Here is a 105336-nt window from a genome sequence, read left to right on the forward strand (position 1 = left end):
TCTTTGATACAGTATAATTTTTTTTTTTTTTTTTTTTGAGACGGAGTCCCGCTCTGTAGCCCAGGCTGGAGTGCAGTGGCCCGATCTCAGCTCACTGCAAGCTCCGCCTCCCGGGTTCACGCCATTCTCCGGCCTCAGCCTCCCGAGTAGCTGGGACTACAGGCACCCGCCACCTCGCCCGGCTAGTTTTTTGTATTTCTTAGTAGAGACGGGGTTTCACCGTGTTATCCAGGATGGTCTCGATCTCCTGACCTCGTGATCCACCCGTCTCGGCCTCCCAAAGTGCTGGGATTACAGGCTTGAGCCACCGCGCCCGGCTGATACAGTATAATTTATCTACTTTTTTTTTTCTTTATTTGCCTGTGTTTTTAGTGCTTTTTGTAGGAAAACATTGGCTGACCCAAGGTCACAAAGATTCATGTCCATGTTTTCTTCTAAAAGTTTTAAAGAGATTTAACTAATAAGAAAAAAGTCTCACTTGTCCATACATTTGCCATTTCTGCTCCTCCTCATCCCTTTGTTTAGATTCCGGTTTTTTCATCTGGTACCATTTTTCCTTCTGCTTGAAGGACTTCTCTTAACATTTTTTCTTTGTCGCGTGCTGATCTGGTGATGAATTCTTTAAACTTTTGTATATCTGAATTTATCTTTCTTTCACTTTTTTTATTTTGAAATATGTATTTCTTTGCTGGATATAGAATTCTAGCTTGATACTTTTTGAGTTCCTTAAAGTTTTTTTTGTTTTTGTTTTTACTATTTTCTCACTTATTTTGTTTTTAATGAGAAATCTGATATCTCTATTCTCTGTATGTAACATGTTTTTCCCTCTTCTGACTGCTTTTAAGATTTTATCATTGATTTGGAGAAATTTGATTATGATATCCCTTGATATACTTTTCATGTTTCTTGTGCTTAGGGGTTTGTTGAGCTTCTTGGATCTGCGGGTTTGTAGTCTTCATCAAATCCGTTTCTTTACATTTCTCCCCTTCCACTAGGGACTCCAATTACTCCAGTCTTAGGCACCCTGAAGTTGTCCCACAGCTCACTTAATGCCCATTTCATTATTTAAAAAATTCTTTTCCTCTCATTTAATTTTGGACATTTTCTATTGCTGTACCTTTAAATTCACTAATGTTTTCTCTTGCAGGGTGTAATCTGCCATTAATCCCATCCAATGTGTTCTCTTTTCTAAAAATTTTAAAAAGTTTTTTGTTATTTATTTATTATTTATTTATTTATTATGCTTTAAGTTCTGGGGTACATGTGCACAATGTGCAGATTTGTTACATATGTATACATGAGCCATATTGGTTTGCTGCACCCATCAACTCATCATTTACATTAGGTATTTCTCCTAATGTTATCCCTCCCCCAGTCCCCCACCCCCCTCATAGGCCCCAGTGTATGATGTCCCCTCCCTGTGTCCACGTGTTCTCATTGTTCAACTCCCACTTATGAGTGAGAACATACGGTGTTTGGTTTTCTGTCCTTGTGATAGTTTGCTGAGAATGATGGTTTCCAGCTTCATCCATGTCCCTACAAAGGACATGAACTCATCCTTTTTTATGGCTGCATAGTATTATGTGGTGTATATGTGCCACATTTTCTTTATCCAGTCTATTATTGATGGACATTTGGGTTGGTTCCAAGTCTTTGCTATTGTGAATAGTGCTGCAGTAAACATACGTGTGCATGAGTCTTTATAGCAGTGTGATTTATAATCTTTTGGGTATATACCCAATAATGGGATTGCTGGGTCAAATGGTATTTCTAGTTCTAGATCCTTGAGGAATCGCCACGCTGTCTTCCACAATGGTTGAACTAATTTACACTCCACCAACAGTGTAAAAGCATTCCTATTTCCCATATCCTGTCCAGCGTCTGTTGTTTCCTGACTTTTTAATGATCGCCTTTCTAACTGGCGTGAGATGGTGTCTCGTTGTGGTTTTGATTTGCATTTCTCTAATGACCAGTGATAATGAACATTTTTTCATTTGCCTGTTGGCTGCATAAATGTCTTCTTTTGAGAAGTGTCTGTTCATATCCTTTGCCCACTTTTTAATGGTTTTTTTTTTCTTGTAAATTTGTGTAAGTTCTTCATAGATTCTGGATATTAGTCTTTTGTCAGATGGATAGATTGCAAAAATTTTCTCCCATTCTGTAGGTTGCCTGTTCACTGTGCTGATAGTTTCTTTTGCTGTGCAGAAACCCTTTAGTTTAATTAGATCCCATTTGTCTATTTTGGTTTTCGTTACCATTGCTTCTGGTGTTCTAGTCATGAAGTCTTTGCCTGTGCCTGTGTCTTGAATGGTACTGCCTAGATTTTCTTCTAGGGTTTTTATGGTTTTAGGTCTTACATTTAAGTCTTTAATCCATCTTGAGTTAATTTTTGTATAAGGTGTTAAGGTATCCAGTTTCAGCTTTCTAGATATGGCTAGCCAGTTTTCCCAGCACCATTTATTAAGTAGGGAATCCTTTCCCCATTGCTTGTTTTTGTCAGGTTTGTCAAAGATCAGATGTCTATTTATTTTTTTTAGGATGGAGTCTCGCCCCCATTGTGCAGGCTGGAGTGTAATGGCGTGATCTTGGCTCAATGCAACCTCCATCTCCTGGGTCCCAGCGATTCTCCTTCCTCAGCCTCCCAAGTAGCTGGGATTACAGGCGTGCACCACCACACTCAGCTAATTTTTGTATTTTTAGTAGAGACAGGGTTTTGCCACACTGGCCAGGCTGGTCTCAAACTCCTGACCTCAGGTGATCCACCCACCTCGGCCTCCCAAAGTGCTGGGATTACAGGTGTGAGCCACTGCACCCGGCCTGTTATTTATTTATTTTGAGACAGAGTCTTGCTCTGTTGCCCAGGCTAGAGTGCAATGGTGTGATCTCGGCTCACTGCAACCTCTGCCTCCCAGGTTCCAGCGATTTTCATGCTTCAGCCTCCTAAGGAGCTGGGATTGCAGGCATGAGCCACCATGCCTGGCTAATTTTTGTATTTTTAGTAGAGATGGGGTTTTATCGTGTTGGCCAGGCTGATCTCCAACTCCTGGCCTCAAGTGATACGCCTTCCTTGGCCTCCCTAAGTGCTGGCATTACAGGTGGGAGCCACCATGCCCGGCCAGCCAGTGTATTCTTTATCTCAGACATTTTGGTTTTCATCTCTAGCAGCTCAGTTTGAGCCTTTTTAATATTTTCCATGTTGCTACTTAACATTTCCAACATATTGAATATGGAAACAATAGCTTTTAATGTCCTTCTCTGCTAATTCTAATATCTGTGTCTGATTGGGGTTGATTTCCATAGATTGATTATTCTTTTCCCTATGGGTTGTGCTTTCCTGCCTCTTTGCATGCCTGGGAATATTTGATTGGCTACCAGACATTGTAAACTTTACCTTATTGAATCTTGGATATTTTGTATTCTTTAAATCTTCGGAGCATTGTTCTGAGATGCAGTTAAATTATTTGGGAACAGTGATCCTTTCCAGTCTTGCTTTTATGATTTATTAGATGAATTCAGAGCAGAGCTCAGTCTAGGGCTCTATTATTCCTCATTTTCAGGGCTGTTGGGAATAGGCACTGTTTCCAGCTTTTGTGGGTGCCAGGCACTGTTCTTGCTAATCCTGCAGATGTTTGTCCTCTGACTCTGGTTAGTTTCCTCACAGGCAAGAGCTGATCGGTGCTCTGCTGAATACTTAAAGGAGATCCTCTGCACATCTCTGGGTTGTCTCTCTGTGCAGTATTCTCATCTCTGATCCAGACGGTAATAGCCTGGAATAGGGGGAATAGAAAACTAACTATAAGACAAAGAAAGACTTTGGAGTGGCACGTGAGAAGAGAATTGGAGCATGAGGCAGCACTGCTCAGATCATGGTCCTTGGCCAGCACCGGCAAAGGCCGAGAAAGAGACGAGAACGTTTAGAGACCTTCCTAAGAGTTTGACAGAGTGGCTTTGTGTCAGTTGAATTGGATAATAACTACATTTGGGGCTTGGATTTTATGTTTCATTTTTCTATATTATTGTATTTTACAAGATAATAAGTCTGACAGATGGAAATTAAAAACAAAAGCCTCCCATACCTAGCCCTTTGCCACAGATAAACTGAGAAGGAAGGAGTGATGTAGGGGATTTGGATGAGGAGGGGGAGAGGGTGGTGGTTGTGATTTTTAGCTCTGGTGGGTGTCATTTGAGGAAACGGAAGGTCAGGTAGGGATGCTGGCAACAGTCACACCAGATACCTGGTATGAGGTGCACTGGGCTGTGTTCCCCACTGTGATCCCACTTTTATCCTCACCAGAGAACCTGAAGCGTTTCGGTGGCAGCCAGGGTCTCGTTTCAGGGAAAGGGCAAAGGCAAGGTTGGACCCCAAGCCTGAGTACTTTTCCACAGCAGAAAGTGCTTGCCCCTTTCTGCTGTGCTCCTTGGCTGACTGAGACTGGGCAAGCCTGCACAATCAAGGCTGGGTCTTTCCTTCACTTGAGCCAAACCAAACTGATTTGTTTTTAGCAATGTCTTTTAAGAGTTAACCTATTCTGGGACTGGGTGTGGCGGCCTATGCCTGTAATCCTAGCACTTTGGGAGGCTGAGGCAGCCGGATCACCTGAGGTCAGGAATTTGAGACCAACCTGGCCAAAGTGGTGAAATCCCATCTCTACTAAAAATACAAAAATTACCTGAGTGTGATGATGCATGCCTGTAGTCCCAGCTACTCAGGAGGATGAGGCAGGAAGATGGCTTGAGTCCAGAAGGCAGAGGTTGCTGGAGCCAAGATTGCACCATTGCACTCCAGTCTGAGCTACACAGCAAGACCCTGTCTCAAAAAAAAAAACCAAAAAACCTATTCTAGAAAAGCTGTTTGAAGAAGTAGATTGGGTAGAATTTTGTGTGATGATGCAGATATTCTAAAGCTACCCTAGTCACAAGTGGCCATTAAGTACTCAAGATACACTTGTTCAAGCCCTGGTGCTAAATTTGTAATGTTATCTTAATTGATTTAAATTTACATATAAATGACCATATGTGGCTGGTAGCCACCATGGACAGTACAGGTAGAAGTCACTAACTGGGACAGTACGACCAAAACAATCCAAGTGACTGCTAATGTTTGCTTTCTTTTCTCCGGAACTCTTCTCATTGTTGGGAAACCCTTGCATTTTTACTTCTCAGGGAGATATTTTGGAACTGAAATTTGTGGTGGAGTCTTACCGCCAAGGACCAATTATGTTTCTAGAATAGGTTATAGCTCATTTCCGTTTTATAGGAAGGAAGAATGGTGAGTATTATTGCAAGTTTTAGTTTTGTCAGATTAAATGGCTGACCTCTTTTTATGATGTCCCCAACTCTTGTTTTCTTTGTTAAACTACACCAGCTTTATCAGATGCCTTTTTCTCTTTTCAACTGAAGATGGCCTGAAGGCAAATATAAAATACTCGTTCACAGCCTGCATGGTGGCTCACGCCTGTAATCCCAGCACTGTGGGAGGCCGAGGCAGGTGGATAGCCTGAGCCCCTGAGTTCGAGACCAGCTTGGGCAACATGGTGAAACCCCGTCTCTACTAAAAATACACACAAAAAATTAGCCAGGCATGGTGGCATCCGCATGTGTTCCCAGCTACTTGAGGCTAAGGTGGGAGGACTGCTCTAGCCCAGAAGGAGATTGCACCACTGCACTCCAGCCTGGGTGACAGAATAAGACCCTGTCTCAAAAATAATAATACTAATAATTCACTACATCTGTGGAAAGTGTCTTTTTGGAGTGGATTCTCTGTGAATCTGCACATTGATCAGTCTTTTTTTTTTTTGAGACAAGTTGTCACTCTGTCACCCAGGCTTGAGTGCAATGGTGCGATCTCAGCTCACTGCAACCTCTGCCACCCGGGTTCAAGCGATTCACCTGTCTCAGCCTCCTGAGTAGCTGGGATTACAGGCTCATGCCACCACACCTGGCTAATTTTTGTATTTTTAGTAGAGACAGGGTTTCACCATGTTGGCCAAGCTGGTGTCGAACTCCTGACCTCAAGCGACCCGCCTGCCTCAGCCTCCCAAAGTGCTGGGATTATAGGCATGAGCCACCATGCCCAGCCTATTAGTCAATATTTTATACATGGCTGATGTAAATAAAATAAAGAGCACTTCTGACTACTGTATTCTAAAACTGTAAAAATGGTCTATTGATTATATATTTAGTGTGACTATCATCAGCTATTTCCTAGTGGAGGGAATTCCCCTGCTGGAAGCAGGACGATTCTGAAACTAGAATTGTAAAGATGTAGCACTGACACTCCCACCGCAGCATTATGTTTGATGCTGATTATCCAGGGATGGTTTAGGTCTTCACATTTTTGACCAAGATGAACAGCATCAAATGGAAGTGCCAGTTCAGAGACACACCTGAGGCATAGCCTGACTCGGTGGTTCTCAACGTGTGGTCCCTGGACTGGCACCATCAGCATCACTAGAGAAGTTAACTAGAAATGCAGAGTCTCGGGCCCGTTCCCACACTTACTAAGTCAGCAATCTGTGTTTTAACTAACCCACCTGGTGGTTCTGAAGCATGCTAAAGATTTGAGAATCACCTCAGTTTTTGGTGTTTATCCCTTGACTATTCCATTTTGTCCTCTGTCCTTATTAGCTCCGCCATAGCCACAGCGGCTCCCTGGTGTTACATCTCTACGTATGAGCCGCCATAGCAAGTCAGTGAGGACAGTGAAATTTGCCTCTTTAAGGGAGCAGAGGGACGTTTAATTGGGAATGCCAGGAAATCCGTCTTCTTCCCTGGAAGGACTGAGCCTTTATACTGCCCCTCCACAAATCCCGATGTTGAAACTCTAATCCCAACATTACGGTATTTGGAGGTGGAGTCTTTGGGTAGTGATTAAGTCATGAGGGTGGAGACTTCATGAATGGGATTAGTGTCCCTATGAGAAGAGCTCAGAGATTTAGTTAGTTCCCTTTCCGCCATGTGAGAACATAGCAAGAAGACAGCCATCTGTAAATCAGGAACTGGATCCTCACTAAGAACCTGACCCTACTAGCACCCTGATGTTGGACTTCTAACCTCCAGAGCTGGGAGAAATAAATGTCTATTGTTTAAGCTACTCAGTTTATGGTATTTTGTTCTAACAGCCTAAAATGACTAAGACATTCCCCTTAGTCTGAGAGATATTCCTTTTGGAATAGACAACAAGAGAGACAGTATAGAGTGGTGGAAAGAGTGTTGACTTGCACGAGAGAGACTTGGGTTCAAATCTCAACTCTTCTATTTAATTTTTAGCTACATAGGTAAATTTAACCTCTTTAGCTTTTGTTTCTCCATCATTAAAAAAAAAAGCATCAGTAACTTGACCATAATGCAATAAGTGAATTTCTTTTTTCTCTTTTCTTTTTTTTTTTTTTTTTTTTTTTTTTTTTTTTTTTTTTTTTGAGACGGAGTCTCGCTCTGTTGCCAGGCTGGAGTGCAGTGGTGCAGTCTCGGCTCACTGCAACCCCTGCCTCCCGGGTTCAAGCGATTCTCCTGCCTCAGCTTCCCGAGTAGCTGGGATTAGAGGCGCACACCACCACACCCAGCTAATTTTTGTATTTTTTTTTTTTTTTTTTTTTTTTAGTAGAGACGGGGTTTCACCATGTTGGCCAGGACAGTCTCGGCCTCCTGACCTTGTGATCCGCCCACCTCAGCCTCCCAAAGTGCTGAGATTACAGGCTTGAGCTACCACGCCCGGCCAACAAGTGAGTTTCAGCTGCCCAAACATCAGGGCACATTATTGCAAGATTAATGAAATGACTCAAGCAGGCCGCCAGGGCTGGCCGGCTTGGGGAAAGTTGTGCTGCTTCAGTCTGTCCTTGTCCTGGCTGTGGTGGTTTAGCACCACCTAGTGGCGGTTGGGTGCTCTAGCTTAAATATCAATAAGGAGGATTCTGGATCCTGCTCTTGATTGGAACTTTCAGGACAGTGGCAGTGATTCCAGGAATTTTCAGGTCAGTTGGCATCTGTTCCATTGGCCAGATCTAGGGTGATTCAGCCTGGAGAATACCTTTTCTGCCTCCCTGCTTCTCAGCACCAGGTTGCTTGCTTTTCCTACCTGGCCTCAGCCTCCTCTCAGCAACCCCCTTTCTCCAAAGATACAAACTTTAGCCTGTGTCCAAGTGGAAGGTTACCTGTCAAGTTACATCCAAATGCCTGTCATCACAAGGAGTTTTTACAGAATTGTTGATGACACTTAAGTGAGACATGAGGCAAGCAAAGGGCCCAGTACCTAGAAAGTGCTTGAATGAAAACTCCCTTTTCCGGCCAGATGTGGTAACACCTGTAGTCTCAACGCTTTGGGAGGCCAAGATGGGAGGATTCCTGAGGCCAGGAGTTCGAGGCTTCAGTGAGCTATGATTGCACCGCTGCACTCCAGCCTGGGCAACACAACAAGACCCTCTCTCAAAAAAAAAAAAAAAAAAAAAAAAAAAGAAAGTCCTGTCCTGTTTCGTGGCAGAAGAGAGAAACTGGATTCTGCGTATAGGTGTGCATCCAACAAGCATTAAATACTGCTAGATGGCCTCATGGTGCAGTGGAACAAGCACAGCTACCTGGGTAAGCCTCAATTTCCTCACTTATGAAATGAAAATGATAATGTGTAACTCATAAGTATCATATTTTTACTCCAGAAAGTTAGGCGTAATCTTTGGGTGTGATTTCAAGTGATTCCCCAAAATAATCAATTCCTGTATCCTTGCGCTGCTCCTTGACATTGACATGTGATGTGTTTGATTTCTGCCTCACTCTTTACTGAACCCTTCCCATGCTCACTGGAGTAGGTGATGGCTTTGAGTAGGAAATGACTTCGTGAGTTTCTTCCGTAAAAGGCATGTGGCAGTACAGGGCCAGAAGGTGCGGTGATGCAATAACCTATGCGTCAAAGTTTTCAAGCATTTAAAAATATATGTGTAAGCCCTAAACATAGTACTTAGACCACAGAAGACATTCAGTAGATGTTAGGCTTTTCTCCCACTCAGAATACAAACAAATATATTTTGATGCACTGTCCAGTTTCTAAATTCAGTTGGTCTTTCAAAACTGAAGTGAAAAACGAAGTGTGACTTCTTCAGAGCAAACTAAGCCCCACCCTCTTAGGTCAATGGGTGGGGGAGTCTCAGTTTTTAAAAATTTGGAATAAAGGAAAATCCGACGTAGTCCCCCAGGCCCCTGTACTGGCCTCCTATGTCTGGACATGGGAATTTGCAGCTGTGGGAGCTGGCAGCAAGAGGACTTATCTAGCCAGCTGGGCAGTTTTTTAAACGATAATCAGAGCAACACCTGCTCAATGGTAAATGTTTGGGAAAGTGTAGTGAAGTATATAGAAACAAACAATTAGGAAATAAACCATCCCCTCCACCATGCAGATTCTTTTTTTTTTTTTTTTTTTGGGAGACTGAGTTTTGCTCATGTTGCCCAGGCTGGGGTGCAATGGCTTGATCTCAGCTCACCGCAGCCTCCACCTCTTGGGTTCATGTGATTCTCCTGCCTCAGCCTCCTGAGTAGCTGGGACTACAGGCATGCCCCACCATGCCTGGCTGATTTTGTATTTTTAGTAGAGATGGAGTTTCACCACATTGGTCAGGCTGGTCTTGAACTCCCGATCTCAGGTGATCCGCCCGCCTTGGCCTCCCAAAGTGCTGGGATTACAGGCGTGAGCCACCGTGCCCAGCCTTACCGTGCAGATTCTAAATATGTCCACTCAGAGGCGCTGCCACTCATGGGCAGATTTCCTTTCCATTCTTTTTTCTTTGAATTTCTTCTTTATATAGTTGAGATACACAATTTTTAAATCTTGCTTTTTTACTTTTCACATTATAACGTAAGGGTTTTCTTTTAAAAGTATTGTTTTTCATATTATACATATTTCTAGAAAAATTTAATCTAGAAATGTATGAAGTAAAGTGAAATTTCTCTCTAATACCATCTGTCACTCTACCTAATACTAGAAAGAAAATTTAAAATATTAAAGTATATGGAGTAGAAAGTGATGTTTCTCTGTTATACTTCTACCAGTGTTAACCACTGTTTGGTTTTTTCCCCTTTTGATTATCAATGGTATCTGCAAATTACTGAAATGGAATTGTACTATAAATACACTTGTCAAGTTTGCTTTTTTCACTTATTAATATATTTTCAGTATGGGTGCAGTAGTTCATACCTGTAATCCCAGAACTTTGGAGGGCCGAGATGGACTGATCACTTGAGCCCAGGAGTTGTTGACCAGCCTTAGACAACATGGAGAAACCCTGTCTCTACAAAAAATGCAAAAATTAGGCAGTTGTGGTGGTGCACACCTGTAGTCCTATCTACTCAGGAGGCTGAGGTAGGAAGATTCCTTGAGCCTGGGAGGCCGAGGCTGCAGATTGCGCCCCTGCACTCCAGCCTGGGTGACAGAGTCAGGCTGCATCTCAAAAAAACCCCAAACATATATATGCTATCCTTCTGTAGTATAAGCATTTTCCAACATCACTACAACACGATTTAAATGACATTTTAAATAGCTATGTAACATTTCATCATGTATATGTACTCTGGTTTATGTAACCGTTCCTCTAGGGCTGCCAGTTTGGATCTAAGTAAATATTTATTCACTTTTTAAAATTCTTTCCCAAAACTGTCTCAGATAACCTCACTGAGTCAGAGATAAACATTTTAAAGTTTCCCTTCCAGGGAGAGTTTATCATCTTACACTCTCAGCAGTAGCTTATGAAAATATGCAGTGACAACAATCACAAACTCTTAAAAAATCTTTGTTGATCTCATGGGTGAAAAAGCTCCTGTTTAATTTGTTTCTTAACACTAGAAGGTTCAGTGCTTCTGCATGCTCAGTGATCTTCCTCTGTGATTTTGGGAATAGAGGTGATCTTCGCCCTATTACACAAAACATTGATTTCCAGCTCAGATTCCTTAGAACTTGCTAACCCCATTCCTGGAACCAGAGTGCTGTTTGCTGTGTTCTCCATACACTGGATCAGAAGCCCAAGCTCTGAAGTCCTGCGCCGTTTTCCTGGCGGCCTCCTCGCTCCCTCTAGGGACCCCGTCTGCAACTGCAGCCCCACCTCCTTTCCTCTCATCAGAAATGAGTTTACCCTGCCGGAGTTCCGAGAAGGAAGCAGTGAGACTGGGGAGCTCCACAAATAAAGATTTGGACTTTGTTTGTGATCAGACAGTGTGTGAATAGTTTTGCTTTCTGGTTGAGCAGCTCCTCTTAGGTGGGCTGTCTTTCCCCGCACCGCCCCCACCGACGAAGTCTCATTCTGTCATACAGGCTGGAGTGCAATGGCACAATCTTAGCTCACTGCAGCCTCTGCCTTCCAGGTTGAAGCGATTCTCCTACCTCAGCCTCCCAAGTAGCTAGGATTATAGGCGCACACCACCATACCAAGCTAATTTTTGTATTCTTAGTGGAGATGGGGTTTTGCCATTTAGGCCAGGCTGGTCTCGAACTCATGACCTCAAGGGGTCCACCTGCCTCAGCCTCCCAGAGTGCTGGGATCACAGGCATGAGCCACTGCGCCCATCCAGGTGGGCTGTTTGTGTCCTCGTCACCTTGTTCCTGGGGAGGGACGGAGGGCAGCAGATCAGCTGTCACCTGGGTAGGTGTCCAATGTGGGAAAAACATAGGAAAGATACTCTAGTTAGTTCTCATTTTCTTTTCTAAAACTTCGAGTTCTCTGGAGTCCCTTTATAGAGAGGAAAGTTTAAGTAAAATAACAAATTAATGTCCATGGCTGTCAAGGGGGTTCTGCTGATGAACCCTGAGATCATCCAGCTGTAGGTAGACATTCTCGGTACCCCAGTTTAGAGAGTCAGAAAATACTGCGAATGTTCAAGGGTGGGGACCTTGTAGAAGAGAGGGCAACAGTAACTTTGAGGGGAGGACAGGCGAGCAGCTTTGGAGACCTAAAGAGTTGCGGCCTTCTGTGTAAGTCCTATTGCCCCTTCCACACAGCCCCACCCACATTCCCCTACTCCATTAAACTGCGTTTCAGGTTATAAAAATAATGCATAATTATTGCAGGAAAAAACAGTAATTGAAAATCACCTATTTCTTACACTCAAAGATAATGACTTAAAATTTGGTGTACGTCTTTTGTGTATGAGTGTACACATAATTCTGCCATCATATGTGTAAATGTGTTCATAACCGTAACCCACACACTTGTATACTTCCTTTAAAATATTTTAAGTATTTTTCCCTGTCAATAAATCTTTTTTGGAAAACAATCTTTTTATGGCTGCATAATATTCCAACATGTGGATGGGTCATCATTTAATAGGAGTTGGACATTTGATGCTCATTTTTAGCAACTTATTATAAATAAAGCTGAGATGATGATTTCCCTAGGATAAATTCCTGAAATAGAATTTTTGGGGAGAAAATATCTGAACTTTCTAAATTCCACTGACTTTTAATACCAAATTTCTCTCCTAAGAGCTTGTTTCAACTTCTGCTATCCCTTGCAGAGTGTGAACAAGTATCTGTCTGTCTGTGTCATTACTAACACTGGGGTTATCATTCTTTCTAAGCTTTGCTAGTCCCATAGGTAAAGCATAGGGTTTTTTGTTTTTGTTTGTTTGTTTGTTTTTGGAGGGACAGAGTCTCACTCTTTCACTCAGGCTGTAGTGCACAGGTGTGATCTCAGCTCACTGCAGCCTCAATCTCTAGGCACAAGTGATCCTCCTAGCTCAGCCCCCTAAGTAGCTAGGACTACAGGCATGCCCCACTATACCTAGCTGATTTTTTTATTATTATTATTATTCATAGAGATGGGATCTTGCTGTGTTGTCTAGGCTGGTCTTGAGCTCCTGGGTTCAAATGATCCTCCCACCTTGGCCTCCCAAAATGTTGGAATTACAGATGTGAGCCACTGTGACTGGCAGCAATATTTTTTAAATCATGAGGAAAGCTAAAGATTTTATTTTATAGTTATTGATCATTTATACTTCTTTTGTGGTTTGTCTGCCTATTCTTTACCCATTTTTTATATGGGAATGTTACCTGAGTTATTGTCATGTTAGAGTTAAATCCTTTTCTGTCATACAGTATAGATGTTTGCTCTAGTTTGTTATTGCCTTTTGGTTTATGGTGTTTCACGAAAATGTGTGTGTGTGTGTGTGTGTGTAAAACCTACTGGAAGGAACTATAGGAAATAATCCTTATTTACCTATCACCCAGAATGCACAGACATTTTTACATTGTAGTTTTGGTTTGGTATTTTTTATAAAGGAAATTAAATATTATATAAAAATTGTGTGTGTATTTTAAAACCTACTGGAAAGTACTATAGGAAATAATCCTTATTTACCTATCACCCAGAATGCACAGACATTTTTACATTGTAGCTTTGGTTCTGTATTTTTATAAAGGAAATAAAATGTTATATAAAAATTGGAATCATCTTGATTCCTTTTCCTATCCTCTCCCTTCCTTCCCTAGGGCAGCTGCTATTATGAATTGAAATTTTCCTACTGTTACCATATATACTACTATCAATAAAAAACGTATAGTACTAGTTTGTGGCCGGGCATGGTGGCTCACACCTGTAATCCCGGCACTTTGGGAGGCTGAGGTGGGTGGATCACTTGAGGTCAGGAGTTTGAGACCAGCCTGGCCACTATTTCTTTAGAGGTGGCAAAACCCCGTCTCTACTAAAAATACAAAAGTTAGCCGGGTGTGGTGGTGAGTGCCTGTAATCCCAGTTGCTCAGGAGGCTGAGGCAGGAGAATCACTTGATCCTGGGAGGCAGAGGTTGCAGTGAACTGAGATTGTGCCACTGCACTCCAGCCTGGGCGACAGAACGACACTCCATCTCAAAACAAAACAAAGCAAAACAAAACAAAAAAACAGTACTAGTTTGTGTATGTGTGTGCACACTCAAACTTACACATATACGATCACTGGTGTATGTTCAGGCATTTTGCCTTATTTGCACTGGTGTTCAGTTCAATTAATAATGATATGCATAGATCTAGTCCTTTCATTTAGACTACTGTCTGGTATCACATCCAGTAAATATCGCTCCAGTTTCTTTGTCTATGTATCAATTCTCATGTCTAGTGAACACTGAAGATGCTTGTAGTTTTTCCATAACAACATTGCCGTGAACATCCATACATGTCTGTCCTCATGCATATTTGGTTAATCTTCTCAAGGAGCAACCTTAGAAGTGTGTTGTGGATTATGTGGGTTTTCAGATCTATTGGCCCTTGACAAATTGTTCCCAAGTAGTCATCCCAGTGGATGACACTCCCACCAGTGTGAAAGGGCTCCTTTTGTCCCACACCTTCCAAGACATGCTGTTTTAGTAATTTTTGCCAGTCTGTGAAAGTGAGATAGAATCTCATTGTGGTTTTAGTTTGCATTATCCTGATTGTTGATAGGATAGAGCATCTTTTTATTATAGATATTGGGGTTATGATTAATAATCCTGGTTGTTGCCTAAGGTATAACAGGTTTTCTATTCTATGCACTTTCTCTTCCTGCCCTTTGCTCATTTCCCCCATTGGGTTATTTATCTTTTTCTTATTGATTCATTGGTGTTCTTTGTGTCTTAGGTACTAATACCATTTTAATTTATTTTATTTATTTATTTTTGAGACAGAATCTTGCCCTGTTGCCCAGTCTTGACTCACTGCAATCTCCACCTCCTGGGTTCAAATGATTCTCCTGCCTCAGACTCCCAAGTAGCTAGGACTACAGGTGCGTGGCACCATGCCCGGCTAATTTTTTTTTTTTTTTTTTTTTGAGACAGAGTCTCCCTCTGTCACCAAGGCTGGAGTGCAGTGGCACGATCTCGGCTCACTACAACCTCCACCTCCTAGGTGCAAGCAATTCTCCTGCCTCAGCCTCCCGACTAGCTGAGGTTACAGGTGCATGCCACCATGCCCAGCTAACTTTTTTGTATTTTTAGTAGAGGTGGGGTTTCACCATATTGGCCAGGCTGATCTTGAACTCCTGACCTCAGGTGATCCACCCGCCTCAGCCTCCCAAAGTGCTGGGATTACAGGCTTGAGCCACTGCGCCCGGCCAATTTTTGTATTTTTTATAGAGACGAGGTTTCACCATGTTGGCCAGGCTCGTCTCAAACTCCTGATCTCAAGTGATCCTCCCGTGTCAGCCTCCCAAAATGCTGGGATTGTAGGCATGAACCACTGTGCCTGGCCAGGTACTAATACCATTTTATATGTGCTTTGGCCATCTTCTGATCCATGGCTTACTCTTCCTTTTTTCTTTAACTCAACATGTACTGCACTCTGTTAGAGTATTGCCAAGCCCTCCCCTCCAAGTATGACGCTGACTTAGCTATATCCTCAAGGAATGTAGCATATACTCAAAGTATTAAAAAGTCCTACAGGAACCAACAGGAGGGCTGGGGAAACATTCAGACAACACTAGATCTGGTAGCAATGACCACCACAGCAAAGAAGATGTATTAGTCCATTCTTACATTGCTATAAAGAAATGCCTGAGACTGGGTAATTTATAAAGAAAAGAGGCTCATGGTTCTGCAGGCTGTATAGGAAGCATATGCTGGCATCTGCTTGGCTTCTGGGGAGGCCTCAGGAAACTTACAATCACGGCGGAAGGCAAAGGGGGAGCAAGCACCTCATGTAGCTGGAACAGGAGGAAGAGAGGGAGAGTGGGAGGTGCTGTACACTTTTAAACGACCAGATTTCACGAGAACTCCCTATCACCACAACAGCACCAAGGGAGATGGTACTAAACCATGAGAAACCACTCCATGATCCAATCACCTCCCACCAGGCCCTACCTCCAGCATTGGAGATTACATTTCAACATGAGATTTGGGTGGGGACAAATATGTAAACTATATCAGAAGGGTCTGGCCAGGTCTGAAGGAAAGGGCCATCCAGTTAAGCAAAGCACAGAGGCATGAAAGTGGGTGGTCAGCTGAGAGTCCTCATTTCTTTCCTAGCCTTAGTCTCTTGGCTCTTCAGCACCTCCGTTCCCGCCTCCATGTCTCACCTGCAGCCAGGACAGCTGAGCACTTCTGCCTCCTCCGTCTCCACTGCTCCCCATGCGGCTTCAAGTCCTGTCCTGGGACCCTTGCCTCTGCCTCCCTGCTGGGGAGCAGGCTGGATTTGCAGCATTTTCATCTTTTAAACCTTGCTTATGCTCTTTTTTCTTATATAGAAGTTTACATTTTTGATGTCTATTGTTCAGTCAACCTTCATGCGATGTGCTTTTTATGTCTTATCTACAAAATCCTTCTCCATGCCAAAGTCAGACTTTCTTTTCTTATAATAAAAATAAATAAAATATCACAAAATAGAAAATTAAAAAGCTTGCAGTTTCTTTTTTTCTTTTTCTTTTCTTTTATTTATTTATTTATTTATTTTTTGAGACGGAGTCTTGCTCTGTTGCCAGGTTGTAGTGCAGTGGCACGATCTCAGCTCATTGCAAACTCTATCTCCCGGCTTCAAGCGATTCTCCTGCCTCAGCCTCCCAAGTGGCTGGGATTATAGGGATGTACCACCACACCCAGCTAATTTTTGTATTTTTAGTAGAATTGGAGTTTCATCATGTTGGTCAGGATGGTCTCCATCTCCTGACCTTGTGATCTACCCACCTCGCCTCCCAAAGTGCTGGGATTCCAGCCTGTAGTTTCTTATACTAGTTTCTGTTTTTTATACTTAGGGCTTTCATCCATCTGGAGGTTTTTGTATTTGTAGTTAAAGTTACTTCCTTTTTTATGCCTTTTCCGCTGCATTGATGCTTTCAAAGTCCTCTCTGAGGTCTGAGGAGTGTTCTTTGACAGTCTTGTCGCTATCTGCTCTGCACTGCTTTGCCTCTTGTGGACGTCACCAGGCGAGGGCAGCCAGTGTTTGGTGGGTTTCTGTGTATCTCGGGCAGTGTTTGTGACATTGGTGATTTTACTTTCATGTTGTGAACCCTGGCCCCAAAGGGCTTGTTTAACTTTTTGCGGAGAGTTCATTCAGTTTCTGAAGCCCCCACATTGCCTGTTGAGTATGTGTTGAGCCTGGCACTGGAAATGCCCTCAGATCTGTGAATACTGCCAAGTAGGGGATCCCGGGACACCCTAATGATGCCTCTGCCGATCTTGAGCTCACAGCCCCATTGTGTTTTCCATAAGAGATGAGAGGGACTGATAAAGGGTGTTTGCCTGTGTTAGCCTTATGGAAGCAAGAGTTCCCTGCAGGGAATCAGGGTGCTTTGAACTTCTCCCACTCCTGCTTACTCGTTTTAGGTCAAGAGAAAACAAAAATATCCTTCCAACAATGTGTGTTTTCTACAGTTTAGGCGAGAAAAAGGTAGGAAAATAATAGTTAACCAATGTATAGGACTCTCCTGATAGGCGGTCACAGTGGTCCTGGAGCATACGTCCAAGGTGACTATCCTAAATGCCTGTGGGAAACTGCATCTTCATGAGAGACTTGCCCAGACGCCCTCTTGTGTTGCCTCTGCTGTCCCGCCACCAAATGCTTTGCTGGTGTCTTTCCAAGCAGAGAGGAGGTGCTGGAAGGTGAGCGTAGGATGACTTCCAGGTCAGCCCTTGAGTCTTTTTGCCAAATAGCACCTGCCAGGGCACCCTTCCTCCCGGCCTCAGCCTGCCTGCCTCTCACCAAGGGCCACGGCATCTTTTAGGAACTGGAAAGTGTCATTGACAGTTGGCGGTTTTTATGTGTGTATTTCTGCCTAAAGATTTTGCTTTTCACTTTTCGCTTTTTCCACTGCATATTAAAATTTTTCTTTTTTGCCCTGTCTTTGTGTGTTTTTCCTTAGGCCGGAAGCTGAGAGGAAAAGCCTTTTATTTTGTCAACGGCAAAGTGTTTTGTGAAGAAGACTTCCTGGTGAGTGTGTCACCGCAGCCTCTCCTTGCATGTCCTGGCCAGAGTCAGAGGGCAGGGGCGTGGTGGGACCTGGGCCAGCGCACAGGGAAGCTGCACTGCTGGAGAGAGGGGCCCTGCCTTTCCTTCTGTAGATGCATGGGGGTGGCCGTGTTCCCGAGGCCAATGGCAAACCACACAGCCTTGTACTTTGAAGAAACTGTGGGGTCACTTGACCTATCCTCTTGCTGCTTTCTGTAGTTCTGCCTCTTCTACCATCCTGGACTCCTCCTCTTAGACCTCTGGACTGGGACCTGGGCTCTCTTCTTCCCATCCCACTCTCTCTGGGAATCTAGCTTCTCCCATGGACTGAAAGTTCATCCATGTGCCAGTGACTCCCAGACCTGAGCTCTAGCCCTGCCGCACCTCTGAGGCCAGCGGCTGGCATCCCACTGGCCCCTGGACATGTCCCCTGGGCTGTGTCCCAGCCTCTCACATACCAGCCGCTCACCATACTTGTGTGAACCAAGACCCTTGCCTTGGGTCCTGATCTGTGAGAATTGCCTCCTAGGTTTGTCCTCAACCCCACCTCCTTGAATGCAGCCAGGCGTTGAACTCTATGCTGCCATGTCTTCCACAGTTCTGCCTCCGTTCACACCTCTGGCATGGCTCAGCCAGCCTAGCTTAACGGCCTCCACACCCCCGCATCAAGAGGCCTTATAGGGCATAAACCTGGCCTGCTTGGTCCCAGCATGTGTAGGGTACAAAGCACACTCAGAAGCTCTCCGAGGTCTGGACTCCCCAGCTTCCCACACCTGTGCAACCTCATGCCTTCATGCCTTTGCTTGGGCCATTTCCCCTGCTTGCAATGTCTTGCCCCTTTATTTTCCCAGAGCCCCCCAACAGCCTTCCTGTCCCTCCTGCTCCCACAATGGAGGAGCTCCTCTGTGCTGCCACCACGCCTGGGACCTGCCCTGGCCAGGCTGTGGGCTGTTAGCCCTGAGCATTATGTCTGTTTACGAGTCTCTCCTCCATTGACTGAAAGCTCCCAGGGCGAAAAGAACATGTGTCTTCACCTTCACACCTGAAGATTCTAACACGATGCCATGCAGAGTGGGTGCTTGATAGATAGTGGTTGAAATGACCCTGTCATCTCAGGGATGAGGAATGTGAGATGCAGAGATGGGCTCAGGGCCAGCTTCTCCCTGCCTTCCCTTGGAGAAAAGCTCTATTTGGTTTTCACTGAAAAGTTGATTCATTATGACTCCTGTTGGCCAGAAACAGACAAGCAAACCCAAACGGGCTTAAGTAAAAAGGAAATTATTCCAGCAGTGCCTCAGGAGTCATTTTCTCCACAGTTTTTGGTCCTGTGTCTCAGTGGTAGCTTCAGTCTCAGGTCCTGTGTGATGGCCAGATGTTGGCAGGACCCCAGAGTTTACGTTCTCTCAGTTTCACATCCGATGGGCAAGAGTGCCAGTCCTTCCTTTGGAATCCTCAACAGACATCTCCTGGAGTCTCATTGGCTCTTACTGGGCCACATGCCCACCTCTGGAAAAACTATCAGTACTGGAGGAATGCAAGGCTCTGATGGACCAGGTCTGTCAATGCCCTGCCTGGGCCCTGGCATGGAGCCAGCCCACATGGTGATGGGAGCCACGTGGTGTGGGGCCGGGGGCTGGATCCCAAATGAAAATAAAGAACTATTACCCCCAGAATGGGGCGTAGGTGCCAGACGACAGAAACCTCCACCACATGGTGTAGAGTTGCAGAAAGTTTCCCTTTTTCGTTTTTCCCACCTTCCTTTCATTAGGTTTCCCCCAGTTAAGTTGTGTTTGTTATACCCCAACTTCTAGTCTAGTGTGTAGCATCTAGTATGTTTTTTGAAGAGAGTACCTCATGTCTTTCAAGACTCTGTGTGTGTATGTGTTTAGGTAAGATAAGGTAAGGTAAAGTAGGTAATTATCAAGTTTCTTTGAAGCTAACTATAAAAGGTATTAACCAGAACCGGAGTTGAATTTGATTCCTGTCCTTACCGTTTGTTGGCTGTGTGACCTTGAAAAGGTCACTTAACCTCTCTGAGCTGCCCTCTGCTTCTATTTGAGGATTCTGGGTAATAATGTAGACCTTGCAGAATTGTCGTAAGCATTAGAGTGGTGGTTTGAGAATGCATCAGAATCCCCTGAAAGTCTTGTGAAAACACAGATTGCCAGAACCCACCCCCCGAGTTTCCAAATCAATAGGTCTGGAGTGGAGCCCAAGGATTTGCATTTTTTACAAGCTTTCAAGTGATGCCAGGGAACTGCTCTTTGAGAACTACTGAGATGGGATTAAAGCATCTCTATATACAGTCCCTTACATAGAGCCTGGCATGCTGTGGGTGCCCAGACACAGTCATTGTTAGAGTGAGTGGTACTAGTATTTGTGATGGCTTTTGTGGCAGAGAATATTCTGTGACTCAGCCCACAGCTGTGTTGTACTTGGGGAATGACAGAATTCTGCACAGAGTGACACATCTTTCTGAGAAATTCCTTATAATCCTCTTGGCTGGTAGGGAGGTGGCTGATTCGTCTTCCCAGTCTGGGTTTAACTTTCTTTTCTTTTTCTTCTGCAGTACTCTGGTTTCCAGCAGTCGGCTGACAGGTGTTTTCTTTGTGGACATCTGATCATGGACATGGTGAGTAGGTCAGCCAAAGAAGAGAACAGCATCTCAGGTGGAGGAGGAGGCGTTTAGAGAAAAAAGATATTAATAATTGAGGACAGTGTTTCTTATCTCGATTTGTGGTTACGGCTGGACGCAGTGGCTCACGCCTTAATCCCAGCACTTTGGGAGACTGAGGCGGGCAGATCACGAGGTCAGGAGTTTGAGACCAGCCTGGCCAATATGGTGAAACCTCGTCTCTACTAAAAATACAAAAATTATCCGGGAGTGGTGGTGTGTGCCTGTAGTCCCAGCTACTTGAGAGGCCGAGGCAGGAGAATTGCTTGAACCCGGGAGGCGGAGGTTGCAGTGAGCCGAGATCGCGCCACTGCATTCCAGCCCGGACAACAGAGTGAGAATCCACCTCAAAAAAAAAAAAAAAAGACGTCCCTATAAAGTGCAGCTTGCTTGATCTAATAGAACCCGCATTGCTGGCTTTAATTGGAATTAACGTCTTCAACCATCTAGAGCATATGATGTCATGTTTCCGGTAATGCTTTCTCCTCCCCTGGGCTGTTTGAATCACACTGGCCTCCCTCTGGCTTCTCTGTGATCCTTGTGGCATCCCAGGTGAGATGCTAAATACGGTCGGTTTTTACTGCAGAAATCTCAGCTACCTTGGAGTCAAATGGAGAAAGCCAGAGGAGCAAAGTTTTTCTCCCTGTGTTGTGCCCAGCTTACACCATTACTAAGATGAGTTTTTTGGGCCTGTCATTTAGTTCTGAGACAGCAGAACAAGGACCAGGTTTTATACATTCCATTCCTTGCTCAGTCACTGGCTCTCTGAGGTTATCTTGGGTTTCAGGTCTTCCGTGGAGACAGTTTTTTCCTAGAGGGTTAGGTTATGAGGTTAATGAATACAAGGTCAAATTGTTCACCATTGTAAATCAGCCTTTAAGAAGTTCTTTAATATACTGATTAGAGGAAATGATTATATAACATACTTTTAGTTGGAAAGAGTTAAATCCCTCTCTAAGCTGACTCATTAATTTCATTCTAGAGAAGAAAATTTCTAATCATTAGTATTTTAAATTTTACCTTTTTATTGAGAAGTAACTCAGAGTAAAAGATACAAATCTTAAGTGTACCTCTGAACGAGTTTTCACATGTGCATATACCCCTGTAACCACCAGCCAGATCAAGGTGTAGAACTCCACGCCCGGCCTGACTTTGTTTTTAGTGTCCTGACAAACCTAGTGCATATGAAGTCAACGTGGAGGCTGGGCGTGGTGGCTCAAGCCTGTAATCCCAGCACTTTGGGAGGCCGAGACGGGCGGATCACGAGGTCAGGAGATCGAGACCATCCTGGCTAACACGGTGAAACCCTGTCTCTACTAAAAAAAAATACAAAAAACTAGCCGGGCGAGGTGGCAGGCGCCTGTAGTCCCAGCTACTCGGGAGGCTGAGGCGGGAGAATGGCGTAAACCCGGGAGGTGGAGCTTGCAGTGAGCTGAGATCCGGCCACTGCACTCCAGCCTGGGCGACAGAGCGAGACTCCGTCTCAAAAAAAAAAAAAAAAAAAGAAGTCAACATGGTCCGAATTTATGAGTATGATTATACCCTGTTCTTAGTTTTAGTAATCCTAAGACTTCTTTGGATAACCTCAGGGTATGTCATTTATCTATTGCTGCATGACAAACCACCCTCAAACTTTGTAGTTTAAAACAACAGTGATTTCTTATTTATCATCAAGCTTCATGCTGTGGGTCAGGATTTAGGTCAGGGTTCAGCAGGCCAGTTCTTCTGCTCTGTGTGGCATTGACTGGGGTCTCTTACTTAACTTTGTTCAGCTGGTAGCACAGTTGAACTGGAACATCCAAGATGACCTCTCCCCCTCCAGGCCCCTCTCCTCTAATCATTTAGTAGTCTAGTTCAGACTTCCTTACAAGAGATAGGAAGTAGAAGCTACCAGTCTTCTTAAGCCTTTGACTCAGAAATCTCAGAACATTGTTTCTTCTACTTTCTGTTAATTAAAGAAAGTCACAAAGCCAGTTCTGATTCAAGGGGAGGGGGAAATAGTCTCCATCTCTTGATGTGAGATCTCTACCATATGGGATAGTATGAAATTGAACCTTCAGTCTTGCGGGTCTTCTCTAGGACTTGAAAACTTTTACTGAATGTGTAGACAGAACCCCAGCTGTCTAACTCTTTGTGTAAATTGTCTCTCTGTATACCCTTTTGTTAATAGAGGGGTATATTCTGGGCTTGCAGGTTAGAACCAGGCATAGTCTCACATAAAAAAAGTATTACAGCTGGTCACAATGCAGCGAAATGGCATCTTTTTCCAGTCTTACTTTAGGCACAATGTGGATTAAATTAATTTAAGGATCTCTTTCTGCCAAGACAGCATTCATCTTGGGGAAAATTCATTCCAAGGTCCAAATTACCAAATGGGTTTTGGAAGCCCAGCCAGTTGTTCTTCCCGTTTTGCCTTACTGCAGATTGAGAGGGCCCTCAAAGGGTAGTGAAACCCAAGAGGGAATGAGGAAGCCTGAAAGCTGAGCATTCAGAGGACAGCTGGAATAGAACAACGCCCTCCTCTTGCCTTCCTGGCTGGAGCTTGTGCAATGTGGAGTTATCCGCCTGAGGCTTCCAGGGGAAGGAGCTGGAACACAGCATCTCTTTCCCCCCAGGTCTCACAGTGTACTGACAAGTCTTCCCTAAATCCAAAATCCTCTTCCTTCAGCCTGTTTGAAGGCTTTCTGTGTGGCTCTCACTGCTGGATGCTGATGACCGTTCTGTACATTCTTCGCAGGTGCATGTTTTGGTGTGACCTTGCTCATGTTGATTCTGTAGTTCAGTTGTTTTTGCTAAGTTTCATGACACAGGTAATTGCAGAAATGAATCTCCTAGAAGTCAGTGAAGATGCTTTCAACTGCAAATTATAGAAAAAACCCAGACTCAATTCGAGCTAAACCAATGATCCTCCAACTTTAATATATATCAGAATCACCCTATTAAAATACCAACTGCCGGGCCTGACCCCCAGAGTTTCTGATTCAAGAAATCTGGGATGGGGTCCAAGAATGTGCATTGTTAACAAGTTTCCAGATGATGCTAATGCTGAAGGTCCAGGGGCCACACTTCGAGGACCACTGACTTCATAGGAATGATATTTTATCTCACCTAAAAAGAGGCTTGGAAGTATGCGGTTCCATGATGAGTTAATTCAGTTACTTATGGACCTCACCAAGGACGTTCTTTCCATCTCTTCTCTTTCCTGCTGTCCATGCCTTGGATCTGTCCTGGTTTCAGGTTGGCTCTGGCAGTTCCAGGTATCCCATCCAGATCCAGATTAAATGACACTGAGAGGAAGAAGTTTGTGGGGCTTTCCCTCTATTGCATTTAAAAACAACAACAGAGAAACTTATTACTCTTGGATTTGAGGTCATCAAGTTGAGTCAGAACTTCTAAATTATCAGGCTCCAGAGTCAAAGCTGCAAGAAGGGGCACCCAACAGGCAGAAGTGAAGGGGTTCCTTTTGAGCTCTGCCATTTCCACATGGAATTTCTTTTCATTTTTCCAAGTACTTGCTGCTTCCCAAATCTGGGAAGGATGGATCCTTCTGTGGCCCTGCTTTGCATCGTTTCCCACTTCTCTGTGGTGGATTTTGGCCCTGGGATTGGCCCATCCCTCCCTTAGCATCTCTTTCTATTAAAGAACTGTGCAAGAGTTTCCTGCTCTGGGTGAGGGTTGGAAAGGAGCCCTCTTTCCCTCCCAGCTCAGAGACCCTGTGAGAGGCTGCAGGAAAAAGATTCTTAGGTGGTCTCTTCTGTGTATTCATCTAAACAGATTTGCCTTTCCCACCCCATCACCTCTTGCTCTTCTCCTAGGTGAAACTCGGGGGTAAGTGTACTCCGTGTGTGACTGCTCATGTAATCCTTAGGACTGATGTATTTCTCTGCCCTTCCACCATTCCATCCTTCCCTATAATCCCCACTGAGTCTTGGCCTCTCCTCCAGATCCTGCAAGCCCTGGGGAAGTCCTACCACCCCGGCTGTTTCCGCTGTGTCGTCTGTAATGAGTGTTTGGATGGGGTGCCCTTCACCGTGGACTCAGAGAACAAGATCTACTGTGTCCGAGATTACCACAAGTAAGAAGGGACGGGAGCAGACAGGACCCATTCGTGTAGGCCAAGCTGATCTCAGCAGAGTGAGCGGTGGAAACCAACAGAACTGTGTTTGCCAGCTGCCCTTAGATCACAGTCCAGCAAAGGCTTAATGGTTTTGAGGGGTGCAGTAGGGATCTTGGGAGGTTGGTCAATGCCAGTGTTGACAGGAATGGGTTAAAGAATCATGTTTAGTGAGAAAAACAAAAACAGAGCACAAAAAACTAATAATCGTATTCCTGGCTAGGCCTCGGGAGGAATCCACCAAGCCCTGTGGCTTCAGCGTTACCTAACTTCACAAGGCCCCTATGCAGTGCTGGTTCCCACCAGTCTTGGTTTGCCTGGGCCTGTGCTAGGCACCATGAGGGGTGTAAACAAATAGGTTAGTGCTGTCCCCAGAAGAGTGAGAGGCAGCCAGTGTCCTCATTGCAGCTGGGGAACAGATACTAAGGCATATTCCACAAAGTGAGCCAGGTTCCAGACATTCTATGAGGGAGGAGAGCAAAGGGCAGGAGGCAGCATGGAGGAAGGCTCCATGTGGATTCCAAGTGCAAGTCTGACTCTGGGCTTTGCTCCCAGAAACAACACAGTGTGCATTTACTGCTGCTTTGTTTCTCCCCGCAGGGTGCTGGCCCCCAAGTGTGCAGCCTGTGGGCTTCCCATCCTTCCACCTGAGGTAAGATGCCTTTCCAGACATGCTCCCAGGGGCTTCTAAAACATGAATATCTCCCTGGGCTCATTTACAAGATCCTTGTCCTGTCCTTACATCTTTTAAGGTATCCTTTTAAAAATCTCAACTCTGGCCTGGTGCAGTGGCTCACGCCTGTAATCCCACCACTTTAGGAGGCCTAGGCAGGCAGGAAAATTGCTTGAGGCCTAGAGTTTAAGAACAGCCTGGGCAACATAGCAAGACCTCATCTCTACAGAAAATTGTTAAAAATTAGCCAAGCGTGGTGGCATGTGCCTGTAGTCCTAGCTGCTTGAGCCTAAGAGTTTGAGACTGCAGTGAGCTATGATGGTGCTACTGCATTCCAGCGGGTGACAGAGCAAGACCTTGTCTCCAAAAAAAAAAAAAACAAACTCACCTTTGAGAGAAGTCACGTCCTCACCCCTCCTTGTTGACTGGCTTCCCCGCCCCAGTACCCTTCTTGTGCTGGTTTGTCCCCAGGATCAGGTCAAACTCCCTTACCTGATGACTAATTCTTAGATTAGCAGATGAGCAGAAAGACTTGTCTTTTATTCATTTTTTAAAATAAGTGTCCATGTAGGTCTTTCTTTCAGTGTTGACTCCAGCATTCCAGAAGGAAGGGCTCCTGTCCCTCCCACTTTCCCTCTCATCAGCTTAAATGTATTCTTTTTCCAACAAGTACTCCTGATTACCTTCTCCTCCCAAGGCCACCTACTTGTTACCCCAAAACCCTCTTCCCTCCCCACCCTGTGGTACATCAAACCCAACAGGCCCCTAACAGGTCTCTCGGGCGTGTTCTTGCTTTTCTTTGGTCCCAGGGCTCAGATGAGACCATCCGTGTCGTGTCCATGGACAGAGACTACCACGTGGAGTGTTACCACTGCGAGGTAGGCCCCTCCCCACCCGGCCCCCAGAGCCCATTGTAGACATCCAAGAGAAGAGCATCCTGCGTTGACTGGGGCAAGAGGCGGTCAACAAGATTCTGGCAAGGTTCAGCCCTCTAGAACTTCTGTAGGAAATGGAGTGAAGGCTAGTTCTTGGGGGAGGTAGGAGAAGATGGAAATGCTCGAGGTATAAAGCTCTTTCTTTTGCACATTCAGAACTATCAAGTCCTGCAGCTGTCAGACCTACTATCCCTGAAGCTGCAGAGCTAGGAGGGTGGTGGAGAGCATGGGTTTCAGGTGCTGTCTGGGGGCCACATTGTCAGGCAGGTGTGCGATGTGGGGAAGGGACACCCTCCCCTCCAGCTTGTAGGCTGTTCTGTCTTCCAGAAGCCTGTTTCTCAGCCAAGCCCTGGAAATCAGGAAACCCCTCCTGGAAACAGGCATGTCAGCTGGTGGTGTGAAGGCAGGTGGGGTCCGCTTGCCCCTTCCTGCCCTGTGTCCCAGGATGAAGCAGCACTAGTACCTGATGACTGTTAGGAAAGCTAGGGATCGCCCCTCACCAGCCCCTGTGAAGGGTGACCATGAAATTTCAGCCACAATTAAGTGAATTCACCCATGGAAGGAGATTAGATTCATTTGGTGACCTTGTGAGTAGAGAACAGGGGTGTCCCTCATGTAGACTTGTCCCACTGCCAACACTGAAGAAATGGGTGGGAATCATTGCTGCGGGACCCCAGGTGCCCCAGGTCACTGCAGGAGAAAAAGGTGAGGACATTTGCTCAACAGGCCTCTCCACATTTTCTAGACCAGTGCTATCCAAAAGAAACATAAGGGGTCGGGCGCGATGGCTCACGCCTGCAATCCCAGCACTTTGGGAGGCCAAGGCTGGCAGATCACTTGAGGTCAGGAGTTCAAGACCAGCCTGGCCAACATGGCAAAATCCCATCTCTACTAAAAATGCAAAAATTAGTGGGCATGGTGGCACACACCTGTAGTCCCAGCTACTCGGGAAGCTGAGACAGGAGAATTGCTTGAACCCGAGAGGTGGAGGTTGCAATGACCTGAGATTGTGCTACTGTACTCCAGCCTGGGTAACAGAGTGAGACTCCATCTCAAAAAAAGAAAGAAATATGAGAGCAACAAATTAAAGTCATGGTATCATTTTAAGTTTTCTGGTAGCCACAATTAAAAAGTTAAAAGAAACAGGTGAGATTAATTATTTTATTCAGTTCAAAATATCCAGCCAGGCATGGGCCCGTGCCTGTAATCTTAGCACTTTGGAAGACCAAGACAGGGGGATCACTTGAGCCCAGGAGTTTGAGAACAGCATGGGCAACACAGTGAGACCCCGTCTCTACTAAAAATACAAAAATTAGCCAGGCATGCTGTGCCTATAGTCTCAGCTACTTAGGAAGCTAGGATCATGTCACCTCACTCTCCTCTGGGTGACAGAGCAAGACCCTGTCTTAAAAAAATAAAAAGTCAAGGACCAGGCACTGTGGCTCACGCCTGTAATCCCAGCACTTTGGGAGGCTGAGGTGAACGGATCACGAGGCCAGGAGATCAAGACGATCCTCGCTAACATGGTGAAACGCTGTCTCTACTAAAAATACAAAAAAATTAGCTGGGCATGGTGGTGGGCACCTGTAATCCCAGCTACTTGGGAGGCTGAAGTAGGAGAATGGCGTGAACCCAGGAGGCGGAGGTTGCAGTGGAGCTGAGATCACGCCACTGCACTCCAGCCTGGGTGACAGAGTGAGACTCCATCTCAAAAATAAATAAATAAATAAAAATAAAAAATAAATAAAAATCTCACTGGGCGTGGTGGCTCACACCTGTAATCCCAACACTTTGGGAGGCCGAGGCAGGCAGATCAATTGAGGTCAGGAGTTCAAGATCAGCCTGGCCAACATGGTGAAACCCTGTCTCTACTAAAAATACAAAAATTAGCCAGATGTGGAGTTGTGTGCATAATCCCAGCTACTTGGGAGACTAAGGCAGGAGAATTGCTTGAACCTGGGAGGTGGATGTTGCAGTGAGCTGAGATCGCACCACTGCACTACAGCCTAGGAGACAGAGAGAGACTGTCTTAAAAAAGAAAAAAAAATCCAAATATTATCTTTTGAACATGTAATCAATATAAAAAAATTACCCATGAGATTTTTTTGTAACTCCACAATTTATTTCTTCTAAAAAAAATAGGATATGTGTGCAGGTTTGTTACATAGGTATGTATACGTTATTCGTGTGCCATGGTGGTTTGCTGCACCTATTGTCCCATCTTCTAAGTTCCCTCCCCTCAGCCCCCACCTCCCAACAGGCCCTGGTGTGTGTTATTCCCCTCCCTTTGTCCATGTGTTCTCATTGTTCAACTCCCACTTGTGAGTAAGAACATGTGGTGTTTAGTTTTCTGTTCCTGTGTTAGTTTGCTGAGGATGATGGCTTCCAGCTTCATCCATGTCCCTGCAGAGGACATGATCTCATTCCTTTTTCCCATGAGATATTTTTACATCCTCTTTTTGTCCTAAGTCTTGGGAATCTGCGTTTACACTGACAGCACATTTTAAGTGGTTCACAGCAAGTGTTGTGTGGCTGTGTCTCCTGTGTTGGACAGGCCTCCACTGGGCAGGAGCTGTGTTTCTGCACCGGCATTTCCTGCCTATACAGAAAAACACAGCACCCTCTGCTGATTTTGGGGACTGTGACCTTCAGGTCAGTCTTGCAGTCTGTTTTGATTTGCTTCCCCTGGACATGTCTGCCTCCCCGCAGGACTGTGGTCTGGAGCTCAATGATGAAGATGGCCACCGCTGTTATCCGCTGGAGGACCACCTGTTCTGTCACTCCTGCCACGTGAAGAGGCTGGAGAAGAGACCCTCGTCCACAGCCCTTCATCAGCACCACTTCTAGCCAGAGCCACTTGCAGACATCACGGCAGGGGATGAGGAGCCGGGGTTGCTGCTGCTGCTTCCGGTGGGCCCTGGGGTGGAAGTGGGGTAGGGGAAGAGGAGGGGTGGAAGGGAGAGTTCCTGTGAGCATGTGTGGGGTGCCTTTCCTTTAACCAGGGAGGTGAACACTATCTGCCTGCTACGTGTATTTTCCAAGTGCTTTTCTCTGTTGCCACATTTTCCTCAGGTTACTCAGGAAAACGCTCCAGCATGTGCGTAGCATATGACCTGAGGTTGCATCATTGCAACAAAGGAATCCTCCTGTCCCCTCTGGGAACATTTCATGCTTCTGAAGGAGAGGTTCTTATTGAGCTTGTTTCACAATATCCCCATGAAGGGACAGCTCAGCTGCCAATACATTCACCCCTTTCTCTTCCTTCAGGAAAATACCTATACCCAAATGCCCCCTCCCCCCATACATATCATGGCATGATTTAAGTCTTCTTTTCACCCAAGAGCTTCAGTTCTTCTGCAGAATGGCTGCAAATTGAATTGCATTAAGGCAAGAAGGAAGCTCTAATATGTGCTTTGTATCCTAAGACGAATTTGCTTAGAAAACCAGAGGCAAGATTTGAAATAAGTGAGGCAGGGTTTCCTCCTTAGACACTGACAGCATTCTCTGTGCCCCTGCAAATCCTTACTCTCCTAAAGGCAGCTGAGGCCCCGACAGAAATTTGCCCTATGTGAGTAAAACACGCTTTGGGAGAAGAACTTGGTGCAGGCACCAGGATTTTTTTTTTTTGCTCATGTCTTTGTGCTGTTTTTTTCTGGAGTTTTCAAGAGTCAGTGACGTGGAAGGCCACTTCTGCAAGGCAAGTCTCAGGAACCCATGCAGGTACATCACTTGCACCTGTTTTTAGCTTATTTAATGACGGGCTTTTGGGAAGAACTGCCTGCATACTGAGAGACAGCTTCTTATAAACAAGGAGAGTTTCTGTGTGTGCGAGATCTCTAAGCCAGCGTGGGAGGGAGTGCCTCACGATAAGTTATTATATTCATTTTGTTGGTTTCTCTCCTGCCCCGTTCTTGGCAGAGGCATTATGTTGGAAGAAACCAGTATAAGGTACACTGCTTTTGTCTGTTTTTTTAGTTGTTTCCCTTCACTTTCAGTCTTCCACACACAAAAAATACCTCACAGATAGAGCTTCACCAAATCACAGATTCAGGAGGAATTTGGCTTTCACACTGGACTCAGATGTCTTCTTCAGTGTGTTGGAAATCACTGGCTTCACACAGGCCCAACTCCAGCTGGTCAGGGCAGAGTGATCGTAACTAAAGGTCAGCGGAGAATAGATCAGACTCAGTGCTTTTACCTTATGCATTTCAGCATCCTGGCTCCCCAGGGTGGCAGGAGCTGAGGGAGGGCCACACACTGGGAAGATTTCAAGACCACTCTGTGCACTGAAGAGGTAAAACTTGTGCTGCAAGTCACATCGCTGAGGCTGGAGGTCAATACCCCTTGGCATTTTGATTAGAAGAAGCTGCAAAAGAAAGGCAGCCCATTTTACCATTGCCAGCCAGGCTGGGGACGCGGGAGCCGGTGTGTGCACTCTGCCTCCTCACCTTGCACCCAGAGCAAGAGGACTGGGTGCTGGGCTGCTGAGGGTGGTCAGTGGAGCCCCTAGCACGTGTGAACTCAGGCTTTTCATTGGGCCTGGCTCTACTTCTAGGCCATGTTTTGACTCATTTGGTAACCATTGCCTGTAAAAAGCACAGAATTGGTGCCGTGGATTATCCCTTCCATGTTGATGAAATTCATTCTGTTGGAATCCTTTGGCCAGATGTCACTTCAGCCAGGGTGTGCATTGTCATTGGTTCTTTTTCACAGGCTGAGCCTCCTGAAAACCCATGAACGCTGGGGTTGGGGAAGTGAACCCTGAGGTGGGGACCCTCTCTTCCCATCAAGTCATCCAGCTCAGTGTGGGCACGGCAGGGGGGTGAATGAAGCCAGCCAATGTGTTAACCTGTCTCTGTCAACCTAAGAATGTTGGCCTTACTGACACACCTTTGCTCCATGTTCAAGACCAGAAGTAGCTGGGATTTGTTTGCAAATTGGGTAATTAGTTTAAAAATCTGTGATTACATTTTTAAATGAAATTTTTAAAGTGGCCTAGATTGAGGTGATTCAGATAGGTTTGCAAATATACCATTTTAGATTGTCGAGAAAGAACAATAAGGGAATTTCCAGATGTCCTAGAAATCCTAGCAACAGATTTCTCTGGTTGTCAGTTTCCCTGGAGAAGGTGCCAGGTAGGAATCTCCGATCAGTTGTTTTTCTCCCCACTTCAGGCCCTTGCACAAAAGCCATGAAGAGATGTTCATCTACCTGGTATTTTAAATATAAATTATTAGCCAAATAGAATTGTAATGGGGTTGTATTTATGGGCGCCTAGAAAGCAAACACAAGGACTTGGTAGGCCAGGAAGAAAAGGTTTTAAAATTTAGAATGAATAGCTCTCCTGGATTTTCTTTTTGACAATTCTTGGACTTTAGATAAAACAAGGAGGATTGTGGCCGGATTTCAGATCCTAAAGCCAGCCTTCATCTTAGGCCTTTGCCTCATCGTGCCTTTTAGGTTTTCTTACCCACTGTCTCCTGTTTTGTCTTTTTCTTCTTTTCCCCTACCCCTATCTTGGGACATTCAGAAACTGCCTGGGTGGTTTGAGAAGAGACAACCCAGTTTGACCTGCAATATAAGGATCCATTCGTAATCTCTCTCACTAATGTTATTTCCCCATCTGCTGTCTTGGTTCATCTCACCACAGAAGGGCATTTAGTCCTAACCAGCCATCGGCTGCATATGGCAGCAGGATGGCACTTCCCATTTCTCTGTGGTTAGTGCTCAAGTGAAAACCTCTTTCAGCTGAGTCCTCTGAGCTTCTGCTGTTGAGTCCTGGGTGGCTGATGGAATGATTGAGGAGGTCTGGTCACCCTCAAGCGCCATCATCACCTTATTTCTGTGGGCTTGTGTCACACAAAATGAAGAACAGAAATGTTAGGACTTAAGAGAATGTTTGGAATTCACACCCCTTTGCAAGTCCTTTCAAGGCTGCTGCTATGTGCTGTGTCCCATGCATGTGAAAGTTGAGCTGTGATGGCTGCTGGGACCCCTGCAAAGATCATGTGTGAGAATTGAGCACAAGACCACAGATTATTACTGCTTGATGCACTTGTTAAAACTCTATCTGCCAGGAAACCAAATTTTTTTTTTTTTTTTTTTTTTTTTTTTTTTTTTTTTTTGAAGCAGGACCTCACTCTGTTGCCTAGGCTGGAGTGCAGTGGTGCAATCTCAGCTCACTGCAGCCTCCACCTAGTGAGTTCAATTGATCCTCCCACCTCAGGCTCAGTAGCTGGGACCACAGGCGTATACGACCACCCCTGGCTAATTTTTGTATTTTTAATAGAGATCAGTTTCACCGTGTTGCCCAGGATGGTCTGGAACCCCTGGGGTCAAGTGATCTGCTCACCTCCACCTCCCAAAGTGTTGGGATTACGGCCATTAGCCACTGTACCTGGCACAATTTTTTTTGTACCCTCCTTTATGCCAAGAATCAGTCCTAATTTCTTTACTATGTGAAGGAACTTTTAAAAGTAACAGAAAAGGCCAGGCACAGTGGCTCATGCCTGTAATCCCAGGCGCTGTGGCTCATGCCTGTAATCCCAGCACTTTGGGAGGCTGAGGTGGGTGGATCACTTAAGGTCAGGAGTTAGAGACCAGCCTGACCAACATGGTGAAACACTGTCTCTACTAAAAATACAAAATTAGCCAGGTATAGTGGCGCATGCCTGTAATCCCAGCTACTTGAGAGGCTGAGGCAGGAGTATTACTTGAACCTGGGAGGCAGAGGTCACAGTGAGCCAAGATGGTGCCATTTCACTCCGACCTGGGCAACAGAGCGAAACTCTGTCTCAAAAAAGAAAAGAAAAGTAAAAGAAGAAAGAGTGAAATATATTAGCTATCTTTTATTCTGAGCCAAAACTTGACAGATGTGGGAAATCTCCATATAGTGTATGAAAATTTCATTGTACAGGGAAATTATTTTCCTCTGTGTCTTTCCTTTTACTATAAAGTGATTCAGAATTTTACTGCTACTATAAAATTATGCAAAGTATTGTGACAAAACTGCATCAATTTGTTGACTATTAAAGTGCTCCTTGAACATTATATTTCCCGGGTCTTTTCTGTGTGTAGAGTCAACAAACAATGCTTTTTGCTACCTGGACTTTGTGTTCTTTTACAGCTCTAGATTCTTAAAAGTACCACATGGGTATCAAACCTGTGAAGGGTATGAGATTTTACCCTACTTGCAAGCTAACAAAGTGAGCACACCACATGGATTCATGGATCCTGGCAGAAGTTATGAGACTCATAGGTCAGAGACAAAGGACAGTGTATTATAGCAATAGCAGTGGCCAGATTATCAGCATTTGCACTGGTTCCCTAAGCCCCAGGCCTCATGAAGAGGGCCAGGTGAGACCTGCACACACAGTGGGCTGCATTACAAGAGGAACCCCCATGCTTAGGGAACCCTGGTATTTGATCATGGGCAGTAAGCCTGCCTGACTTTTGCTCCAGAGACAGACACTATCTCTGTCATCCAAGACTGTTCACTAGATAAACATCCTTGGAAATATAAGTCTGGAACCTGGCACTAGGTGCCTATTCTTACCAGATGTATAAAAATGTGAGAGACCTTGGAGAATCATATCCCAAGAATCAGCAGTTTCTTTTACTGGACCTTTAAGATTGAGACGTGTGACATGCAGTGACATGTAAGGTCACTTTGTCTCTTTTGTGAATGTTACCATTTTTTTTCTTCTGAGGTTATGACCAAAGAATCCTCAAGGTGAGTGATCCTTCAGTTTTGAGACAGCCACATGCAGGAACATGGGACTTGTAGAGTGATGGGGCCAAGTGTGTGGTTAGAATCCTTGGGGTGGGGAAAGAGTTTGTTCTAGACTCCAGTTTAGTCCTTGTGGCTACCAGGTCTGACGTGCCAAGGACACGGGAAAGCTGGGAGTGAGGATGCTGATGGTCATGGCACCTTACACCAGAATAAAACTTTCTTTTTTTTCTTTTTTTCTTTTGAAGTGATAAGAGAACGGCTAGTCTGATTTTACCAACATGGGCTGCTATTTGCTTAAGACTGATGGTGCAAGGGGTGAAGATGCAATCAGGGTAAAAGGTGGTCTGGGGTTGTGGTGTGCTGGCAAACCAGCCCTTCTGGGGCAAAAAATTTAAGAGCCCTGATATGGAGTATTTGCTGATATCTATAATGTAAATATTCCCACTGTGGCCACTTTCCAGTTACCAGCAAGGCATCCCAGCACTAGGGGTTGGGAGGAGATGGCATAGTCCTAAGAGTCAGCCTCGGGCATTGAGCCATGTGGGACTGGGCAGTGGGGTATCTGGTCTGGTTCTAAATGCTGTGATGAAGCAGTAGCAACTGTAATAGCTGATATTTCCTGTGTGCTCACCACATTCCAAGGACTGTATGTTCTTTATCATCCCTCATTTGATAGACAAGACAACTGAGACACAGAAGGGTGAAGTAAACAGAAAGTATGCAATAAGTACTCCATCCCAGACCATCTCGTCCAGAGGGCACTGTCTTGACCACTCTACTACTATGGTTGCTGTGAGGCAGTAACTTGTCCGTCAGTGTACTTCTTCATCAAAGCTACATAGTCAAAAAGCCACAGGAGGCTGTGAGGAGAAGCTCTCTGCTGCTCTGTTGAAGTCTGTATTGGTTTCCTATGGCCACTCTAACAAATTACCACAACCTCGGTGGCTTAAAACAACCCAAATATATCTTTCTGTCATCCTGGACATGAGCCAAAGTCAAGGTTGTCAGCAGAAGCGCAATGCTTTCAGAGGCACTATAGGGGACTGCCCATTCCTTGCCCCTTTTCTGCTTCTAGAGGCTGCCCATTTTCCTTGGCTTGTGGCCGCATCATTCTGGCTGCTTCTATTGTCACATCTCCTCTCTCACCCTCCCTGCCTCCTTATAAGGATGCTTGTGATTATATCCATCCAGATAATCCAGAATCTCCCATTTTGTGATTCTTAATAACATCTGCCGCCGGGCGCAGTGGCTCAAGCCTGTAATCCCAGCACTTTGGGAGGCCGAGGCGGGCGGATCACGAGGTCAGGAGATCGAGACCATCCTGGCTAACACGGTGAAACCCCGTCTCTACTAAAAAAAATACAAAAAACTAGCCTGGCCAGGTGGCGGGTGCCTGTAGTCCCAGCTACTCGGGAGGCTGAGGCAGGAGAATGGTGTGAACCCGGGAGGCAGAGCTTGCAGTGAGCTAAGATCCGGCCACTGCACTCCAGCCTGGGCAGCAGAGCGAGACTCCATCTCAGAAAAAAAAAAAAAAAAAAAAAAAAACACCTGCAAGGCCCTTTTTACTTTGCAGAATAAGATATTCACAGGTTCTGGTGATGAGGACAGGGAGATAAGGGGAGGGAAGCAGGAGATAGGGTCTGGAGGCAGAGAATCTAAGGCCAATTCGGGCTGACTTCTAAGAACTAAGTCAAAAGGAAAACCCCAACTTTCCATGCCCAAGTAACAAAGGGACCAGAGGCTACTACCTTTGCAACGCCCCCCCACCCCCCAGCCCCTTTTCTGCCTGGCAGGTGAAAAATTGAAAGTACCTCTGATTCATCCCCTCCCACAACCAATCAGACTGCTTGCGGGCCAAGTCTTCATTTGAGTATAACTTTGTAACTTCAGCCTCTAATTGGTTGCTTTCCACAACCAGATGTTTGTACAGGGTGGTGTAACTTTGTAACTTCGCTTCAGCCTCTGATTGGTCCCCTCTCACAACCAATCAGACTGATCATGGACCTCTACTTCATTTACATAGGGTGTACAGCAAGGAACCAATGGGCAACCTCTAGGGGGTATTTAAACCCCAGAAAATTCTGTCAGCGGGCTCTTGAGCTGCTTGGCCTGCTCCCACCCTGTGGCGTGTACTTTTGTTTTTCAAAAACTCTTTCGTTGCTTCATTCTTTCCTTGCTTTGTGCGTTTTGTCCATTTCTTTGTTGAAGATGCCAAGAACCTGGACACCTTTCACCCCAGGAGGAGCATTAGTCAGCCTACCACAGACTCCAACAAACATTTTTTGAGAGGAAATGAAAGAATATTCCTAGGTTATTGGGTGCCTTTTCTTCAAGAAGCCCTGAAAGTGGGGTTTGCATTTTTCCCTGGATTGAAAACAGAAATGCTTCCTACACAAACATGATTGAGACTTTGTACTCTAGGTGTTAAAAAACATTAGAGTAGGTCATACCCTGTGGGTTATGGTCAGAGAGATCTGGTTAGAAGTTCCCAGGTAGGCGACAGCACTAGATATGTGACACTTCTAGGAGAATCCCTGGCTCTGTGGATACGTCCAGGGGTGTAAGGCAGCCTCAGGGACTGCCACCACTTAGTTACATACATGTCCCTCCAACTAATCCTAGCTCTCAAGGACAGGCAGTTCTGGGCCCTGTGTTGCCCATGAGACTTGGTCCACAGCAAGCCTGTGACGGAGTGAAAGTGAGGGGACACCCAATTCGAAAATTCAGCAGGAAGCCAGACTCCATGATAGACAAAATGGATCAAAGTGAATCGGCTCTGTTGTTTGGGGAAATACCTGAGGTTTGTTGTTTTGTGCCAAGAAGATTAACGACACGGACACACGTGGGTAGGTTAAGGAGCAGAAAGTTTAACAGGCAGAAAAAAGAGAACAGCTCCCCCATGCAGAGGGAGGAAGACTCCTAATGGATCTCCCCATTCCTGGCAGGAAGCAGTCTGATACACAGAGGAAGGGTTTGAAGAGGTGGTGTTTGATTTACATAAAGCCCAAGGGATTGGTTTGACCAGCTATGCCATTTACATAGCCCTCGGAGAAACTGGCCATTCCACCTTGATCTTTTATTATGCAGATGGGGTTTTTTACCTGGCCAGAGCCTTGACACCTGCACACATGGCAACAAACAGAAGAGAGGAGAAATCTTCCATATTGGATGTACCTGGCTTCCAGGTGCATTTATCTATGCAAGCTTCTAGCTTTCTTATTTATGCTTGCAGCTTGACTTTTCAGGCTGCTTTCTGTTAGAAAAAAAATGGTTTTGGGGGCTGCTTTTTATTAAAAGAAAAGCCTTACCAAGGACTCGTGTACCCTCACTAACTGCCTGAATAATTTTTTTTAACTTCTATATTAAAAGGTCTACAGGTGGGAGCTGGCCCTAAAAGTAGGTTGTAGAAATTATTTGGATGTGCCAATAAGCTTCATCTGCAGCTTGGACTGTCTTCACTGGAAGGCCTCTGGCAGATTTTGTAAAAAGTTATATTTATGTAACAATTTTACTATAGGAAAAACTCGCCTAAAGATATGAATTTATATTACTCATCATTGGCTGGTTCCTTATCCTGAACATTGGTTTCCTTGGAATATGATTTTGGCTTGTTTGGCCTTTAAAAACCCCAGAAGAATGGATGTTTCTGCCAGGTTATTTTCTGGTTTTCAGTCTCACTATATGTCACAAAAGCCTTGGTTTATGGTTCCCAACTGGTGAAGAAACGTCAAACTTTGCCTCTCTTAGTTCCTTCTACATGACAATGGGTGGTGGCTGCTCAGATGGAAGCATTTTTTTTCCCCTAAAGCCTATGAGACAGGCTGCAACTTAAACCCCTATTTTATTAAAGGAGAGGAAATGTCCAAGAGCCCAGAGCTAGTGGGTAAAAGCATCATCAGGACTAGAAATGGGGTCTTCTTGTTGCCAATTAGTAGGGGTGAGGGGTAAGTGGCATATGTGACTGCCATCCATGCCCAGACAGGGAATTGTCCTTGAACCCACTCATGTGGTGTCTTCTAGGGTCAGTGAGTCCTCAGGGCAGGACAGCCTTGGGGGTCAAGAGCCCAGACTCAGGTGCTATCTTAGGTTTTGTAACTCAATTGCTCAATGACCTTAAGCCAGTTTAGTTCCCTCATCTGTGAAAATGGGGATAACAACCGAATTTACCTCATGGGATTGTTGTAAGGAATGATGGAATTCATCCAAGTAAGGGAATTAGAGCAGTTCCTGTCATGAAGTAATTGCTCAATAAAGTGTGTCAGGTTTTAAGAGTAATTGATCTTTACGTCATGATAAATGGCAACAAAATAAATGACAAATTGATTAAAGTAAATAGTAAAAACAACACAAGAACAAAACATTAAAAAATCATATAATAGGCCAGGCGCAGTGGCTCATGTCTGTAGTCCTAGCACTTTGGGAGGCTGAGGTGGGCAGATCACAAGGTCAGGAGATCGAGTCCATCCTGGCTAACATGGTGAAACCCCGTGTCTACTAAAAATACAATAAATTAGCTGGGCGTGGTGGCGAGCGCCTGTAATCCCACTACTCTGGAGGCTGAGGCAGGAGAATGGCGTGAACCCGGGAGGCGGAGCTTGCAGTGAGCCGAGATCGAGCCACTGCACTCCAGTCTGGATGACAGAGCAAGACTCCATCTCAAAAGAAAAAAAAAAAAAAATCATATAAGAAACCAAATATTAGTAAATTTGAATATATAAAAGTGAGAATTACTACAAGTTAAAATATATATATATATATATATTTTTTTTTTTTTAATTTTTTTTTTTGAGACAGTCTAGCTCTGTCACCCAGGCTGAAGTACAGTGATGTGATCTCAGCCAACTGCAGCCTCCACCTCCCAGGTTCAAACAATTCTACTGCCTCAGCCTCCTGAGTAGCTGGGACTGCAGGCACACACCACCATGCATGGCTAATTTTTGTATTTTTAGTAGAGAGAGGCTTTCACCATGTTGGCCAAGCTGGCTCGAACTCCTAACCTCAAGTGATCCACCTGCCTTGGCCTCCCAAAGCACTAGGATTACAGGCATGAGCCACCGTGCCTGGCCATTAAAAAATATTGAAAAGGTAAATCATAAACTGGAAAAAAGATTGCAATGTACTTAAGAGTTAATATCCTTAATATATTTAAAAAATCAAATTTGTAAGAAAAAACTCAATACATCAAGGGAAAATATATACATTAAGAAGTGCATGTAAAAGGAAGTTCCATATTTCAATTATGAAAATTGCAAATCACGATTAAATTTATAATATCCAGTGTTGGTTAGCATGCATGAAAACAGAGAAACAGGTGCTGTTGATGGAAGTGTATTTTGGTTTAATTTTTTGGAGGACAGTTAGAAAGTAACAAAAGTCTTAAAAATGTCCATAAAATGGACCTTACAGATGTCCACCTGGTCGTTCCACCTCTAGAAATTTGTAAGACAAAGAAATAATTCAGCCGGGGACGGTGGCTCACGTCTGTAATCCCAGCACTTTGGGAGGCCGAGGTGGGTGGATCACGAGGTCAGGAGATCAAGACCATCCTGGCTAACACGGTGAAACCCCATATCTACTAAAAATACAAAAAATTAGTCGGCTGTGGTGGCACGTGCCTGTAGTCCCAGCTACTTGGGAGGCTGAGGCAGGAGAATCACTTGAACCTGGGAGGCAGAGGTTGCAGTAAGCCAAAATCACGCCACTGTACTCCAGCCTGGGTGACAGAGTGAGACTTCATCTGAAATAATAATAATAATGATAATAATAATAATTCAACACAGGGTCTCATTCTGTTGCTCAGACTGGAGTGCAGTGGCATGGTCACAGCCTCGACCTCCTGGGCTGAGGTGATCCTCCCACCTCAGCCTCTTGAGTAGCTAGGATTATAGGTGCACACCACCAAACCTAGCTAATTAAAATTTATTTATTTATTTATGTATTAGTGATGAGGTCTCGCTATGTTGCCCAGGCTGGTCTCGAACTCCTAAGCAGCATCATTTTTTCTAAGTGTGAAACTGGTAATAACCCAAATTCCCAGCATAAGGGTTATGCATAAAATATCTAGCTCTCTGATGAAATATCTTCAAAGAATATTCAGTGACCTTAAATCTCAGACAAAAAGGTAAGGGGACAAAATGAAGAGCCTATTTCCTTCCACACAACCCCAATTTGAAAAAACACATGTGCAAGTATACCCATGTTAAAAAGTATAGAAGAAAAAAAGGCTTTAAGGAAAAAAAATAATAGTAATGATCTAGGGTAGGAATCGCGTTATTATTCCCAATAATTTTATATATTTTAAAAATCTATAATTTTATCAGGGGAAAACGTTATGTTGCGGAAATTAATTGATCGAGTGATAACTCAACGGACAGTGTCCGATGACTCATATAATCCCACGGTTCGAGTCCCCTTTAGGCCGCAGACGTTTCGAGCCTTCTCGGGTGTCCAAGTAGCGCATCTGTACAATGAGGGGTAATATACTAGACTACCCGAGGTCTTGTTATTGCAAAAACACCCATGTATTAAGGTTTCCCAGTGGAATTTGGGGGCCGGGTTGACTTCGGAGCTGGAGCTCGCAAAGGCCAGGGCTTCTGCAGATTCTGATGTTTTGTGGACCCCCACTACCGCGCGCAGCCGCACTGCAGGTTTTCTTCGCTGCTGGTTGGATCACATCGCTATGGGGGCTTCTGCTCCATGGCGGGGAAAGGCCAGAACCGCTGCCTTAAATGCGCTTTTGCGTCATCCGGTTGCTAACCTCCGGCCACAGCAATGCCCACTCCAAACTGCTACTTTTCCAGGTGTGTTTGTCTAAATATACCCCATTTACAGACTTCTCAGGTGCATCATTAGGAACAGGACGCTCTGCAGTTTGCGAACCACCTCAGACAACTCCAGGTTCCTAGCATAGTTTAAAGGATGACATTGTGAGCAAACTAGCATCAAAATTTGAGATATGTAACTTTCACATTTTAACCATACGCCTTTCCAAGGTCTTGTAATACATGCAAGTGTGGCAAAACGAGCACTGCGAGCCAGCCAGGAGTCGAACCTAGAATCTTCTGATCCGTAGTCAGACGCGTTATCCATTGCGCCACTGGCCCCAAGCTGGTAACGCTTTCTCCGCCAGGGCTGATCACCCTTATGCAGTATGAACAGGCTTCCGGTAACCAGCGATCCATTTTGCCCCGGCGCCACAGCTCCCGCTGCTCCGCCTTTCCCCGAAACGCGCTCCACCAATCCGCAGCGGCTTCGTCATGGCGCTCTTCGTCGCACTCCAACCTGCCGCATCGGCGGCAGGTCTCGCGTGCTCTAGCTCGCACACTAATTTGTCCTCCACCGCCTCCCGTTAAGGCCGGCTCTCCTGTGGGGCGGGGAAAGGGGTGGGACGAGGCTGGGCGCTGCGGCCGCCGTGCCAGGGTGACCGGTAGCGCTGTAGCCGAGGTGGCGGCGCGGGGCGGGGCCGGCGGAGAGACAAGGAAGGAGGTGGTTGTGCAGGATGGCGACGGCGGCTTATGAGCAGCTGAAGCTGTGAGTCCCACGGGCCGGAGGGGCGGCGGGCAGGGAGGCAGCTGCGGGCCCCGGCCTCGGGGAGGGCTTCTGAGTGCCGGGCGGCGGATAGTGTGTGGGAGCTCCTGGCACTTACTGGTCTTCCTCATCCGGCGCGGCCTCTCCTAGGCCTTGCCCGAGTAGCCATGGACCGGGAACCAGCGGCGCGCCGGCGTTTCTCCACCGTGCTCGGCCCCAGCGCCCACAGCTGAAGAGAGAAGCTGCAGATTGGCCTCCAGCGAGTGGGGGTCGGCGTTATGATGCGGCCCTTCAGGGCACGCTTGTCCCCACTTTCTATGGAGAGCTAGAGACTGAATTTAGCTGTATGACTTAGCAAAGAAAAAGAGTTTTTTCTTACTTAATGGACCTGAAACAGCGATTTAGAGTCTACACACAAATCATCAAACCTTTGTTTGGGTTACAGCCTATCTGGGTACTGAAGCCTGCCTGACCACTCTTCAGTGTGCAGAAAAAATTTAAAGTACAGTCAGTACTCTTAAGGTCCTGAAGGAGTTTACTTTGGTTTAAATTTTAAACAGCTCCAGCCAAAAGCAGGTTCTTAAGTCTATGTCGACAGCCAGAGGCTAATCTCGAGAATTCTGACACTGCAAATTGACTTTTCGGTAAATCCAAGTTGTTGAATCTTTGAGAGAGAGGCTCTGGTGGTTAAGAGTTATAAAATAGGTGTTTTTAAAGACTTTGGTTTGTCTTGGATTAAAAACAACACGTGTTTATTTTCCTTAGTGTTACCCATTTAGCATCCACACTTTTCTTGTCTGTGAATAATTGTACTCACTTCGTGTTTATACCCCTAGGCTGTTTGAAAATCTGGTGGCCACAGCCTGGGAATATCTGGTAGGAGAAACAAATGTAATTTTTAAACAGCTTATCTATCCCTATATATAAGCTAAAATATCTTGGCACTTAGGCATAGGTATCACATTTCCTTTGTAGGGAAATGACCTCAAAATGTGGTTTGGGCACTTCTTATGCTCCTCAGACCTCAAGCTCACTAATAACTTTCTGAAAGGTTCAGTGGAAATTAGAGTTGCAAAATTCAGAGAGAGGGGTCATCTATTCCACACTGTGTGTGTTGCAGAAAAGATGATTGCTTTTTCTACAGTCCACCCCCTGTGCCATTTCTGTTTACTGTAATGTTCTTTGAAAACCCTAGCTGCACGCTTCCCTCCACATTTTCCTCTCCACCTTTCCGTATTTTCTCCCAGTTCCCCTTTGCAAAGTGCTCACCTTGTCGTTGGTGAAAGAGTTCAAGGAAGTGTCTTCCACTGTGTTTCTGGTCAGGCCACTGTCACATGTGCTCTGCTAGCTAATTAGGTTATTGTCTATCTGATAGGCACTGAAGGGTTTAATGTGATCCTACACCAGGTCTCATGTGTTTAAGCAATACGGAGCCATGGCTTGATGCAGCTTAGCGTGGCAAAGATTGAATAGGATGGAGAACTTGAGAATTATGATGATTGTTTTTCAGCTGCCAGAATACTAAATTTAACCAATTCAGACCTTAAAACAAACGAAAATCCTCTGTATACATAAAAGAGAAAGGAAATTTGTCTCTTAAGTAGTAAGAATGATGTTTTTGTATTGATTTTTGTGAGAAGTGGAAACTCTTAAATTATTTGGGTGATAAAGTCAAACTGGGGTTATGTGAAACTCATTCTCTCATTTGTCAGTCCTAGCTTTTTTCCCCCCTGAAAAAAAAGTTTTGAGTGTTTCTGTAAATGTGAAGGTACAACTTTTTTGCAACTTTTTCTTTACCAAGGGGTTTATGAGTTAGAATTTCCATTTTTATTCCTTCCTTTTGGCCCTTCCTGCTCTGAGGCTGCTGTTGAAGGTTTTAAATGTGGCTCCTGCCCTAAGGAGTATTCTTTTTCGGGTGCATTTAGAAGTGAAATTGGTTTCTGTATAAGAATTGGTAGGAGATAGTAGCCATTTTAAAAAATGTGTCTAGAGATGTTCTAAGAAATATCCATGCAAAAGAGATAGTTTGATTATTTTATTACAAAAGGATTGCTACAGGATTTATTTAAATGTTGAAATGCTTGTTTTTTTCTTTTGTTTCGTTTTGTTTTTGAAGAGATGGGGTCTCATTCTGTTGCCCAGGCTGGAGTATAGTGGTTTGGTCATAGCTCACTGCAGCCTCTAACTCCTAGTCTCAAGTGAGCCTCCCACCTGAATACTGTAGGCAGTTGCAACACAGTGGTAAAGATTTGTGTATATATACATACATAAACAAGAAAAGGTACAGTAAATATACAGTATTATAAGCTTATAGGACCACCATCATATATGGGGTCTGTTGTTGACCAAAGCATTGTTACATGGCACATGGCTGTATTTTGTTTTTCCAACCAGTTTACACCTTAACATTTTCTTCTGTAGTCCTCCTCAGTATCTAGCATAGAGCCTTGTGCAGAGCAGCTCCTCAGTGAATCAACTGAGTGAATGAAAGGAACTTTCCAGTATAGACCACGTACTAGCACTTCAAAAAGAACACAGTGTAGGGTAATTTGGAATGTATCCTTTTGAAGAAACACAGCTTAAAAGTCATTTCATGTGTGTTGTCTTCACAGTGTCTCTGTGAGGTCATAGGCTGATATGTATCCTGTCATTGTTGAAAACAGTCTAATAATTGCCCTTGGCCACAAAGTCAGATCATACAGTCAAGCTATGGTAGAGCTGACCTTGGAATACAGCTGGTCCAGAGTCCAGTGATCTTTCCATTCCATTTCGTTATCCATATTACCTTTTTTTCTCTTATCAGATTGCTCTCGCCTTAGTCCTCAGACATGCCAGGTATTGAAATGAGTCACTTACAACCAAATATAGTTGACATGTCCATATGAATTTCCATATATTTAATGTGGAAAACAGAATATCGATTTGCTCAGAATTTAAAATTCATACTTTTTAAACTTCCAGGCAATTCTGAATATCCTGTTAGGCTCCATTTTTCTTTTTAAGTCATTTGTATAGGCATGGATAATGTCAGACAGTGATAAATTTGAAATTGCAAAATAATTAGACTGAAAATGTAATTTTTAAGCAGCTTATCTATCCCTATATATAAGCTAAAATATCTTGGCACTTAAGCATAGGTATCACATTTCCTTTGCAGGGAAATGACATCAAATGTGGTTTGGGCACTTCTTATGCTCCTCAGACCTCAAGCTCACTATAACTTTCTGAAGGTTCAGTGGAAAGTTAGAGGTGCAAAATTATTGGATACATTTAAAGCATTTTTTCTTTTTTTTTTCTTTTAAAAGGTCATTTGAAACTAGGTGTAAGGCAGGGAATCCTTTAGATACTGCATCAGGCTGCACATGCCTCTGAAGAATACTGTTTCCTCAGGAAATTGCCTTTTTTAAAAGAGTCTCATAACTGTGAGGTCATCAGTCAGGTATAATCCAACCTTGAAAACAGATGTAACCTAAGCTACCTTGTGATGTAGACACATGTAATCTGTTCAATATAATGAACATTTATATTATTCACAGAACTCTCCTGGTGAAGGGAGGGGTATAGGGCAGCCAAGGTTAGTCTCATGAGTTTTAGCACAGATCATATGGGGTTTGTATCCAAAGCATTAGTTGGCTGGGAGTTCAGGCTAGTTCAGGCTTACCTAGGCTAACCTGGCCAGCCTAGGTTAGTGCTAGGCTACATCAAATGACTTGGTATGCTTGTTTGAAGTGCATATTCCAGGGCCCCACATTAGGCCTACTGAGTGAAAATCTCTGGGGATAAGCTGTGGAAATCTGCAAGTTTAGCTGTCCTTTTAGTTTTTATGCACTCTGAAATATTTTAGGGCATGGCATACATAGCTGAGTTAGGACCAGAACATGCTGGTAGAAGAGAATTCTTTGGAAGATATGGGGCTCTGGTAGATGGTGCTAGGGATTAGAACTTCAGATTAGGTGGAATTTGGACCTAGTCCTGTGAAGAAGTCTGGTTGAGAGAATGGGTTTTAGGGTATTCAGGGAATAGGATGTAGATGGGAACACAGAGTTTTGAAAAAGAAGATAGCATATTAGAATGAGTTTCTAGAAACACCAGCAGGTTTGGAATTGGGTCGTGCCCCTGGGGAATCTGTGATGAACTTGAGCTATAGGAGAGGCAACCAGGGAGGGCTCAGTGAGGAGGTACCCAAAGGGAGGATGAATGGGGGAGGTAGGAGCACCTTCCGCCTATGAGTGTAGTATGCACAGGGGATCCTTCTTTACTAAGTTCTTTTCTTTTTGCTCACCAAACCTAGTAAAATGTTGTGCCTCTGTCTTTTCAACCAGAGATATATTAAATTTGATCATTAAGATCTTGATTTATTTTTTTTTTTTTTTTTTTTTTGAGATGGAGTCTCGCTCTGCTGCCCAGGCTGGAGTGCAGTGGCACAATCTCGGCTCACTGCAACCTCCGCCTCCCAGGTTCAAGTGATTCTTGTGCCTCAGCCTCCCGAGTAGCTGGGACTACAGGCATGCACCACCAGGCCCGGCTAATTTTTGTATTGTTAGTAGAGACGGGGTTTCACCATGTTGGCCAGGCTGGTCTTGATCTCCTGACCTCAAGTGATCCACCCGCCTCGGCCTCCCAAAGTGTTGGGATTGCAGGCATGAGCCACTGCACCTGGCCAGATTCTTTACATAAGATTTTTGAGGGAATATGTTTTTGCTACAGTTTATGACATATCACTGTGGTTCCTATACAAAATAGTGGTTTCATTATTTTTAAAAATTGTGGTAAAATAAAACTTAAAATTTACCCTCTTAACCATTTTTAAGTATACAATTCTGGGCAATAAGCACATTCATGTTGTACAACCACTATCACCATCCATCACCAGAACTCTTTTCATCTTGCAAAAATAAACTCTGTGCCCATTAAACAACTCCCCATTTCTGTATCCTCCCAGCCGCCGGCAACCACCATTCTACTTTCTGTCTCTATAAATTTGACTTCTCTAGATGCCTCATGAAGTGGCAGTATTTGTCTTTTTATGACTCGTTTATTTTAGTTAGCATAATGTCCTTAAGGTTCATCCATTTTGTAGCATGTGACAGAATTTCCTTTTTTTTTTGAGACGGAGTCTCGCTCTGTCACCCTGGCTGGAGTACAGTAGTGCGATCTTGGCTCACTGCAACCTCCGCCTCCTGGGTTCAAGCGATTCTCCTGCCTCAACCTCCCAAGTAGCTGGGATTACAGGTGCATGCCACCACGCCCAGCTGATGTTTTGTATTTTTAGTCGAGACGGGGTTTCACCACATTAGCCAGGATGGTCTCCATCTCCTGAGCTCGTGATCTGCCCACCTTGGCCTCCCAGAGTGTTGGGATTCCAGACCTGAGCCACTGTGCCCAGCCCAGAATTTCCTTTTTAAGGCTGAATAATTTTCCATTATATGTATGTACCACATTTCGTTTGTTCATTTGTTGATAGACACATAGGTGGTTTCCACCTTTTTGGCTATTATGAGTAATGCCAGTATGAATGTGAGTATACAAATATCTTTTTAAAAACCTACTTTCTGGCCGGGCGCGGTGGCTCAAGCCTGTAATCCCGGCACTTTGGGAGGCCAAGACGGGCGGATCACGAGGTCAGGAGTTCGAGACCATCCTGGCTAACACGGTGAAACCCCGTCTCTACTAAAAAATACGAAAAACTAGCCGGGCGAGGTGGCGGGCGCCTGTAGTCCCGGCTACTCGGGAGGCTGAGGCAGGAGAATGGCGTAAAAACCCGGGAGGCGGAGCTTGCAGTGAGCTGAGATCCGGCCACTGCACTCCAGCCTGGGCGACACAGCGAGACTCCGTCTCAAAAAAAAAAAAAAAAAAAAAAGAAAACCTACTTTCAGTTATTTTGAGTATAGACCCGGAAGTGGAATTGTTGGGTCATACGGGAATTCTATTTTTAATTTTTAGTGGGTCACCATACTGTTTTCCCACGGTAACTGCACCGTTTTATGTTCCCACCCACAAAGCACCAGGATTCCAGTTTCTCCACATCCTAGCCAATACTTGTTATTTTCTATCCTGGATTTTCATTTTTCCTTCTAGATAATAGCCATTTTAATGGATATGAGGTTGGTAAGTAGTAATATTTTTGAAGTGGGCCAGTTTTACTCATTGATTTGACAAGATTTTAAAGAGGTCAGTTGTCTGAAATAAGATGTGAATGTTACATGGGAGATAATTGTTTTCAGACACTAGAAAATCACAATGCCAACACTGAAAGAAAATAAAAATATTTGATGTTAATATTATAATTAAACATACTGCTTTTCTTAAAATTTAACAGGACTAATTTTTTAAAAACACTCTTAAGAGCTGTTGAATCCCAGGTGTGACTATAAGATTAAATGCATTTGTATGAAGTGTAATACCCATACTGCCTTTGTTGAATTTAGCTTTTAGTCCTAATTCCACTTCTGGGATACTCAAAATAATTAAAAGTAAGGTCTCAGAGAGATTTGTATACCCCCATTCATAGCAGCATTATTCACAACAGTCAAAAAGGGGGAATCAACCTAAGTGTTGATTCATTCTTTTTTTTTTTAAATTTCAACACTTTTTGTAGAGATGAGATCTTGCTGTGTTGACCAGGTTGGTCTCAAACTCCTGACCTCAAGATCTTCCTGCTTTTGTTTTGCTTTTCTTTTCTTTTTCTTTCTTCCTTTTCTTTTTTTTTGAGACGGAGTCTTGCTCTGTCGCCCAGGCTGGAGTGCAGTGGCCGGATTTCAGCTCACTGCAAGCTCCGCCTCCCGGGTTTACGCCATTCTCCTGCCTCAGCCTCCCGAGTAGCTGGGACTACAGGCGCCTGCCACCTCGCCCAGCTGGTTTTTTGTATTTTTTTCGTAGAGACGGGGTTTCACCGTGTTAGCCAGGATGGTCTCGATCTCCTGACCTCGTGATCTGCCCGTCTCGGCCTCCCAAAGTGCTGGGATTACAGGCTTGAGCCACCGCGCCCGGCCCCTCTTTTTTTTTTTTTTGTTTAGACAATGTCTTGCTCTGTTGCGCAGGCTGGAGCGCAGTGATGCGATCTTGGCTCTCAGCAGCCTCTGCCTCCCAGGTTCAAGTGATCCTCCCACCTCGGCCTCCTGAGTAGCTGAGGCCACAGGTGCATGCCACTATACCCAGCTAATTTTTGCATTATTTGTAGAGACAGGGTTTTGCCATGTTGCCCAGGCTGGTCTCAAACTCCTGGGCTCAAGCAGTCCTCCTGCCTCAGCCTCCTAAAGTGCTAGGATTACAGGCATGAGCACTGTATCCAACCACTTTTTCTTTTTTATCCCATGCTTGGACAGTAATCCTTAAAAGCAAAATAACCAACTGAATGAACGTAGTCAAAATAGAAGCAATTATTATACAAGTATTATGCTATTTTGATATATCTTCTATAGTATGTGTGTTATTAATGGGAACCAGAACTCTGGGTAGATATCGAATCCCTTGTCTTGACAGATACTTGGTAGGATTCTTGTTCAGTTAGAGTTAATAGTGAATTGGAGGCTAATGACCTCACCAGATAGTTTATATAGGACCAGAACCCTTGTTAGTATACAGTATTACTTTAAAGCTTAGAGATCTGTTATTAGCAGTATAAATAATGACCAAATAATCTTGATCGAATCTTGTTTTCTGAAATCCATTTCATAAAATAAGTAATATGATAGCTTGTTTGGTGAAGATTTAAAGACAAAAATAGCAATAAAACAATACACACTGGCAAAAATTACACCACTGAATGTTTACTTAATTGTTTTTGACTGTAAGTGCTAGAGAGTTAAAGTTAATTTCACTGGCTTTTGAAATGAAGCCTAGGAAGCATAAAACATGTAGAATAAAATTTATTACATAAAACAATTATGCTTCAGATCAGTATTAAGATCAATACAAAAGTGGGGGGAACTGAAAGAGGAAGAGAACAGTAAGGGCGTATATGTAGGTGCCTGTGAGTTAGGATGATACCTGCTGTTACGATTAACAGAATTGTGAGTCATTACTTATAATTACCACCCCTAGAAATGTTGATTCCCTGGCAGTCACTGTTCACGTTTTCATTGCTCCAATTCTTTTTTTTTTTTTTTTTTGAGACGGAGTCTCGCTCTGTCGCCCAGGCTGGAGTGCAGTGGCCGGATCTCAGCTCACTGCAAGCTCCGCCTCCCGGGTTTACGCCATTCTCCTGCCTCAGCCTCCCGAGTAGCTGGGACTACAGGCGCCCGCCACCTCGCCCGGCTAGTTTTTTGTATTTTTAGTAGAGATGGGGTTTCACCATGTTAGCCAGGATGGTCTCGATCTCCTGACCTTGTGATCCGCCCGTCTCGACCTCCCAAAGTGCTGGGATTACAGGCTTGAGCCACGGCGCCCGGCCGATCATTGCTCCAATTCTTAAGCCTAGAGATACCACTTTCAGTGACAACCACTTTCAGTGACATTATCAGAATAGCCTGATGGCAGCATCAGCAACTTAGATTCCAACAGCATCTCTCAGAGACAGAAGATCAAGCAAAGGCCTCAGGACTTTTTTTTTTTTTTTTTTTTTTTTTTTTTTTTGAGACGGAGTCTCGCTCTGTCACCCAGGCTGGAGTGCAGTGGCCGGATCTCGGCTCACTGCAAGCTCCGCCTCCCAGGTTCACGCCATTCTCCTGCCTCAGCCTCCCGAGTAGCCGGGACTATAGGCGCCCGCCACCTCGCCCGGCTAGTTTTTTGTATTTTTTAGTAGAGACGGGGTGTCACCATGTTAGCCAGAATGGTCTCCATCTCCTGACCTCGTGATCCGCCCGTCTCGGCCTCCCAAAGTGCTGGGATTACAGGCGTGAGCCACTGCGCCCGGCCAGGCCTCAGGACTTTTGAGCGAGACATCTCTACCTTGATCCATAATTACTCTTATTTGTATACTTGGTTATAATACTTTTTTGGTGGGGGGGATGAAGTCTTGCTCTTGTCCCCCAGGCTGGAGTGCAGTGGCACGATCTCGGCTCACTGCAACCTCCGCCTCCTGGGTTCAAGCTATTCTCCTGCCTCAGCCTCCTGAGTAGCATGGATTACAGGCGCCTGCCACCATGCCTGGCTAATTTTTATATTTTTAGTGGAGATGGGGTTTCACCATGTTGGCCAGGCTGGTCTTGAACTCCTAACCTCATGGAGTCTTGCTGTGTCACCAGGCTGGAGTGCAGTGGCGCGATCTTGGCTCACTGCAACCTCCACCTCCTGGGTTCAAGCAAGCGATTCCCCTGCCTCAACCTCCCAAGTAGCTGGAACTACAGGCGTGCGCCACCACACCCAGCTAATTCTTTTGTTTGTATTTTAGTAGAGATGAGGTTTCACCATGTTGGCCAGGATGGTCTCGATTTCCTGACCTTGTGATCCACCCGCCTCGGCCTCTGAAAGTGCTGGGATTAGAGGCGTGAGTCTCCGTGCCTGGCCTATAATACATTTTTTAAAACTTATTTTTATTTCAATCTTAGGTATATGGTTTAAAAATAAGTAGTATACAAAGCTTATAATAACAGAGGCATCTACTTTTTTAAGCAACTTCTGGTATTTTACTCCATATCTATAAAAATGCTCATATTAGGCTGGACTGTGGTTTATGTAGCTGTTGTTCAAATTAAGCCTCATGGTATATTGTAATTATATTTCTTTATAAAAATGTTTTGTTTTTCCTAGAATTAAAAAATGCCTTGCTGCTTTTTATTTGCTTGACGTTTTTTTGAGATGGAGTCTCACTCTGTCGCCCAGGCTGGGGTGCGATGGCATGATCTTGGCTCACTGTCGCCTCTATCTCCCAGGTTCAAGCAATTCTCCTGCCTTAGCCTTAGTGGGGATTACAGGCATGCGCCACCACGCCTGACTAATTTTTATATTTTTAGTAGAGACAGGATTTCACCGTGTCGGCCACGCTGGTCTCAAACCCCTCACCTCAAATGATCTGCCCACCTCCACCTCCTAAAGCGCTGGGATTACAGGCATGAGCCACCACGCCCGGCCGAGAAAAACTTTTAATTGCTTACAATGGAGATAGTTTTTTTCTGTGTGTGCGTTTGACTTTTGTGCTCTTATAAACAGCTGATTTTATAATAAATACTTTATTGCTGACTGAAATGTGCCTATTAAGTTATACTTCCAAACTTGTATGTGGAAACAAGTGTGACTTTTCAGTTCATTGATTTTTGTCCAAATAATTTTCATTTTAAAGGTCTTACAGGTGAGGAGAGTTTAAATGCATTTATGTAAATACAGGTGGTCAGAGTGTAGGAAGGGTGAGCTATTGAGGGCAAGCAATATGCGTTTCTCTGTTGACTGTTTATTTAGATGCAAGCTTCGTGTTTTATGCCTAATATAAAAAAGTGGAGGAATATTATTTCTGAGCTTGGTGAATAATAATCTTTTTATGTTAAAAATAGCATTAGTTATTGAAGAGGTAACACACCCTTTATCTGGAGAAATAAATTATGGCAACTCTTTCCCCCACAATACAGCTGTGAACTTAAAAGACGTAGACTTCTGAGTATTATGAAGAAAATGTATGTAATAAAGCCCATGGACTTTACTCTGTGGTCAAAACTGTCACTTTCCTGAGACCTTTTCTGAAACTTGTTAGTTTGTCCTAGATGTAAAAGTAAAGCAGCCAAATAGGAGCAGTGGTGATGGCTTTGTCAAGACACTAAAGACGACGGAAGTGTAAAAAAACAATATGAAAACTCAGTGGTGTGAAACCATTTAGTAAAATATTAATAATGCCTGTATTTCATGGAGTCCCCTCTTAGTGCTGAGCATATTATGTGAGTTCTATCATCCACCCTCACTTATCAGTTCTATCTCTTTTTATTGTATTTTACTTTTTTGAGGCAGAGTCTCACTCTGTTGCCCAGGCTGGAGTGTAGTGGTGCGATCTCGGCTCACTGCAACCTCTGCCTCCTCGGCTTAAGCGATTCTCATGCCTCAGCCTCCCCAGTAGCTGGGACTACAGGCATGCACCACCACGGCCAGCTAATTTTTGTATTTTTACTAGAGATGAGGTTTCACCATGTTGGCCAGGCTGGTCTCGAACTCCTGACCTTAAATGATCCACCTGCCTGGGCCTCCCAAAGTGGTGGGATTACAGATGTGAGCCACTGCGTCCAGCCTCTATCTCTTTTTAATGAAGAGAAGGCTGAGAATGGCAGCAAGGAATGAAATCCTTTCCTCAAATGAAATTTTAGATACCTTAGTGTTTGGGTCTCGAGGTGACAAAACTTTTAAAAAATTATTTTAAATGGAAAGTCTTTAAATTTATTAAACCAGGGTTTTCAAAACATTTAGGTTTTTGTTTTTTACTAACCAGGGTCAATTTTGAACACAACAGTGTATCTGTGCCAGCATACCAAAGGCTGATGTCTTCAAATCCTAGTAATACAGTATGGTGAAAAAAAAAATTACAGCCTTTAGACTTTTACAAAACTAGTTTGAATCCCAATTCTGTGCCTACCATCAGTCAGTCCCCAAACAAACCACTAAAATTCCTGGCTCAGCTTTCCCTGGAATATATTCCTCACCTGCCGCATAGCCCCTAGTGCTTGCTTGCGTAATGCTTAGCACGAGGTAGCCTTTTGGTAAATGTTAATGACTTACACTTGGAATGCAACTTGTGCTTCCATAAAACATCTTCTGTAGATATGGACTGAAATAGTGGATTTTTAAAAAAAGGCTTAAGACTAGATGCCTGGAAGTTCTTTATATTTCTTTGGTTTTAGGACCTCTCACTTTGTTTTCTTTTTATAGCTTTATTGAAGTTTAGTTGACATACAATAAACTACACACATGGAAAAGGAAAGTGTACAGTTTGATAAATTTTGACATTTTTACACCCATGAAACCATTGCCAGTATTACAATAGTGAACGTATCCGTCACCCTGAGACGTTTCCTCATGCCTGTAATCCCTCGCTTTTCTCCCTTCCTGCACAAGTTAAACATATATGTGCCATATGATCCAGCTGTTCCACTTCTAGGGAGTTAAGAGAAATGAACGTCTGCCTTAAGACTTTTATACAAGAATGTTCCTAGAACCTTTTCTTTATTCATAGTAACCCAAAACCAAAGTTACTAAATAGCCATCAACAAATGAATGGATCAACAAATTATGATGTATCTATACAATGGAATGCTATTCAGTAATAAAAGGAATGAACTGTTGTATTCAGGTTAAATTGAAGATTGCTGTATTTGAAGCAGATTTGCTTTCTTCATTGTACTGATTTTCCTTCACTTAGCATATCCCCCTCAATGAAGGAAACTAACCTAATATTTAGTTAGTTACAGATGAACCATAGAAGGTTGTAAGTTTTATTTGGATAATTAAGGATTGATTATTTTCAGAGAACTTACAGTAAAAAACAGTCAATAAGAGTTTGTTTTGCTGCAGGACATTTTTCTATAATGCCAAATAGCTTATACACAATTGGTAAATAGAAAATGATGTCCATGATGGTTGTGTGGGTTTGAATGAGATTTTTCATAGGCAAGTGGGAGTAGAATTAAAAAGGAAAGGAAAAAACCCTCAGGTTGGCTGCTGCACAGATAGAACAGATAGAAATTCTTTTAAGTCTGGTTTGTGAACAATAAAGATTAGTTTCTGGAAAAAGAAATAGTTCTTGGACTCAGCCTGCCTCCCTAGCCTTGCTCAGCTTCTGAAAAGTTGTATCTTCTCCTGTGCCTACCTTAAAACAACAGTCTCAGTCAGTGGCTTGGAGTTCTACTTCAGTCTGCATCGTTTTAGTGCCTGCAAACTAAAACGCAGCTTTACTTTATTCTGTTAATATTTTGTATATCCTGAGTCAGTCCCTCACCATGCTGAGTTGCTTGCCTGAACTATTTAAGTTGTTTCTTGAGAAACCAACTGTTATTTTTGTTAGACTCTAATTACAAAGTTGCATAAATTTTAAGTAGTCTCTCTCAACCGTATTTCTACCTCCTTTATTTTTTATTTTGCAGAATGAGAAGTTTTTTTCAGGAACATATATATGGGTTTCTAAAAAAAACCCCACCTGAATGTTAATTTGTTTTTTAAAATTTCCTGGAAATATTTTATTTAAAATGCATTTCTTATTATTTTTAGCTAATACCTCTTGCTTACTACGCATCAAATGTTCAAAGTACTTACCAGAGATTAGCTCATTTAATTCACACATTACTGCGTGATGAATCTGGTATTATCATTATTTTACAGAAAGGGAATAAGACGATCAGAGAGAATGAGTAACTTGCCTGAGGTCAGACTACTGGTAGTCTGGTTCTGTAGGCTCTGTTCCTATTATGCTACATTGCCTTCTGTACCCTGTTGAATATAATAAACTAGATTTGATTATGATATTTTTTGTATACATTTAATTGATAGTTTCATAGAAAATCAAAACCTTGTCAGCATCAAATATACAAGTGAGAAGAATTGCAGTGAACTCATAAGGACAGCAAACTTAATAGCTTCATCCATTTAGAAGCTGGGAAAATGATGTCAAATTTATACTCTGTAATTGTTATAATAAGTAGTTTTTTAGAAGTCTTCGTTTCATTTGGTTTGGTTATGTTTTACATTTCTTCTTAGGCATATGACACCTGAAAAATTTTATGTGGAAGCTTGTGATGATGGAGCAGATGACGTACTTACCATTGACCGTGTGTCCACAGAGGTTACCCTTGCAGGTATTTTACAGCCAGATTTAGAAGTTTAGGGAGAAAGATTTCATACATAAATTACAATAGTTAAAAAACATCACTCAGAGGTGCGTCAGTGTGTGGATCTCTGAGTGCATTCTTACTAAAATTTTTATTCTTGCTACCTCATTTGAATGTAATGGTATACCCATTACTTTACATGAAAAGTAATGGTAAAAACCGCAATTACTTTTGCACCAGCCTGTAATTTTTGTGCATCAGTTTTATGTTATCTCCTTTTTTGTGAAAAGGAGAAATGATCTTGAAAATTTTAGGTAGCATTTTACTGTCTGTAAGGATTTAAAAACATATTTATTTATTTTTTCTCTTAGCTGTATTTTAACAGGATTGGCTTAGATAGCTAAGCTTCTTTCTAGCTGTAAGATTTAAGATATTTGAGAGTGAAAAAGTTGTTTCAGCTTTAAGAGTATGGAATTTTAACAGCTGCTTTTGTTTTTGTTTTGAAAACTTTCATGACTATGAGGAAATTTAATAAATGAAAAATAAAATATCCATCACTGACTAAAACTTGTAGGTGTTCTTAGGCAAATTATGTTTCTGAGTTTTATCTACCTATCCAGTTATACTTTGGTTTTGCTTTTCTGGGATGTGAAAAGCAAACTCTTTTTTTCACTTTTGTGGAACACCCTGACTTCTGAGTAGATAAATACAAAATAATTTTGGTGGCAAATTAATGTACCAAGTGATAACATATTTGGAATTTCATATTTTGTTTGTTGAAAGATTCTAATTCACCTCCAGAGTTCTATATTTATTTTTTTCTTAAAGTATAATATTTGAATAACCATAGAGTAGGCATTCAGTAAATAGCCTTTGAGTGGGTGAAGCAAAATATGAAAATATATTACGTGAGATAATGGGGTGTAAGAAAAGTATGGCTATAAAATTTCTGTTTTTTTGATTATGTGGTAATTCTGGTAGGTACTATATAAAGTTTGTCTTTGATCAAATGGAATTAGAGCTCTGTTTTAGTTTGATAATTTGACATTTCCTATTTGTCTGTTGCTTGGTGGCTTGGTATCTCTCAAGATCGCTGATTGGTTTTAACCAGTGTTAGTACACTTCTCCTAAAGTTTAAATTATACTAATCTTTATACCGCGTTGATACAACCTAGTGTCTTACAAGAGCTTTAATGTGGGTGTATTTTCCATTATTCTTGATCTTTCAGTAACATTTTATTTGTAGGTAGAGACTGCAGACCCATTTGAATAGACTGAAAAGCTAAAGGTCATGAATAGTTTGAATGTAAAGATGATGATTCCAAACAGTCATCAGTAAGACACATGATAAAATACTTCCACGCAAAGTCAGTGCTGATAAAGGACTGACTTGCTGACAGTTTCTTAGCCAGTTTCTTTTCACCATTGAAAAGACTTTCTTTTCACAAAAGAAAGACCGTGGCATTTCTAATGGGACTATTTTTTCTTCCATGAAAAAACCTAACATACATTCTAGGAGTTATCACAGTTTTATTGCTGTTACACTCCAGTTTACATAACTTACAGCTCTATCAGTAGTGCATTTAAGTTAAGAAATGTTACTTTTCTTAGAACAAATCATGCAAATTGATTTAGTCAAAGTAACTGTTGAAATCAAACTAAATTTCTGTTTGTGTTGGTGAGCTTTTTGTATGTGATTTTTCTTTCTTTCGTTTCTTTTAAAGTCAAGAAAGATGTTCCTCCTTCAGCTGTCACAAGACCGATATTTGGTATACTGGGCACAATCCATCTGGTGGCAGGTAAGAGAAAATAAGTTAAGATGGACACAGAAGGTAATTAAACAAGGTAGTTAAATTGATAATATTAGAGTGAGTATACGATGAAGTAATACTTTGTATCATGCTTTAAGCAGTAAATCTCTTGGTTAAGTATTTGTCATTAATTTTTAAAAGAAATACTCCCCAAATGGTAAAATTTATCAGCATGAGGTTCTGGTATTTAAAAAAAGTTTTGTATTTCGTTGTGTTTCAGTTAGAGTTGAAATCCTTAACTAGATTGTTTTTGCAAATGGGGTATGTAAAAACTTTTTTTTTTTTTTAAGATGGAGTTTTACTCTTGTCGCCCAGGCTGGAGTGCAGTGGCACAATCTCGGCTCGCTGCAACCTCCATCTCCCGGGTTCAAGCAATTCCCCTGCCTCAGCCTCTTTAGTAGTTGGGATTACAGATGCCTGCCACCACACCCAGCTGATTTTTTGTATTTTTAGTAGAGACGGTGTTCCAGCATGTTGGTCAGGCTGGTCTTGAACTCCTGACCTCAGGTTGATCCACCCGCCTCGACCTCCCAAAGTGCTAGGATTACAGGCGTGAGCCACCATGCCCAGCCTGTAAATAAAATTTTTAATGCATCAGTGGACCAGTGTATTCTACACCTTCAGTCCTGTACTAATAGGACATAGTGTATGTTAGCAAATGTTACTTGGTTCTAAATTGTTAAGAGGGTGATTTTTGTTTAGATTTAATTTCATTGAGCTTGTTTGAAGTTCCTGTTGTTTCAGGCACCATGCTAGATGCTGAGTTATAAAGGATGAAAGTCCATTTTGCCCTGCAGTTCACAGTCTAGTGAGAGAGGCGTGTAAGTAGTAAACTACTGCAGTACAGTGTGACAAGTTCCAGGAGAGACATGTACATGGGAAAACTTTCAGAGAGGGCACTTGTGGGGAGAGTGTTGAACAGACCTGAAGAATTAATTCAGTAGGAAAGGATTACTGTGTTTTATATATTTGTGGGGTGAGGAGGTGGCAAGGTCAGGATTGGTGTATTGTGCATGATGTTGTGATGACTCCTTGATTACTGACCACTCATCCTTGTAATATTGCAGCAGCCAGTTAGGTATACTGCCCCAGCACATTTCTCTACCATTTAGAGTGACATGAAGGACATAGGAGTGGTGTGGAAGGGACATTGCCCTTTAGTGTCAGATCTTGTGACCTGATGCTTTGAGCTGCCTGCTAGGAAATGATTAGCAGAGGCCTGTATCCCTTGGGGTTGATGAAAGAGAGAAAAAGAAGTATTTTCTGTCTCTACTTTCTGTTTACTAAGACAAATCCTTTGTTTATGAAAAGCTTTTGCTTTTATCTTTTTTGAGAAAAACGTGACCTTTCAGTAAGAATTGTTCTAAATAATATGCTGGCCTTTCTATTCATAAATTGTAAGGTTGCTTTAAAAATGGGCCTTTTATCTGAGTGGCACAATATAGTCTCATTCTACTAGCCTTTAAAGTTAAATAATAAGGACTCCTATTTCTACCTTTATAGTTACTGTTTTTATAATTATGTGTGTTTGGCTTGCTTTTTGCAGGTAATTATCTTATAGTCATTACCAAAAAGACAAAAGTAGGTGAATTTTTCAATCATGTAATCTGGAAAGCAACAGATTTTGATGTCCTTTCTTATAAGAAGACAATGTTGCACTTAACTGATATTCAGGTAAGAACTGAAAATTGTTACTAATTGCAGAGCCCAAAGAAGTAGCATGGGCTGGGTAGAGGAGGGTGAGGGTGTTGTGGAATAGATGCTGTAATTATTTTAACAACCTATAGAGTAAGGTCACTCTACCTACTTTTCTACCTAGGCATAATAAATATTTTTTAAATCATTTGTTGCTCTTGTTTGTTTGTTTTTTTAAGATTCTTTTTTTTTTTTTTTTGAGACGGAGTCTTGCTCTGTAGCCTAGGCTGGAGTGCAGGGTGGCGCAATCTCGGCTCACTGCAAGCTCTGCCTCCTGGGTTCATGCCATTCTCCTGCCTCAGCCTCCCGAGTAGCTGGGACTACAGGTGCCCGCCACCACACCCGACTAATTTTTGTGTTTTTAGTAGAGATGGGGTTTCACCTTGTTAGCCAGGATGGTCTTGATCGCCTGACCTCGTGATCTGCCTGCCTCGGCTTCCCAAAGTACTGGGATTACAGGCGTGAGCCACCGTGCCCGGCTGATTCAATTCTTAAATTGTGAAATGTCATATGGAGAGAAAAGGGAAAATAGAAATGCACATGTACTCAACACCAGATTTAACTTCATATCCTCTTTGTAAAGAAATAAATTACAAATACCTTTGAAGTTCTACTCCTCTTAACTCATTCTCTTCTTTCCCAGAGAGGTTTTCTCTATTTTTACCACATGTGAATGTAAGTGTGTATGTGTGTTTATGAAATGTGTATATATTCTTTCAGGCAATTTTCCTTTTGCACTATTCCTATATGCACAGATTTCAGTAACCATGGTTTAGTTAACACCAGTCCCCAAGCAACATGGCTTAAATTTCAGTTACTACAGTTTATTAACTGAAGAATTAACCCACCAAAGATGAAGGTGCAAAAGACAAAAAACAACAACTCTGGAAGAGAAATTGAAATTGAACATAAATGGAGCATAGAAGTAGCTGACCGTGGGAATACTGACACTATCACCATTCAAGGGACTGTAGGTATGCAGCCAGAGGTTCTAGTGCAGGCGAACTGACCGACGTTAATGATGGAGTGGCTGTGACGAAAAGGATGACAGTATCTCGGAGGAAGTGACGCCTGCAACAGACTTCCCATTAAAGGAAACCTTGGAGATATTTCCCAACGTTGAAAGTGCAAAGGATAAAATGTCAGAAGTTGGTTTAGACTTAGGAAGGTGTGTGGCAGTTCACCAGGGATAGAAGAGATATTCTGTATCTTAATTTATATGACAAGAAGAAGGCAAGCACTGTTCAAGTCTCTTGATAAGTTTTTGTACAAAGAAGTAAAATATTTTTTATTCTCGGTGTTTCTAATGTTTTACAGTGTGCTAAATAAATATTTTACAATTTATTCATTTCTTTATACTTATAATAATTTGCTATATATATAACTTACAAGTTAATGTCTACAACTTATAACTATATAAGTAAATATAACTTACAATAGAGTTTTTAATGTTTTGACAAAAAAAATTTTTAAAGGTCATGAAACAATCATAGTTTTTACAGTTGACTGTTAAGATAGCTTAAGATTATTAAGATTAAAATCACATGGTAATTTTTACAGTCCCACTTTACAAAGTAAAGACTGCCTGTATTCATGTTTAAACAGGATCTGTTTTTGCTCATGAATGGCATTGCCCTGTTCTGATTCTTTGACTCTTACTTTTTAAAGTCAACATTGTTTAGAGATATATACCTATTGAGAGTGATTGTTTTCTTAATGTAATTTTAGTTATGTGTTTGCTATTTAAAAATTTTACGTTATATTTTTACACACAATTTATAAGAATGTTTGTTTCTAGAAGAAAATGTATTAAAACATATAACTTAGGATAAATATTTTAAAAAATAAAATTATAGCGCTGCCTAAGTAAAACCACAAGATATGCTTTTTATACTTTAGAATTTTTTTATTTTATATATATATATTGAGAAAGATATATCAATATATTCATTCTCTACTAGGCATATTTTAAAAAAATAAAAATGGCGGTATTTATTTAATAGACCAGTCATATTTACTTAGACAGTTTCTTCTTGATTGTTATTCTTTGTTGTCAAGCTCTGTAGCTAATTTTGAAAACATGTCTGAGCACAAATAAAAAATTTTGTATATGTAGATTTGTAACATGTAGATTAACAAGTTAATCATTTAGTAATGGTTAAACGTTACTAAACATTAACAGTTGCTTTTTAAAACAAGGATAAAACCAAATGTCAATCTTGGTATTCATTGGGAAAGCTAGTTAAAATGGTTTTCCAAGAATAAAGATAAATATTGCTTTTACTGGACTTTTTAATCTTTGTTTTAAAGAAAAAGAATTCCATTTTACTTCTCATCCATCCCAAACCAGGGAACGTTTCTTGAGAATGAGGATTATGTTAGTATCTTGTTATTTGCGTTATTGGGCCCCTCATAAATGTATGTGTTTTATTTGTCAAATGAAGATAGCTATGCTAACTTAGCAGGGCTGTTGTGAAGATTAAAGAGAGTCTTAGGAAAATAACTGGCACACAGTAGATCATAACCAAAGGTGATATTTTGTTAAAACCACTCTTCTGCCCTTTAGAATAAAGTTTGTAAAGGATACAAAGGGGAGAAGTCCTACCTAATCAAGTTCTCTAATAGTACCCTACAGTGTTTACTGAGTATCTTCTGTATGTCAGGAACTGTCCTACGTCCCAGGGAAATGGCGAGCATCCCCCTCACTGGCTCAGTCCTTGTGCCAGTAGTCTTTAATGAGACTGGACTTAACAGGATTTAATTTGTATTCTTTTCTCATGCTGACAGATTCCTTTTCAAGTATGAGCTGTACTGATTTTTCTTTGTTTACAGTTACAAGATAATAAAACCTTCCTAGCGATGCTAAACCATGTCTTGAATGTGGATGGATTTTACTTTTCAACAACATATGATTTGACCCATACTTTGCAGCGGCTATCCAACACTAGTCCAGAATTCCAAGAAATGAGTCTTTTGGAAAGGGTAAGCTTGATCTTCAGTTATTTTTATTTTTAGTATTTTAAAAACAGACGTGTCTCTGTTTCATGCATAAAAATTTATATTGATTTTTCTCAGTCCTGGCTATATGTTAGAAACATGTATGAGGCTTTGAAAATATACCCTATTTTAAATATACATCACAATCCCAGCGTGAGAGTCCTTGAATCTGTGTATGGATACAGCCAGAATTGAGAACCACTGGTGTAGATATTCAGAAATCTTTGTATAAACACACAAGTAAGTTATTAGAGGAAAATCTTTCAGAATTTGTATTTTGCATAACTATTACAAGGCTACCAAGTGCTAACTCTCACATGTAAAATCTTCAAACTAGCATTGCATTCATTTGTAATTTCTTAACTCTCAACTCTGTTCGGTAGTGCAGCAGTTACATTAGCAGTGTAATTAGGCTTATAAAATTCATATCCTAATAGTTGATACTTCTGTAGTGATGGTTATTTATAATTTTTATAACTAAAAATGTAACAAAAAAAAGAATTTGGAAAATGTCCTTTTAAAGTTTTTTTTTATTTTGCTTTTTTTTTTTTTCTTTGAGACAGAGTCTCACTCTGTCACCTAGGCTGGAGTGCAGTGGTGCGATCTCAGCTCACTACAACCTCTGCCTCCTGGGTTCAAGTGATTCTTGTGTCTCAGCCTCATAAGTAGCTGGAATTACAGGCGTGTGCTAACACGCTTGGATAATTTTTAGGATTTTTAATAGAGATGGGGTTTCGCCATGTTGCCCAGGCTGGTCTCGAACTCCTGGCCACAAGTGATTCACCCACCTCATCCTCCCAAAGTGCTGGGATTACAGGGGTGAGCCACCGTGCCTGCCCAATCTGCTTTTTTTTTTTAAAATATACAGTGAATGTATCTTTAAAATTAGGTTTCAGATGATCTCAACTTAAAGTTTCTTTTGTTCAGGAACCTGGATAATTGCTGCCTTAATTTTTTTGACACACCTTAGATGTGTTTAATGAGAAGACAGAATTTAAAAGGTCCTTCTATGTTACCTATTAGGTTGGACAATGTGAAGTTGTCAGTAACTGCCCATTTTTAATCAATAAAAATGGTTATTATAGTTCAACCTAAATTAATATTTTAGTTGACTGGCTTTTTTGGGTAAGATTTTACACTCTAATTTAGTAAAATTGTATGTAGCCTTAGATGGAAGTTTAGATGCAGGCTAAGCATTCAAGAAACTTGGCTTTTAACTACAAAGAGACTTGCTTTTAAAAGCAGTTGCTACATTCTCCATTTGTTTGTGAAACATCTCTACAACATCAGCCATGTACCAGGCACTATACTAGCCCCTGGGGACCCAGAATGAAGCTGTGGACCCTGTCTTGTGGGAGCCTACAGACCGCCAGGGAAGTGGTAGTCAAAGAATGGTTGCTATAATGGAGATATGTACCAAAGTGAAGTGGGATCCTGAAGGAATGAGGGTCTTTGCCTGGGGTTGTCAGGGACAACTGTATAAAGAAAGGTATCTACAGAGGACAGTAACTTTACACAGAAAGATAACTTTTGAGCTGAGACTTGATGAAGATTTGTTGGTCAGGTGACAGTGGGCCAGGGAGGGTTCCACGCAGAGGTGGTGGCAGAGGCTAAGCTGAAGCAAAAGCCATCTCATCTGTTGGATGAGTTGGGAATATTTTGTCAGCTAATCAGAAAGTCAGCCACGTGTGGTGGTTCATGCCTGTAATCCCAACACTTTAGACAGCTGAGGCAGAAGGATAGTTTGAGTCCAGGAGTTCAGGACCAATCTGGGCAACATAGGGAGACCACATCTCTACAAAAAATTTAAAAATTAAACAGGTGTGGCGGCACACACCTGTAATCCCTGCTACTCAGGAGGCTGAGGTGGGAGGATCGCTTGAGATAGAGGCCGCAGTGAGCTGTCATCACACCACTGCACTCCAGCCAAGGCAACAGCGAGACTGTCTAAAAAAAAAAAGTTAATGTTTTTTTAACTTGGGAATCATAAAAGTGATAAATGGAACATATATACCCTAAATATTTTAACTTAAAACACAAAGTTTTACATTGGTCAATGTTTTTATGTACAGCCGTAGGATTTTCTTTGTTTTTGGTTCCTTTATTTTGAATTGTCTTCCCTGTGTAAATTACATCCGTAAGGCTTTCTCATTTGGGCCACTTTAAAGACTTTGACACTTACAGAGAAATCTGTGTGCAGAATCCTGTACATTTTTACTATGTTCTTTTATATATTTTTAGTTGCCACTCCCACTCTGAATTCAGCAGCAGTTTTGTTTTAGCAACTTGCCTCTTACCAAGTTATATTCCAAATCATTTAACTTTATAGAAACAGCAGTCTGTTTTTAGTCTTATTTTACTGGTTTATAAAATATTTAGTTAAACTATGTAATGAAATAATAAGTATGACCGGCACAGACCACTCGGGAACACACGTTTGAATCTCAGGAAGTGTGATTCAGCTGGTTGTGGCCAAGTGCAAAAGCCATTCCCTGTGACTTTTAGAGTTGGGGGTGTGGGTGGTTCATTTGGTATGCTTCATAAATAGAATTGATTAATCTACTGAGTAGAGTCAATTATTTTGTTTTTTCTTTTTTGAGACAAGAGTCTTGCTGTGTCACCTAGCCTGGAGTGCAGTGGTACAATTTTGGCTCATTGCAGCCTCCACCTCCCAGGTTCAAGTGATTCTTGTGCCTTAACCTCCCCAAGTAACTGGGACTACAGACATGTGCCAACACATCTGACTAATTTTTGTATTTTTAGTAGAGAAAGGGTTTTACCATGTTGGCTAGGCCGGTCTTGAACTCCTAAGTCTCAAGTGATTCACCTGCCTTGGCCTCTCAGAGTGCTGGGATTACAGGCATGAGCCACCACGCCTGTCTCTAAGTAGGGTCCATTAAATATAGATTGTTGAGGGAGCTTCTTCTGTATTTATGAAAGTCAGAGTGGCCAGAGATGAGATCAGAGAGTTAATTAGGGACTGCCAGATCCTAGGACTGATTAGGCCATGCAGAGATTTGGTTCTTTAGATGACAGAGTCATTGAAGAATTTTGAGCAGATAGGAGACAGGACATGTTAGAGAACTCCTGCTGGCAGTATTGTGGAAAAATGGGTGGGGAGGACTAATGCCTAAACTGGAGGCAAGGGAAGCTGTGTTAGTAGTTAGGCTGGAGTCAAATGTTGGTCAAGGATGGTGGAAGTAGAAATGTAAAAAAGATGGATTTTGAAGAAGATTTAGTACTTGAAAATTAAATGTAAGGGAAAGAAATACCCTAAGACTCCTCCCAAGTTTCTGTCTGGCCTGAGACAATGAGACAGGAATGTACACAGGAGGTACAGATTTGAGGGGGAGGTGTATTTTGTTTGAGACCTGTCAAAGAAACCTGCTTCTACCATCAGACAGAGACATTGATTGGTGTCGTTTTCTTTCTGTAGAAAGTAAGCTTGGCAGGAGATATTTTATTAAATTTTAAAACTTCTCTCAGGCAGATCAGCGGTTTGTATGGAATGGTCATCTTCTAAGAGAACTTTCTGCACAGCCAGAGGTAATGTACACTAAATAAAATCTGCTTAATTGTTGCAGTCCAAGCTTTAATTCAATGCATGTTATAAAGTGACTTCCTAATCACCAAGAATTTTGAGAAACAATTCTAATTTAACTTTATAACTTACAAACTTGGATCAGGTCTACCCTGGCACATCATTCTAGGTTGAAGAAGCCTAATTATTTTACTCTGATCTTCTATAGAAGCCTTAAGTAAAAATACATTGCTTTGTCTAAGAGAGATACAGTGGGTCTTGGTACATGGATAATGAAGAAATGAGGGGCCAGAGCCAGGTTCCCTGGCCAAGGGGAGAGCTTTGTTTTTGTCTTCCTTTGGGGATGAGACTCCCTTCAGTCACCCAGGAGAGACATGCACAGGCACCATCTTCTTCTGTCCTTTGTCTGCACATACGAGGTGTAAACAGGGAGGCCCAGCTAGGGAAACATGATATATTACTGAATCTAGGTAAATAGATGTGTCTAATTACTTTATTTCTTGTCATTTGCTATGCTTTTTTTGGAAAAGTAGTTTGAGCTGCAAACAATTAGCATGGGATATCTTTTCCCTGGAGGAGTGAAGTTGTTGTAGGCAAAGACTGAAAAGGAGGTAAACATTCTGTAACTTCATGTAGCTTTGTTAGTATTCCAAAATCTGTGAATATTCAAGCTCAAATGATTGTAATGCATACTTAATGTTACATTAGAGAAATTTTTTAAAAATTATATTACCCGTAAGTTTACTACCTTGTTATGTTTGTATATTACCTCCCCGTGTGTACATATTTTTATATAATATTTATTTTTAAAGTGTATTTGTTCTAAATATGTATTTTCATTTCAGGTTCATCGGTTTGCCCTTCCAGTGTTACATGGCTGTATCCTTACATGATATTACTCTTTAGTTTCTAGATGCCTTTATTTAAATTTTATTATAAGGCAGATTTAGAGATAGTCTCAAATACTCCATAAGGAGAGTATTTCAGAATTAATAGAACTTGCTGTTGATAAGAAAATCAAACTCATTGCCATGTTGGTTTTTTTGTTTAGAATGAACTTTTCAGACTATACGACTCTCTCTGTGTTCAAGAGTTCTGGGGCTGGTTGTTTAAAGAGAAGGAATATATATACTGTATTTTGCCTTTATTTGATGTTATCTTTTATCAGTAAATTACACATAAGTAGTTTGGACCTGGCTGTTGAAAACTTTCCTTAGTACATAATTTGAAAAGTTAGACTTAGGCCGGGCATGGTGGCTTGCACCTCTGGTCCCAGTTACTCAGGAGGCTGAGGTGGGAGGATGACTGGAGTCCAGGAGTTTGAGGCTGCAGTGAGCTATGATGGCACCACTGCACTCCAGCCCGGGTGACAGGGTCAAAAAAAGTGTAAGTCAGACACTAGTGTGGGTAACAACTTGGAGAGGAGAATTACCGTTAAAAATTTTATTTGTCATTTGAAATAGTGACAGATACATTAAAATAGGTAGAGTACAAAGAATATTGCCTAGGGGTAAAATCAGAGTACAGATACAAAATGAGTATTGATTATCTAATGGTAGGTTCATATTAAAAACAAATCTGTATCATAGACATCATAACAAAAATAAAGCAGCCAAGTGCGCTGGCTCTTAAAGGATAGATAAGCACAGTATATGCCGATGAGTGCCTATCCAGTTACGTGCCACATACTGACATTTCAGTCAGCAACAGACCACGTATATGGTAGTGGTCCTACAAGATTATAATACCATATTTTTACTGTATCTTTTCTATGTTTAGATATGTTGAGATACACAGATACCATTGTGTTAACAACTGCCTACAGTATTTAGTACAGTAACATGCTATACAGGTTTGTAGCTAAGGAGCGATGGGCTATATACCATGTAGCCTAGGTGTGCAGTAGGCTGTGCCATCTGGATTTGTGTAAGTACCCTCTATAATGTATAGGATTGTCTGACGATGCATTTCTCAGAATGTACCCCTATTAAGTGATACATGACTGTAATCAGGGTTGTGCCCTGCAGAAAATGGTGATGATATCTTTCTATCAAGCACATGTAAGAAGCTTATCAGTACAAGTCTATTATTTATTTATTCATTATGTTAATATAATTTCACTAAACTTACGCTTGTTATACTTAAAACCCAAAAAGTTATGGAGGAAACATGTTCCACAGTTACAGGGGAATAAAAATTAGAAAATTTTGGGATAAAACCTCATTTATTTTTGCTTCCCCAAACCCCCACCCCGAGCTTTCCATGTTCTCCTAAGGACGAAATAAGAATAAATGTGTTTATTCGGCTGGACGCGGTGGCTCATGCCTGTAATCCCAGCTACTTGGGAGGCTGAGGCAGGAGTATCACTTGAACCCAGGAGGCAGAGATTGCAGTGAGCCGAGATCTCACCACTGCACTCCAGCCTGGGCAACAGAGCAAGACTCTGTCTCGCAAAAAAAAAAAAAAAAAAGTGTTTATTCTTATTTAATGCCTTAAATGATTTGGGCCAACTATGGTGTTTTTTGTTTTTTGTTTTTTCAAAATGAGATTGTGAATGGACAAACAATATTAAGTGAGATTATAGAACCTTTTTTTCTAGGCAATTTTAGAAACAGCTTACCCATTTGCCTTTAAATTGAAAGCTTTAAATGAGCTTTTCTTTAGTGTGGTTTGTTGACTAGAAGTAAACTCATATGTTTCACACACATACAGAGACATTAATAAGTAAAATGACCCCAAGACAGGAACATGACTGGAATAGAGAGTGGACAGAGAGAGGCGGGAGCTGTGTTCAGAGAATTAGCTCAGCCCAAATGACTCAGGGCCTTATAAGCCATGGGAAGAACTGTAGCTTTTACTTTAAATGTAGTGGGGCCAGGCATAGTGGCTCATGTCCGTAATCTCAGTGCCTTGGGAGGCTGAAGCATTCAAGACCAGCCTGGAGAACATAGTGAGACCGTGTCTCTACAAAAAAGTTTTTAAAATTAGGCATGGTGGCATGTGCCTGTAGTCCCACCTGCTCAGGACGTTGATTCAGGAGGATCGCTTGACCCCATTTGGAAGCTGCAGTGATCTATGATCACACCACTGTACTCTAGCCTGGGTGACAGAGGAAGACCTCTACTCAAAAGATTTTTGAGAAGGGGAAAATTGGTGAAGGTGCATGCTAGAGTGATGTCCAAGAATGTGTGAGGTGGGTGGGGTCAGCGCACAGGTAGAGGGCCTGGTGTGGACTGCTCACCTCCCACTGTAGAAGGGAAGCAGATTGGATGTGGATGCTGGTGGGTGTGTAAACGTGATCGGGGCCTGTGGAGGGCTTTTATTTTTATAGCGCCATATAAAGTGACATAATGGGCTGTGAGTGGGATGAGGGAGAAATGTTGCAGGTTGAGGGCAGTATGTGAAATGGCCATCCTGGAGAGAAGGCGTGGATGTTCCCGGGAGTAACTCACTGATGAAAGGCTGGAAGTAAATATACTCACATTTTAAAAGTTAATGCTGATGGGATTCAGTTTTTATTTTACTCTTGTTCCTTTCATGCTTTCTGAATTCTCTAAAGTGTATATGTTTTTGTCTTACAATCAGAGGAACATGATTCATAAAGCAGTCAGTCATACTCTCTGCTAGATTTTAAGAGCAGGCTTATCTGCCCTGCTCGTCTTTGTGCCCTGGCTCAAAATAGATAATTTGGGTGAGTAAGGGAGCAGATACTACCTTGGAGTCTTCTCTAGTGCTATGGGCTTCAAAGGAAAGTGAATTGGGAGCTCAAGAGGAGCCCTTATCAAGTCTTTTGATACCAGGTAATAGAGATGAGTCGTTAGCAACTCAACTCATTGCTGATGTCATTAGGTACCATTTTGAAAATCATTTGGTGTTCTTTTGTGAATTTGCCGGCACTTCTCCAGTGCTTACCCAATACATTCGTACCAGGAGGTCTTTCCAGAATGTTCACATTACCATGTTAGAGCAATACCATGAACATCACAAGGGCTTGAAGTTTATAAATAGTGTAGTTTCATTTTTACAAAAAAGCAAGCTGTGTGTTTCTAAGTCGTGGTTGCATGTGATGAAACTAAAAAGATAGGAGAATGGTCTCCATAAACCTGAGAATAGTTACTTCTAGGTGAGAACACAATTGGATAGAATAGGGAAGGAGCAGATAAATAGATTCACGGTTTTGGTACTGTTTTGAAGTTGGATGGTAGGTTCACAAATATTTTGTTATGCTGTTATGCTTTATAATGGATGCATCAAATTATATTAAGAAAAAGTATTACATGTAGAAAATGCCATAACCAAACCTCAACAAATGTGGAAGGAGAAAAAGTAAGGCCAATGAAACAATAAAACCTTTCTGTCATACCCCCCTGCTCCGCTAGCCACAGTGTGGCCAACATTAAAAAGCAGACAATAAATTAGCCAGACATAGTGGCATGTGCCTGTAGTCCCAGCTACCTGGGAGGCCAAGGCGGGAGGATGGTTTGGGCCCAGGAGTTTGAGGCTGCAGTGAGCCTTGATGGTGCCACTGCACTCCAGCCTGGGTAGCACAGCAAGAGCCTCTCTCTCAAGTAAATAAATGCATAAATAATTTTTTTTAAAAAAAGCAGACAATATCAAATGTTGGTAAAGGTGAGAAGCCAAAGTAATTCTTGAAACAATATGGAATTTCCTAATAAGATCAGATGAGGAATATACTCTGTAACCCAGCAGTACTGCTCCTTAGAGCCACTTCTGCTTGTTCTGTACAGAGATGTTTATTGCAACACTGTTTATAATAGTAAAACTGGAAACACCTGGCATGTCCATGGACAGTAGAATGGATAAGTAACTGTAATCTAGTCATGTAGTAGAATATTATATAGCCATAGCAGCAGCAAATGAACCTCCTGACTATAATGAGCAAATAAGGAGAACTGAAAGATTACATACAGGGTAATTCCTGTTACGTTTAAAAAAAAAAAAAAAAAAAAAAGCCAAAAGCTGTGCAGACTAAACAGGAAGTTGTTTAGTGGCAAAACTAGAAAGACAAGGGATTGATGAGCTGAGTGGATGGTAGTTACTTCTTAGAGAGCAGTAAGGGAGCCACACAGAAAGGTGCTTCAGAGATGCTAGTGGGTACAAAGGGGTGTGTGTATGTGTAATGTTTAAAATTATGATCAAATATATTTAATAATTTGCCTTTTTGATCATTTTTAGATGTGTAATTCAGTGAGTGGCATTAATTTCATTCACAGTGTTGTGCAACCAGCATCCTGTTTCCATCACTCCAGTAAGAAATTCTTACCCATTTAATATCAACTCCCCATACTAAATGGGTATTTAACTATGGTAAATAGTTGCATACATTATATTTTACTGTTTATTATATTTCATAATAAAAACATTTAAGAGGTATGCCAATTCCAAAAGCTTTTGCAACCCTTTACTCTGGGAATGAAGTACAGAGATCAGCCTTTAGAATTTGTAGGTATATGATTGTTTATATTACTGAATGGTGTAGGAAGTGTCCTATAGCATATACTCTTATTAGTAGTTAAGGGAAATAACTTTATATAAAGAAGGGGGAGATACAGTCTTTCATATTGAGATTCACCTTTTCTATTTTGAGGATAAGGTAGAGTCAGAATTTCCATTTCTAGGTAACTTTTGTTTAATTCACTTTAATCTGTGAATCTTCATATGCTTACCAGCTGTTATGGCTAATTTATAATTATGTGTCATGCATTTCATTTTTTTTTTTCCCTTAACTGCAGAAGCCTAGCCTTCCCTCCCCCGCTTTTTTGTTTCTCATTTGAAAGTTAATCTATTTTAAATTTATGTTTTCCATTCAGAGTAGATTTTTCAGTGATGTGGTTTATACTTAATTCTTTAGAAAGTGATTGAGGATATCAGGAAAAGGGAAGCATATCATTAAATAAAAACACCATAGTGAACTTCTTAAATATATTGCGTTCATGTCACAGGGTTATTAACTTGACAGAGCTTCACAGTTGATTATAGTACTGAGGGCTTGTGAATATTCAGGAAGATTTGTATACTCTGTCATTTTTTCTCTTAAAGACCATTATCAAGGTAGATGCATTCAAACAATCTAGAAACAGTGCTTATGGTTTCTATTATATGTTGTATTTTTCTTAATGTAGTTAAGTTATTACCATGCATTCATGTTCTATTAATGGAAAATACTTTGATTGGATTCTCATCTCGAGGAGGAGCTGTTTCAGAGCTGGTGTGCGCTATTATGTAAGAGGTGAGATTAATTTTGTCAGCATGGATCATATCTGTAATTAATATTTTGTCTTACGGTGACACGAATGTAACCTTTTATATTTTATTTGTTTTCATTATCATTTGATAGCCTTGCTAAGTATTTATCTCCTACTTCATTATAATAATTAGGTAGGTCTTCCATGCTTCAGCTACTGTTATTACATTGCAAATGTTAATGTTATACTTGTAGGCTGCTGCTTATTGCTTGAAGAGGAACTGATCATGTTGTTTGCTGGATGCCTGAAAGCACAGCTGAACTCAGTGTAGTTTTCAGTAACCTAACTTAGAAAGTATTTTCTTGTATTTTTGCATGCATGAAGCTAGTCATTTGCTTTATGCCTTCAAGTTTGTGAACATTTACATTTTGAGCATTTATTTTCCAGACTTTGTACTAGCAACATGCTTATTTCGCTGAACTAAACTTTAAAAATCTATATTAAAGCTTACTGTCATTATGAAAAGGAGTTTCTCCAATCTTTCTATTTTTTTTTAACCAGAATATATCAGCATATTTTATGGCCGTAAGCCATTAAATAAATTGTAGCTTGGGGCCAGAAAGTTGTAGAGATTATTTGCTTAATATCTCTCGTAGCAGAGGAAGAATAACATTGAGTGTGTGACCTGGCCAAGATCACAAACCAAATTAGAGATAGCAACTCTCTTGTAACTAGATTTTCTTGGATGGAAACAGTTTTTGATTAAATTTTTTGAACAGGTAGTGCATTTACATATTTCAAATATCAAAAAGTATTTTTTTAATGCGATGAAAAATATCTCCCATTTCTGACCTCATCTGCTCGGTTCTTACCCCCTTACCAGCTAATCAGATGTTAGTTTCTTGTTTATCCTTCCGGATAATTTTTATGCTAATACAGGTATGTGCCCTTCTCTTCCTCCTTTTTTTAGACAGTGATAATATTCTATGCATATTTTTCTGTACCTTGGTTCCTTTTTTTCTTAATATGTCTTGCAAATCTTTTCGTAAAGATCCTACTTTCATACACAGAAACACACATACTGTCTCTCACTCTGACTCTCACTTTTAAAAATAACTGGATGTTGTTCCTTAGTGGGAATTACAAAAGGAAACAAGGATAGCCTGTGCCTCTGACAAGTAATCTCATAAAGTATTGAGGAGTCATGTCATTGCTGATTTGGCTGTATAATTTTGGCTGCTTCTGGTGATATGGTAACAAAAACAGTGATACTTTGCATATACCTCCGAATGTTATATGTGAGAAATATGTGAGATAGAAAGGATGTTAGGAAATACTTGGCACAGTTAAAAATCCATTGATTTCTTTCCGATAATTTGGTAATTTGGGTCAGGGACTAGCTTGAAAGTTGCATTTGCTTAGCAAGCTTTTCATTGTAAAAATAGATTATGTAAATACATTTTTAAAGGAATGCTTCAAATATTTGAAAGAACTAAACAGCATCAAGAATCCACTTTGCTTTTTGAACTAGGTTTTGTGAGCCATATTTATGGAATTACAGAGGATCACATACAGTTTTTGTGTTTTCATTTTCATAATTAAAATCAGTATAAGCATCTGCTGGAGACTATTTGCATTGTTATAACAAAATATTTTAAAATGGCCTATATTCACCAGGTGTGGTGGCTCATGCCTGTAATTTCAGCACTTTGGGAGGGCGAGGCGGGCGGATCACCTGAGGTTGGGAGTTCGAGACCAGCCTGACCAACATGTAGAAACCCCATCTCTACTAAAAATACAAAAATTAGTGGGGCATGCTGGCGCATGCCTGTAATCCCAGCTACTTGAGAGGCTGAGGCAGGAGAATTTCTTGAACCCGGGAGGCAGAGGTTGTGGTGAGCCGAGATCGCGCCATTGCACTCCAGCCTGGGCAACAAGAGTGAAACTCCATCTCAAAAAATAAATAAATAAAAATAAAATGGCCTGTATTTACGTTGAGTATTGTGTTGTTACTAAGTATAATTACCTAAATTGATAGTGTTACCTTTCAAACTAGTATTTTTCAAATTAGGATCTATGGACATTTTCTCAGGGATCCTTGAGAATTTTTTTTTTTTCTTTAAAAGATGTCTCAAGTTTGAGAAACACTATTTTAGAGGAATTTTGCATGTAGGAACAATCAGTGTATTTAAGAGCAACCAACTTCATCTGTTTATTAATAGGTTTTTATATTCCTCTTTAAGCCTGTTTAAAGTGAGCGAGCTTCTGTTAGTTTTCTGATCATGTATAATGAGTTTGTTTGAATTGTATTTTCATAATGACTTTTCCACTAATTTGAACTGACTTAGTTCTCTCCAAGTTAACCTGAATTAGTGGGTTTCTGAAGTGTTTCTTTACGTAATCAGTATAGTTAATTCTTAATTTTTTTTCTACTTAGGAATTGATTCTGAAGGCCATGCAGCTAACTTTGTAGAAACAGAACAAATTGTGCACTACAATGGGAGCAAAGCTTCATTTGTACAGGCAAGTTGTTAGTCTGTTAGGCAGTCAGTGAGTTGGCCTTTTCTGCTTGGATTATAATTTTCTGTCATGTTGAAATTTCCCTCTTTTGCCTTCCCCTCCGTTCTTATGTAATATTTTTATCTACAGAAAAAGTTCACCCAAAAAAGGAAAGTCCATTAATCTGGCACTAACCTACTGACATTTCCTGCCCTTAAATTAAATCCCTGGAGGAGAGGGTAGGCTAGGAGGTGCAAGGAGAGTTATGGAAATGGAGCCATCTGTCTGTTGAACCATTTACATGTATTCAGGGCAGTGATGATAGGACAAGCTGATGGCTTATGATTGACTTTACCTGCCACTGTGAGATGTCTCTTCTCTTGCCTTAAGGAGTTGTGGACCACTTGCTGCTCCAGAGCGTTAGTGTCCAAATATATTCATATGTTGATAAACATATCCATTTGAAAATGAATAAAGCAATTTTCTAATTTTTTCATAATGCCAAATTATATAACAGATGTAACCTGTTAATTTTTACTCATAGATAAATGTAGAATTTCGGGGAAATAAAGAACTATCTACTACACAAATGCCGTGTATATAAAACTAGAAGGAGAAAAAGTTCTAAATGTTTTTTCATAAAATATGAACTTTAGGAGAGATACACGTGGATTTTTAAAATAGTTGGTAGGTTGTATTACTTTTTTCCCTGCATGTTCATTAATTTATATACCGCTGACAATAAGTAAGGTGAGAAAAACAAATATGTTTGTGTTTCTTTTCACATTTCTCTCTTTTCTTTTAGACTCGAGGATCAATTCCTGTTTTCTGGTCCCAAAGACCAAACCTCAAGTACAAACCACTGCCACAGATCAGCAAAGCAGCAAATCACGTGTGTATGCCTTTTTTGTTGGCTAAAAATAGAAGCTTAATAGCATTATAATTTGCATGTAAAGAATGTATCTCCCCTAAATCAGCATTCAACATCTTTGAGGCTCTTCTTGGTTCTAGCACATAGTAAACCCCTAAACCAAAAGTTGTGTAGGTGGTATGTTAGAAATATAGAAAAACAAACTATGACTGAATGGCGTGGCAAGTAAGGATTTAAGAGATCTCAGTAAGATTTGTAAATTTATGCTTTTTAGAGTACTTAATATATTCCTCTGAGGTTGTACTCAGAATTAAAGTGGCAGTGTTGCAGCTCAGAGTAAAATAGCTTATGATTACTAGATGACATTTAGAATATCTAGAAGACATAGTTCACATCCTGACATCATTCTTTTGAATATAGAAATAAGACATTTGGCCGGGCGCGGTGGCTCACGCCTGTAATCCCAGCACTTTGGGAGGCCGAGGCGGGCGGATCACAAGGTCAGGAGATCGAGACCACGGTGAAACCCTGTCTCTACTAAAAATACAAAAAATTAGCCGGGCGCGGTTGTGGGCGCCTGTAGTCCCAGCTACTCGGGAGGCTGAGGCAGGAGAATGGCGTGAACCCGGGAGGCGGAGCTTGCAGTGAGCCGAGATCGCGCCACTGCACTCCAGCCTGGGCGACAGAGCCAGACTCCGTCTCAAAAAAAAAAAAAAAAAAAAAAAAGAAAGAAGACATTTAAGGAGGTCCTTTTAAAATATTATAAATATTTAAATTATATTTATAAATTACATAATGTACTCCAGTAAAATATGTAACTCTTTTCCCTCTAGATGGATGGTTTCCAAAGGCATTTTGATTCCCAAGTAATTATTTATGGAAAACAAGTTATAATCAATCTGGTATGTTTCTTATGTTTCTTGGGGTGGGGGCAGGGGAAACCTTAACTTTTTCTTGACAGAAAATTTACTATTTTAACCATTTTTAAGTGTACAGTTCAGTGGCATTAAGTAGTTCATAATGTGCAACCATCATCACTGTTCATTTCCACAACATTTCATCATACCAGACAGAAACTCTATCCATTAAATAATTAACTTCCTATTACCTCCCTCCCCACAGCCCCTGGTAATTCTATTTTACTTTCTGTCTCTCTGAATTTGTCTATTCTGAGTACCCCCATGTAAGTGGAATAATACAATATTTGTCTTTTTTAATGTTTTTAAGGTTCATCCATCTTGTAGCATGTATAGAATTTCATTCTTTTTTTAAGACCGAAGAATATTCCATTGTGTGTGTGTGTGTGTGTGTGTGTGTATATGTGTGTGTATAAACATTGGTGGTGTGCAAGGATCTGTTTGATTGAGTCCCCGTTTTCAGTTCTTTTAGGCTTTTACCTAGAAGTAGAATTGCTGGATCATATGGTGATTCTATGTTTGACTCTTTGAGGAACCACCATACTGTTTGCCATAGCGGCTGCACCATTTTGTATTCCCACCAGCAATACACCAGAGTTCCAGTTTCTTCATATCCTTGCTGACAATTGTTGTTTTCTGTTTTGTTTTGTTTTTGTGTGTGTGTGTGTGTGTGTATGAGTTTTTAATTATAGCCATCCTGATGGATGTGGAGTGGTGTCTCGTGGTATTGAGTTGATTTACGTTTCTCTAATGATTTGTGTGATTTTGAGCATCTTTTCATGTGCTGATTGGCCATTTGTGTATCTTCTTTGGAGAAATGCCTACGTAAATCCTTTGGCTCTTTTTTAATCAGGTCGTTTTTGTTTCAGTTGTAGTCATTCTTAATGAAGTCTGGATATTTATCTCTTAGCAGACAGGTGCTTTACAAATATTTTCTCCCACTCTTTAGGTTGATTTTTTACTGTCTTGACAATGTCCTTGGGATACAAATTGTTTAAGTCCAGCTTATCTAGTTTTTCTTTTGTTGCCTCTGCTCTTGGTGTCAAATTCAAGAAATTGTCACCAAATCCAATAACATAAAGTTACCCCTATATTTTCTTCTTAAGAGTCTTTATGGTTTTAGATCTTACAGGCCTTTGGTCTGTTTTGAGTTAATGTTTTTTTTGTGTATGTGTGTCTGTGTATTACTTCTTATCACTGCACATGAGTTAATTTTTTGTATATAGTGTAGGGGTAAGGGTCCAACTTCATTCTTTTGCATATGGATATCCAGTTTTCCCAGCACCATTTATAAAAGACTGTTCTTTTCCTTTAAATAGTCTGTCACCCTAATAAAACATCAGTTGAACACATATGTAAGGTCTTATCTTGACGCTCTGTTCTAGTCCATTGGTCTCTGTGTCTTTCCTTAGGACAGGATAACACTATTTTGGTTACTACAGCTTTGTGTAATAAGTTTTAAAATCAGGAAATGTGATAATTCCAACTTCCTTCCCCTTTTTCAAGATAATTTTGGCTACTTGAGATCCCTTGAGATTGCTTATGAATTTTAGGCTTGGTTTTTCTGTTTCTGCAAACAATGGCATTGAGATTTTAGTAGCAATTGCATTGAATTGACAGATTGATCACTTTGAATAGTACTGTTGTCTTAGTAATATTGTTTGTCAGTCCAGCAATGCAGATGTCTTTTCATTTATTTATATTTTAAAAAATTTCTTTCAGCAATACTTTGCAGTTTTCAGTGTACATGCATTTCACGTCCTTGTTTAAATTTATTTTTGAGTATTTATGCCTGAATGGTGCTTGTTTGTTTGTTTGTTTTGCTATTGTAAATGAAATTGTTTTTGTAGTTTCTTTTTTGGATATTTCATTGTTAGTATAGAGAAATGCAACTGATTATTGTGTCTTGATTTTTGTATGCTGCAACTTTGTTGAATTTATAATCTCCAATAGCTATTTTGCAGAATTTTTAGGATTTTCTGTATGTAAAATCATGTCATCTGTGAACAGAGATAATTTTATGCTTCCTTTCCAATTTGGATGCCTTTTATTTTTTTTTTCTTGCCTAATTGCTGTCGCTAGAACTACTAATACTATGTTGAACAGAAATTGTGAAAGCAAGTATCCTTGCCTTATTCCTTTTCTTAGGAGAAAAGCTTTTGGTCTTTCATTATTAAATATGATATTAGCTGTGGGTTTTTCACATAATGGCCTTTATGTTGAGGAACTTTTCTTCTTTTTCTAAGTTATCCAGTTGAATGTTTTTATCAAGAAGGAGTTGTTGAATTTTGTCAGATACTTTTCTGTATCAATCGAGATGCTTGTTTTTTTTCCTTCATTCTATGAATGTGGTGTATTATACTGATTGATTTTCGTATATTGAACCAGACTTACATTGTGGGAATAAATCCCTTTGGTCATGGTATATACTTTTTCAATGTGCTGCAGAATTTGGTGTGCTAGTGTTTGGTTGGGGATTTTTACATTAATATTCATAAAGGATATTGGCCTGTAGTTTTCTTTTCTTGTAATATCTTTGTCTAGTTTTGATATCAGGATAATCTTATCTTTACAGAATAAGTTAGAAAGTGTTCTCTCTTATTCATCTTTTTGGTAGAGTTTGAGGAAGACTGGTGTTAATTCTTTAAATTTTGGTAGAATTCACTGGTGAGTTCACTAGTAAAGCCATCTAGTCGAGGTTTTTCTTTGTTAGGAGACTTTTTTTTCTGTTTGTTTTCATTACTGATTCGATCTCCTTACTATGTATTGGTCTCTTTAGATTTTCTGTTTTTTTCATGATTCAGTTTTGGCAGATTATGGGTCTAGGAATTTGCCAATCTGGGTTATCCTACTTGTTGGCACACAGTTGTTCATAGTATTCTCTTAAATCCTTTTTATTTCTCAGAAATTGGTAGTAATGTCCATTGTCACTCCTGATTTTAGTAATTTAAGTCTTTTGTTTCGTTTTGGTCATTCTAGCTAAGAGTTTGTGAATTTTATTGATCTTTTCAAAGTTCAACTTTTAGTTTTATTGACTTTATTGTTTTTATATATTCTATTTTATTTATCTCTAATTCTTATTATTTCCTCTGGTAGCTTTGGGTTTAGTTTGATCTTCTTTTTCTTGTTCCTTAAAGTGTAAAATTAGGTTATTGCTTTGAGGTTTTCTTTTTTAATGTATGCATTTACAGCGAGAAATTTTCCTCAGCACTGTTTTTGCTTTATTTAATACATTTGGTATATTGTATTTTTGTTTTCATTTGTCTCAGGTATTTTCTAATTTCTCTTCCTGGGATTTTGTCTTTGAACCAGTGGTTCAGTATGTTGTTGGTTTTTCACGTTTGTGAAATTTCTAGTTTTCCTTCTATTCTTGATTTTTAGCTTTCTGTTGTGATCAGAATATATACTTAATGTGATTTGAATTTTTAAAAATGTGTTAAAACTTGTTTTGTGGCCTAGAGTATAGTTTGTCTTAGAGAATATTTCATGTGTACTTGTAAAAAATGTGTATTCTGCTGTTATTGGGTAGAGTAATATGTATGTGTCTGTTGGGTCTGATTGGCTTATGATGGTGTTTAATTTCTCTATTTTATTCTGTATTTGCTTATTCGTCTCTGTTTAATTGTTCTATTGTTGAAAGTAGGGTATTGAAGTTTCCTTTTTTTTTTTTGGAGACAGTCTCTGTTGCCCAGGCTAGAGTACAGTGGCGCGATCTCGGCTCACGGCAAGTTCCACCTCCCGGATTCACGCCATTCTCCTGTCTCAGCCTCCTGAGTAACTGGGACTATAGGCACCCACCACCACGCCCAGCAAATTTTTTGTATTTTCAGTAGACACAGGGCTTCACTATTTAGCCAGGATGGTCTCAATCTCTTGACCTCGTGATCTGCCCGCCTCGGCCTCCCAGAGTGCTGGGATTACAGGCGTGAGCCACCGCACCCAGCCCCTACTATTGTTATATAATTTTCTGTGTCTCCCTTCAGTTCTGTCAGTGTGCTTAGTTACATCTTCAGGCTGTCATGGTTTGTTGCATATGTGTTTATAATTGTATCTTCTTGGAAAATTGACCATTTAATCAGTAAACAATGTTCTTTTTTTGTCTTTTGTAACAATATTTCACTTAGAGTGTATCTTGTCTGATACTAGTGTAGTTATTCCAGCTCTTTTTTGATTACTATTTGCACAAAATATGTTTTTTCGTCCTTTCTCTTTCAACCTGTATGTGTCTTTAGGTAGGTCTAAAATGAATCTCTCAGAGACAGCATGTAGTTAGATCATATTTTTTTTCCATTTTGCCGGTCTACTTATTTTTATTGGAGAGTTAATCCATTTACATTTAAAGTAATTACTGATAAGGATTTACTTCTGCTCTTTTGTTATTTGTTTTCTGTGTGTCTTTTAGCTTTTCGTTCCTCATTTCCTCCATTACTGTCTCTTACTGTGCTTAGTTGATTTTTTTTGGTAGTGATATATTTTGATTACTTTCTCATTTTCATTTGTGTATATTCTATAGCTGTTTTCTTTGTGGTTACCATGAGGATTACATATAATATCCTAATGTTATAAGTATCTAATTTGAATTGATACCAGAAGCATACAAAAGCTGTACTCCTGTAAAGCCTTCTTGCTTCCTTTTTATGTTAACATTTCAAATTGCATCTTTATATATTTTCAGTAACATAATTATTTTTATGCAATTGGCTCTTATTTGTGTATGTATGTATTTATTTTTTAGAGAACAGGTCTTGCTCTGTTGCCTAGGCTTGCATGCAGTGGCACGATCGTAGCTCTGTGTAATCTTGAACTCCTGACCTCAAGCCATCCTCTTGCCTCAGCCTACCAGAGCGCTAGGATTACAGATGTGAGCCACCATTCTGGACTGCATTTGACTTTTAACTCCTGTAGAAATAAGAAGTGAAGTTACAGACCAGGATTTCAATAATACTGGCTTTTATATTTGCCCTTGTCTTTACCTTTTTGGATTTTTTTTTTTTTTTTTGAGATGGAGTCTCATTCTGTCACCCAGGCTGGAGTACAGTGGCACAATCTTGGCTCACTGCAACCTCTGCCTCATGGGTTCAAGCGATTCTCCTGCTTCAGCCTCCCGAGTAGCTGGATTACAGGTGTGTGCCACCACACCCAGCTAATTTTTTTTATTTTTGGTAGAGACGAGGTTTCACCATGTTGGCCAGGCTGGTCTCAAACTCATGACCTCAAGTGATCTGCCCGCCTCAGCCTCCCAAAGTGCTGGGATTATAGGCGTGAGCTTCTACGTCAAGCCTGTTGGAAATTTTTATATCTCTCTATGGCTGCAAGTTACTGTGTAGCATACTTTCATTTCAACCTGAAGGACTCCCTTTAGCATTTCTTATAGATTGGGTTTAATGATAATAAACTACCTCAGGTTTTGTTTATCTATGAATGTCTTAATTTTTCCTTCATTTTTAACGGACGTTTTACCAGATACAGAATTCTTGGTTGACAGTTTTTCTTCTTCCAGCATTTAAAATATATGATCCCACTGTCTTCCAGCCTCCAAGATTTCTGATGAGAAATTGGCGGATAATCCCGTTGAGAATCTCTTGTGTGTGATGAGTCTCCTCTCTCTTGCTGCTTTTCAGGATTCTGTTTTTGTCTTTCAACTATGTGATTATAATGTTTTTGGTGTGGGTCTCCTTAGAGTTCAGAGCTTTGGTTTGTAGATTCATATGTTTCATCACATTTGGGAAGGTTTTGGCTATTTTTTTTTTCTTCAAATCTCTCTCCTCCTTTCTCTCTCTCTTCCTGGAATTCCCATAGTGCTAAATATTTTATTTCACTTTTTGTGCTCTTTTGCTGCAGAATTATTTTTTGGCTTCTTATAATAATTTTTCTGTCTTTGTTGATATCCTCATTTTGTTTGTGTATTGTTTTCCTGATTTCTTTTAGTTCTTTGTCTGTGTTTCCCCTTAGCTCTTTGTTTTTAAGACAGTTGCTTTAAAGTATTTGTCTAATAAGTCTAGTCTAGTAAGTCTAGTCTAATAAGTCTAGTCTTTATCTAATAAGCCAAGTCCTGTCTTGGCTTCCACAGGAACAATTTCTGTCAATTTCTTATGTTCCATTGAGTGAGCCATTTTTTTCTGTTTATTTGTGTACCTGTGATTTTTTTTTTAATTGTATGTTTGATTATTATGATATCATAACTCTGGAAGTCAGAGTCTCCTTTTCCCCTAGGATTTGCTGGGAGTTTTTTGTTTTATTTGATTGTTAAAGACTCTACTAATCCTTTTTTTTTTTCTTGAGACTTTTCGGAACTATTTTTGCCAAAACTGTTTCTTATTGTGTATGTTCACTGAGGTCTGTTCCTTTTGCTTATGTTCAGCTGTTTTGACAAGTTTCATTGAATTCCAAGAACTGAAATAGACAGACAAAAAAGGAAAGCAAAAATGAGAGAACAACCCTGTCCCCCATTCTTTGCAGACTTGTTGTATGCTGGGACAGTCCTTTACTGATTAGCCAGGCTTGCTGTGAGCCTAGGGATCAGTCTGTGGTGAAGGTTTAAGGTCTTCTCAGGACTCTTCTGAGCATGCATCTTGCCTGGTTGTGTGGGTGGCCTTCAAAACTCCTTCATATACATGGCTGCTTTTGAAAGTCCTAATTTCCCAAAGAATATCACCCAGCTTCTTCTCCAGTCTTTAAATGGTCTATTATATGTTTCCATACAGGATATTTTGCCTCAGGCATCCATTGATTTATATTCCTCTTGTAGCTTTTACAAGCAGTGGTCACCACTTTTACTGCTCGTGTTCAGAGATATGTGGGACAGAGACCAGTTAGTCCTTCATGTTAGAACAGAGGTCCACAATTATTTGCAGATAAGGTCTGGTCTGCCTCCTCTAGTTTGATGAGGAGAACTAAGAACCAGGTTATTCCCATGTAAGACTAAGATTGTCACCACTCTGGGGAGGGGCTGGGTCAAGGACAAGTTAAATGCCACAAAACTTTCCCACCATTTTGAAAGTGACTTTTTCTTTATTGGGTGCTTGGGTAGGTTACTATAAAACCTTTGATCTTTTTTTAGAGCTCCTACAAAGTTGGCTCAGACAGCTTCTGGGAATTTTTTATGTTTCTGTGGGAGAATGAGAGCTTAGAGCTTCCTACTTTGTCCTTTTTCTGATGTCACTCTCTCCTTTGAAATTAACTGAAAACTATGGTGTTTGAAATTTTTGCAGATTAACCAGAAGGGCTCAGAGAAGCCACTTGAGCAGACATTTGCAACAATGGTGTCTTCTTTGGGAAGTGGAATGATGAGGTACCTCACTAGAAATCTGTTGCAGATCTTTTCACATGAGATGTGCACTTACATATGTGCATGATTACATAGAGCTCACTAGACATGTATTTCAGCTTGCATTTTTTTCAGTAGATCAGAGCATGATATTTTGTTGGCTTGAAATTTCTGTAGCATTAAATTATGTTGCAGAATAACTTCTTTTCAGTCGAGTTTTGAGTTTAGTCTCTGATTCAAATTCCCTCATTGAGGCTTTGTGCCCCAGAGAGTTTCCATAGGTCATACTTTGCCACTAGAATTGTCTTGAGGAATTTGGACTAAGGCCTCTTTGCAGGGCATACCTGATTGCTGTACTTGAGCTTTCTTCACTAAGCATTTGTTGTGTTTCTCCTCTACTCCTTACTGAGGGCCCCCAGAAGAACATGTGAGGATAGACATATGCATGTATTTTGTATTTTCATGTATACATATATATATATATATATATATATATATCTGCTCATATCATATATATATATATTTTCCTCTGATAGGTGTGAGCATGAGAAGGGGTATGTGTGTGCATGTAGTATATGTATAGTGATAAACCCAGAGTGAAGGAGGTTCTAGTATTCCCAAGAAATATGTATGCACTGATATAAAGGGGAAAATCAGCTTATGAAGGTATTATTAATAGAAGGAAAATGAATGATCTCTGGTCAGTTTCTGAATATCTTTTCTTTTGGTAGATACATTGCCTTTGACTTCCATAAGGAATGTAAAAATATGAGATGGGATCGACTAAGTATTTTATTGGATCAGGTAGCAGAAATGCAAGATGAATTAAGGTAAGCTATATTATTTCCTTAAGGAGGCAGAGAGAAGAGGTATATATATCAGTCATATTTTATTATGCATCATCCAGCAGACTTATAAATACAGTTCACTGGATTGTCATTGCTTATCTATACTGTTTTATTATTTTTAATTTCTTTACTGGAAAGATGAGACTTGGTGACTTCAAAATATTTTTAAATTCTTAAAAATGACCCAAGGCCAGGTATCTTCATATATTTATAAATTATCTACCACACATTTACAAATTTTTATATAATTGAACTTGGTTTACTAATATCTTATATTGTTGTTTCCACTAGACATTCTATCACAAGTATTTTGTTGTTAACCTGTACAGTGTCTGTAATGATAGGGTTTAATGGCTTTTCTGTATTGTTTTGTCATAACGTAGTTCTAAAGAAGTGCTTTTCTTCACCCTGAGCACCTGGTTTATTTCCTTTCCTCTTTGTATCATGAAAGATTGTGGTGCCATGAATCATTATAGATATTTTACATCTGTTAAATCTTTTTATTTCTTTAAAAAATTCTTCAGAGTAGGATTGATGGATCAAAAGTCTGAATGTCTTTGCAGTACTATATTATCATACTGGTTCAGGTTTACCATACTCGGTGCGCGTCAGTCTTTACTGATTTAAAAGCCAGAAGAAGGAATCTGTTAACCATACTATCATTTTCTTCTGCCTATGTGTGATAGTTGTAAACCTGCCAACCCAAATGCACTTTTTAATTTGTTACACAATAATATAGTAAAACCTCTTTGATAGATATTTGCTCAGTTCTCAAAAATGTCTTTTTATATACATTAGGTAATCAACTACAGTTATTTAAATCTGCTTTTTTTCTGTGAGGTTTTGTCACGAACACAGAAGGGAAATTGACCTACTGTTGTTGGGCCATTAGAGAAAACATTGGCTGGGCCCGGCATGTTGTTGGAGGAGGTGGTTCCTTGGGTTCACCCATTAACTGCTGCCATGCAGGAGTGTAAGAAAGAAGGAGGGTTGACTCCAGAGTTTGTGTTCGTTGCCGTTCACCGTGGTCCACAGGGAGAGCAGAGCTTTCACTGGTGACTCTCAGATGATCTCTTGAGACTTTTTTCTAGGGGTTTTTGGGGTAGTGGAAAGAATCTGGGCTTTGGAGTCCAACACACCTTGATTTGAATTTAAGTTTTTCTCTTAGTAGTAATATGACCCAGGGCCACTTAGTTACTATCTTCAGACTTTGGTTTCTTCATTTGTAAAGTAGAGATGATAACTTACTGTATGGTTTAAGCAATAATATTTATAACATATCTGGGATTTTATAAGTATTAATGGGGTACAAACACACATATACACCCTTGCACACATATGTATGTACACCAACTCTAAACGAACCTTACCAATTCTGCATGATCCATATGTAGATTTTTCATCCTAACACATTCTTCCAGGGTCTTGTTCCTGAGGTCATGATTTGTATTTAGCCCTTGATGAATCTGTTGCATTTTCTTCCTCCTCTTGGATTTTGGAAAATAATTTCAGTAGTTAATATTATCCAGTATTCATTGTATGCTGTGTTCCATACACTGTGCTAAGTACTTTATGTGCATTATGTGTTGTCTCATTCAAACCTTAGAGAAGCCTAATGGTGGTGCTGCTGTTACCTCCATTTTGTGGATGAATAAGCTTACTATTTAAAGTTCTACAGTTAGTAAGTTGCATATGATGCTAAAGCTAGCAAACAGATTGTTTGCTTCCTGAATCCATATTCTTAACCAGCACACTGTGTGTTGTCAGATTTTTGAATTCATAGAATTATCAAGGAGCTTGTTAAAGAAAACATGGGAACTGGTAACTGTGGTTGGTTGCAGTACAGAGATTCGGGTGTTTAAGGGGAGAAAGGGAAACTGATTTTTCAAATAATACCCAATTATACTTTATAAATCTTGTACTGTTTCCATGTATCACCCATTTAAGAATTTTTTTTTTTTTTGGCCGGGGGCTGTGACTCTCGCCTGTAATCCCAGCGCTTTGGGAACCCAAGGCAGACGGATCACCTGAGGTCAGGAGTTCAAGACCAGCCTGGCCAACATGGTGAAACCCCATCTGTACTAAAAATATAAAAATTAGCCGGGCATGGTGGTGGGTGCCTGTAATCACATCTACTCAGGAGGCCGAGGCAGGAGAATCACTTGAACCTGGAAGGCAGAGGTTGGAGTGAGCTGAGATCACGCCACTGTGCTCCAGTCTGGGCAACAGAGGGAGATTCCATCTCAAAAAAAAAAAAAGAATTTTTGAAAGTATTAAAAAAAATTTTTTTTTTTTTTAAATTTAGATACAGAATATCGCTCTGTCACCCAGGCTGGAGTGCAGTGGTGTGGTCATAGTTCACTGCAGCCTTTAACCCTTGGGCTCAAGTGATCCTCCCACTTTAGCCTTCTGACTATATACAGGTATGCACCACCATGCCTGGCTAAGTTTTTGTTCTTTTAGAGGCAGGGACTCGTTATGTTGCCCAGGCTGGTCTTGAACTCCTAAGCTCAAGTAATCCTTCCACCTCAGCCTCCCAAGTAGCTGGGATTACAGGCATGTGCCACCACGCCCAGCTAAAAGTATTTTTAATGCAAAATATTCAATCCTTGCCTCAGAGATTCTGATTCAGTTGATCTCAAGGCCAGGAATCTTTTTTCACAAGCAACCCAGAGGATTCTAAAGATAGTATATGAATCATAAAACCCTGATATCCAGGGATATAGTTGGAATAATAATGTTAGAGGAAACCCTCATCTGGCTTTGGGAAACATGATCGATTTGCACAACCACCTTTTTAATACTCTTAACTCTATTTTTCACATCTTTGGGGTGAGATGATCTCTAATCTTCAGCCATATTTTGGATAGGGGACTGTTTTGCCTCAGCCATTTAGACTTCTTTTTGGTCTAGGATAATCACATATGCCTGACTACACATTCCTATCTGACCTTTTAATTTACAGTTTTCAATAACGTCACTGAAATGAGACCCATGTTGTAAGAGTTAAGTCCTTAGTAAATCTGACCTCTTTGGTATGAGAGTGTTTATACAAATATGTTTTAGTTATTTTCTAGTGGACTCTGCTGGCCAGGTGGTGGCAAACCAGGAAGGCGTGTTCCGAAGCAATTGCATGGATTGTCTAGATAGAACCAATGTGATCCAGAGTTTGTTAGCTCGTCGTTCACTTCAGGCCCAACTTCAGGTGCGAATGCTTTTTTTTTTTTTTTAATTGAAAAACAACACAGCAGAAAATTAAACATCATCTTCAAAACCCAGTAACATAAAATATTCACATTGCCCCCACCCTAACCCAGCTCTTTTTATTTTTGTGTCTTGCCCATGGATGTCACATTTTCCATAACTATGGTCAGTCTATGTATGCACAGTTTTCACTTTTGCCATTTTCCCTTAGCATTTATGTAATCACAGTTTCTGATGGTTGTATTGTTGTGCTGTAATTTACTAAGCCATTCAGATTGCTACATTTTTAGTTTATAAATAACACTGTAGAGAATGCATCTGTATATGTTATTATTAACTGGAATTATTTCCTTCATGTTAATTCCTAGTAGAATTACTGGGTTAAAGAGAATACATATATTATTTTCCAAGAGGGTCATTCCAGTTTACACTGACACCAGCAATGAATAAGTAAATCCATTTCATTGAACTCTTTCCAGCATTTGATATTTTAATTTTAATTTTTTTTGTTTTTCCTTGAGACGGGGTCTGGCTCTGTTGCCCAGGCTAGAGTGCAGTGGCGCAATCTCGGCTTGCTGCAACCGCTGCCTCCTGGGCTCAAACCATCATACCTACTCAGCCTCCCACAAAGCTGGGGCTACAGGCGTGTGTCACCACGCCTGGCTAATTTTTGTATTTTTTGTAGAGACAAGAGTTTCACCATGTTGCCTAAGTTGGTCTCAAACCCCTGGGCTCAAGCCGTCTACCTGCCTCAGCTCCCAAAGTGCTGGGATTATAGGCTTGAGCCACTGTGTCTAGCCTCTTTTTTTTCTATTTCATTAGTACAAAAGTAGCACCTCAAGATTGTTTCTATTTATCTTTCTCTTATTACTAGCAAGGGATATTGACTCCAAAGTAAAAAGTTTCTGACACAGCTTTGCTTTATCACTAGACTATGCTGATGAGAAAAATAGTTTTTTTCTTCTGTGTATATTTGGAATGAAAAAGACGTAGAGCCCCAATTTCTAAATCACATTGGCATTTGTTGTGAGGGGCAGACAAAATGCATACCACATGGTTTCCTGTTCAGGGAATTAGTAAGCATTCAACTTTATTTCTGACAATTGTATGATACCGAGAAAGAAATTATGGAGGTAAAATACCCCCTTCAGAATGAATGCTTCGTGAATCTTGAAGTCGCACCTGCTAGAGGAGTGCTGTCCCTGTTGGAATAGTCTGTAGTTTGTATTGTGCTATGTCCTTGTCTGTTGGAAGGTCTTCTGAGTGTATTTTTTAATAGAAACAATATTAGGAATGGTTTGGTTCCATGGCTGATTAACCAAAACTTACTTGACTAGGTTCTGCAATCCATATTTTACAATTTTACATGCTATATATAGTATTATGAAACTTAACCAACCTTCAGAGAGTGGGGGCAGGAGCCTCGCCAGCAGCTTTGCCTGCTAGTGTAGGGGCTATCTACTTGTGCCTCTCCACGTCCGCCAGTGAAGGCAGAGTTCTTACCCAGCTAAAGGTCACCAAGGTGGCTCCTGTGCTGTGTCTGAGGGTGGGAATAACTCCTTCTGAGGTGGAGATGAGGTGTCATCTGAGGTAAGCAATGAAGATGGTGGTTCTCAGAGGTGATGGTCTGAGACAAGGTGGGGACCCCTCATCTGTGGTTCGTGGTCTCCAAAGGGGAGTCCATAGAAGGGATTCAGGGGGCCCAGCAACCCCGGGATATTCTTTGTGAAGGTCTGTGTGTGTGTATGTATTTTTGGGGAGGTAGATTAGGTGGCATTCATCAGATTCTCAAAGGTCCCTGGGACAGAGGGTAAGGTTGGGGTGACTCAGGGGTGAAGAAGTTGAAGGATGATGCATATGAGGGGATCTCAAGGGGGTAGAAGCAGTGGAAGATTAGGGGTGAGAGGGAGGAAGTAGCGGCTGGAATCCTACAGCTGCTTTCACTCTCCCTCCTGACACACTCTCTGAATATAGTCCTGCTGCTGTCCCTCAAGGGAGTGCGGGAGCTGCAAGGCAAAGGTGCCCTCAGGAGAGGCTTTACAGTCTGCCCTGGGCAGGAGACGGCTGCTGCAAGCTGGGGCTCCCTGTAGACAACAGACACTTCTGGCCTGCATCCAGCAACCAGGAACCATGAGATACAATTTGGGGGCTGCTTTTTCTTCCTAAATCATGTCTGCTAAAATCTATTACACATAAATCTGGGTGTGGTTTTTATTCCAGAGACTAGGAGTTTTGCATGTGGGACAAAAGCTTGAAGAACAAGATGAATTTGAGAAGATTTACAAAAATGGTAGGTCATTTCTTTAATATAGACAAAGTTGCTCAAAGTTTGAAATAAATTAATATTCTGGATTTAGAACTTTGTCATCTTAATCGTTATCAGCTATTTTCACTTTTTTCTACAGCCTGGGCTGACAACGCAAATGCCTGTGCCAAGCAATATGCGGGAACTGGTGCCTTGAAGACTGACTTTACCAGGCAAGCCGTGCTTTTAAAATAGCGTTCCACATCAGTAGTTCACAGTCCTGGAGCTTTTAAAAATCACCTGGGCAGCTCTCAGACAACAGCAGCAACAGCAGCAAATCTCCAGTGTCTGGGCTTCACTTGAGACCTGTGGAGTCAGGATTTCTGGGAGATGAGGCCCAGGTTCTGGTGTGTTCTTAGCCACCCTGGGAGATTCTGATGCTTGGGGAGGGGTGAGAGCCACCGCTCCACAGTGCTTCTCAGACCTTACTGTGTACCAGAACCACCAGTCTTGAGATGTGCCTCTAAAAAGCACCCAGGTGATGCTGATGCTGCTTTCAAAGACCACACTGAGTAATGAGGAATTAGAACATTTTGAATGTATTATGCATGCGGTGGCTCTTTTTCTGCTGTGTGGATTCCCTGGGAGCAGAATAAGATTTCTAGTCTCTGCTTTGCTGTGTCCTACCACTTAACCTGGGCTGTGTATTTCTCTTCATATTTCTTGTCTTTGCAACTGGAATTAGTGTGTTTCTTTGTGCCTCCTTTGGTAATATTTTAGAAAGAAAATAGGTATTTCTTGGACCTACAAGTGATTTCTTTTGTGAAGTATCTATATCTTCAGCGATAGTTTTTAAAATCTGTCACTCATTTCTATTCCTTATGCTTATTGACCATAAAACAGTGTGAGAATTCAGTGTACAAACCTGTAACTTAAAATTTAACCTCTTTAACCAGAACTGGAAAGAGAACTCATTTGGGACTTATAATGGATGGCTGGAACTCAATGATACGATATTATAAGAACAACTTTTCCGATGGATTTAGACAAGTAAGTTTGTATTTGATGCTTTCCTGGCATTAGGCGGTTGTCTCTTTGCATCGTTCATCACTAATGTTATCTCACACTGAGTTTGGTGAGTTACTAATTTCTTCCTTTCTGTTCTAGGATTCCATAGACTTATTTCTTGGAAACTATTCAGTGGATGAATTAGAATCTCATAGTCCTTTAAGTGTTCCAAGGGATTGGAAATTCCTGGCTGTAAGAAACCATTTTGTATTTTTCAAGTTTTTAAAAGCATTGTGTCTGAAGGTATAGATGGTTTCAGTCTCCTTAATTTAAAACGTTATATGTTGTTTATATTTCATTACATGAAATATAAATACTTAAGTTTTCCAAAGAGGTCAGGCTGAGGAGTACAGTAACTGTGGAGCATTTGTTTTCTTTTCCTCAGAGTGTCTCACACATGCTTTTCGTGTGATGTCACATAAGCAAAGGGGAAGTGGAAGGTTTCTCATTTCAGGAAAACTTCAGTTCTTTTACATTGAGGGAATTGCCAGAGACAAACTTGTTACATGGAAGGCAAGGTTTATTTTTGATGCTTCTCTCCTTTTTGACTTCTCCGTTCACCAGACTCTGCAAGAGCCTCTCTGGATTTTCTTTCCAGTGGGTCAAGTGCCCTGGAATGGAAGGGAGACCTAGTGTTCTAGGTTCTCATCTGGGCATCCTCCTTCCATTTAGCACTCTTTGGCTTGGAGCAAAAGCATGCTTCTTCCGATCTTACCACTTTCCCCATCTAAAGTCTAGGGCAGTTGTGATTGAACCCATAAATAATAATGTTTTGTTGACAAAAGATACTGTGTGTATTAGTTGACAGATGAGGTTTTTTCTTTTCCCAAGCAATGCATGCACAACTGATTTTGCAGCCATTGGTTAGCATTCTTAAATGATTATCTCTTTCTGTTGTCTTTTCCAGTTGCCTATTATCATGGTTGTTGCCTTTTCAATGTGCATTATCTGTTTGCTGATGGCTGGTAAGTCAGCTCCACACATTCTTCCATTTGTTTCTTAGTTAGAATGTTGACCTTTCTTTTACAACATCTTAAGTTTTTGAGTTCACTGAACACTTGATGTTTCCCTATTAAATTTAATGGGTAAAGTGGAGTAGATGAAATTAGTCATTAGATGTGACAGGAAGAAAAATAACATACCTAGTAGTTTGATGGGTTTTTTTTAAACCTCAGATTTCAAAAACATGTTTTTCTTATTACTGTGAACCAATAAGTATCTGAGACAGGTCTCAGTTCAGAGGCTTAAGTTACCAAGGTTGAGAACCTGCCCAGGAAAAAGAGACACAAGCTACGGTAGGATCAGTATCTTGTGCTTTTTCCAAAGAGAGTTTTGAGGACTTCAGTATTAAATGGTGAAACGGTGTACAGGAGGGGAAGGAGGAATGGAAACAAAAGGGGAGGGTAGGTAGTGAGATAAGTGGTCACATTCTTGTGAGGCTTTGATTAGCACTCACTGAATCCACATTACATGTGAAAGGAGAGGGTAGAGGAACAGTCAATTATGCATTCATCTCCCGCTCAGTAAATCTGTGTTTTATGTAAGACAAAGTATAGAGTAGAGGGAGAAGTCAAATCTGCATTTGTTTTGGGGTGGGCGGAGGAATGATTTTCTAGTCTTTGTCCCTTACCTGTGAAAATAAACTGTTAATTTACAATGTCAGGGTGAGGGAGATTCGACAGGACTGTCTTTTAGAAAAGGTAAAGATTTTGGGGCCCACATGGAATTTGCTTGTGACAGTTTGTGAGGGTGGCCATCTGGGAGGATATGTGGCCAACTATCTTTGCAGCTGTCTACTTAGGAACAAAAGGAGGGTAGTTTTGTGAGACTCAGTTCCCAAGTTTAACTTTTCTCTTTGGCATAGTAAATTTGGAGTCCTGAGATTTTATTTTCCTTTCACATTACCAAAGTAATACATAGTAATTGTAGAAAACACACGTAGGCAGAAAAGGAGAAAATATTATTTATCATCATACCTTTGAGAGAGAAGCTCACCACTCTTAACATTTTGATGTTTTAATATTTATAAGTGTCTCTGATTTTTTTCAGAGGTGAGATACATATTTTCATTATCTGCTTTTTTTCACTAAGCAGTATGTTTTCCCATGTTCTTAATTGCTAATGGCTGCAAAGTATTCCATTTATAGAATGTATAGTCTAACCAACTCAAATAAATGTTAATGGATTAAGATATTACTTATCATTAAATTTTAATAGGTTGAGAGTAAAATTGCCTAAGAACCTGAGTGGACAAGGTCTTTACTGGTTTTGTTTTTTCTCCTAATATTTTGCTATGTTACTGAGTTAATAAAGCATTTAAGATTAAAGTGTGAAGAATGTATTCTTTATTCTCCTTTGAGTAATGTCCTGTATTTTGGAGGTTTAAGTCTGAGACTTGGTGTATTGTACCTTGAAGGTGCAATCCTAGTCACTCTGAAAGAAAAGGCACCTTCCAGCCTTCATCCTCTATCCTGAATTCATTGAGCCAACCTCTTCTTGCCTGTCTGAATTCCACCATCCTCAGGGCACCATTCATACGCTCCCCTCTCACAGAGTGTCTCTCCCACACGGAAGTCTTCACCTTCTATCTGAATTTCCACAGCACTCCTGGTCCTCTCTCCCAGCACTTTCCTCTTTTAACCTCCTTAATACATAGGGAGTTATTTTTCAGAGGTAGTATACCTCTTTGGTGTACCTGACATACCCAGTGTGTATTTGTTTTTGGATGGTAATGATTTGCATACTTGTTTGTCTTTTTCACTGGATCAGCAACTTTTTGAGGGTCTGTGTCTTACTCATTGCTTTGTCCAGGATATAGTAAACCCTCAGTAAATGTTTGCTGAATTAAGGACTCTTACTCCACCACCACCACTAATTCTGTCACCTTTTTGATAGGGAGGCTCAGTTACCTGTTCGTCTCGGTATTCCTCTCAGTGCTCAGCCCTGTAGACAGTTGTGATGTAGTTTTGACTAAATGCTGAAATGTTGAGTAGGGGGAAAGAGCCATCTTACTATTATTATAGTTAGCAAAATTTTTCTGTAAAGAGCAGGTAGTAAATATTTTTGCCTTTATGGATGGTGTGTGGTCTCTGCTGCACATTGTTTGTTTTTGTGTTTATAACCATTTAAAAATGTAAAAACCATTCTTACCTTACAATACAAAAACAGGTTGAGACATAGGCATTGCCCGGGACGTGACTGCGGGTTTTGGGGCAGGAAGGAAGAGGCAGCATGTGCAGGTTCCTCAGCGGCCAGCCCTGCTCTCATTTTCTCTCTAGATCCTCTGCCTTCTTTCCTGAAAACATACCCAGTGGATGCCATTTTTGGGGAGCCACTGTACTGTTAAATTAGTTAATTTTGTTGTTCTGACTATACCCACATTTACCTAAAGAACCTCTGGGGAGGCAGGAAAGTCAAGACCAAGGGCTCTGCCTGAATAAAACGGATGATTCCTTTAGGGTGTGTCCAGCAGAGTGGCCAATAAGGAACTGCCCTTTTTTTGTCCAAGAAGAATTTTAAAACTCAGAGCCATGAAAATTAGCAGTTATGCAAATTTGAGTATATTTTGCATAAAAAGAGATTGGATGCTGTGGATAGTAACATCTCATGTCAGTTAATTGTTATAACGAACTTTGTGACATTTGGGTGTGGCAATATCTGATTTCTAGCTCCTGCTGTGGTTTTCAAAGAGAATAGAAAACAAATGTAGCATGATCTCTGAGGGCTTGTTAGGAAAGAGTCTGGAGACTGGTTTCTTCCCTGGTGTGCTCTCTCACTGGCCGTTATTCCCTGTATGTGTTTCTCCGTCTGCAGATGAGGCCAGTACTGTTGCAGAGAGAGAAGCTATTCTCTAGGTTCAGCTATTCAAGGAGTAAAACAAAGTAGATCTTTGCCCATTGGCCTGCTGCTAACCTTTATGAACTTCGGACTTTGGAAAATGCGTATCAGCAGAGTTGGGCTAAATATGTCATTCAAATATGTTATTGGCTGGGTGCTGTGGTGTGTGCCTATAGTCCCAGCTACTCAGGAGGCTGAAACGGGAGGATCATTTGAGCCCAGGAGTTCTGGTCTGTAGTGTGCTATGCTGATCGGATGTCCACACTAAGTTCAGCATCAATATGGTGACCTCTTTGAGCAGGAGATCACCAGGTTGCCTAAGGAATGGTGAACCAGTACAGGTCGGAAACAGCAGGACAAAACTTTCGTGCTGATCAGTAGTGGAATCGTGCTTGTGAATAGCCACTGCACCGTAGCCTGGGCAATACAGCAAGACCCCATCTCTAAAGCAAATGTTACTGACTTTTGTTTTATATATTTATGTATGTGCAAAAAATACCCTACAAAATATATGTAACTTCAGAAAAGTTTTGGATAACTTATGTTTGGTATTCATAACTTATGAATATTAAAATTTTTTGTGCAGGTATTTTGATAATAGCTCATATCTGTTACAGAACTATAAATTAAACAATAGTTTTTTGTATTATTAAAATATACTAAAAGTGATTATTATTTGTATAATATATGAAATCATTTAGTCCAGTGGTTCTCAAAGTGTAGCCTCTTGATCGGTAGCATCAGCATCACCTGGGAACTAGGAACTTGCTGGAATGCAGATTCTTGGGGCTCAACAGTTGATGCTTTATCAAGCCCTGCAGAAGATTCTGGTACTAGCCAGGGTTTGAGAACCACCAGTTTAAACCTTAATTAAGAGGTTCTTATATTTTTGCTGTGAATGTGCTAGTAAACTTTAATGTTGCCAAAATGTGCTAAACAGCTGAAAACTGGGTCTGATATCAACAAATGCCTTATTTAGCTTTTTGTTTCTTAATATCAACAGGTGACACTTGGACAGAAACACTGGCCTATGTGCTCTTCTGGGGAGTTGCAAGCATTGGAACATTTTTTATCATTCTTTACAATGGCAAAGATTTTGTTGATGCTCCCAGACTGGTCCAGAAGGAAAAGATAGACTGAATTTGTATTTGTGGAAAGCGGCTTGGCTTGGAAGATTCCATTGTGCAGAACTGGAGTCTTTACTGACCCGCTTTCCACATCAGCCCAAGGTCTTTTTAATGCCTTTATCCAAAAGCACATCTTGTGCTCCGTGCAGGATGATGACAGAATTGATCTGATGTTACTGCCTTGATGGTCTCTTTGCTATTGGGACAGTTAGATTTATAATTTGAAGCTATTCTGTAATTAAAATATAACCTGAATTCAGCTTGCAGAATGGAAGCTGAATCTGTTCATTGGATTCTATTGATTGTCAGTTTAATCAGCTGTTGCAGAATAAGTAATATATTTTAAAAACCTAGCTCCTTTCATTATTTAAAACAGTAAAATTATTTTTGTAGCTCAGTTTCATTATTGTCCTTGTAGAAGCAGTCACTGTTAGCAGGCATACTTTTCCACACATCTTTGGACTTTTCTTAAAAGTTCAGTAATAAGCTAACTGTGTTTATAAAATGTAAGTCTCTTACAGACATCAAGTAGTTTGATGAGACAGTCTGTGACTTCATGATAGGAAAGAGGAGGGGATGTGGTCTGGGGTTCTTTTAAAGTCTCTGGTGGGCTGCCTCATGACTTTAATCAGCTTGAGCTGCCAGTGCACCAGCAGTTTAGATGTGATGAGAGAATTCAGATATACTTTATCTTTTTAAAAAAGTGTAAATAAAATCAAAGAATGTAAAGTCTATCTCTTATGCTAGAGGTCCAAAGCCACCTCTGTTTTAAAGATTGCCCCAGTGTGGAAGATGCCCATGACTGGTCAGCTACTTCCTCCTGTACATTTTGGTTTCTTTGAGGGTCAGTCATTGAGACATGCAGGCCTCTGAGAGGGTCTTGTTCTAGATTTCATATTGCACTTGGGGGGCAACAGCCGCTTTTCCACGCATGGTACTCTTGATGCTTTTCACTCTGTCAAGGATTTTGTTGGCTGTCAATAAATGTGTCTAAAACTTAGTGCTTCCAGGTAGTTATAGTTCTCCAAATCAAGGACCAACTTAAACATTAATTTATGTGCAAAAACAAACCTGAAAAATATGCTTCGGAAACTGTGCATAGTTCTAATTGTAAGTCAGATTGTATATTCAAATTGTAATTAAGAGATTTAAATATTAGAACAGTATGTAAGGTAGTATAATTACCACTATTTTAAAACAATTCAATTAAACACTGCTACAATATTTCAGTGTTGTGCTTGAAAATATGTACAGTTTTTTTCCAATATTAATACCTTATGTTGTCCTTAAATATTTCTAAAAGCGCCTTTATTTCAGCATTACCTTTTTTTCATCATTATCTTTTGTAAAACATTGATACAAGTTGTTACTTTTAGAAACTCTAAAGGAAATAATAGCTGGAAAACCCTTTGTAGCTTAAAATCAGTCATTAAACTCACAATAGGGTAAGTAAATATAGCCACCTGTTAACATGTAAATAAGCATAATGTGTTCCAAAGATGGAATATTGAAACTTAGTTCATGTCTGCTGTAAAATATTATTTAAATGCTGCTGGGCATTTCACTTAAAGAACTTAATGTCAACAACTACAACAAAGACCAAATCTGAGCTGCTAATGTGGCTGCTTTGTAGGGAATGGACTAATCAGTGTGTTAGATCTTAAGGTATCAGTATTTCAGAATCCTGCGACGATTTTATTTCTAAATTCATGTACTGTATGTCCATAAGTGAAAATAAAATGTCATATTCTTTTCTAACTACTGTTGGTATCATTCATGTACTTTGAAAGTGATGTTTTTCTTTTTGATCTTAGAATATTAAAAATCATGCAGAGTGATACGGTTTGGCTCTGTGTCCCCACCCACCCAAATCTCATCTTAAATTGTACCTGGTGGGAAGTAGTTGGATCATGGGGGATGGTTTCCCCCATGCCATTCTCATCAGTTCTCACGAGGTCTGATGGTTTAAAAGTGTTTGGCATTTACCCCCTCGCTCGCTCGCTCTCCTGCCACCATGTAAGACGTGCTTTGCTTCCCCTTCACCTTCTGCCATGATGGTAAGTTTTGTGAGGCCTCCCCAGCCATGCAGAACTGTGAGTCAAACCTCTTTTCTTTATATGTTACCCAGTCTCAGGTAGTTCTTTACAGCAGTGTGAAAACAAACTAATACACAAAGCAATGCATGATCATCATAGAAAAATTGGAGTAAGCAAGCAAATCAGTAGCTTCTGCAATCTTGCTTTCCAGTTACCATCACTTAAGAAATTTTGTATCTCCTTATAGTTATTTTTTTTAGTTACAGAGAAACCCAGGGAAATACTTAAATGTAATGTCTATAAAAAGGTGTCCCCCACCTTCAAACTGTGATTTGTTTTTCAAAATGCTATGAATCCCAGCTGATGTGGGAAAATATTGCTTGTTAGAAAATGACACCTCCACAGGAAGGTGTCAGCATGAGGGAAATAGTGATGTGAACACATTGGTACCTAGTGATGGCAGCAGTGGGCTGTCTGAAGTGGCTGCTGCCATTGTGCCGGCCTTGGCAGGGAGATGTGAGTGGTGACGGCAGGAGGGGCTGCAGGGGCAGCAGTAATGATGGTGAGACCCCTGTGCCTCATGTTCCCTGTGCCCTGTGTCCCTGCGGCAGCCGACTGCACTGCCCCCACCCCTGTATGGCTGAGTGGGTCCTGCCTCCAGGCCCGGAGCCACCACTGCTCTGGACCCTGATCCACGTTACCACCACTGTTGCTTGCTGTTGCCGGGATGGCGTGGGGAGGAGGTGGACAGTCCCCAGAGCCTGCTGCAGGGATCCCCCTGGAACCTGTCCGCCTGGGGGCTGCCGCAGTGGGGCCAGGCTGAGTTGCCTGCCGATGGGGGAGCAGCGTAGTTGTGTATGAAGGAGCAGGCAGAGAGGGGTCACAGGCGGAGCTGGGCCTGGGGTGGTGCCACGCTTGTACATGAGGCACGGGGACCACGCCTGGGGCGCGGAGCTGGGGCTGTCCTTTGGGGGCCTGGAGTGGGAAGTGGGAGTGGTGCTCACTTTGGGGACCCAGCCAGTGGCATGGCCACTGCACCCTCCCTGCTGACTGGTGCCGGATTCCTGCACCTTGGGAGGAGGCTCTGCACAGGGCTTCCCAGGGCCGGATCCCCAGGGTCTGCCCCACAGCGGGGTGACCTCTGAGCCTGATGCTCCCTAGGACCAGGCCCAGGGCCTGTAGGCTGCTCCTGGAGGCACCCCTGCTGGGCAGGGCTGTGAGCCAGGCAAGGGGGAGCACCAGGCCACTTCTGAGCACTGGGACCACGGGAAGAACTTGTGGTGATGTCCCCCCTGCTTCAGATGCCAGCATGGCCCCCAGCAAGGAACCGGAACCCCCACCCCAGACTGTGAGGAGGCGTGGCCAGAGCTGCCTGCACGTTCCATGGAGCAAGTGGGAAACTCACTTTCCCAGGCACAGGACCTGGGTGTCTCTGCACTCTGCATCCTCAGGAGCCAGATCTCAGAGTGGGGTTGGGGCTGAAGCCGTGCATTGTCACAGCTCAGCAGCGTGTGTGCACGCTTGGGGCAACACTGAAACGCCATCCCCTGCCACGTCGACCCCTCTGGACTTTGGGAACCAATAAGCACTGGTGGAGGGGAGGGGAAACTGAAGGGTAGGCTAAGGGTGTCTTGGTGCTGACCTGCAGGTGCCCCTTGGTGCAAGCAGTCTGGGCACCATGGATGGCTGCAGGAGGCAGACAGGCTCCTGGGCAGAAGGGGGCGGGTCCCTGGTGAGGCCCCACCTTCAGGCCAAGGACAGCCTGGAGGCTGCGGACTGGGCTGCCAGTTCCGTGGACCTGACTGGAATGGGAACTTGTGCCTTTTCTGGTCCCACCTATGGCCGCCTATGGGCCAATTGGCATGCAATTTCTCCCTTCTGAGGCCCATAAAGGCCCTGGGCTCAGCCATAGCAGAGCAGAGACAATGGGACAACCAGCTGCGGAGAAGAGCTACCCTCTCTGCTGATAGCTGAACACTTGTTGGGATGACCTGCCTGGAGAGAGGAGCTACCCTCTCTGCTAGGAGCTGAACACTCATCGGAACACCCTGGCTGCAGAAAGGAGCTACTCCCTGCAGGTCTCCTCTGAGCTGTTCTGTCACTTGATAAAGCTCCTCTTTGTCTTGCTCATCCACATCTGTGCACATACTTCATTCTTCCTGGCCACAGGACAAGAACTCAGGACCCGCCAAATGGTGAGGCTAAAAGAGCTATAACATGGCCCAGCGCGGTGGCTCACGCCTGTAATCCCAGCACTTTGGGAGGCCGAGGCGGGCAGATCACAAGGTCAGGAGATCTAGACCATCCTGACTAACACGGTGAAACCCCGTCTCTACTAAAAATACAAAAAATTAGCCGGATGTGGTGGCAGGCGCCTGCAGTCCCAGCTACTCGGGAGGCTGAGGCAGGAGGATGGCGTGAACCTGGGAGGCAGAGCGTGCAGTGAGCAGAGACCGTGTGCCACTGCACTCCAGCCTGGGCGACAGAGTGAGACTCCGTCTCATAAAAAAAAAAAAAAAAAAAAAAAAAAAAAAAAAAAGCTATAACACAAACTGGGCTAAGACACCCCTTGCTCACCACATTGCGCACGAAGAGAAGGAGAGAAGATCTGCAGCCCTTCGAGGAACCCAGACCTGGGAGTTCAGTGAGTCAGGGCTGTGACTCCCTCTTTGGGGCCATGCAGTTCCTAGCATCTTCAGGCTACTGGGCACCACTGTCTTGGGCACTGGCAGCCGTGGAAGCTGTTTGCAGTGCATGCCTGGTCCAGCTGCAGCCTTGCAGAGAGCCCGCACCCATGCCAGCACTTGGAGCTGCCCGCTTCTCTGCAGCAGCTGGTGTGTCTAACTGGCAGTGGTTGGACCCCACGCTTACACACCCCTTGCTGCTCCATACCTGACTTGCCCTTGGCAGGCATGGGATCCAGGCCGGTAGTGTGAGCCGAGCTCAGCCAGGCAGGCTGAGTGGGTGGAACGAGCCCAGCAGGCTTGAACAAAACTCGGGCAAAGGCACCACTGGCCACAGAGGTTTCCAGCCAGAAAACCAACACCCCAAAGATCCTGTAACATTAGGAGGACCCTCACTCGTGGGAAGTGAGATGAAATTCCTTGGAAATGGCTTGCTCTTATGCCCATGTGCTCGCTCTCGTTCTCTCTCTCTCTCTCTAGCTGAAATTTGGAGCAATTTTGGAGTAATGTGGGTTCTCTATTAACAGTTGTTTTCTGACAGTGGATCAGAAAAAAAAAATATATATATATGTATATATATCTTGAGAATAAATTATATATATATATATCAGGATAAATTAAATATTTAAAATATTATCTTCCCATAATTCATTTTTCCAGTTTCCTAGTGAAATAATTTCAAAATTTGGTCATTAATTTGAGAATTAATGAGGTGTCCTTGTACTCCCTACCAGGGACTGCAAGGGATGTGAGATACGTTCCAGCTCTGAATGACCTCAGTGCGTCTATCACTGCATAACAAATTACTCCAAAACTTACTGGCTTAAAGCAACCCATATTTATTCGTATTTATCATCTCACAGTTCCTGTAGGTCAGGAATTTGGGCATGATTTAGCTCTGTCCCCCATTTCAGGGTCTCCCACAGGCGCCAGTCAAGGTTCAGCTGGAGCAGGATCCATTTTAAAGATCACTCTCGTTGTTGGCAGGTATATTAGTTCGTTTTCACGCTGCTGATAAAGACATACACAAGACTGAGGAATTTACAAAAGAAAGAGGTTTAATTGGACTTACAGTTCCAAGTGGCTGGGGAAGCCTCACAATCACGGCGGAAGGCAAGGAAGAGCAAGTCACATCTTACGTGGATGGTGGCAGGCAAAAAAATGAGAGAATGAGGAAGACTCAGAAATGGAAACCTCAGATAAAACCATCAGATCTCGAGAGACTTACTCACTACCACTAGAACAGTATGTGGGAAACCACTCCCATGATTAAATTCTCTCCCACTGGGTCCCACCCACAACAGGGAATTCAAGACGAGATTTGGGTGAGGACACAGCCAAATCATATCAGCAGGATTCAGTTCCTTGTGGGCTGCTAGACTGGTCCACTTGCTGGCTGTTAGCTGAAAACCTCAATTCCTTGCCACGTCGGCCTGTCCAGCTTGGTTCATCAAGTCAGCAAGAGAGAGTCTGCTAGCAAGGAGGAAGTCACAGTGTCTTTTTTCTTCTTTCTTTTTTTTTTTTTTTTTTTTTTTTTTTTTTTTGAGACGAAGTCTCGCTCTGTCGCCCAGGCTGGAGTACAATGACGTGATCTCAGCTCACTGCAACCTCCTCCTCCCGGCTTCAAGCGATTCTCCTGCCTCAGCCTCCTGAGTAGCTGGGATTATAGGCGCCTCCACCGTGCCTGGCTAATTTTTGTATTTTTAGGAGAGGCAGGGTTTCACCATGTTGGTCAGGCTGGTCTCGAACTCCTGACCTCAGGTGATCCACCCACCTCGGCCTCCCAAAGTGCTGGGATTACAGGCGTGAGCCACCACACCTGGCCAACAGTGTCTTTTATAACTTAATCTGGAAATTGTTATCCCATTACTTTTACTGTATTCTATGCACTAGGAGTCACTAGGTCCAGCTCATTCAAGAGGAGGGGAATAACACGAGCGCATGAATACCAGGTGGCAATCTTTGGGGGCCATCTTAGAAGTCTGCTGACCATAGTAAGGAGCGAATACAAAGGTGAAGTGCAGAGCTATTGCTGGAGGGAGTCAGGTGGCTTCCTGGAGGAAGTGGGGCTTATGCTAGGACCTAGGTGTTCTGGCTATCTAATGCTGTGTAGCAAATTAGCCCCAGAAAGAAAGAGCGGGAGGGAAGAATGGAGGAGGGGGAGGGAGAGGAGGGACACAGACACAGCAGGTATACCATGAACGCCCTATCCAGGGCAGCTAGTTGAGTTCCGCAGAGCCAGGGCACAATTCTGCTATTATCCTTAACTCCTGGCTACGTTTCCTTCTTTGGAAGAAGTGTTGGGAAAGGCACCTAGCTTGTAAGAATTCAATATTCCACCTCAATCTAAAGCTTTACTGTTTTCCTCTGTATGCTTTTGGGCATCTGGAGCATGGTTGGGGAGAACAGAACTTGCACCTTGGAAACCCGTGCTCTCCTTCCCACCGCCATCCCTACATCTTCCCAGAGATGACCACTAGCCTTGCATTTCTTCCTAGTTTAGCACATAGTATGTATCACTAGATACGTAATGTCTATATAATGTATATGTAGTATCTGTATTGTTTAGTTTTGCTTTTTTTGAAGTGTCTAGAAATGGCATCATTCCATATGCATGATACAGCTGGCCTTTGAATTCGGCATTGTTCTAAGATTCATTTACACTGATGGTTATAGCTTGAGTCCAACCTGTTGTTGTCTGCCTTGTTTATTTGTTTGTTTGTTCGTTTGTTTGAGACAGGATCTCTCTCTGTCACCCAGGCTAGAGTGCAGTGGTGCAATAGCTCACTGCAACTTCTGCCTCCCGGATTCAAGCAATTCTCCTGCCTCAGCCTCCCAAGTAGCTGGGATTACAGGCATGCGACACCATGTCCAGCTAATTTTTGTATTTTTAGTAGAGACAGGGTTTCACCATGTTGGCCAGGCTGGTCTCAAACTTCTGGCTTCAAGTGATTCACCTGCCTCAGCCTCCCAAAGTGCTGGGATTATAGGTGTGAGCCACTGCGCCCGGCCAACTGTTGTTTACTTTGAATGACTATATTACAATATATGTATTCATTTGGATCTATTTATGATGGTCATAAATCATTTTTTGTCTAGTCTAATATTGATGGATATTCTGGTTGTTTTTGGTTGGTTGTTTTTGCACCAAGTACTGCTGTGAGCATTGTATATGTCTCCAGCTCACACCGGAAATGGTATTTCTATGCTCCATGCCCAGTGGTAGAATTATAAGCCTGAAATATATAAGGTAACATGAAATTCTCTTCTAAATTGCTTGTGCCATTCATATTGCTCCCAGTTCCACATTATCACCAATGCTTGGCACTGTCAGACTTCCTAACTTTTTAATCCAGTAGGTAAAAAAATCGTATCTCAATTTTGGCATTTCTCAGATCACTAATGAGATTGAGCATCTTTTCATAGTTTTGACATTCTTTATATTTTAGAAAATAATTATTTGTTAGTTGTATATACTATAAATATCTTCCCTCTATTTTTAACTTGTCTTTTCATTTTCTTATGACTTTTGATGAACCAAGTGTATAAATGGTATTGAATTGACCAGTGTTTTCCTAGCACATTTTGTGCTTATGTAAGACAATATGATGTCATCTGACAGAGTCCAGCGTTCTTTTTCCTCTAGAGTTATCCAGTTGCTGAGGATGTTGTTGAATCTTGTCCCTCCTGGTCTGCAGCGCCACCCCTATCGTCTCTCAAGTCCGCTCTACTTGTGGGTGTTGGGGCTTTCTATTCTCATCTATTTGCCGGTATGTTTTCACTGCTGAGAACGCATCTTGCAGGATGGTTCTGTCGCTGCCGTGAGCTCTGGGCTCCTCAGTCTGTTAGGCAGAGAGCTTGATGTCATGCATTTTCCTGACCTGCAGTACGGTTTTGGAGTAATGTGGGTTCTCTGTGTTAACACTTTTCTGACAGTGGATCTGTGGTGAGAACTGTTTGCAAACACTGGATTACACAGAGTTATCTAACCTGCGGGACTTGTCAGAGGTTTGAGAAGTGACTCTCCTGGAGGAGGTATCTACCGTGCAGCAGCACCCAAACTTTGTAGCCTGTGGAATCTTTTGTTCCTAGAGCATCTCATAGGACCAGCCTTCATGGGATTCATTTTGTGAAAGGCCAGCATGGAGGTGACTACTCTGGCCTTGAAGCTGAAAAACATGGGCTGTAATCTATTTGGACCTCACTTGAGTATTGAATCTGATGGCACCTTAATGCTAAATTTTAAAATTCTTATCCAGGTGACAGTTCCCTAAGATCCATGCACACACACATGTACATCTGCACTCACCTCCTGAGAGATCCGGGTGAGTCTACGAGTGGGGAGTCTTCCTTGATGTCCAGCTGTCATCCTTTCCTGCCTCTGGCCTTGTTCCTCTGGGCTGGACATCCATGTAGAGGCTCCACGATGTGATCTCACTGGGGGGACCAATTAGTAAAGGGCTGTGACATGTTTAAGTGAATTCCCTGGTCCCAGGTGAAGGAGTTAGATGGTCTGTTTGTTCCTAACACTTGCCTTGATAGATTATTCTGAGCAGGAATTTGCTTTTTGTTTTTGTTTAGCCAAAAGTCCAGGTGTTCGTCTTTCTCCACTCACTATTTTCAGTGATGCATGCCTATTGCTCTTTATTCTAGTTGTACAAACCTAAAGTATCATTCACTAAAATACTGTGTTAACATTTTATGTCCTAAATCAAGCTCCTATTAGAGTTGGGTTCAAATATAGACTGACATTAGGAAAAGTAGAAAGTATAAGTGGTAAGTCATGTTTAGCAGAATTTAGGATGTTCTCTCTGAGCTTCTGGGACCAGATTCTCCTGGGTTTTGTTTTTGTTTTTTTGTTTTGAGACAGTGTCTTGCTCTGTCACCCAGGCTGGAGCACAGTGGTACAACCTCTGCTTCCCAGGCTCAAGAGACTCTCTCACCTCAGCCTCCCGAATAGCTGGGACTCCAGGCATGCATCACCAGGCTTGGCTAATTTTTGTATTTTTTTGTAGAGACAAGGTTTTGCCATGTTGCCCAGGCTGGTCTCGAATTCCTGGGCTCAAGCAATCCGCTGGCCTGGGCCTCCCAGTGTTGGGATGACAGGCGTGAGCCACCACACCTGGCTGCTCCATTCCCTGTTGATCCCTCCTCTCTACTTTACAATGCTGTGAGTCAGGAATTCAGGCATAGGTTGGCTGGGTGATTCTTCTGTTCCAGATGGCACTGATGGAGGTCACTCAGTGGGATTCATTTGACAGATTGGCTGGTCTGTCTG

General features: G+C 41.7%; 3 protein-coding genes and 1 non-coding gene across 5 annotated transcripts in view; 2 read left to right on the forward strand and 2 right to left on the reverse strand.

Annotated features, from left to right (window-relative positions):
• The window catches only part of KIAA1143 (KIAA1143 ortholog), a 940736-nt gene extending 914960 nt beyond the window's left edge, over nucleotides 1-25776 (reverse strand). The window contains exon 1 of the mRNA XM_050780528.1: nucleotides 25773-25776. The gene's annotated coding sequence lies outside the window, so the exon portion shown is untranslated. The remainder of the gene's footprint in view (nucleotides 1-25772) is intronic.
• Nucleotides 1-33320, forward strand: part of LIMD1 (LIM domain containing 1) — an 88244-nt gene extending 54924 nt beyond the window's left edge. The window contains exons 1-7 of one of the 2 annotated variants that reach the window (XM_050780512.1): nucleotides 1198-8574; nucleotides 17789-17856; nucleotides 20444-20506; nucleotides 24493-24623; nucleotides 25263-25314; nucleotides 26145-26213; nucleotides 28980-33320. In XM_050780512.1, coding sequence (XP_050636469.1) covers nucleotides 8544-8574; nucleotides 17789-17856; nucleotides 20444-20506; nucleotides 24493-24623; nucleotides 25263-25314; nucleotides 26145-26213; nucleotides 28980-29117 — 552 coding nt within the window. In that variant the 5' untranslated portion in view covers nucleotides 1198-8543 and the 3' untranslated portion in view covers nucleotides 29118-33320. Of the gene's footprint in view, nucleotides 1-1197; nucleotides 8575-17788; nucleotides 17857-20443; nucleotides 20507-24492; nucleotides 24624-25262; nucleotides 25315-26144; nucleotides 26214-28979 lie in introns of those variants that run through there. The other variant, XM_050780511.1, reaches the window with a different exon arrangement.
• Nucleotides 33321-41032: 7712 nt separating this feature from the next.
• Nucleotides 41033-41105, reverse strand: TRNAR-ACG (transfer RNA arginine (anticodon ACG)). Its single transcript has one exon. It is a non-coding gene; the product is annotated as a tRNA-Arg (tRNA).
• Nucleotides 41106-41392: 287 nt separating this feature from the next.
• On the forward strand, nucleotides 41393-97096 carry SACM1L (SAC1 like phosphatidylinositide phosphatase). Its single transcript, XM_050780514.1, has 20 exons — nucleotides 41393-41532; nucleotides 55135-55232; nucleotides 56930-57004; nucleotides 58563-58690; nucleotides 61544-61693; nucleotides 65195-65254; nucleotides 66095-66128; nucleotides 71398-71499; nucleotides 73893-73978; nucleotides 74760-74846; nucleotides 75659-75727; nucleotides 82954-83033; nucleotides 83741-83839; nucleotides 86924-87062; nucleotides 89282-89351; nucleotides 89467-89539; nucleotides 90263-90356; nucleotides 90474-90566; nucleotides 91282-91339; nucleotides 95215-97096. Exons 1-20 carry the CDS (start codon nucleotides 41501-41503, stop codon nucleotides 95349-95351), a joined length of 1764 nt encoding a protein of 587 aa, XP_050636471.1. The 5' UTR covers nucleotides 41393-41500; the 3' UTR covers nucleotides 95352-97096.
• The last annotated feature ends 8240 nt before the right edge of the window (nucleotides 97097-105336 follow it).

The sequence above is a fragment of the Macaca thibetana genome, chromosome 2 (genome assembly GCF_024542745.1).
Source record: "Macaca thibetana thibetana isolate TM-01 chromosome 2, ASM2454274v1, whole genome shotgun sequence".
Lineage (NCBI taxonomy): Eukaryota > Metazoa > Chordata > Mammalia > Primates > Cercopithecidae > Macaca > Macaca thibetana.

What these genes read in the sequence shown, in the direction of transcription:
- SACM1L (XM_050780514.1), top strand. Translation starts at nt 41,501, where the DNA reads ATGGCGACGGCGGCTTATGAGCAGCTGAAGCT. An exon ending in TGCACTTAACTGATATTCAG is followed by an intron (nt 58,691 to 61,543) that starts GTAAGAACTGAA and finishes CTTTGTTTACAG; the next exon opens with TTACAAGATAATAAAACCTT. An exon ending in GAAATGCAAGATGAATTAAG is followed by an intron (nt 83,840 to 86,923) that starts GTAAGCTATATT and finishes AATATGTTTTAG; the next exon opens with TTATTTTCTAGTGGACTCTG.